The sequence below is a fragment of the Eptesicus fuscus genome, chromosome 2 (assembly GCF_027574615.1).
Source record: "Eptesicus fuscus isolate TK198812 chromosome 2, DD_ASM_mEF_20220401, whole genome shotgun sequence".
NCBI classification, from domain to species: Eukaryota; Metazoa; Chordata; class Mammalia; order Chiroptera; family Vespertilionidae; genus Eptesicus; species Eptesicus fuscus.
This window is the reverse complement of record NC_072474.1, coordinates 114,632,653-114,747,550: the sequence shown is the minus strand read 5'-3', so window position 1 is coordinate 114,747,550 and position 114,898 is coordinate 114,632,653. Positions and strand designations below refer to the sequence as shown.

The 114,898-nt window shown below is 60.7% G+C and overlaps 2 protein-coding genes across 2 annotated transcripts in view; one reads left to right on the top strand and one right to left on the bottom strand.

The window, feature by feature from the left end:
- Positions 1-22,531: 22,531 nt before the first annotated feature.
- PPP2R2C (protein phosphatase 2 regulatory subunit Bgamma) lies at positions 22,532-101,926 on the top strand. The gene is made up of 9 exons (XM_054724235.1): positions 22,532-22,601; positions 69,569-69,666; positions 71,515-71,680; positions 73,151-73,263; positions 77,121-77,298; positions 87,950-88,114; positions 95,561-95,730; positions 98,183-98,274; positions 101,635-101,926. Exons 1-9 carry the CDS (start codon positions 22,532-22,534, stop codon positions 101,924-101,926), a joined length of 1,344 nt encoding a protein of 447 aa, XP_054580210.1.
- A 9,741-nt stretch (positions 101,927-111,667) lies between these two features.
- Positions 111,668-114,898, bottom strand: part of WFS1 (wolframin ER transmembrane glycoprotein) — a 17,926-nt gene continuing 14,695 nt past the window's right edge. Inside the window, exon 8 of the mRNA XM_008150946.3 lies at positions 111,668-113,503. Coding sequence (XP_008149168.2) covers positions 111,698-113,503 — 1,806 coding nt within the window. The 3' untranslated portion in view covers positions 111,668-111,697. The remainder of the gene's footprint in view (positions 113,504-114,898) is intronic.

Below are 114,898 nucleotides of genomic sequence, written 5' to 3'. Positions count from 1 at the left end.
ACGCAGGCCCTGTGGGCCTCCCCGCGGCCGCCAGCGTGAACTGTGGCTCTGCCGTGTGACCGGTGACGTGGGTGTGGGGCTGGGACGGGGGGAGCAGGAGGCCTCAGAGCTGTGGGTGCACGGGGCTCGGCTTCTGGGTCAGGAGGGCCGTGGAGAACGTAGAAAGACGCAGACCGGAGTCCGGGACACCCCGCCGACACCCTGACACCCACGCCGCCCACGCAAGGTGTGACCCCGCCCACCGACTCGGCACCTCGCCTCTTCCGGCTCCAGGGCCTCCCACCCCTCAGTGTCACCCCGATTGTCTGACTGTTCCCACCAGCTGTGTGTCCCAGAGGAGAAAACTTCTATTTTGTTCAGCCCCGTGTCCCCAAGCGGGCACCACACCCGGGCGCTGTCAATATTTATTGACTCCGAGCTGGGGCGGGGGCAGGGGAGATGTCCATGATTTGTCTTCAGGAGAAGAATGAAGACAGGAAGATGGTCTGTGCCCCGGCCCCATCCACATGTGCCCACACATGCTTGCTTGTGGGCATGCACACACACACACACACACACACACACACACACACACACACATGCACTCTGGAACGTAGGCCCCCCGCCTCTCTCTCTGACAGTTCTGTGCCCTCAGCACCTAGAATGGGGCCTGATACGAGGAGACCCTCAGAGAAAACATTTTTCAAACGAATGAAGGAGACCAGGCACCTGCTTGGATTTCCAGCTCTGACGCTCACCGGGCAGTCCCTGAACTTATCCTAATCCCAGTTTCTCACCTGTAGAAAGGGAGCTAATGATCCTCATGCCTGGCTGCTGTGTGTGTGTGAGGGCTCCCTGAGGAAAACATGTTCATCGCTTAGACCAGCACCTGGCATGGAGGACGTGCTCCATACAGGTGAGTTGTTCTGGTGGTGATAGCAATGGTGGTGGTGTGTGATGGGGATGGTGTTGTTGGTGGTGGTGATGCTGTGGTGGTGATAGTAATGGTGGTGATGGTCATGGTGGTGTGATGGTGACAGTAATGGTATTGACGGTAGTGGTGATGGTGGTGGTGGTAGTGATGGTGTTGCTGTTGGTGGTGACGGTGTGGTGGTGATGGTGTTGCTGTTGGTGTGATGGTGTGGTGTTGTTGTTGCTATTGGTGTGGTGGTGTGGCATGATGGTATGGTGTTGGTGATGGGGTGTTGATGGTGTTATTGGTGGTGGTGGTGATGGTGTTGCTATTGGTGCAATAGTGTGGTGGTGGTTGTGGTGTTGTTGGTGTGATGCTGTGGTGGTGGTGATGGTGTTGCTGTCAGTGGTAGGATGATGATGGTGTTGGTGATGGTGTGGCGTTATTGGTGGTAATGGTGTTGCTGTTGCTGTTGGTGATGGTGATGGTGATGGTGATGGTGTGGTGGTGGTGATAGTGTTGCTGTTGGTGATGATGGTGTGGTGGTTGTGATGGTATTGCTGTTGTTGGTGGTGTTGGTGATGATAGTGGTGGTGGTGGTGATGGTGTTGCTGTTGTTGGTATCATGGTGATGGTGTTATTGGTGATGATGGTGTGGTGTTGTTATTGGCGATAATAGTGATAGTATTGCTGTTGGTAGTGATCGTGTAGTGGTGATGATGTTATTGGTGGTGATGGTGTGGTGGTGGTGGTGCTGCTGTTGGTGGTGATGGTGTTGCTATTGTTGGTATTTCTGTAATTGGTGGTGATGGTATGATGGTGATGGTGATGGTGATGATGGCGTGGTGTTGTTATTGGTGGTAATGGTGATGGTGTTGCTATTGGTGGTGATGGTGTAGTGGTGTGATGTTGGTGGTGGTGGTGATGGTGTGGTAATGGTGTTGTTGGTGGTGATGGTGTGATGTTGGTGGTGGTGATGGTGTAGTGGTGTGATGGTGGTGGTGGTGGTGATGGTGTAGTAATGGTGTTGTTGTTGGTGGTGATGGTGTGGTAATTGTGTTGTTGTTGGTGGTGATGGTGTGGTAATGGTGTTGTTGTTGGTGGTGATGGTGTGGTAATGGTGTTGTTGGTGGTGGTGATGGTGTTGTTGTTGGTGGTGATGGTAGTGTTGGTGGTGGTGATGGTGTGGTAATGGTGTTGTTGTTGGTGGTGATGGTGTGGTAATGGTGTTGTTGGTGGTGATGGTGTGGTAATGGTGTTGGTGGTGGTGATGGTGTGGTAATTGTGTTGTTGTTGGTGGTGATGGTGTGGTAATGGTGTTGGTGGTGGTGATGGTGTGGTAATGGTGTTGGTGGTGGTGATGGTGTGGTAATGGTGTTGTTGGTGGTGATGGTGTGGTAATGGTGTTGGTGGTGGTGATGGTGTGGTAATTGTGTTGTTGTTGGTGGTGATGGTGTGGTAATGGTGTTGTTGGTGGTGATGGTGTGGTAATGGTGTTGTTGGTGGTGATGGTGTGGTAATGGTGTTGTTGGTGGTGATGGTGTGGTAATGGTGGTGTTGTTGGTGGTGATGGTGTGGTAATGGTGTTGGTGGTGGTGATGGTGTGGTAATGGTGTTGTTGGTGGTGATGGTGTGGTAATGGTGTTGTTGTTGGTGATGGTGTGGTAATGGTGTTGTTGTTGTTGGTGATGGTGTGGTGATGGTGTTGTTGTCGGTGATGGTGTGGTAATGGTGTTGTTGTTGGTGGTGATGATGTGGTAATGGTGTTGTTGGTGGTGATGGTGTGGTAATGGTGTTGTTGTTGGTGGTGATGATGTGGTAATGGTGGTGGTGTTGGTGGTGATGGTGTGGTAATGGAGTTGTTGTTGGTGGTGATGATGTGGTAATGGTGGTGGTGTTGGTGGTGATGGTGTGGTAATGGTGTTGTTGTTGGTGGTGATGGTGTGTTAATGGTGTTGTTGTTGGTGGTGATGGTGTGGTAATGGTGTTGTTGGTGGTGATGGTGTGGTAATGGTGGTGTTGTTGGTGGTGATGGTGTGGTAATGGTGTTGGTGGTGGTGATGGTGTGGTAATGGTGGTGTTGTTGGTGGTGATGGTGTGGTAATGGTGATGTTGGTGATGGTGTGGTAATGGTGTTGTTGTTGGTGATGGTGTGGTAATGGTGTTGGTGTTGGTGGTGATGGTGTGGTAATGGTGTTGTTGTTGGTGGTGGTGTGGTAATGGTGTTGGTGTTGGTGGTGATGGTGTGGTAATGGTGTTGTGTTGGTGGTGATGGTGTGGTAATGGTGTTGTTGGTGGTGATGGTGTGGTAATGGTGTTGTTGTTGGTGGTGATGGTGTGGTAATGGTGTTGTTGTTGGTGATGGTGTGGTAATGGTGTTGTTGTTGGTGATGGTGTGGTAATGGTGTTGTTGTTGGTGGTGATGGTGTGGTAATGGTGGTGTTGTTGGTGGTGATGGTGTGGTAATGGTGTTGGTGGTGGTGGTGATGGTGTGGTAATGGTGTTGGTGGTGGTGATGGTGTGGTAATGGTGTTGTTGGTGTTGATGGTGTGGTAATGGTGTTGGTGGTGGTGGTGGTGGTGATGGTGTGGTTGTGGTGTTGTTGTTGGTGGTGATGGTGTGGTAATGGTGGTGTTGTTGGTGGTGATGGTGTGGTAATGGTGTTGTTGTTGGTGGTGATGGTGTGGTAATGGTGGTGGTGGTGGTGATGGTGTGGTAATGGTGTTGTTGGTGTTGATGGTGTGGTAATGGTGTTGTTGTTGGTGGTGATGGTGTGGTAATGGTGTTGTTGGTGGTGATGGTGTGGTAATGGAGTTGTTGTTGGTGGTGATGGTGTGGTAATGGTGTTGGTGGTGGTGATGGTGTGGTAATGGTGTTGTTGGTGATGGTGTGGTAATGGTGTTGGTGGTGGTGGTGATGGTGTGGTAATGGTGTTGTTGGTGGTGATGGTGTGGTAATGGTGTTGTTGTTGTTGGTGATGGTGTGGTAATGGTGTTGTTGTTGGTGATGGTGTGGTAATGGTGTTGGTGGTGATGGTGTGGTAATGGTGTTGTTGTTGGTGATGGTGTGGTAATGGTGTTGTTGTTGTTGGTGATGGTGTGGTAATGGTGTTGTTGGTGATGGTGTGGTAATGGTGTTGTTGTTGGTGATGGTGTGGTAATGGTGTTGTTGGTGATGGTGTGGTAATGGTGTTGTTGTTGGTGATGGTGTGGTAATGGTGTTGGTGGTGGTGATGGTGTGGTAATGGTGTTGGTGGTGGTGATGGTGTGGTAATGGTGTTGTTGTTGGTGATGGTGTGGTAGTGGTGTTGTTGGTGGTGATGGTGTGGTAATGGTGGTGTTGGTGATGGTGTGGTAATGGTGTTGTTGGTGATGGTGTGGTAATGGTGTTGTTGTTGGTGGTGATGGTGTGGTAATGGAGTTGTTGTTGGTGGTGATGATGTGGTAATGGTGGTGGTGTTGGTGGTGATGGTGTGGTAATGGTGGTGTTGGTGGTGGTGATGGTGTGGTAATGGTGTTGTTGGTGGTGATGGTGTGGTAATGGTGTTGTTGTTGGTGATGGTGTGGTAATGGTGGTGTTGTTGGTGATGGTGTGGTAATGGTGTTGTTGTTGGTGTTGGTGTGGTAATGGTGTTGTTGGTGATGGTGTGGTAATGGTGTTGTTGGTGATGGTGTGGTAATGGTGTTGTTGTTGGTGGTGATGGTGTGGTAATGGAGTTGTTGTTGGTGGTGATGATGTGGTAATGGTGGTGGTGTTGGTGGTGATGGTGTGGTATTGGTGTTGTTGGTGATGGTGATGGTGTGGTAATGGTGTTGGTGGTGGTGATGGTGTGGTAATGGTGTTGTTGTTGGTGATGGTGTGGTAATGGTGTTGTTGTTGGTGATGGTGTGGTAATGTTGTTGTTGGTGGTGATGGTGTGGTAATGGTGTTGTTGTTGGTGGTGATGGTGTGGTAATGGTGTTGTTGTTGGTGGTGATGGTGTGGTAATGGTGTTGTTGTTGGTGATGGTGTGGTAATGGTGTTGGTGGTGGTGATGGTGTGGTAATGGTGGTGTTGTTGGTGGTGATGGTGTGGTAATGGTGTTGTTGTTGGTGGTGATGGTGTGGTAATGGTGTTGTTGTTGGTGGTGATGGTGTGGTAATGGTGTTGTTGGTGGTGATGGTGTGGTAATGGTGTTGTTGTTGGTGATGGTGTGGTAATGGTGTTGTTGTTGGTGGTGGTGATGGTGTGGTAATGGTGTTGTTGTTGGTGGTGATGGTGTGGTAATGGTGTTGTTGGTGATGGTGTGGTAATGGTGTTGTTGTTGGTGATGGTGTGGTAATGGTGGTGTTGTTGGTGATGGTGTGGTAATGGTGTTGTTGGTGGTGATGGTGTGGTAATGGTGTTGTTGTTGGTGGTGATGGTGTGGTAATGGTGTTGTTGTTGGTGGTGATGGTGTGGTAATCGTGTTGTTGTTGGTGGTGATGGTGTGGTAATGGTGGTGGTGTTGGTGGTGATGGTGTGGTAATGGTGGTGTTGGTGGTGGTGATGGTGTGGTAATGGTGTTGTTGGTGGTGATGGTGTGGTAATGGTGTTGTTGTTGGTGATGGTGTGGTAATGGTGTTGTTGTTGGTGATGGTGTGGTAATGGTGTTGTTGTTGGTGGTGATGGTGTGGTAATGGTGTTGTTGGTGGTGATGGTGTGGTAATGGTGTTGTTGGTGGTGATGGTGTGGTAATGGTGTTGTTGTTGTTGGTGGTGATGGTGTGGTAATGGTGTTGTTGGTGGTGGTGATGGTGTGGTAATGGTGTTGTTGGTGGTGGTGATGGTGTGGTGGTGTGATGTAGGTGGTGGTGGTGATGGTGTAGTAATGGTGTTGTTGGTGGTGGTGATGGTGTGGTAATGGTGTTGGTGGTGGTGGTGATGGTGTGGTAATGGTGTTGTTGTTGGTGGTGATGGTGTGGTAGTGGTGTTGTTGTTGGTGGTGATGGTGTGGTAATGGTGTTGTTGGTGGTGATGGTGTGGTAATGGTGTTGGTGGTGGTGGTGATGGTGTGGTAATGGTGTTGGTGGTGGTGGTGATGGTGTGGTAATGGTGTTGTTGTTGGTGGTGATGGTGTGGTAATGGTGTTGGTGGTGGTGGTGATGGTGTGGTAATGGTGTTGGTGGTGGTGGTGATGGTGTGGTAATGATGTTGGTGGTGGTGGTGATGGTGTGGTAATGGTGTTGTTGTTGGTGGTGATGGTGTGGTAATGGTGTTGGTGGTGGTGATGGTGTGGTAATGGTGTTGGTGTTGGTGGTGATGGTGTGGTGGTGTGATGTAGGTGGTGGTGGTGATGGTGTGGTAATGGTGTTGGTGGTGGTGATGGTGTGGTAATGGTGTTGTTGTTGGTGGTGATGGTGTGGTAATGGTGTTGTTGTTGGTGGTGATGGTGTAGTGGTGTGATGTTGGTGGTGGTGGTGATGGTGTGGTAATGATGTTGGTGGTGGTGGTGATGGTGTGGTAATGGTGTTGTTGTTGGTGGTGATGGTGTGGTAATGGTGTTGTTGTTGGTGGTGATGGTGTGGTAATGGTGTTGTTGTTGTTGGTGATGGTGTGGTAATGGTGTTGTTGTTGGTGGTGATGGTGTGGTAATGGTGTTGTTGTTGGTGGTGATGGTGTGGTAATGGTGTTGTTGGTGGTGATGGTGTGGTAATGGTGTTGTTGTTGGTGGTGATGGTGTGGTAATGGTGTTGTTGGTGGTGGTGATGGTGTGGTAATGGTGTTGTTGTTGGTGGTGATGGTGTGGTTGTGGACACTGACACACCAGCGAAGGGGAGAGTGAGCCTGGTTACTGCTCTCCCTCCAGGGAAGCTGCCACGTCAAAGCCTTCGACACCCTCTCCTCTGGCTGATGTTCACCCGCCTGGGGAGAGCCCCGATGGGACGTTGTGCCCGTCCCTCCCTGGGGAACAAGGGGCAGACGGGGACATTGCTCAGCCACATGGGATCCCGTCACCCAGTACCATGCCCTCAGCCCCCACCTGTGCAGCACCCGCTGGTCCTTCAGACTGAGCGCAGGCCCCGCCCCCGAGAAGCCTCGCTGTCCTGGCCTGTCGGTCACGTGGCCCTGCTCTGCCTCCTGTGCTCCCGTGTGCTTCTGTGGACGGCGTGCTGGCAGCACTGCCTGCTTCCCGCGGCCCCCCCCCCCCCCCCGCCATGGGCTGCACGTCTGGGCTTCCCCCTGGTTGTCCTGCTGCCTCTGGCAGCCCCAGCGTCTGCACTGAGTCTGGCCTCAGTCTGGGCAGCAAGTTGCTTTTGTGCTGCTGGGCTCTGCTCAGCTCCTCCCCAGGGGAGTCCCAAGCTTTGAGGGCCCAGGCCTATTCCTCTCTGCCCGCAGGGCCGGCACCGGGCGCGGCGCCGAGGACGTGCTCTGCAGCTGTTTGTTGAATGAATGAGTGAGTGAGTGAATGAGTGAGTGAGTGCAGGGCGGGCTCCAAGGTGAGGCCCCGGGGAAAGGACTTCCCGTCCGCATTGACCGCCTATGTCGAGGGGCTATTTGCAAGGCCCCCATCTGCAGGGCTGACCCGGGTCCCGTGGCTGTCGGGCTGACCTGGAAGCGGTCAGGCAGTGGACAGGCCTTGGTCCGGTTCCTGGGTGCTGGCCAGAGTGCTGGGAAGGCTCAGGCTCATGTGAAAAGTCTGACAGGCCACCAGCAGCTTCAGAATGCCCGAGTCCAGGTGCCCCGTGGAGCTGGTGGCAGAGAGGTGGCTGCAGATGACGCGTGGGGGCAGGTGAACACGTTTGGACTAGAAAAGGCCAAAGCGTCTAACAGCCGGGGAGCTTGGCTGTAACATTCCAGCATGTTCTGTTGATTTATGGCTGTTGCTAGGTAACCGAGTACACTGAGGCGGGTGTGATTGGAAAGCTGCATGCAGCTCTCCACCAAAGAGTCACAGAAAGAGAAAACCATTAAGCTGGGGGGCTGGGGGGCTGGGGAGGGTGTCGGTGCGGCCCAGAGGAGGGGCGCTGTTAGAGGCAATTAGAGGAAGCAGAGTTTGCTGTCCTCACGGTGTAGTCCTGCCAGCCCCGAGAGCCCGCTGCTCGTGCGGCTCCTCCCTCAGAAGGACACCAGCGTGAACCGATCTTTTATTCTGAGTACATTGATTAGCACGTGGCAGGTTTCTAACACAGCGCCGCTGCGTGCGTGACGCAGGAGTGTGTGAGCTTGACGGGCAGGATTCATTGTCTTCATGTTCCCTGACAAATGGCTCCCGCCTCCCACCGGCACCGTTCACTGTGAACACAGACGGATACCCACTGTGTGCCCCGGGATGCACGTGTGAACAAGACAGACATCCCTCCCCCACACACACAGAGCTGGCTTTCAGACTGGGGGAGACAGACACTCCACAACAGTCATAATTAAGAAGCAAATTCTGTCTTATGTAAAACAGCAACAAGGAAAAGCAAAGCCGAGGTGAGGGGACCGGGAGGAGGGGGTGTGGGGGGCTTGCTGTGATTGTTAAGTAGAGGATCCCGATTAGCCTCACCAAGAAGGTGACATTCGAGCCAAGTCGTGAAGTAAGGGGGGACCGGGCCTTGCAGGTGTCCCCGGGGGGAGCCGTCTGGCGGAGGCTGATTTAGGCAGGTGCAAAGGCCCTGGGGCGAGCTGGGGAAACCGCAGGGAGGCCAGTGCGGACAGGGAGAGAGCTGGGGCAGTGGGAGGTAGAAGCAGTGGGAGCACATGATGGCAGAAAGGGGGGCACTTGGTGGAGAGGGGAAGCCACCAATCACTGGGTTCCGTGCTGGGGGCTGTGCGGGGGTGCTGGGCTCCTGAGAGGTGTCTGCTCACCCATCTACTCCATGGGCAGCAGGCTGAGCCCCGGGGGGGGGGGGGGAGGGCAGGGGCTGGCGCAGGTGCAGCGTTGCTGAGTGGCTGAGCCTGACTCAGGCCTTTACCTGCCGGCTCCTTACCTGCGGGCCAGAACCACACAGGGCGGGGCACGCAGGGGCACAGGGTGACAGCGGGGACTGGGCACGGGGCAGACAGCTCAGGTCCGACGCCGGCCCCTCTCTGAGCTTCCCTGTGTGAGCTGGGGCCAGTGACTCCACCTCCAGGCCGCCACGTTCCTCCCGTCTATGAACAAAGGCAGCACTAGCTGCCGCGTCCCAGACCCGCCAGTCCAGCGCGGGGCGCCGGGCACTCACCCCAGATGCTCCTCCCATCCGCACGCGTCTCTGAGCAAGAGCGTGCTGCACTGTGCAGCTCTGACGGTTTGCGGTGACGGTTTGCGGGGTGATGGTTTGCAGGGAGATGGTTTGCGGGGTGATGGTTTGGGGTGATCGTTTGTGGGGTGACGGTTTGCGGGGTGATGGTTTGTGGGGTGACAGTTTGAGGGTGATGGTTTGTGGGGTGACGGTTTGGGGTGATGGTTTGCGGGGTGATGGTTTGTGGGGTGACGGTTTGCGGGGTGACAGTTTGTGGGGTGACGGTTTGTGGGGTGACGATTTGTGGGGTGACGGTTTGCGGGGTGATGGTTTGTGGGGTGACGGTTTGTGGGGTGACGGTTTGCGGGGTGACAGTTTGCGGGGTGACGGTTTGTGGGGTGACAGTTTGCGGGGTGACGGTTTGCGGGGTGACAGTTTGCGGGGTGACAGTTTGCGGGGTGACAGTTTGTGGGGTGACAGTTTGTGGGGTGATGGTTTGTGGGGTGACAGTTTGCGGGGTGACGGTTTGCGGGGTGACAGTTTGTGGGGTGATGGTTTGTGGGGTGACAGTTTGCGGGGTGACAGTTTGCGGGGTGACGGTTTGCGGGGTGACAGTTTGCGGGGTGACGGATCTGGAGGCAGGCCGCGGTCCCACCGCCGCAGCGGGGTTCGCTGTGCCCGTTCTGTGCTGCCGTAGCCCCGAGTTCCGGTGGGATCCTGAGGGCAGGGCTGTGTGTTACCCGTTGGGTCCTGCCCCATGTCTCCTGCAGGCGGATACTTCCGGGCGACCAGTGATCTCTAGTTACACTCAGGAATGCAGAGCAGACGCTGTGAAGGACTCAGTGTGACCTCAGCCACGGGAGCAATCAAAGAAGGCTCCACGCAGGAAGCGTCATGAGGAGGCTGGGAGCTGCCGGGAAGAAGAGTCCGTGTCTCTGGAGGAGGCTGGGAGGTTCCTTTCGCCATGGCCCCCCCTTATAGATGGGGGTCCCCCCTTTATATGCTGAACTTCTGGGCGCCTGTCCTGGGGAGGCTTGGGGTCTCCTTCCCCCGGGCCCAGGAGGGACACCGGGCCTCCCCCAGGGCTGGGCCGGCCGGGCGGGCGGAGATCTGACGAGTGGAGGCTGGACGCGGGGCAGCCGGCTGTGAGTTACCGATCACCAGGGAGCTCGGTGTAGCACGGCCACTCCCCGCCGGGCAAGCTGCTCCATCCGCTTCATTGCCTGTTTCCCAAATTTCCCGAGGGCTGGGCGGCGGGGGCGTCGCCCTGTGCGGTTGACTCTGCTGGAAGGCGGGCTCGGGTGAGAACGGGATGCCGTCGTTGCTCTTGGGTGTTAAGTCGGCAAACCCTGGATGGATGGAGTCAGCTGCTTGCTGCAGGCACTCCTGTCCCACCGCATGGCAAAGGCTGCAGCTTTGTGCATCCCCAGCCCCCAGACCTGACTGACTCGTGTGAGGGGTGGGCCGGCGGGACCGAGAATGAGCGGCAAGTCACGCTCTGTGAGCGCCCGCCACGTGCCAGGCTCCCGCCGTCCTCGCCGAGACGGGCGGTGAAACAGCACAGCACGCAGGAGTGGGGCCGGGGCGGAACAGGCCCTCCAAGGAGTGGTCAGCGCTGGTTGCAGGGACTCTCCGAGCCCTCACTGACCAGGAGGCGGAGCGTGTGGGGCGGGGCCTGGAAGGCGAGGGCGGGCTGCTGGGGCGGGGGGTGGGGGGCGTGCTGGGCCCCTCTCTCTGGAGGCGGGAGGAGGAGGGGGTGCCTGCCCCCTCCGCAGCGAGTGTGGATCAGTGACTCAACTGTCTAAAATGTAGCTGCTGGGCGCCCGGCCAAGACAGAATAACGGGGCGATTTACCTTCCGACCCGAAAGGATAAACGAACAGGACAGACACGAGTCACCGTTTCCAGGAGCTTGGCCAGCAGGCGGTGAAGGACAGTGGTCAGGGCTGCGAGCAGACGGGGGCGCAGATGGCTCCCGCTTCTGCCCTGAGAGGTTCCCGGCCAAGCGGCAGGGAGGGGCTGTCCACGCTGAGCTGAGCTGGTGGGATCCGCAGGGAGGGGACTGGGCCGAGAGGTGGGCAGCCCCAGGCGGTAGAACTCCCAGGGCAGAATCCTGGGAGGGGAGGGCTGCGGAGAGGCCCGCTGAGGCTCAGCCTGGCACTGACCCACACACACGTGGAGGAAACGCCCCGAAGCCGGGGGAGGGGACCACCCAAGGCCCAGAGGGAAGGGCGCTGGAGCCCACGGGGCGGAGGACAGGGCCTGCTCTCACCAGTCAGCCCGGAAACGCCCCGTTCGCGGCCCTGGTGTCACCTCAGGAGAGCCAGCCCTGCCCCAGGCGTGCGGGTTACCAGTCCTCGACGGAGAGCCGCTCCAGACACGCCCGGCGGGGCACCACGCGGGACTGGCGAGGGTCAGACTGGTTCTGAGCCGAGCGCAGCCCACACACAGCTCAGGACATTCATAAAATTACAAACATGCCAGCCCCCCCACCCCGAGGTAAAGGCCACAGTATCCGCTATTTAGAAATAAGTGATGAGCCATGCAAAGAAGCGAGAAAGTACAACCCATAATGAGGCGCAAAGCCAGCCCATTGAAACGGATTGGGGTTGGCAGGTGTTCGATGCAGCAGACAAGATGCCACACCAGGCATTGCACGGGCACGCTCCGTTTAACAAGGGGCGCGTTCTGGGAAATGCATCCTTGGGGGACTGCGTCGTCGTGGGAACATCACAGGGCACTTACACACACCTCGATGGTCACACCTGGCTGCGCGGGATGGCTGTCACTCCGAGGCTACACGCCTGTACGGCGCGGTGCGGCACTCAACAACACGCCATCAAATCAAGGACAAGAGGACAGGATGCCATCGAGAGCAGCGTAAATATGAGATGCACGAGGCTGCTGCCGGTGTAACACGGCCGCTGTTTTATTATTAAAAATATTTTCATTGATGTCAGAGAGAGAGGGAGAGGGAGATAGAAATCAATGAAACATCAATGAGAGAGAATCATTGATCGGCTGCCTCCTGCACACCTCCTACTGGGGATTGAGTCCATAACCCGGGCATGTGCCCTGACCAGGAGTTGAACTGTGACCTCCTGGTTCAGAGATCAATGCTCAACCACTGAGCCACACTGGCTGGGCATGGCTACTGTTTTATAGCAAGCTTTTTTTTTTTTCATAGATAGAAAGAGTATACTCTAAAATAATGATTAAAAAGTATAGTATAGTAAATGCATAACACAGTGACTGTAGTTTGTTATCATTATCAAGCCTCATGCACTGTCCATAACTGTATGTGCTACACTTTTATATGACTGGCAGCGCAGTAGGTTTGTTTACACCAGCATCATCCGATGAGTCCATAATTACAGTTGGAGATTTCAATGACCATCTTTTATTTTAAAAAAATATTTTTATTGATTTCAGAGAGGAAGAGAGAGAGAGAGAGATAGAAACATCAGTGATGAGAGAGAATCATTGATCGGCTGCCTCCTGCACACCCCACACTGGGGATGGAGCCCACAACCCAGGCATGTGCCCTGACTGGGAATTAAACGGTGACCTCTTGGTTCATAGGTCGACGCTCAGCCCCTGAGCCACACCAGCAGGGCAGCAATGACCATCTTTTAATGATTGATTAAACAAGTAGAACAAAAATGTGTCAGGAAATAGAAGCCATGAACAGCACTATCCATCAACTGGACTCGGTTTACTTTTCCAGAACACTCCGCCTGTGAGGGCAGTGTACACGCTCTTTTCAGGTCCGCAGCCAGACACCAAAATAGACCACATCCCGGGCCACAGAACAAGATTCAATGAATGTGGAGGGATTCACGTTACAAAGAGGATGTCCTCTGCTCCAGTGGAATTAAATTAGAACCGACAAGAGGGGCAGCTCTGGAAAATCTCCAGATATTGAAGACATCGGTGTCATTATACTTCATGCGTCCAAGAAGAAATCGACAGAGAGATTGGAAAGTATTTTTTACATCAATGAGAGTGAAAACACCGTGTTTCACAATCTGTGAGCTGTTATTTCAGTAATCATTAGAGGGAACATTATAGCATGAAATATCTATATTGGGGAAAAATTCTAAAAAATATTACCTTAGCCCTAGCTGCTGGTTCAGTGGATAGAGCGTCTGCCTGTGGACTGAAGGGTCCCAGGTTCGATTCCAGTCAAGGGCACATGCCTGGCTTGCTGACTTGATCTCCATGGGGGGTGTGCAGGAGGCAGCCAATCAATGACTCTTTCTCATCATTGATGTTTCTACCTCTCTCTCTTCCTCTCTGAAATCAATAAAAATATATTTAAAAAATATTACCTTAGGTTCCATCTTAGGGAACTGGAAAAATAAGAGCAAATTAAGCCCAAAGTAAGCAGAAGAACGGAAGTAATAGGAACCAGAACACAAGTTAACAAAATATAGAACAAAAATAATAGAGAAAATCAATAAAGCCAAAATTTTATTCCTAGAGATTTTTATCAATAAAATTAATAGACCGCTTGCCAGACTGACCAGGACAACAAAAGAAAAGATAAGGTTACCAATATCAAGAATGAGAAGGTGACATCACTACAGATCCTACAGATATTAACAGAATAATAAGGGAATACTAGGAACAACTTTTTACTAATAAATTGAACAGCTTAGATGGAATTTGTAAATTACTTGAAAGACATGAACTACCAAAGTCTACTGAAGAAGAAAAAGATATCCTCAATAGTCCTATGGGCCCATTAAAGAAATTGAATTGATAATGTAGAACTTTTCCACAAAGAAAACTACAGGTTCAGATGATGACTTTTACCAAACATTTAAGAAACAAATAGTGCCAATTCTACACAAACTCTTCCAGAAAATTTAGGAAAAGGAAATACTTCCCAAGTCATTCTGAGAGGCAGCATTACCCTCGTATTAAAACCCAGACCAGAGAGGAACCAAGATGGCGGCATGGTTAAACAACTAATCTGCTGCCTCACACAACAATTTCAAAAATACAACTAAAAGACAAAAACGTCTACCACCCAGAACCACGGGAAAGCTGGCTGAGTGGAAGATTTACAGCTGAGAAGAGAAAGGAGCACAATCGCTGAAAAGCTGAGGTACGGAGGCACGCGAATCGGGCTGGCGGCGGGCGGCTGGGTGCGCGGCTTTTCTTCAACCCGCAGGGAGACAAGCTCCCGATCACTCTGAAATCCAGTTTCTGGGGACACTCGGGGGACCCAGGCACCTACGGGGAGAAGCTGGACTCTCGGCCATCGGGTCGGAAAGTGAGAGTGACTTTTGCAGTGGTGCGCCCAGCAATCATTGTTTACTGCGCTGGAGCGGGGGGGGGGGGGGGGGGGGGCGCAGGGACTTGGAAACGGGAAAGGCAGAGACGGCTGACGGCAGCCATCGCCGTTGGCCACGCCCCAGCCTAGTGACGCCCTGAGACCCCGCCCCACCCTGAGGCCCCACCCTGAGGCCCCACCCCGCACATTCTACAAACCCGCCCAGGCTCCACACAGCGGCTTTTGCATATAAATGGCCTGTTCTGTGGCAGCTTAACCAACTGCAGCTCCAGTCAGACTGCTCCAAAACCGCCCAAGCAAAGGAGGAGAAAACTAGCCCTTGCTGTAGCTCCTGCTGGGGGACACACAGTACACAAGGGTACACCAAGAGTGTCCACCTCAAGTAACTGGGAGGCTGACCCGTTGAACCAATAGGACATCTAGTACACAAAACTACCCTACCAACTTAGGGAAGCAGAGAATATGAGAAGGCAAGGAAACAGATCACAAACCAAAGAAATGGAGGAGAACAAGCGACTGGACATAGAGTTCAAAACCACGGTTATAAGGTTTTTCAAGAATTTCGTGGAAAAGGCCGATAAATTCAATGAGGACCAACTAGAAATTAAACATACACTGACTGAGATAAAAAATATTATACAGAGACCCAAAAGCAGACTAGAGGATTGCAAGAATCAACTCAAAGATTTGGAATACAAAGAGGCCAAGGACACTCTTCCTGAAAAGGCCGATAAATTCAATGAGGACCAACTAGAAATTAAACATACACTGACTGAGATAAAAAATATTATACAGAGACCCAAAAGCAGACTAGAGGATTGCAAGAATCAACTCAAAGATTTGGAATACAAAGAGGCCAAGGACACTCTTCCAGAGAAGCATGAAGAGAAGAGAATTCAGAAAGTTGAAGATAGTGTAAGAAGCCTCTGGGACAACTTCAAGCGAACCAACATCAGAATTATGGGGGTACCAGAAGAAGAGAGAGAGCAAGATGCTGAAAACCTATTTGAAGAAATAATGAACGAAAACTTCCCCCACCTGATAAAAGAAATAGACTTACAAGTCCAGGAAGCATACAGAACCCCAAACAAAAGGAATCCAAAGAGGACCACACCAAGACACATCATAATTAAAATGCCAAGAGCAAAAGACAAAGAGAGAATCTTACAAGCAGCAAGAGAAAAACAGTTAGTTACCTACAAGGGAGCTCCCATACGATTATCAGCTAATTTCTCAACAGAAACCATGCAGGCCAGACGGGAGTGGCAAGAAATATTCAAAGTGATGAATAGCAGGAACCTACAACCAAGACTACTCTACCCAGCAAAGTTATCATTCAGAATTGAAGGGCAGATAAAGAGCTTCACAGATAAGAAAAAGCTAAAGGAGTTCATCACCACCAAACCAGCATTATATGAAATGCTGAAAGGTATTCTTTAAAAAGAGGAAAAAGAAGAAGAAAGATAAAAATTATGAACAACAAATACATATCTATCAACAAGTGAATCTAAAAGTCAAGTGAATTAAAAATCTGAGGAACAGAATAAACTGGTGAACTTAATAGAATCAGGCATAGAATGGGAGTGGATTGATAATTCTCAGGGGGAAAGGGGTATATGTGTGGGGAGTATGGGAAGAGACTGGACAAAAATCATACACCTATGGTTAAGGACAGCGGGGGGGGGGAGGTAAGGGCAGAGGGGGGGTAGGAACTGGGTGGTGGGGAGATATGTGGGGAAAAAGGAGAAACAATTGTAATCTGAACAATAAAGATTCATTAAAAAAAAATAAAAAAAAAAATCTTTTACTTTTTTTTAAAAAAAATTTCTTTTATTGATTTCAGAGAGGAAGGGAGAGGGAGAGAGAGATAGAAACATCAATGATGAGAGTGATTGATTGGCTGCCTCCTGCACGCCCCCTACTGGGGATCGAGCCCACAGCCTGGGCATCTGCCCTTGATGGAATCGAACCCGGGGACCCTTCAGTCTGCAGGCAACGCTCTCTCCACTGAGCCAAACCCGCCAGAGCCAATCAAAAATTCTTAACAAATCTAATTCAACAACATAGACAGTGGATAGTACATCATGACCAAGTGGGTTTATCCCAGGCATGCAAGGTGCATTTAACATTTGAAAAATTGATCAATGTAATTCAGCATATTATCAATTAAAAAAACCCCTATGCAATCACCTAAAGAGATACACAAAAAACATCTGAAAAAACCCAACCTTTCTTTCTGGTAAAAACCTCTAAGCAAACTATGAATAGAAGGGAACATCCTCGAGTTAATGAAGAACTGCTCTGAAAAACCCACAGACGGAGTGGTGAAGACTGAATGCCTCCCCCCGAAGACCAGGGACAAGACAAGGATGGCCACTATTCAACATCGTCCTGGGGGTGATAGCCAGGGCAATAAGCAATAAAGAGCAATAAATGACATTGGGATTAGGAGGGAAATTGTCTTTATTCACACGTGACATGATTGCACAGAAATCTGCTGGGAGCTACCAAAACCTCCCCCCACAAACCTATGAGAATGAATGATGACTTTAGCAGGTGTGCAGGAAATAAGATCAATCAGCATCAAAAATTTAAAAATACCATTTACAATCTGAGACAGAGAAGAATAAATCGGACAACAGATGTGAAAAACCTGCACACTGAACATGATAAAACATTGAGGAGAGAAGCGAAAGAGTGAGTGGAGAGATGTACTATGTTCATGGGCTGGAAGACTCGATTTTGTTAAGGTGACAATTTTCCTTAACTTGACCTATAGACTCAACACCATCCAATTAAAATATCAACGGGCTTTTTTTGGGGGTGGACTGACTAATTCTAGAATTCATATGAAAATGCAAAGGACCTATGATGGCCAAAACAACTTTGAAAGAAGAGAATGGAGTGGGAGGACTAAGATGATCAAAGCTCAAGAACTCATTATAAAGCTTCAGCAATTGACACAGGCGGTATTTGTGTTGGGATAAACAAGTATATCAATGGAGCAGAACAGAGAGTCCAAAAATCAACTCTCACGTATCTGGGAACTCGGTACGGAGGAGAACTGGCTATGTTATAGCGCAGCGGGAGAAAGGCTGGCTGTCTGTGTATCAGGCTCTTTATGTGGCAAGTATATAATTAGATTTCTGCTTCACCCCAAACAGAACAGTATGCTCCAGATGGGCTAAATTTAAACGTACAAGAACGACATTCGACAGCCCTTCTTTTGTGACTCAGGAGGTAGAGAGGGATTTATTCAACAGGACGCAAAGGCAACATATGTAAAGGCAAAATATTTAAAGGAAGATCATGGATAAATTTCACTACATCAAAATTAGTGACTTCTGTAGGAAAAGAAGAACCATAAGCAAAGTTAAGGGAAAAGCAACAAATCGGAAGAGGATGTTTGCCGCACACATCAGCGGACAGAGGCTAGGCAGTAAAATGATGGAAGGAGCTCCAGGAGATCAATACGAAAAAAGCCAAACAGCCCAATGGGCAAAGGGACGAACAGGCAATTCGCAGAAGTGGAACCCCCAATGGCCTAACAGAAAGATCACCGGCCGCACTCTAATCCGAGACGCAAATTGTGGGAGCCCCTTTCACGTCCCGCGTGGTTCAGGGTTCTGGTTCAGGGTTTGGGTTCTGGAGAAGGCCGCACACAAATGAAAGAGACTAGAAAAGTATTAATTTGGGAATATTGGGGGCCAGGCGGGAGTCCACCTCTAGGGGGAGCACTACTCTAGGCTCTGGCCTTGCCATCCCTTTTATTGAGACTATGGGATACACCCATGGCCCTTAGGCAGGTAATCCCAGTAACAGGCAGAGTATATGATCAGTGAGGATTTACGTGATTATTTGGTGGGGAAGTTGCCTCGGTTACCTTTGCCTTAATTAGACAGGGAGTGATTGGCTCTGACCTTTCAGAGCTTAAAGGTTGACCAGCCGTCCACATCTTTCTTTTTAAAAAAAATATATTTTATTGATTTTTTACAGAGAGGAAGAGAGAGGGATAAGAGTTAGAAACATCAATGAGAGAGAAACATCGATCAGCTGCCTGCACACTCCTACTGGGTATGTGCCCGCAACCAAGGTACATGCCCTGATCGGAATCGAACCTGGGACCCTTGAGTCCGCAGGCCAATGCTCTATCCACTGAGCCAAACCGGTTTCGTCCACATCTTTCTATTAGTGAGACCATGATGGTTTCCGGCAGCAAATCAAACAAACAATCCTTGTGTAGCACTCGCCCGCCCACCAATTTGCCAGGCATCAGAGCCAGTCCCAGGCGTCACTCAGAATGTGACACCCGGTCGTAGGTGTGTACATCATTTCTTGAGTTGGCAACACGTAGGAAGTTAACTATCGGCATACACCGTGCCCACCCCCCCTTCCCCTAGGTGTCCATCCTAGGAAACCGCCCACGTGGGTACGAGGAAGGAGGAAAAAGGATGTAACTGCAATAGTGTTTGAGACCTCAGGAGGTTGACAACAACCTAAACACCCATCAGGGTGGGTGGAGCTGGGGGCGGGAGCAATAATCAATTCATTGTAGTCCTGGTGTGTTTGCCCATCCGGGGGAAAGTGTTAATGTGCACAATGTGCCCATTTCTTTCTTTTTTTAAATGTATTTTTTATTGATTTCAGAGAGGAAGGGAGCAGGAGAGAGAGAAGCATCCATGATGAGAGAGAATCATTGATCGCCTTCCTCCTGCACGCCCCACACTGGGGATCGAGCCCGCAACCGGGGCATGTGCCCTGACGGGGAATCGAACTGTGACCTCCTGGTTCACATTAGTACCAGGCAATATGGGTGACTCTACAAGCTTTGGATGCTCACAGACCTGGGAGTCCACCTACTAGCTGGCGTCGTGGGAAAAGTGAATTGGTGCCTTTTTTTCGTTTATAAAATGAGTGCTGTAGGGTATCCTATATAATAAAAGGGTAATATGCAAATCGACCGAGTGGTGGAACGACCGGTCACTATGACGCACACTGACCACCAGGGGGCAGATGCTCAATGCAGGAGCTGCCCCCTGGTGGTCAGTGCGCTCCCACAGGGGGAGCGGGTCTAAGCTGTCAGTTGGACATCATCTGAGAGCTCCCAGACTGCTAAAGGGTGCAGTCCGGGCTGAGGCCACTCCCCGCACCTGCCGCCCGCTCTGAGTGCATGAATGTCATGCACTGGGCCTCTAGTTATTGCATAAAATATTTGCAGCCTCCCCCGGGGGAGGACTGTACTCGTGTGCTCTATTGAGCTCCATTGAGGCCATGTGACCAGTCACATCCCTCCCCGCCCTGTTGAACTCATGAGTGGTCATTGTGACTGACTTGGGCCAATGAAGCTGTGAGAGTGAGCTCCCGGCCCCGTCTCTCTCTTTTGCCTCTGCCATGAGCCCGGCAATGTCCACATCAGGGGCTGCTCCATCAGCCTGGTTCCCAGAGTCAAGAAGACAAGGATCAGAGCTGCAGCCACCTCGACAAGGGCATGTAGCACGAGAGGAGGTAGACGCTGTAAGCCGCCGCCCCCTGCAGGGTCGGCCACGGCTGCTCTGTCACCCAGGCCCTCTGGCTGAGGCAGTCCTCGTGCTCACAGACAGATTACGATAATGCATGTGGAGCGCACAGCCACCTCCTGGCCGATGGGGATGTAGCAGTCAGCACAGGGGAGGTTATGCTGCAGTAATAAACAAGCCACACATCTTAGTGACCAAACATATCACACGTTTGTTTCTTGCTCACCCTACGCATTGTGTATGGGTCCCTGTTCTTGTAGTCGTTCAGGGTCCCTAGCTGATACAGGATCTATCTCGATAGGTACTTTTTCAAGACCCTTAAGTCTAAAGAAAAAAAAAAAGAATCTGAGAAACCACACTCATGCTCTCAAAGCTCCCACTCAGAAGGACACCAGTCACTTCCCCACATTCACCAGCCACAGCAAGTCGCACGACTACGCTGAATTCTAAGCGGGACGGGAAGTGCAAATCTGCCCGCGTGCAGGAGACCGGAGGGAGGATGTGGGAGGTCAGCACGGAGCCCTCCCTGTGGCCGGCCAGCCGATGCGATGCAGGTAGCTGCTGCCGAAGTCACTGCTGGTCATGACAGTGAGGCTGAGCCCACAGGGGAGAAGCGGATGCGGGACGGCACTGCAGGCAGGGGCAGGGGCAGGTGCAGAGACGCAGTCTTAGAGGGGCTGCCTGCCTCGGGAAACCGCGAATGTTCAGGGAAGAAGGATGGTGCACCCGGATGGGCGACAGGGGCGGGAGGGGCGGGGTGGGGCCGTCCTGTGAGACCTTCAGACTTCAGCCTGTGGATGCTGGAGCCTCGAACATTAGAAGCAGGAAAGGCAGCTTTCTGCCCCCTGAGGGAGGGTGAGCCCAGTGCCGCAGGTGGGGAGGAGGGGGGGTTTGAGAGCTCTGAGAGCCTGGGAGATGGGCGGGCTGTGAAGGGTTGAGGGTGAGGGCGGAGCAGGATTCCAGTCCCTCCTGCGTGGGGAGCAGGAGGGGTGCCAGGTGCCGGGGTGGGGGAGGGGAATGGCTAAAATCACTAACAGTGACAACTCCTGGGCTGAGGCGGTTGTGGAGCAACAGGGACTCTCTCCCATCAGCTCTTTGGTTAACTCTGACATCAGCTGCTGAGCCCTCCACACACAGGCCGTCACCGGCAATTCCCTGCTGAGTGTCTACACCCCACGGGAGCCAGTTCCTGTGTTTGCCGAGACGTGCTTTATTCATAATCACCTCCAGGCCCCAAACCAGCTAAGCACCCACCCACAGGACTCGCTGCAGTGTATTTGTGCAATGGAATACCATACAGCAACGAAAACGGTCCAACTGCAGCTGCATGTAATGCAGACTAGTGAGTGAACTCCAGAAACAGATGTGGAACCTAAGGAACCAGATGCAAAACCACTCCCGGTCTGTGGCACTGTTTCCAGAAAGCCCCAAGCAGCAACGTCCCAGTGTTAGCAGTCAGAGGGGTCAGCCTGGAGGAGGTGGCAGATCAATGAAAGAAGGGACTGATATTTTGGGGGGCCTGGCACTGTGTACCAAGCGGTTCAGGTTACACTGGTAACAAGGGAAGGCAGGCGGGAGGTCCCTGCTGGGTTTGGTGGGGAGAAGGATGGGGAGGGGCAGGGACTTCCGATTTTACAGCCTGTTTTTGGAGCGACCCAGGGCTGTTTCAACAGTCTCACCAGTAAGTAGAGAGGTGAGCATGAGGAGAAATCACGGAGCTCTGCCTGGAGGAGGCCGTCTACTCCCAGCCTCTCAGCGGTCTCATCTAGAGCTTTCTTTACCTTGTAGAGTGCTGACCCTCCCGGAGGCCCCCAACCCCACCCAGCATCTTCCCACAGATCCGATTCTGCGCTGGGTCAGAACCCCTCCGAACGGGTCCTACCCACCTCTTCTACCAAAGAAGGGGAGCCTGTACCCCCGCCCCCCGCCGTCCTTCCGGTGTCGCCTACGCTGACCACCTGCCCCCTCTTCTAATGCCCTTCCAATTGGCCCTCTCTTCCATAATGGCAGCACCTGGGCACTCAAGGTGCCCCCTGAAAGCGCAGCTGACCAGCGCCCCCTCCCTTAGCCGGCCATCTCCCTCCTCCCTCCCCGCCGCGTGACCGGCCCCAAAGGTGCCCACCGGTGAGAGCCGCAGCGCCCAGGTGCCCCGGTGCGGGCCGCTCCACCTGCAGGGCGCGGGGGCCGGGCGGCGGGCGGCGGCCGCGGGGGCGGAGGAGCGGGCGGCGGAGGGAGGGGCCTGCGGCGGCGGCGGCGGCGGCCCCAGCCCGCGCAGCCCGGCTCGGCCCCGGCTCGGTAGGCGCAGCGCCGTGCGCGTCCCCTCCCTCCGCCGCCGCAGCCAGGCGCCCCGGCACCAGGCCGCCGCCGCCGGGCGCACGGACGCAGCGCGCACCGGCAGGGATGCGCGCCCGGGCCCCGGCCCGCCCCCACCCGCGGCCGCCGCCCGCCCGCCGCGCGCGCGTCTGACCGCGGCGCCCGCCCAGCCGCCCCCGCCCGTCCCCGGCCGCCCCGGCTGCGATGCCCGCCCCCCGGGGCCCCGGCGGCCCGCGCCCCTGCTAGGCTGCGGCGGCATGGCTCGCGCGCCCGGCCCGACCTCTGCGGATTGTCTCGGTGCGCGGCGGCGGGGCATGCCCGGGGCACCGGGCACGGCCTTCAATGGGCGAGGACACGGACACGCGGAAAATTAACCACAGCTTCCTGCGGGACCACAGCTATGTGACTGAAGGTAACGTAGTGTTGTCTGAGGCCCCCTCCGGCCGGCCGCGGCGTGGGGATGCCGTCGCACCGAGTGCCCTCCGAAGGTTTGGACCGCGCGCTGTGTGTCGTGTCCCCCCGCCCCACCCCACCCCACCCACCCGCCCCGGGTCCGGGAGGGAGGGAGCCCCACGGCGCCGGCCGCCGCTGCCCAGCGCCCTCCTCCGCGCCGCCCTCCGGCAGGCAGCTTCCCGCCCCGGCCTGGCGGCGCCCCGAGTGGCCCTGGCCCTCCTTTCCAAACCGGCCTCCCTGCGGCGAATCGGGTGCAGAAACCCCGGGAAGGGACCGGCTTGGGACCCTGGATTTGCCATGTCGGCCCTGCCCAAAGCCCGCAGAATGTTCTAGGCTGTCCGCTCCCCGGAGACGGAGAGGGACTCGGGGGTGGGGTGGGGGTGGGGAATGCATCGCCAGATTCTCGGGAGGCTCCTGCCCCGGCCCCTCCCTGTGCCTCCGGGGCAGGGCCCAGCGGGTGGGAGAAGGCGGCCGGCTTGGGGTTGGAGACAGAGGCAGCTGACCCCAAACTGTCAGATTTTGGGGAAAAAAAGAAAAGAAAAAGTGGGACACGCCACCCCAAAAGGGCCCTCCCTGCATTTGAAATTCCTAAATTGGCCCTGGAAGCCCGAGCCCCGCCCCGCCCCGAGGCCGGAGGGATCCGGGGGTCCGCGCCTCCTCGTTCAGGCCGTAACTTCCGAGGTCCCCCGCGCCGCCTCCACCCGCCCTGGGGACCGGGGCGGCGGGGCCGGAGCCGCAGGCAGGGCCCGGCGGAGGGCGGCACTCAGGGCGGGAGCCAGCGGAGGGGCAGCTCGCCGCAGCGCTGCAGGGGTGTTTGTGGGTTTTAGTAAGAGGTCCGGGGGGTGCACCAGAGGGGGGGCCTGGGCCTGGCGGGCCGGGGGGCTGGGGCGCGTGGGTGCCCGTGTCGGGGAACCTGTGCGGGCTCCGCAGCGGTGACGCTGACGGTGACGGTGACTCGCCTCCCGGTGGTGCCCTCCGCCTCGCTGCCGGAAATGAAGCCGAGCGGTAGCCCGAGCTCCGAGCTCCGCGGAGGCCAGGAGAGCGCTGGGCCCAGGCAGGGCGGGCTCCCGGGGCGTCCTGACCCGGGGGGCAGAGGCTGGGTGTGGAACCCGGGCTGTGGGTGCTGTGGGTGCTGTGGGTGGCGCTCCCCGCTCCCCGGAAGAGAACCGTTGAGTCATGCTTTGCTGCTGGGTGTGTGGGGAGAGGGAGCGGGGTGCCCCCTCAGGGCTGGGTGGGCCTGTGCCGCTCGCCTTGGGCAGGTCCAGGAAGGACCCTATGTGTGTCCTGTGTTCTCTCTGCGCCCAGCTGCTGGGTGCCCGCGGGAGAGAGGCCTCTGGGCTGCTGGCAGGTGCCCAGGGGTCAGGCTCTGGCCCAGAGAGAGGGCATCTTGGCAGGTCACTCCTGTCTGGCTTCTGGAGGAAGCCTCCATGTCCCATCTCCACATGGAGGATGGACAGCGCAGGGCTGAGAGACTGAAAGTAAAAAGGCTCCCCCTTCCCCCACCTCAGGGGACATCACAGACACCGGGGCCTCCCGTCCATTCTGCCCCTTCCCTTTCATAGCTCACCGCCCCACAGGGAGGGCAGGGGCCAGTGCAGCGAGGGGCCTCTTGAGGGTTTGTGGTTCCTCTTCATTCATTCAGCAGATTGTTACTGAGCTAGACCTACTGTGTGCCCGTCACTTTTTCAGCCCAGGGGACTGGACAGCGATCCTGCCCTTGGGTGGCCCATGTTCTAGAAGGGAGTCCTGTGATGTTGAAGAGACCCCCCCCTCAGTTTCCCCATCTTTAAAATGGGAGTGGCTAATACCATTCTGCCTGCAGGTCCTTGGGTGTCTGCGAGGGTCAGGAGAGACGGTGGACAAAGGAGCCACCTGGGGGTTATAAATTGATAACTAGCAGTGGGAGTACGTTGAGCTCCCATGGTGCTCTGGGGCCTCACCCAACAGCCACATACTCCTTATCCCCATTTTACAGATGAAGAAACTGAGGCTTGGCCTTTGCACACCAGACTGAGTGCCAGTTGTTTGTAGGGTGTAGGGCTCAGGTGCCAGGGATGCAGAGAGAAGATCCAAAGCTCTGCCTCAGGGCGGGCAGAGCCCAGAGGAGGAAACAATAGTGAAACTATTAGCAGGAGAAGGATAGGAGGTCTCCGCCTCCCTGCATGAAAGCCAACAGTCACTCACACTTGCATCTCGCTTGCATGTTGTGCTCAGAGCACAGGGTAGTCACCGATCTGGATGTCAGAGGGACTTGTGTTCAAATTCTGCTTCTGCTGTTTCCCGTGCTGTGCAGCCTTGGACCAGTCACTATACCTCTCTGCGCTTCCCTTTCTTACTTTGCAAAGGGAGAAGTGCTAATGACCTCCGACCTCTAAGGTTGCTGGGACAGTCAGCGATTATGCTAATATAGAGAGCACTCAACCCAGCGTTGCGTCTGTTAGGAGCATTGAATAACTGCGCCGTTAAAACGTAAAAATCTTGTTCCTGTAAGAACGCCATGAGCAAATAGTGCATGCTGGGAGTTTTCAAAAGACCCAGGTGTGCGAATGCCTGTCCCACCTGGTCCTTTAGTCCACAGATGCTCGGGTCCCCTTCCTGTTCCATCAGCAGGCCACTTTCCTCGTTTCTAGGCTTGGCATGGGCTGTGTCCTCTCTCGGAACACCTCCCCCCTGCTCTTCTCATCCTTTGGGGCTCAAGTTAAATGCCATCTTCACGAGTAGGAGTCCTACTTGAGTTTCTGAGTCTCTTGTAAAGTCTCAAATACCTTGGGAAGAGCTTAGATTTTGTTAGTCATTCACACCTTAGTGTGAATTAGTCTGAGTCTGGCTCTGGGCAGGCAGTGATGGACCAGACACCGGATCTCACAGCCAGGGGAGGTGGCCGGGAAGGTGGCAGGTGGCTGGGCCTCTTTGGGAAGCAACAGCCACTCCCAGACGCCTGACAGGGACTGCACTCTGGGGGCATGCTGACTGCTGGGTCCACAGCTTTCCCTCCCTGCAGCATCGCTGCCCTTAAACTCTGTCATACGCACATGCCTCTTTCATCCATGGGCAGAAACGTTCCTGTTTCTCTAACCCTGTATCCTTGCCATCCTTGCGTGCGCCACGTGACTTCAGAGTAATCGGTTTATCTCTACAGAGTTGAGGGCAGAAAGGGGGAGCTCAGAGGAGGGAAGGGACTTACTCAGGAGCTGGCAAGGTCAGGAGGGGACACAGGCCTCTCCCCATCGTACCCTGGATAACGTCAGCTTTCTGCCCGGGCCTGAGCCCCGCTGGTGAGGGGGTGCCGCCCGTGGGAAACCCAGCCTCAGCCAGATTTGCACCCGTGGTGGGTATTGTGGCTGATTTCCCAACAGTTAGTCCTCACCCCCCGGAGACATGGGTGGTTCCCAGCAGGAGACGTGCGGCCAGCGTGATCCAAGGGCAGCCCCACTCCCCTCGCACCGCCTGGCTCCGGGACGGGCAAGGCAGCTGATCTGGGGTCGGGTGGGAAGCAGAGCGCGGGAAGCCAGCCCCGGCCAGTGATGGAGCACGAAGCCCCCGCAGCGCCGCTGACGGCAGGGCAGAGCGAGAGAGAACTGGGGATGCAGGGCACCCCGGTGACTCCTTGGATGAACTAGGCCTGATCTGCACCCGCCTCTGATGGACCAGTCCCAGGGGCTTAAGCCAAGTTGCTGTTACGTGTCACCGATGGCACCCCCACTCGCACAGCCTTCACGGTTGTCCAGACCCCGAGACAGCTGCCCGTCACTCGCCCCCAGGATTCCAGACGCATGAGCCGGAGGGTTTTGAGTTGCTTGCTTTCTGTTGTGGGAAACGCCTGCCTTCTCTTTTATTGGGTTCCAATCAGAGCCTCCAGCTCTGGTTTCCTGCCTGGGATTCGGGGCTGGCGTTTCTGACCCGATGAGATACCCAGGATCTGGGGTCAGGAGACCCGCGTCCCGTGGGGTCTGGCCCTGGTCCCGGGCGGGCTGCTCAGCCTCTCCGAGCCTCAGTCTCTGCTCCGGGTTAAGGGAGGGATGTGCAATCGCTTGATGTGTAACCTCTTCTCCATGGACTCCCCCCCCCAGGCTTTAAATAGCCTGGTGTATGGGACTCGCCCAGCCCAGGGCCTGGGCACAGCCAGCGTTTAATCAACATCGCCCGCTGACAATGGTGTCTGTTCTTTAGGTCGGAGTCAGACTGGCCACCCAACGCCATCCCCACCCCAGAAACCGCAGCTGAGAGGGGCCCTTGCTTGTGGGGTGCCCTGGAGCCAGCCCAGGGGTGTGGGAGAGCCAGCCCTGGGGGTGTGGGGGAGCCAGCCCAGGGGGTGTGGGGGAGCCAGCCCGGGGGGCAGGGGGGTGCGGGGGGTGGGAGCCCAGCTGGGGGGTGTGGGGGGAGCCATCCTCTGATTTTGGAAAAGCAGGGTGTGGGCTGCTCAGATCTTGCTCCGTTGCCTCCATTTAGGAATGCCACTTGCAGAGCTTCCCTGGATCACACACTCACGTGGTCTCCATTTCAGGGTGGGCGGGACGGCGGCGGCTACAGGATGCTTTTGGGTGTCCTAGAGCTCAGGCCTCCCTGAGCCTCAGTTTCCCTGCACTGCTTCCCGCCCTGGGCTGTCACAGGCCCTGAGGAGCGGAGGCCACGGACTCCAAAGGCCTACCCCGTGATGGGTGTCGTTCTGTCTCCCCACACTGGCACGCTGTGAGCCACACACTCACTCACTTCTCCTTAACCCTAACCCGAGTCACGGAGCAGGGTTTTTCTCATTTTCTTTCTGCAAGATGGAAATTGACTTCTAACCCACGTTCCCACACCATCGCCTGGTCTTGTACTTGCTACAGCTTTTGGTGTTTATCCTGAGAGCCCGCAGAGCCACGGCTGTTTCTGTGCGAGGGGTTTGGGGTTTGGGGGGCCTCAGGGAGGCGTCGTGGAGGAGCAGCGCTGATGCTCAGGAAGGAGGCCTGCAGTCCCGCCCCGGCGCTCTGCCCAGTGGCTGACGGTTCCTCCCGTCTTTAAAACGCCCGTGTCCGTTTGTAAGAAGAGCCGTAATCTCTCCTTGCAGACGGTTTGGAAAGCTGCCTTCTCGTTACGCACGAGCTTGTGAGAACTTCGCGGGGCTGTGCTGCGGGGTGGCTTCGCGGTGAGCACCTGTCAGGCCTGGGGCCCGCGCTCAGGGGACCCAGGCTGGTTCAGGGTCTGCTGTGGCCACCTTGAGGTCTTTAATCATGTCACCCGTGAACCCGGGTTTCGTCAGTGATAGTGGAGGGGACGATGGTGCGTGTGTGTGAGCAGAAGCGGTACGTGCGCGTCTCCGTGCGGCTCCCTCACGCGTGGCCCGCGAGCACTCGGGGTGTGGCCGAGCTGCCCTGCGTGGTGGGCCGGCGGGCTCAGCGCGCTGTGACTGCGTGAGCAGAGGCGGCGACCGCCCCGAGAGGCCGTGCTTTCTGTGTGAGCGGAACGCCATGTGGACGCAGGAAGGAGGCAGTGACGTTCCAGCAGGAGCCAAGGACCAGGGAACCCCGTCCGGTGCTTTCTCGCTCCGGTGACTTCCCGTGTGAGCTGATCACTGATGCCGGAACTGACGGCAGCGAAGGAGGGTCCCCGGGTTCCTCCTCCGCTCCCCATCACTGAGCCAAGCAGAGAGGTGCGTGTGGAATGTGTGAGCATCAACAGGTTGAATAAAGCCCGGCCCGCGTGGCTCCGTGGTTGAGCTTTGACCCAGGAACCACAGTTCCATCCCTGCACACACCCCACTGGGTCAGGGCATGTGTCCGGGTTGCAGGCTCGATCCCCAGGGGGGGATGTTCAGGAGGCAGCCGATCGATGATGTCCCTCTCTCATCACGGATGTTTCTATCTCTCTATCCCTCCCCTTTCCTCTCTGAAATCAATAAAAATTAAAAAAAAAAAAGAACCCTGGCTGGTTGCTTAGTGGTTAGAGCGTTGGCCCACGGACTGAAGGGTTGTGGGTTCAATTCCTGGTCAAGGGCACGTACCTCCGTTGCAGGTTCCCCAGCCCTGGTAGCGGTGTGTGCAGGAGGCAACCGATGGATGTGTCTCTCTCAGATCAATCTCTCTCTCTTCCCCTCCTCCCTCCCTTCCACTTGTCTAGAAATCAGTGGAAACAATATCCTCTGGTGAGGATTGAAGAAGAAGTGGAATAAAAACGGACGAGTTGGTTTGGGGCAGCGTTCCCTCTGCTCTGGGGAGAACCAAGCACACGCGTGTCGGAGCCCCAGCTGCAGACTGTGTGTCTCGGCGATTCTGCGTCCCAGTTCCACGCGCTTACATGTGCATTTGAAACTTGAATTGCACCATAGAATGATGAGCGATAGCCGAAACCAGGTTTGGCCTCAGTGGATAGAGCGTCGGCCTGCGGACTCAAGGGTCCCAGGTTCGATTCCGGTCAAGGGCATGTACCTTGGTTGCAGGGCACATCCCCAGTAGGGAGTGTGCAAGAGGCAACTGATGGATGTTTCTCTCTCATCGATGTTTCTAACTGTCTCTCTTCCTTCCTCTCTGTAAAAAATCAATAAAAATATTAAAAAAAGAAGAAAAAAGAATGATGAGCGATAAAACTTAGGCCGATAACTTAAACCTTTCCCTTTGTTTCACTTGGCATTACATAGCAAATAAGTAACGCCATGACAAGTCATGGGAGAGGAAAGGGCTTTATATCTTAACGCCTTCATGACGCTTTCCCGCTGCTTCTTGAACAAGGGGCTCTGCGTGTTGGTTTTGGACCGGGCCCCACAAACTATGTAGTTGGCCCTACCAAGCTGTAGGGGGAAGGCGGGACTTCCTGGGAAGGTGGCCTCCTTGGCCCGCCTCCCACCCCCGTGGCTTTTGTGATTGGTGGAAATGTGAGAGTCTATCACCCATTGGGCAGCTTTTCCCTATTGGGTGGGGTTATAGCATTTAAGAGGCCGCTCCACTCCGTGGGCTGTTCCAATTAACACTGAGTGCTTTCATTTTAAATTTTTTAAATGTGTTTTTATTGATCTCAGAGAGGAAGGGAGAGGGAAAGATAGAAACATCAGTGATGAGAGAGAATCATTGATCGGTTGCCCCCTGCACGCTCCCCACTGGGGATCGAGCCCACAACCCGGGCATGTGCCCTGACTGGGAATCGAACCATGATCTTTTGGTTCATAGGTCGATGCTCAACCACTGAGCCACGCGGCCGGCCGATTTCTCTCATTTTAGATCCCAACCTTTATACCCATTTCTCCCCACAGGCCCGGGGAGGGCAGTGGAGTAGGAGCCCCCAGCCATCATCCCCCCAAGTTTACTGATAATAAAGTCCGTCTTTGTGTTCCCAAGTGTAGCAGGGAGGAGAGGAGGGCTGTAACTGGGTACCCAGCCCTGCCTCCCCGCTTCCTCTGTCGGCTGCACACGCTGCCGATGACACAAGCCATCGTTCACTTCATCACCCCTGATGGTTGGGTAATTAGGTGGCTTTTTTCTTCTATAACCAACCCTGAGTGAATGAACACTGTGTATGAAGCCTCCCTACTCATGTCCCTCCCCCAGAGTTTGGAGTAATTTTCTTAAGAGAGAGTCCCATGCCTGGAATTTTATGTGAAATCATGAACGTGTTTAATGTTCCTGACACGTATGACCAAATTATTCTCCAGAAAGTTTCTGTTTTACCACATGCCGCTCAGCATTAGGTATTCTAATTTGTTTGACCTTTGCAAATATCATGGATGAAAAATATTTGTTTTAATTCCTGTCTGAATACCAATGAGGTTGAACATGCTTTTCACTTTTGTTCAACAGACGTTTAGTGATCCACTGTCTATGCCACGGGGGACGGGAGGTGCTGGATGTTGAACGTTGAGGATTAAGGTCGTTGCTGTCACTCATTCATTCATTCATTCATTCACTCATTCAATTGTTCAGTTATTCATTCATTCAATTATTCATTCATTCATTCACTCACTCACTCATTCATTCATTCAACAACTATTTCTAGAATGACCACTACATGCTAGGCAGGGAGAAGGAGGGCGGGGTGAGAGGAAGGAAGGAGGAGCTGAGGCCAGAGGCCCCAGGTTCCCCAACATCTAAGGGACATGGCATTCTAGTGCATTCCAGGCAGGAGGAGCAGCATGTGCTAAGTGACATGTGCAAAGTGACAGTCCAGGCTCCTCTGCCTGAGCCCAGGAGGCACTTGCCAGCTGCTGGGGAACAGGCCCCCCTGGGCCCGCTGTGCTGCCCAGGACGGGCACTGCCTCCTGGCACAGTGGGGGTCATTGTCCTCCCGAGCCCTGGGCTCAATGGCCCATTGAGGCAGAACAAAGGCGGCTCAGAGGCCCCAGTTGCTCAAGCAGGGATGGGATCTCCAACTGCAGCTCAGGGCCACCTCTGGGCAGGCCTGGCCGCCCGCTCTCCGCCCTGCCGAGGCTGCTCCCTGCCCTGCCGAGGCTGCTCCCCGCCCGGGCTGCGGCCCCGGGACAGCGGTGAGACTGCAGGTTCCACTCGGTGAGGCAGACAGGCCTCCCCCCGGGCTTTGTCCCGAGTGAAGGATGTGCTCCGTGTGCGTGAATCTCAGTCACGGGAGCTGCTTTCATGGTCCCTGTCAGCTCCTGACACTTACAGCTTCACAGGCATCTGTGGAAACCCTCCAATTCCTCTGGACATGGAGGGGGTCCCTATTGACTTGTCCCTCACCATCCCTCGCTTCAGGGTTTCTCTGCACTTTCTTCATTCACTTCCCCTCCTTTAGGCCGAAGGGCTTTAAAGCAAACCCACCTGCATCTTCACGCACCTCTGAAAGGTGCGGGCATCTCCCACAGAACAAGCACCGCCACCCGCCACGCCCCGCAGGAGAGGAGGACTGGCGCCTGCTCCTCTGACGCTGGTCTCCGCCCCCGCCCCCCCCCCCCGCAGTGCCTGGGGTCTCAACAATGTCTCCTTCTGGCCGGGTGGTTTGACTCGGACCCGGAGTCCGGCCCCTGCGGTTGGGGGGTCTGTCTCTCCAGCCTTTTCTGTCCCATGATGGACCCTGGCTGCCGGAGACGGCCACTGCTGCTTTGTAAGGTTCCCCCGCACTGTCCCTAACCCATGTCCGGACCCCCCTTGCCTGGTGGGACTGCCTGGATCCCGGGAAGCAGCCCCAGGGCACACCCCCTCTCCTGCCAGGACCCCTCCTCACGCTCACCAGCTCTGAGACCCCGGGCGGCTGTTCAGCAGATGCCTGCCCTCCCCCCAAGACCCCCCAGATCGTAGGTTCCTGAGCAAAAGGAATGGTTTGTTGTAAGCCACTGAGTTTTTTGTTTTGTTATGTTTTGTTATTTTATGTACTTTTTCTGTTTTTTTAAATATTTATTTTATTCTTTATTGATTAAGGTATTACATATGTGTCCTTATCCCCCCATTGCCCCCCATGCCCCCCACTCATGCCCTCACCCCCCTGTTGTCTGTGTCCATTGGTTAGGCTTATATACATGCATACAAGTCCTTTGGTTGATCTCTCCCCCTTACTCCCACCCTCCCCTGCCTTCCCTCTGAGGTTTGACGGTCTGATCGATGCTTCTCTGTCTCTGGATCTGTTTTTGTTTATCAGTTTGTGTTGTTCATTATATTCCATAAATGGATGAGATCATGTGATATTTATCTTTCTCTGACTGACTTATTTCGCTTAGCATAATGCTCTCCAGCTCCATCCATGCTGTTGCAAATGGTGAGAATTCCTTCTTTTTTACAGCAGCGTAGTATTCCATTGTGTAGATGTACCACAGTTTTCTAATCCACTCATCTGCTGATGGGCACCTAGGCTGTTTCCAAATCTTAGCTATGGTGAATTGTGCCGCTATGAACATAGGGGTGCATATATCCTTTCTGATTGCTGTTTCTAGTTTCTTGGGATATATTCCTAGAAGTGGGATCACTGGGTCAAATGGCAGTTCCATTTTTAGTTTTTTGAGGAAACTCCATACTGTTCTCCACAGTGGCTGCCCCAGTCTGTATTCCCACCAGCAGTGCACGAGGGTTCCTTTTTCTCCGCATCCTCGCCAGCACTTGTTGTTTGTTGATTTGTTGATGGTACCATTCTGACAGGTGCGAGGTGGTATCTCATTGTTGCTTTGATTTGCATCTCTCGGATGTGTGTGTGTGTTTTTTAAAATATATTTTATTGATTTTTTACAGAGAGGAAGGGAGAGGGAGAGAGAGAGAAACATCGATGAGAGAGAAACATCGATCAGCTGCCTCCTGCACACCCCCCACCTGGGGACGTGCCCGCAACCAAGGTACATGCCCTTGACTGGAATCGAACCTGGGACCCTTGAGTCCGCAGGCCGACGCTCTGTCCACTGAGCCAAACCAGTTAGGGCGTGTTTTGTTTTTTTAAATCCTCACCTGAGGGTATTTTTCCATTGATTTTTAGAGAGAGTGGAAGGGAGGGAGGAGAGAGATAGAGAGAGAGAGATAGAGAGAGAGAGAAACATTGATGTGAGAGAGACACATCCGTTGGTGGCCTCCCGCACTCGGCCTGCAACCCAGCTCCATGCCCTTCACTAGGAATTGAACCCTCGATCCTTTGGTCTGCGGGCCGACGCTCTAACCACTGGGCACCAGCCAGGGCGAGCCACTGTTTGAGGTGACCTGTTACACAGCAATAGATAAATGAAATAGCTGTGGGTCCCTGAAATAGAACCCCCAGTCCTGCCCAGCTCCTGCTCTGTCTGAGGCCCCCTGCCCAGCTGCTGTGCCCGCTCCTCAATCTGTGGCTCCCTCAGCGCCTTCCAGTAACTTCCTTCTTGCTTATAGGAGCCTGTGTTAGCCGCTGCCTGGAGCTGGGGCACCCAGTGCCAGCCGGGAGGGGCGAGCCAGCTCAGATCATAAGACAGGACCGGAGCCCAGGCCCTCCCGACACAGAGGACGGGTCCTGTCCCACCAACTCGGTAGAGACTGACCCCGCGCCTACCTGCTTCTGCTTACGCAGCTCACACCTGGTCCCGCCCGGGGCTGGGTCTCGTGTTTGAACGGCCGAGCGGACACATGGCACACCCTCAAATCGGACCTCAGAGCAGTCCGATTCTTTTTTAAAAATATATTTCTATTGATTTCGGAGAGGAAGGGAGAGGGAGAGAGAGACGGAAACATCAGTGAGGAGAGAGAATCAGTGGCCCTCAGCTGGCCTGTCGGGGGGTGAGCTGGCTGAAGGAGTCAGGGCTGAACCGTGCTGGCTCCTACACCGGCTCCGGTGTGAACGGTGGTCAAACACCCTGGACCGTTCAGAGCAGGAGAGGCGAGGCTGTTGGCTGAGGCTGTGAGGTCTCATCCGTCATCCTGGGCGGCCGTCATGTCAGACTCTGGGAGCCGAGGCGTGCGCGTGTGAGGAGGCTCCTGGGGAGAAGGCTTTGCCTTCAGTTCCATGTTTATTTGTTAATAATCAGTGAACGCAGCAGCAGAATAAAGCGGGGAAACACACCCCGACCGCCCTGCCCCCGAGCCTCTGTTTCGTGTTGTTATATTTCCTCCTACCCCCGTCCTCGCAGATGGCCACGGAAATCCAGTTGTGTGCTTTTAAGTATTGAACACGCTGTACACATGTCCCGTGCTATCACCGCGTGAGTCAACAGTCTTAATGGCTGCATCACAGTCCTCCGTGGAGATGTCATTATTGCCGTAACAACTGTGTGTGGACTCACTCATCGGACTGGGTGGATGGCCTGCGGTGGGTGTGGGGGGTCGGTGCAGGATTGTGAACAGCCTCGAGGTGCTGGGTTCTCCCCATTTTCCAGGTGAGGAAACTGAGGGTCCCAGAAGTCACGCCCTCCCCCAGCCAGGAGGAGCTGGGTGCGCCGTGCTGGGGCTGGTCCAGGCGCTGGGGCCCCTCCGATGGCCTTCGCTCCACTCCTTCCTCTTTGGGGACCCCTCCGCCTGGCTGAGTCCCTGGTACTTGCACATCGCAGCGGGGGAGGGCGCCGAGGCACTCGGGTGCCCCTGGGGCCAGCCTTCCTCTGTGCCCGCCTCGTAGCGTCAGCTCTGATCCGGAGCCCGAAGAAAGTCCCCTTGGGATTCTTACCGGCGACTGAGCACGCACGGGTGCACCTGGCGCTCGGGAAGGTCCCAGCAGAGGCTGGTCTTTCTGCTGACCGCGGGCCACGGTGCAGGGAGCCACCCGCCCCGTCCACTGTCAGCGTCCTAGGGAGAGGCTGCCGGTGACTCTGAGGCCGTGGCCTGCCCTCTGACCCACTCAGCCCCAGCCCCGCCCTGCAGTTGGCCACTGGGGCCGGGAGTAGGCAGCCTGTGGGGTGGGGGTGTGGCTGGTGGCCGGCCCAGTCTGGAGGCTCCTGGGGGTTTCTGGGAGGGTGCCGGTCTGCGCGGGGCCTGAGGGGGCCTAATCTGCAGGCCCCGCGGGGCTGGGGCGTCCAGCTGGACCCCCAGGAGCCAGTGATGACTTTGCTTCTGTGCGACGCCCCGAGTCCCAGGCGAGGGAACATGGGACGTGGAGCGGGGAGCGCCCAGCGTCAGCCCTGTGACCCCAGGCACACCTTGTCGATGGTGACCCAGTTTCCCAAACCCCAATTGGGACATTTGTTCGGGCACAGGTGCGTGTCCATATGGGGACAGTGGGTGGCAGGTGAGAAATGGGGCAGTGGGTGGCAGGTGAGAAATGGGGGCAGTGGCTGCAAACCTGGGGGTGGGGTCGTGTGTCTGTATCTTTGTAAGGAGCCGTGTGGTGACAGGTGTGGTGACAGGTGGTGACGTGGGCCGGGGACCCCTGCGCAGGCCCACGCGCTGCTGTGACCGGCGGAGTGACCCTGGGGAGCCGCAGGGCCTCCGTGGCTCGGTTTCCTCACGTGTGAGGGGAGGCCCTGCCTTGGGGGACAGTGCGTGTGCTCTGAAGCGAGGACGCCTGCAGACAGGAGGAAGCTCAGGGTCCGAGGCCCTCACCAGCGGCAGGACCCCGCGGCGACCAGGGACACCCAGGGACCCGGATGGGGTGAGGGTTACACTCCGAGTGGGGACGGGCAGTGTCGCTGTGAAGGGACCATGCCCGGGCCAGCAGGGAGCGGCTGGGTCGGTTTAATGCTGGAGGAGGCGCGATCTGGTTTTCCCCGGCCTGGACTGGTCCCTCGTCCCCGTGCACGCTGTGGGCCTGTCCCCCGCCCTGACCCTCCCGCCTGCTCGGCCTGCTCCAGGGCGGGGGGTGCTCTGATTTGTGGGTTTGGGACCAGTTGTGACATCGGGGGACAGGCCTGGGATGGGGTGGGTGAAGTCAGTTCTGGGTTCCGGGATGGCAGGTCCTGGGTGTGCGTTACGCCCCATCCCGGGGCCTTTCTCAGGAGCCCATCCCCACACGTACCCAACTCTCCTCTCCCCTCGGGGGTCCCACACGTAGGCAGGAGCAGGGGTGCTACTTACTGGACCGAAGTCACCCAACCAAGTCCCTCCGAGGACTGAGGCCGGAGGGCGGGGAAGGGAGGGCACCCGGGTGCCCCTCTCCGCCTGGCCGCCCACTCCGGCTGTGGGGCTGCGGGGCTGCGGGCGGCTGAGCCCTGGCCGCGCCTCGGCTGTGTGACAGCGGCTCCTGAGCCTCACAGCGGGCGGCCCTCTCCGCGTGGCAGGCCGGCACCCATGCCAGGCCCTCTCCAGGGCTGCCCGGCGCGGTCCTCCCCCCTCCCTGTCCTGCGAGGTGGTCGGTCACTGGAGAGAACACGTGAACACAGGGAGCGGAAGGAAAGGCACGTCGGGTGTCACAGACGGGGTTGGGCACAATCAGAGGCCGATGGAGGTGGGGAGCCTGGATGTTTAGGAGGGAGAAGCCGAAGGGTGGGAGAACAGAGGCGAGGTGAGCGGCCTGGCCACGGAGGGGTGAGGGGGAGGCCCAGGCACTGTGTGTTTGGGGGAATGGACGCAGCTCACGGGTCATTGAGCGCGTGCTCTGCGTCTGGGCTCTGCCGGGGGTGGGAATATGGCTGCGGCTGACTGACAAGGGCCATCCCCCAGGAGTCTCAGAACAGACCAGATAGATGGACAGGGGGCCGGTGCTGGGGCTGTGGTGGGAGGAGTCCAGGGGCGGGGCTTCCCAGGGGAGGGCCGGGGGGGGGGGAAGTCCTGGAGGGCTTCTTGGAAGAAGTGGATTCACTCAGCACATATTGATCGGGGCCTGCTGTGTGCAGGCATTGAGATTGGGGTTGGGGATACAGGAGACACTGAGCCCCGAGGGAGTTCAAAGATCTAAGGAGAAGCAGGAGTCGGCGGTGGGGGGTGGTGGGGTACAGGCAGGAGCTGGCTCAGCCAACACCTGGGGGGCCCTGGCTCAAGACCCCCCGTTGCCTGTGGAATTGCTGTCTCCCATGGACAGACTAGGAAATGGGGTCAGGGGTTCACAGCTCATAGTGGGTGGGTCGGGATTTGAACCCAGGCCTTCAGATGCCAAACCAGCCCCTGCTCAGGTCTGCGGGGCCTCCCCGGGCTGTGGGGGTACTGTGCCTGGGACAGCTCATGGGCTGGCTGGCCGGCCGGCTCCCCGCCTGCCTTCCTTCGTTGTTGGCGAGGAAGCTTGGAGCATCCCGAGGGCCTGAGGGCCCGGAATCCCCCAGCTGACCCGCGGCGCCGGCTTCTGGCGTTTTCCTTCCCACACTTGGTGAGCTTTGAGATGGCGGCCGAGCGCTGCTTGGTTTTTCTCGGACCCAGATGGGAACGGGCCGCCACCCTCCCAGTGCCCATACCCTGTGAGTAGGTGAAAGGGGTGCTGGGGGCAGGCGGGGGGAGCCAGTGTCTGTGGGATAGGTGCCGGGAGCAGGGCCGGGTGACGGCCACAGGCAGCACAGTGCTCAGCTCAGCCGCCATCTGCACCCCGCACCCGCGCCCCCCGCACCCTCACCCCCCGCACCCCCGCACCCCCCCCCCGCACCCCCTCCCCCCGCAGTGATGAGAAACGGGCTCAGAGAGGCCAGGCTCCCTGCCCGGGGCGCACAGCCAGCAGGCGGTGGGATTGGGGCTCTGCCCAGCTTTGCCTGTCTCCGAAGCGCATGCTGTTCCCCCCGCACCCCGTGTCTCCCAGAGCTAATTTTGCTGCCGCAGGAAACGCCACCCCCGGCGCCATCTAGGACAGGAACTCCGCGAATCAAGAGGGAGTCCTACAAAAGGGGCCGCACCTCTCCCCGCAGCCCCTGCCTCTCCGTCCTCACCGGCCCCGGGGCCATGCCCCCACCAGGACGGGCCGTTGCTCTGGAGATCGGAGCCCGGCAGCTGTCACCCCTCCCGGGCCGGGGCTCTGAGCCCGGCTCTTCTCCGTGCTGACAGCGCGGGATGGTCACGGTCACGGTCACAGAGGCACAGGAGCCCGCCTGCCCCCAGGAGGGCTCGGCAAACACGTGCTGTGGGAGGCGGAGGCCTTGCCACGTATTTTAGGGTCATCAGGCCGATGCCTCCTCCCGCTGCGGGGCCGGAAGCCGGTGGTTTGGGCTGCGGGCTGGGCGGGCACTTCGGGTCCCTCTGAGGCACGTGAGAAATTGGGCGCCTAAGTCCAGCAGCGCGCCCAGGTCACGCTGCTCCGATGAGGGACCCTGGGGGGACCCCAGGCCGTGTCCCCCGGGCCGGCATGGAGCCTTCTCCAAGGAGGCCGCTAATGCTTAAGGTGCGATCGCCCATTTCCTTCATGTCTTCCAATCCCAGGGCATGGTCTTGCTGCACCCCAGGCCCTGGTCATGGCTGCTGGGGGGGAGGGGGTGGTGGTGGATGGAGGGAGGCGTGGGCCAGGCGTGGTCATGGCTGCTGGGGGGGGGGGGGAATGGAGGGAGGCGTGGGCCAGGCCCTCGTCATGGATGCTGGGGCGGGGTATGGAGGGAGGCATGGGCCAGGCGTGGTCATGGCTGCAGGTGAGGGGGGCGATGGAGCGAGGCGTGGGCCAGGCCCTGGTCATGGCTGCAGGTGAGGGGGGGATGGAGGGAGGCGTGGGCCAGGCGTGGGCCCCGCGTTTCCGCAGTCCGGGTGCTGGAGCCTGCCTCCCATCACGCCTTCCCGAGCTCCGCCCCCGCAGGAAGAATAGCAGCCTGGCGCTGGGGTTATTTCAAGGGGATCCCCATGGAAACGGGGAGTGGGAGGCCGCTCCCGCACTGTGTCTGCACCAGGAACTGCCGGGTGTGTGGTCCTCTGCTGGGACCTTCTCCGTACCTCGTGGGGCTCAGACCGGGAGCTTCAACCCAGAGGGGCCCGTGCCCCCCCCCCCCACTCTCCTCGGCAGTGACCCCCCTGCTGGCACTGCCCACGGCTCGCCTACGAGACCCAGGCTGGCTCCCAGGGACCTCCCCGCAGGCTTCGGGGGGCGGCCAGCAGCGCCCCAGGTTCTCGTGGCCGGGCCTCTGGGCTTTGAGTTGGGGAGTCAGGCGTGGCGCCCTTTATTTTCCTTTGCGGTCTCTTTCATTTATCCGCCCCTCTTTCATCTAGAAGATTTAAAAAATGTATTTTTTAATTGATTTCAGAGAGGAAGGGAGAGGGGGGAGAGAGAGAGAGAGAAACATCTATGATGGGAGAGAACCATTGATTGGCTGCCTTCTGCACATCCCCTACTGGGGATCGAGCCCGCAACCCAAGCCTGTGTCCCGACCAGGAATCTAACCCTGACCCCCTGGTTCATAGATCGACGCTCAACCACTGAGCCACACCGGCCGGGCCACTGGCAGACTTTATTTCTCACAAGCAGAACGCTTGGCTCAAAGAAAGATGTGGACTGTGGAAGCTCCGAGCCTCACTTTCCTCATCTGATCGATGGGAACCTGGAAGTCGGCCCTCAGGTGGCTGGGGAGGGACGGTGAGGGTGGGCTGGAGGTATCAGCCCATCTCCATGGCCACCGAGCAGACGGGTGGACAGGCTCCTGGGGAAGAACCCCTGGGAACTGCCTGGGGGTCTCAGGCCCCTGCGGACGTGTCCTCAGGACGGTGAGACGCGTTGGCTCCCATCAGGCCCTGCGTGTGCACAGCGCACCTGGCTCGCCGCAGGCTTGCCGTGTGCAGTGTTCATTGGTCCTTACCCCAGTCCCATGTGGTGGGCGGTGTTAACGTCCATCTTACAGATGAGGAAACTGAGGCTTAGGGAGGCAGCAGGATCTTTGCCTGGGCCTGGGAAGAGACAGCTGGGACTCCAGCCCAGGGCTGACTCCAGCTCCTGCTCTGGGCAAGGGACTGGGTGCCTCCTGGTGGCCTGGTGGTGGGGGCGGGCTGAGACCACCCTGGGAGAAAGTGAGTCTCAATGGGTGGGTGGGGGTCGGTGGGGGTGGGGCTGGAGAAGTGAAGTCCCCCCTCTTCCAAGTCGCCTTGTGCTGGGCAGGGACGGGGAGGCTGAAGGTGCCGCGCTGTAGTCTCTGGGTACCTTCCTGGGCACTTCCTGGGGGCCAGGCATTGCCCTAAGCATTCACCCTAACCTTCCCTGGACGCTATGGGGTAGTTCCCGCTGTCACTCTTCTTACAGGTGAGACGCGTAGAGGTTAGGGAACGTGCCGAGGCCCGAGGCCAGGAGGTGGCAAGGTGTGGCCCTTCGAGGGTGTCCAGGGCAGCCCCCCGGGTGGGCTCCAGGCCACATGGCCCCCCGAGTGGCGGATCTGGCTCTGCTTCAGGTTTCAGGGCACCTGGGGGGCTGAGGGGGCCCAGCACTTCTCAGAACATCACGTTGGTGCGAGGATGTTTGGAGCCAGCAGGGACCCTGAGCCGCTTGGATCAGTGCGAGTTACACGTTTAAAGCTCCCTTTTTTGTTTTGTTAATGGTTATAAAGTCAGTGTGTATAACATCAGTTCATTTCCAAAATTTAGAAGAATCTACAGAAATGAATAATTTTTTTGTCAATGTCTATTTTCTTTTTTTAAATTAAATTTTATTGGGGCGACACTGATCAACATGAACATAGAGGTTTCAGGTGTGGGTTTCTGTGTTACAAGATCTGTACATAGGACCATGTGCCCACACCCAGAGTCACATCGACTCCTGTCAGCTCACATGAGGACCCCTTCTCCTGACCCCCTCTCTCTGGCAGCCACCACGCTGCTGTGTGTTCACCAGCTTCAGTTTCATGTCCCACATAGGAGTGAGATCACAGGTTCTTAGCTCTCTGACTGTTGCTTCACTCCGCATCATGCTCTCCAGGCCCCTCCGTGTGGTCAGTGGCGCCGTCCCATCCTTTCTCTCGGCTGAGAGGACTCCGTTGTGCGCATGGACCACGTCTTCTTACCCAGGCCTCTGTCCTGGGGCACGTGGGCTGTTTCCGTGTCTCGGCCACCGTGAATAATGCTGCAAGGAACATGAGGGTGCATATGTCTTTGCGTATGGATGATTTCGAGTTTTTCAGGTATTTACCCAGGAGTGGGGTTCCATTTCCCCCTAAAACTTTGCAACCTCTGCAGCCTGCTTACCGAGCTGTGCCTTTGTGGGAGGTGACAGTCGCTGTGGCTGGTTGTCACGGTATTGGGTGGAACAGGCTGAAGTGCCATGTGGGAGAGGACAGTCGCTGTGGCTGGTTGTCATGGTATTGGGTGGAACAGGCTGAAGTGCCATGTGGGAGAGGACAGTCGCCATCACTTGTTGTCACGGTATTGGGTGGAACAGGCTGAAGTGCCATGTGGGAGGTGACAGTCGCTGTGGCTGGTTGTCACGGTATTGGGTGGAACAGGCTGAAGTGCCATGTGGGAGGTGACAGTCGCTGTGGCTGGTTGTCACGGTATTGGGAGGAACAGGCTGAAGTGCCATGTGGGAGGGGACAGTCGCCATCGCTTGTTGTCACGGTATTGGGTGGAACAGGCTGAAGTGCCATGTGGGAGGGGACAGTCGCCGTGGCTTGTCACGGTATTGGGTGACACAGGCTGAAGTGCCATGTGGGAGAGGACAGTTGCTGTGGCTGGTTGTCATGGTATTGGGTGGAACAGGCTGAAGTGCCATGTGGGAGAGGACAGTCGCCGTGGCTTGTCACGGTATTGGGTGACACAGGCTGAAGTGCCATGTGGGAGAGGACAGTCGCTGTGGCTGGTTGTCATGGTATTGGGTGGAACAGGCTGAAGTGCCATGTGGGAGAGGACAGTCGCCGTGGCTTGTTGTCACGGTATTGGGTGGAACAGGCTGAAGGGCCATGTGGGAGAGGACAGTCGCCGTGGCTTGTTGTCACGGTATTGGGTGGAACAGGCTGAAGTGCCTTGGACAGTCTGCCCTTTTGGAAATGTAGTCAATTAAATCCCCTTGAGCTGGTTCCAGTTGGTGGGATTTAATGCACGGTCACCGATCCAGATGTGCATGAGACCAGCATGTCACGTCAGACCTGGGCGGCCAATGCCATGATCTGGAATGTTCTAGCTGCTGCAGAGATGACCAGGGGTCACCTTGCGAGGGCATGGGCGAGGTGTTTGATGCCACCGGCCGTGGATGTGACCGTGCCGCCCAGAAATGACCCCTGCAGCCTGCTTGTCTGCCCACCGGACTCTGGTCTGGGCCGGATCGTTCTAACGCGTCACAGAGAGAAGTGCGGAGTGCCCGCCATCCGTCCTGCTCGTTGCCACTCGGAGACATGGAGACGTTTTGTGTGTGTGCCGGGATTCTCCTCCCATACGCAGTCCTGTGTTCACAGAAAGGAAGGAACTGAGTCTACCCGCTGGCCGCCTCTGAAATGCAGAGTCGCTGGGCGGGGGCAGCGGGACGGGGAGGGCGGAGAAGGGCGGGACGCTGAGAGACGGCGGAACTGCTGCGGCGAGGACCCGAGGGTGGCACCGTGCATTGGGAATTTCCAGTCGTCCTGGGCGAATGATGTGACCCTTAAGCCTCCGTCTTCTCATCTGTAAGCTGGGGGAGTGACAGCGAGGCTTGGGTGATGTTGGGCAGACCGATAGGAAGTGGATGAGAGAATGGCTGTGGTGTGACAGACGGCCCTGCTCTGGCCCAGGCCCCCCCCGGGCCCCCCGGCCCGCCCACGCAGACCCCCTGTGGCCGGTGTCAGGGCCTGGGCCTCGCTGAGCAGCCCGGCCGATCCGGGGCCTGCCTCTAGGCTGTGTGCCGCGGTCGGCGCCCGTGCAGCCGCCGTCGTCCACCGTTGGTCTGGCTGCCGTTTTCCGGATCTGTCCACTCTTTCCTAGGCAGGTGCTCGCGCCGGCGTGGCTCCAGGCCCAGCCGCAGGCAAGGGCTGCGGGCATGCAGCTCAGCCCGGGCTGGTGCTCGTGCTGCTGTGTGGGGCCAGCCCAGCACCGGCCTCGTCACGCTGCCTGCACGCTGCGTGGGCCGAACCCAGGCAGGACGTGCCCGGAGCCATCTGTTCGTAGCCCTGGGACCAGATGGTGTGCAGGGCTCCTGGGGGCGGGGCGGGGCGGGGCGGGGATACATTTGCCGAGCACCCAGCATCTCCCAGAGCCGCTCACAGCCCTGCTAGCTGGGCATGCTCTCTGATAATGCAGACCAGGAGCGTGGGGCTCAGAGCGGTCCAGTCGCCCGTGGAAGTCACACAGCCAGGAAGTAGCGGGGGGCGGGGGGAGGAGGACTCGAACCCAGGGCTTCCTGACCTCTTAGCTCTCGTTCTGGCCACCAGTCTCTGAGGTTCCGGTCATCTTCCAGCTGAGCGCCGCGCGGTGGCCTACAGGAAGCAGCCACAGGCGGGGGGACGCATGCAGGAGTAAGCCGGCGCGCTCCCAGTGATCGGTGACCGAGGTCCTGGGTGCCCTCTGCCTTCCCCACGCCTGCGGGGACTGCTCCCAGGAGTGCGGGGCAGCCAGGGTGCAGGGGTTATTAGAAAGCGTTTTGCCTACAGAAAGCTCTTTAATAAACCCAGCCAGACTGTTTTGTTGTTAAACCTCCCCCGAGGGTATGTGTTCCACTGATTTTTAGAGAAAGTGGAGGAGGGGGTGTGAAAGAGAGAGAAAGGAGAGAGGGAGAAAAATCAACCTGAGAGAAAGAGAGATAGAAAGAGAAAGAGAGAGAGAGAGAGAGAGAGAGAGCCCTAACCGGTTTGGCTCAGTGGATAGAGCGTCGGCCTTTGGACTGAAGGGTCCCAGGTTCGATTCCAATCAAGGGCATGTACCTTGGTTGCAGGCACATCCCCAGTAGGGGGTGTGCAGGAGGCAGCTGATCGATGTTTCTCTCTCATTGATGTTTCTAACTCTCTATCCCTCTCCCTTCCTCTCTGTAAAAATCAATAAAATACATTTTTAGAAAAGAGAGAGAGAGAGAGAGAGAGAGAGAGAGAGAGAGAGATGGTTGCTCCCGCACATGCCCTGATGGAGCGGGGAAGTGAATCCACAGCCCAGGTCTGTGCCCTTGACCAGAATAGAACCTGCTGGAAGTTTACAAACGCGAAGCCTCTTGAGGGCTTTGTTCTCCCGGAGGCCTCCCGTGTAACACAGGGTTCCCCGTAATGTGTGGAAATGGGGGGTGAACGGCGGTAACCAGGCAGGGAGGCGGTCAAGCTCAGTAATTCAGGACATGGCCTCAGAGCCCAGTAGACTCAAGGTCAAGTCTTCTGTGTGGCCCTGGGCAAGTCATGCAAATTCTCTGAGCCTGGGTCTCCTTGGCTGTGATGCGAGGAACCCAGGGGCCTCCCTGGGCGAATTCTGGGGACCTAGCGCTCACTGGGGAGAGCGCTGGGCCCAGCCTCACAGCCAGCAGCTGCTCCATGTCAGACCACCTGCATTCAGGTATCTACTCCGCTTGCTAGCTGTGTGGCCTGCTTAACCTCTCCTGCCTCAGTTTCTTCATCTGGAAAATGGGGATGATGAAACCGTGTTGTCAAGCCCTGGGGTTGCTGGAAGCTGGAATGAGTTAATTTGTATGAAACGCTGAGCGGTGCCGGGGACACGGCACGTGCTCCGTTGGTCTTGGCGGCTCCGATGGTTGCCGTGTCCTCTCCCAGACCCCGGGAGCCGTGCCGTTTGTGCTGTGCCATGGGGCCTGATGCCCCCGAACTAAATGGAACTGAATGGTCAGCAAAGCTCCACGGTCATGGATTGGCGGCGCCCGGGGCTGAAGCAGGTGGCCAAAGGCGGTTTTTGCTTCCCGCGGGGGTTCGGGAGTGTCTCGGTAGATTGGCCCTGAGCCCGGGCCTCTGCCCACTCGCCCATCTTCCTGCCAAGAGCGGGTGGGAGCTGATGGTCCCGGCCCGGCAGGAGAGTCACCTGCAGCCCCAGGCTCAGGGTGGGGGGGCGCAGGCCTGCTGGAGGGGGCAGATGGCCGGAGGGCGGCCAGGTGCTGGGACCCAGCGTGGGAGACGGCGCCTGAGACGGTCTGGCGGCCTCCTCGCCCTGGGCCGCCCGAGCTGCTGGCAGTTTCATTGCACACACGGCGCCACGTCACAGCCTCTGAGTTAAATCAGAGCGTGACAGCCGAGCCCAGGAGCCCGGGGGGCAGGACGAATCCGAGGACGAGGGGGTCATCCTCGCCAGCCGGCCTCTGCCGCCCCCGGTCAGTGTTTGGCTCCGATGGGCGGTGTGCTGGCCGAGACCCAGCGTCTGGTGGCTCGGCCCTGGCCTGTGAGATGCGCGGGGAGGCTCTAGGTTGGAGGAAGGAGCTGTGTGGGGCTGAGAGCTGCAGGCGCCAGGCATTTCATTCTGATGGCGGCTCCACAGGAGGGTCTGCGACCTCGAGTTACAGACAGAGGTGCTGAGACCCAGGGGCTGGGTCCTTGCCCAGAGACACCCGGGGGAGCCATCATCTCGAGTGGGTGTGGTGGCCCGTCCCCTCGCTTTCCACCGCGAGGTCCCTTCCCTCCTCTCGGGGTGGCTCCGAGGGGAGCAGAGGCCGGGCCTGAGGAATGGGTCTGGGCTGGGCGAGGGGCAGGGACCCAGGGTGCTGAGTGGGTGACAGGCAGCTGCCGAGTGGAGGGTGACGCCTGAGCCACCAGCCAGGCGGGCAGCCGGGAGGCTCCCAGGGACCGCAGGCCGTGCAGTTGGCCAGACGGTGAGATGCAGGCTGGGAGCTGGGGGCTGCAGGGGGCAGGCCTGCGGGGCAGGGGAGGGGACTGACCTCCCTGCAGCCGGTGCGGCTGGGAAGCGCGTGGAGCCCAGCAGTGAGCCGAGTCGGGTGGAGAGGGGCTGGAGGCGAGGAGGTGGGAGGTGGGGCTGTGGCTGATGGTGAAGGGGTCCACTCAGACCCCCGTCCTGTTTTCATGCATGGGAACCACAAAGTGCTTTCTTTCCCAAGAGCCCGCACCTGGTCTCCCCGGGCGGCTGGCACGCCGTCTGCCTGTGCCTGGGGCGCTGGAAGCCCGTGGCATCCGTGTCCTCTGAGGGGCGGCCCTCACCTCACCCCGTGGCTGACAGGTGTGGTGTGTACACCCCTCGCCCCCTCGCTCCTGGTCAGGACACCCTGAGGGTGACCCACACTGACCAGAGCTCCCCACAGGATCGAGCCCCAGTCACCGTCCTTGGGACTCAGCTGCCTCACTCCCCGCTTGGCCTCTCCAAGCTGTCCCACTTCCCACCCCTTCCTGGTTTTTCCGGGAAACACTTCCGCTCAGATCCTGTGTCAGGGCTACTTCTGGGCACAGCCTAATGCAGGGCAGCGTAGATGCCAGGAAACTCGTTCAAAAGGAAGTTCAGGGGCCCGGCCGGCGGTTGAGCGTTGACCTGTGAACCAGGAGGTCACGTTTGGATTCCCGGTCAGGGCACATGCCCGGGTTGCGGGCTTGATCCCCAGCGTGGGGCGTGCAGGAGGCAGCCGGTCAATGATTCTCTCTCATCATTGATGTTTCTCTCTTCCTCTCTGAAATCAATAAAAATATTTTTAAAAAAAAGGAAGTTCATGGGAAATAGGAGGAGACGGGACCAGCAGTGATGTCAACTTTGCCAGGAGGCTCTGAGGCCTCGCCAGGCAGGAGGGAAGAGCCGAGGCCACTGGAGGACCCGGAGGCTGACACAGGATCTGTCAGCACCGCGGACAGCGCCGGGAAGCGCCCTGGTTGCGCCCTAGGGTCTCCCCAGGGACACGATGGGGGTGGAAGAATCAGGCATTTGACATCCAGCCTGTTTCTTCGCTGCTGGAAGCCGTTGTTCTCTGGTCAGTGCCACGGTGCCCGGGGCGTGGCCTCCCTCAGGGAGTCTCCGATCCGTCCTCTCACACCCACCCTGTGAATCCTGGGCCCAGGCGGACAGGATCTGACCAGACTGTGGGTTCCCCGTATCTGCTTTTCCTGCTCATGGGATGGGGATTCCGGCTTGAGCGCGCCAGGACATGGGGCTGATCGCTCAGGCACGAAGCTCTGTGGTTATTTATTTATTTATTTTTGGTTAATCCTCACCCGAGGATATTTTTCTATTGATTTTTTTTTTAGGGGAAGTGGAAGAGAGAGGGGAAAACAGAGAGGAACATAGATGTGAGAGAAACACATCGATTGGTTGCCTCCTGCATGATCCCCGACCAGGACCCCGGCTGGGGAGGAGCCTGCAACAGAGGTTCCTGCCCTAGACCGGAATCGAACCCGGGACCCTTTGGTGAGCCACACTGGCGAGGGCATGGAGCTCTAAAGGTAGATGCCCTCTCCTGGGAATTCCCAGAAAGTGAGTCCGTGGAGCGCAGGCTCCCCGGTCCGTCTGTCCGCCCATCCGGCACGGTTTGGGCTCCAGGTGTTTCTGACCCCTTGCGAGGCCCTGGGGACTAGAGATGACTGGGGTCCCCTTGATGCTGTGGAGGGAGACGGTTGGCTCAGAGACAACTCCAGTGTCACTTTGGCAAGTTCTAGGGGAGAAGGGGCGGAGGTGTGGGCTTAGGAAGGACGCCGACAAGTGCACCCGGGCACGGGGCCTCGGCCCGGGAGCCACAGCCGCCAGAAGAGGACATGGAGCCGGGCTGCGATGGAGTCAGGGTTTTGATTCAGGAAGGTCTCTCCCACCTGGAGGGGAGAGTGGGCAGGATGGGGAGCCTGGAGGGGGGGCGGGCAGCGGGGGAGACTTCCCCACTTTCCCGGGGTGGGGGGCTGCCCTCCGGGCCTGGCTGGGAGAGGTTGTGACCAGAAGCATCCAGGAGCCCAGGCCACGTCTCCCTACTTTAGACAAACACGAGAGGAAAGACACGCCCCCTCTCTGCTCTCCTGGGCTATTTTGAACCAAGCTAAAGTTAGACGCCTAACTTTTCCTCTTAATCCTTGTCTCCCTTCGAGCCGTCGAGGCTGAGGACGTGCCATAAGTCAGCGCGCGTCACAGACCGCGGGACGAGCCATCGCCACGCGTGCGCACCCCTGCGCTTGTAACAAACCGGTTCTTTATCTTCGGGGGTTCAGACCGGAGCATTAGTCGTTTCTGCTGAGACCAGTGAACCGACGCGTACGCAGGGTCAGTGGGAAGCAAGCTCTGTTCACTTGGCTGTCGGCGTGGACGGCTCCGTGTGGCTCTGCCTCCTGGAGAGGGGACGCCCCGTTTACCCCTCTGTGGCCTTTTCTAGAAATCGGGCGGCGAGAATAGTAACCAACACCACGTCCTGAGCTGGCACCACCCCTGCCGCGCTCAGGCGCTCGGTGTGGAAGGAGCGGGTCCCGCCGTCTGCCCGCGTGCTCCCGGGCCCTCTGCTCGATCCCGCCACGTGCTGTGTGTGCTCGGGGCCCTCGCTGTGTCCCGTTTCTACCCCTGAACCGTCGTGGGTCCGGGACCGCCTGTCCACCCTCATATTATCATTCACGTAAACATTAATTTTCTTTTTAAAAAACATCTTTTGTTGTTAATTTCAGAGAGGAAGGGAGAGGGAGAGAGAGAAATATCAACGAAGAGAGAGAATCATGGACCGGCTGCCTCCTGCACGCCCCACACTGGGGATGGAGCCCACAACCCGGGCCTGTGCCCTGACTGGGCATCGAACCCTGACCTCCCGGTTCATAGGTCATTACTCAGCCATTGAGCCAGGCCGGCCGGGCTTCATATTTTTCTTTAAAAATTGGGTCTCGCCGAGACCGGTTTGGCTCAGTGCATAGAGCATCGGCCTGCGGACTCAAGGGTCCCAGGTTCGATTCCGGTCAAGGGCATGTACCTTGGTTTCGGGCACATCCCCAGTAGGGGGTGTGCAAGAGGCAGCTGATCGATGTTTCTCTCTCATTGATGTTTCTAGCTCTCTATCCCTCTCTCTTCCTCTCTGTAAAAAAATCAATAAAATATATTAAAAAAAAAAATTGGGTCTCGACCATAAATGGAAAGCCAGCAAATCAGCCCGCCCCCAGCCAGTGTAAAGAGAAGTGCAGGTTTCAGCCCGAAGGGGACCTACGCGTTCCTGGGAAAGGCCCAACCTGCCGGCTGCGTGTTAGCTGCGTCCGGCGACCGACAGACGGAGGCCGGGCGGGCCAGCGGAGCCTGTGGAGCCTCTGACTGAAACACTAACAGAAATGGTAACAATCCTCTGAAAATGTAGCGTGGCCGTAAAAAAAGTTAAATTCCTGACACACAAATGTTCCAGAAATCATGCCGTTTTATCTTAGAAAATAAAAGCGTGGAGGTCGTTCGATGGAAGGGGCTGTAAGGGAGGGAGCAGAGGACGGAGGGAGACCAGACAGAGGGTGCAGGAGTGAGACTCGCCCGGGACCCGTCCAGCGGAGCCCGAGGCGCGAGGCGCGAGGCGCGCGGGGCTTCCGGGCGCGCTCCCCGGCGGCTCCCCGTGGCCAGCGGTGGGTGCATTTCGTGGGCAGCTGCTTCCAGGGCTGGCACGAGACACTCACAAACCAAGGAGAACCGTGGTTGAGCCAGCCTGACATCCCCGTCGCACTGATTTCTCCGGTTACAAGTCACGTGCGGCCTGATTTGCTCTGCGGAAGCCGTGGTCACCGCGGAACGGACTGTGGGTGGCCGGCAGAGCTATTAAGTGCGGGCCGCGTGCTGCTGTCCGGGGCTGCGACTGGGGACTGTTCATCCAGTGGCCCTGGACGAAAGGGGACAGGAAGGAGAGGCTCGTGATGGCGCTGGCACAGGCCCAGGAAATGCGCTCTGATGTGCCTTCCAGAAAACCTAGGAAAGCTGCAGCGCAGCCAACAGCAGCCCTGCGTGCAGATTGTCCCAGGAGGCTGAACGAAGAAAACCCAGCTCATAAAATATTTCCATCCCCTGCCTTGCAAGCTTCCATAGTTCACGGAGAGGAAACTTACCGGGACAGGAGACAGCAGTCCTCCCACGCAGAGTGGAAGGCAGTGTATCTGCACGCAGGGTTGTCGCGAGGGTCAGATGAGACAAGGTATGAGCAGGCAGACAGTGGAGGTGATGGTGGCATTGAGGGGGAAGATGCTCTCACACAGCGTGAGCGGCGCCACCTGTCACTTCTGCAGGAAGTTGAGAGAGAGCCTAGCACACAGCACTGGCGGCTCGGGGCACCGCGTTCCTGGGCACAGCAATGAGCGTTCGCAGCACATTTCAGTGAGCGGAGGACAGGTGGCGAGAGACACGGCTCCTTCTGCTCGTCCTCTTGGCCTAGATTGGGTTCGGTTTTGAAGACGAGGGCCCTGGCGATTCCTAAGTGACAGCGTCCTGGGCCGGGGCCCTGTTGGCGAGAGCTGTGAATGTCCTGATGAACGTATCTACTGGCCGGGGCCACGATTGTGGCATCCCGGCTGGGTGGTCCCCTCCGAGGTTCTGAGTGTCCAGTGGAACTGGCTTTGGGCGCCTCCTCTCACCGAGACCCTGCGGGCCAGTTCTCACCAGCACCCTGCGGGCCGGGCCGCCGCTCTGCACGCATCGCGACCCTTTGGCACGTCACCGATGCTGCAGAGAGAGCGGGGACTTTGTGGCCAGGCCGCGGGGGGGCTGGGGGGCTGGGCGGGGCTCAGGCACCTTGCTCCACTCTCTGGGCCTCCATGGTGTCCTTCTGGGAGACCCGAGGATCCTTGTGGACCTTCGGGTCTGAGGGGTTCAGGGGTTCAGGGGAAGCACCGCGCCTGCACATCCAGGACGTGGTGTGGCGCCGCTCACGGATCCCGGTGCTGGGACAGTGCAGCTCACCCCGGAACCGGAGAGGACCCACGGGGCCACGTCTTAAGCCGAAGTTCCCGTCCCAGGTTTGGTCTTGGACAGCTAAGCCCGGGCAGCACCCTAAGATTATGAAACTGGCACCTTCAGGTGGGGGTGCGGCCCCGGCGGACGTGGTGCGTGACCTTGGCAAGGCCTGTGGCCTCTCTGGGCCTCGGTGTCCGCAGTGCACCTGGCCGGGAGGAGCAGGCCACCCCCAGAGAGGGTCCGCAGGCCTCCTTGGTGCTGTGGGGTGCAGCCGGCCCCATCCCACACCCCGCTTCCCCGGGGCCAGCCTGCACTCAGAGCCTTTCTTCTTGGTCATGACTGGGCATCTGCTTACCCCCTGGCTGCACACTCCGCTCGATCAGGAATTGACGTCCAGGGCGTCGTGCACAGCAAAGCTCCAGGAGCTGGCTGAACGGGGGGCAGGGTGTGTGTGTGGGGGGGACAGGTGATGAATTCGGCTTTTCATCCCTGTCGGAGCTTCCTCGTTACAGACCCCGGGAGCGGGGCGGAGCGGCGGGGGCTCCCCAGTGTGTGACTCCGAGCGCGTCGGCCCCCGGGCCGCTCGCCTGTGTGTAACCGCGGACCCCGCTGCAGTTCTCAGCAGCAGAGCTGGCGTGTGTTCGATCATACGTGACTGCGTGTCTGTGGGTTTCCTTTTCAAGTTCCTTGTTGATGTCTTTGACGTTTCTTTTTGCATTCTTAAATTCAAGTACATCTGAGTGAGGCTTTTGATCTTCATTGTTGTCTTTCTACCAGGTACGAGGGCACTGTTGATTGACTATTGATTATCTAATTTGAGCCATCCAGTCATTGTTCAAAGGGATATGAAAAATAAGCTTGGAAATGAGTTACAAAGAGGCCATGTCATACTCAGAAATTAAGGCTGCTCCTGCTGTGGCATGTGGTATGGAACAGATGGTGGGCCGACTCCGGCCCTCCGCCTGTTTTTGTAAATAAAGTTTTATTGGAACAGAAAAAGTATGTGGGTCCCCGGGACCGGAAGTCCGGTGGGCTGCGCCAATTCCCAGGTGGGCCTGTGAGAGCCTGCGGCCGCTGGGCTGATGGGGGGCGGCATGCTCGTGATTCACGCGCAGTGAACCAGCTTTTTCTCGCCTTTACCACCGGCGGTTCGTGCTCAGGGAAGGAGACATTGGCAGTGGGCTTGGCAAGAAGCCGGCCATTTGTCATGGCCCTGTGCCAGCCTGCACGTTGGTGCACAGCCTGGCCTTGGGGAGTGCTGCCCACCTGGCAGTGGAGTAGAGTGTGTGTGTGAGAGAGAGAGAGAGAGAGAGAGCCGTGCCCACACCCCCGTTGTCACAGTGCTCCTGAGGGGGCAGCCATAATGGGCGGGAAACATTGGGGGCTCCAGACAGGAGTGGGTTGAAGAGTGTCCCCCCAAATTCATGTCCACCCACAGCCTCAGAAGATGGCCTTATCGGAAGTAGGGCCTTTGCAGATGCAATTGCTTCACCTAAGAGGAGGGCCTCGGGACTGGGTGGGCCCTGAACCCGATCGGAGTCTTTATAAGAAAAAGCCGGACCCACAGAGACATTAGGCCGAAGGCCAATGCAGACGAGCCCACAAGCCACAGCACGGCCAGGGGTGCTGGCACCCCGGATGGTAGGAGGGGCACAGCAGGATCTGCCCTCAGAGCCCGCAGAGGGGCCACCTGCTGACACCGTGACTTTGGACTCTGGCCCCAGGACTTGAGAGAGAAAACTCCACGCTTGAACCTCGCCGTTTGTGGTGGGAAGGGAGAGGCAGGCGCGGCCCGGTCTGGCCGCCAACTTTCCGGGCGCAGGTGGCCCCTTCGCTTCCTCTGTGAGGTGAGGTGCTGGGGGAGCAGTGACACGTATTCTGGGAACAGCAGACAGCCCACGTGTTAGACTTTGCCAGCCGCATACCGTGCCTGCTGCATATTTTTTTGTTGCATATTTTTCTTCGCTTTGTTGTCATTGTTAGTTGTTTGTTTTGCAGTCCTTCAGAAAGGCACAAAACATAAAAAAAAAAAAACCAACATTTTATTGATTTCAGAGAAAAAGGGAGAGAGAGAGAGAGATAGAAACATCAGTAATGAGAGAATCATTGATTGGCTGCCTCCCACATGCCCCCTACTGGGGTTTGAGCCTGCAACCTGGGCATGTGCCCTGACTGGGAAGTGCACCCTGACCTTCTGGTTCATAGGTCAACGCTCAACCACTGAGCCACACCGGCCAAGCAGACAGAAAACATCCTTGATCGTGGGCTGGATCTGGCCCGCGGGCTGCAGCTCTGTCTGTGGGAGCCCCAGCCACACGCGTCAGGCCAGGTGGTCGTGGGTTCTGCCGGGGGCCCAGCTGCCGGGGGGGCGGGGGGCGGCGGGTGTGGGGGGGGAAGCGGGTCAGGAGCCCCGGGCGCTGGCTTCCTCACTCGTCCCGGGGAACGTGCCTGGTTTTCCCGAGGGAGGGGAGGCCACAGGGGCCGTGCTAGACGGACGCGTCCTCCCTGTCTTCATGCCCAGCCTGTCTGCCCACACTCCACCCCCCGGCGCTGGGCACAGGGCGGGCACAGGGCCTGGCACGTGGCGGGGCACGGGAGATTTGGTGAGGAATGAAGGAACCTTCTGGAAGCCCTCTCTGGGCCGACCGTCTCTGAGTTTCCTCGGTCATAACAGGGACTCCCCGGTGCCATCGTCCGTCCCTTTGGGAGGCGGGCGCTCTGCTGAGTCATGCCGCCCAGTGGGCCCTGCCCCAGAGCCTCTGCAGCTGACTGTGTTTACCCGGCAGCGGAGCCCAGTCCAGAGGGAGCCCGGCGGGCTGGGCCCTGGGGTCTAGCAGCCTGGAGCGCCGCCTCTGTGGCTTGCAGGGAGGGGGAGGGGTGCCACCCAAGGTCACAGAGAGGACGGCCAGGAGCCCCAGGAAGGGGGTGCATCTCATCGGAAGACTCAGAGGCTGACGGGCGGTGGACTTGGGGGGAGGGCCACACCCGGACTCTGTGACTGGCAGGGGGAGCCCGGGGGCGGGGCCCGTCCTCCTCTTGCTCTTCCCTGTTTTCTCAGAAGCACTGTCGCCCCGTCACCCCACCTTGGCCCTTTCACCCTCCCCCTCCTGGTCCTTTATGAGGTCCTGACAGGGGCCTGAGCGCAGGCCCTGACCCCACATGACATCACCTGGGGACAGCCCAGAGCAGCAGAAGACGCTGTGGCCCGGCGTGGGGGATGCTGGGGGGCCTGGCGGCCAGAGGGCTTCCTAACAGCGAGGCCCAGGGTTCATCCGAGTCCCCGCCCATCCCTGGACTGCCGGCCTGCAGGGCGGGGCAGAGTGGGCACCCGGGCACCCCGGGCTCTGGGCTCCCAGGACGGGGGGGGGATGGCTTCTCCTGTCCCGCCCTCCTTCCACAGGCACCCGTGAGTCACGCCCTCCCAAGGAGGGGCGAGGCCAGGAGCGACACGGGCGTGCTCCCCATGGGGGGACAGTGGGCGTCTGGAAGACGTGTCTCCCCAGCCCCCTCATCTGACAGATGGCTCCAGCCATCCTTGGGGGTGGGCACCGTGTGGTCCAGGGTGGCAGCCCACATCCCGAGCAGCAGAAGGGTCTGGACTCAGAGCCTGGCTCTGCCAGTTGGCATCTGTGCAGCCGGCGGGCGCGTTGGCAGCCCCGGCCTGGCCAGCAGGTCAGTGTGAGGAGCAGGAGGGGGAGGGAGTGGGGAGGCCGGGAGGGAGGCCTGGGCGGGTGGCGGGTTCAGCCAGGAAATGGTGGCTGGTCCGCTGACGGGGAGAGCTCAGGCTGGAGCGAGTGGGGTGGGCACGGCTCTAGGTGGAAGTGCTGAGCCTGAGCCGGGCAGAGGCTGCGGGACCAGAGGCGGGTGACAGGAGACGTCGGGACGTGGGGATGGACAGGCCCTGCTGCGGGCTGGCTGCAGCCTTTTCCTGGCAGTGAAGCCAGACCCGGCTTTGGGTCCAGTTCCCACTCTTGGCAGCTGTGTGACTCGGTCAAGTCCCGTGGCCTCTCTGAACCTCGGTGCTTCCTCTGCAGAGTGGGGGGCTCGTGGCGCGGGTTTGCTGTGTGCGTAAAGCTCCCAGCCCAGGCCGGGCCCGGGAGCCTCAGGAGGCGGTGCCCTGGCCGGTGTAGCATCACTGGGGTGTGTGTGTGTGTGTGTGTGTGTGGAGCTGACTCCGGCTCAGGCTGGGCTGGGGGCGGGGCGGGGGAGGGAGCGTTTGGGAGGTGGCGGGCGCGGTCCGAGGCGTAGGGCGCGTACACCGCTGGTGAGAAGTCCAGCAGAAACGCTGTGACAAGCACGACCGGCACAAGAATGGACCTGCGTCCTCAGGACTGTGCTGGGACCAGGGCCTGGCGCTCCGTGGGGGGCTGGGCCCAAGGGGAGCCACAGGGAAGACGCGGGGAGTAGCTCCCTGCACCTCAGCCGCCTCGGTTTGGAATGCGCTGCCCAAGGAGGTAGTGAGTTCCCCGTCCCGGGAGGAAGGAGAGTCTTGGCTGGAGGTCTGCTTGGGGCCCACGGAGAGGACACCAGGGGCGTTGGGCTGGTGCCGGCGGCTCCGCCCCCGCTCAGGACTGAGGGCACAGGGGGGCTCCCCCAGGTGTCCGGGCACCTGCGCCTCAGGCTGGACAAGCTTATCGAGTTCTTTTCCTTTTCTTGCAGCAGAAACAGTAACGTCGGCACAAATTTGCCTTTAAAATAAGATGCTGTGAGTCTGCCGCGTGCAAATGGGTTTCAGCAGCTGGAAGGCTGACCTTGAGCTGTGTCCTCTGAGCCCCGGGCGTGCGGCTGGGATGGCAGCCTGGCTGGCGCTGGCGGGCGTGGGGCCGTGGGAAGGCGCCCTGGATGCTCGCCTCTGAGGGAGGGACACACGTGGTCCTTGAACCTGTGGACAGAGGGAGCGGGATCCCACCAGCTCCGTGAGAGGACAGGGCTCTGTCCACTGTCCTGGATCCACGGCCCTGCCCCCCAGACACCTGCATCCGCTGCTGTCACCGCCCCGTCCCGTCATTGTGAGTCAGAGCTCACACTCACACCAGCGCTGAGAGGGAGGCCTCACGGGCCTCCTGGTGAGGGGCCCGGCTGGGCGGGGCTGGAATCCCGGCCACCACTTTCTGGCTGTGTGACTGCGGACTCCTCACTTGCCCTCTCTGATCCTCCGCCTCTTCGTCATTAAAGTGGGGGTAATAGTAGTCCCACGCCACAGGGCTGCCGTGAGAATCCGATGAAGTGTATGTGAGGGACTCGGACCCTGTACCCGTGCATCTAAGAAGGGCCACTCGCCACCTCCCTCGGGTGGTAAGTGGCAGAGCCAGGTGTCGCCTATCTGTCTGTCTATACCAGTGGTCGGCAAACTGCGGCTCTTAGGCCCCTTGAGTGTGGCTCTTCCACAAAATACCGCGTGCGGGCGCGCACGTACAGTGCAGTTGAAACTTCGTGGCCCATGCGCAGAAGTCGGTTTTCGGCTCTCAAAAGAAATTTCAATTGTTGTACTGTTGATATTTGGCTCTGTGGACTAATGAGTTTGCCGAACACTGGGCTACACACCACGCCACCTTATGTTCAACCTGGCCCTGCCCACGAACTGGCCAGAGTGCCCCTCGGTGGCCCGTCCCATGCCAGACACCTCCTGCCACTGCCCCGCAGGGTACCAGTCCCCTGGAATGCCCCCTTATCTTTTGGGTATTTTATCTTCCGTCTAAATGGGAACTCGAGTCCAGGCCGCACTGGCTGGTGCACAAGCTCCCTCCCTGGGCACACCCTGGCTGCTGAGTCACTGCCGCTCCCCGAGTCGGGTCGGGGTCTCCTCCTTCGACGTGGGTGACGGGGACACGCCGGGAGCGGAGGGTTCATTACATCGCACGGCAAGGCTTGTAGGACACGGGACGCGTCATTAGGTCCTGTGTGATGGAGCAGGCCCCGCCGGCCCCGGCACCCTGCACGGGCCGCTGAGCTGGAGTTATTGCCGCGTCCGTGCAGCTTCCCTCGCCTGGTGAGCCGCTGGGGGGCTTCTGCCTTTGCAAACCCTCCCTGCCCCCCCCCCCCCCGAAAGTGGCCCTGAGCCTCAGAGGCCCAGCTCTAAGCGGGCATGTCCCTCTCTTGCCAGCTTGCTGGGGTGCAGAGCTGGGCCCCCGTGTAATTAAGGGCATCTGAGGGACACGTGTCAGGTTTCCACGGTGACGCCAGGCGGGCTCCTTCGCTATAAACAGCGTCTGAGAGATTTCCCTGTAAAAATGGGGTTTCCATCAAACAGATGCCAAATGGGCCATGAAGGGCGTTCCAGGTCCCTCCGCTCCCAGCTGGTGAGGGGTGCCTGGCACCCATGGGCCAACTTCCCGGCAGCTCCGAGGCCACCCTGGATGGGGGCCTTGTGGTGAGGGTGACCTGTGAGCCCCTGCAGCCCCCGGACAGGCTCCTGCCCCCTAACTCCACCAGGGCAGCCGCCCCTGCTCCCTCCCCAAGCTCCAGCCTCCCCTCTACCCACCGGCCTCTGCGGCTGCCCTGGGGGTCTCTCACAGTGTGACCCGCAGACCTCCTGTAGCTGACACACTCAGGGGCTTCCCAGGCCCCACCCATCCTTCCAGGGGCCGCGCCAAGGAATTTGCATTCTTGACAAGCATTTCCTGCTGTAATTATGGGCCTCAGCTTCCCTGCCCTGCAACCTCAAGGAATGCTTACCTTTCCTGAACTACCGCCCACATTCCCACCCCAGGTCCCTGGGAGAGAAACATGATTGGCTCAGCTCTCTGGGCAGCCTGATGATTGGCTGCCTCTGAAGGGGATTGTCTGCTGCTTGATCCAATCAGCTGAGGGCAGTGTGGGGTGTGGTCATGTGGTGCAGAACTGCTGAGAAGAGGCCGTAAGTTATCGCTGCTATTGGTTTATCAGTTTGTTTAACCCTAGAGGCCCGGTGCACGAAGTTGGTGCAAGGGGCTCGGCCCTCGCAGCCCCGCTTCGTCGGGAAGGTCGTCCGGTCTAATTAGCATATTATGCTTTTATTATTATAGATTTGACCCCCTTTGGGTGTTTTTGCATAGTTTTGGGATTCTAGTCTCTTCAGCCGTTTCAATTTTTTAAAAACAACCAAATGGCGCACACAATTTTAAAATCCCCAATAATCATAAAATTTCCAGCATTCTCTATGTTGGAGCTGAGTTATAGCAGTGTAATGCCAACTATATGAGTAGTTTTAAAAAGAAATAGGTGCAATTAATTTTAATAATTAATTTATATATCTAAAGTAAGACTAACATATCAACACTGAGATTATTAATGAGACATCTCGCGTCCTGTCTTTCACACGGCGTCTTTGAAATCTGGTGTGTGTTTTGTGCTTACGGTTCGTCTCGGTCCAGGCTGCCACGCTGCAGGGCCCGGTGGCACGTGAGGTTGTGGCTGCCGTACCGGGCAGCGCGGCTCTGAATGGTGGCTTTGCTGTACAGTCTTTCCAATGTGTTTGTGCCCACGTTTGAATAGTTTAAAATAGTGTAAGGGCTTTTCAGTGTATTGGGAGCACCGGACTTCAAACTGTTGGGTTCCCAGCAGTAAATGCTCATGAAATCTGCTGGAGGATTATGCCCATTGTTCCTGATTCTCTGCCTCCTGTTCTTGCTGGGTGTTAGGTCCTGAAGGAGGAATGAGGCCAGAATGGTGAGGGATTATGAATCTATTCGCTCATCCGCACACCAGGTGGCTGAGCCTGGCTGGCAGCCCCCAGTGACGGGAATCGGCGGCTTTTAAAGGACTCCAGGCGGGCTTTTCCTGGGCGGAGACTTCTCTGTGCAGGTCCAGATCCTGGGAAGTCCGGAGGGGAGAGAGAATGGTCTTAGCAAGTGGAATGTGGTCTAGGCCAGTGGTCGGCAAACCGTGGCTCACGAGCCACATGCGGCTCTTTGGCCCCTTGAGTGTTCTTTTTTTTAAAATATATTTTATTGATTTTTTACAGAGAGCAAGAGAGAGGGATAGAGAGTTAGAAACATCAATGAGAGAGAAACATCAATCAGCTGCCTCTTGCACACCCCCTACTGGGGATGTGCCCGCAACCAAGGTACATGCCCTTGTCCGGAATCGAACCTGGGACCCTTGAGTCCGCAGGTTGACGCTCTATCCACTGAGCCAAACCGGTTTCAGCCCCTTAAGCGTTCTAACGCCACTTCTTCAAAATAGACTCGCCCGGGCCGAAAACCGACTTCTGCGCATGGGCCACGAAGTTTCAATCGCACTGTACGTGCGCACCCGCACGTGGTATTTTGTGGAAGAGCCACACTCAAGGGGCCCAAGAGCCGCATGTGGCTCGCAAGCCGCGGTTTGCCGACCACTGGTCTAGGGAAGTGGAATGCCCGTTGTGAAGTGGCCTAAAGGTCCGTTCCCAGGGGAGGGGGTGTCGATTGAATAGTTCAGTCAGACCTGGTCACTCGGGGTCCTGGTTGACCAGGCCAGGTAGGCCATCATCAGGGTTCATGTCTCACTAGTGAGTGTGCTGGTTTTCTGGGACGGCCTCAAACTCAGTGGCTTCAGACAACCGGAGTGTATGTTTTTACAGCTCTGCAGCCAGACGTCTGACATCAGGTAATGGGGGGGCTGTGTTCCCTCTGGAGCCCCCACCCCCGCCCCGGGGGAGAGCCCGCCCTTGCTTCTTCCAGCGTCTCAAGGCTGCCGGCATTCTGGCTTATGGCCGCATCACTCCAATTTCCGCCTCCCCGTCCCATTGCCTCCTCCTCAGGGAGCCTCTCCTCTGTGTGTCCCTTCTTGAGACACTTGTCCCTGGATTTAGGGTCCACTTGGATAACCCGGGGTGATCGCATCTCCAGATCCTCACCTTTATTGCATCTGCAAAGAGCCTTTTTCTAAATAAGGCCGCACTTACAGGTTCCGGGGATCGGACCGGGGACACAGCTTCTGCAGGGCCACCCTTCCGCCCACCTCGGTGAAACGCGAGTGTTGTGACAGGAGGGGTGAAGAAGCAAGGAGGATGTGACGGTTTATTCTGCTCCGGCATGAAGCGCGTACAACCAGAGTGGCTATGAGAGGCACACGCACACCCAGCATCGTTTCTCGGCGTCACGGGAGACCTGGTCCACGCCAGCCAGGGCTGGGTCACGGTGGCCACTCCAGGAGTGGATGTGGGTTCACGTGGTAAACGAGTGTGTCAGATGCAGCCGGGGAAGCGAAAGGAAAGACAGCGGGAAGGCAAGAACGTCTTAGCTGTCCAGGAACGGGCATGGCAGCGCTGGTAACGTGCGCTGGCAAGGGCCGGCTCCACCGCCGGATCCGTGCCGGCTTTCCCCCGGGAGGGTCACGGCTGTGATGATGTGTTTATCTAAGGATCACCTGCCTGTTGCTAATGAGGAGGAGGATCGACAAACTAAGCGGAGAGACTCTCCTGCCGGGATACAAAACCGAGAACGGAGCCGAATCCGTCAGTCACCCAGGGGGGCCGGGGGGCAGTCACCCGCCTGCAGGAGTTCTCCGGGCTCCGCGGGGACGCCGTGGCCACGGCCCTGCTCGTTCGCGTGGCTTTATGCGCCCCTTCCTCTTCTCTGTGACCATCAGGGCGGCACTAATTTGGGTTTGCAAATGAGGTTTGCTTGATGTTGTCATGTCAGCATCTGGATTCAAGGCGGGCTGCCTCCCAGACCGGGCCCTCCCCCGTGTCACGGCGGCCCCCTCCCGCTCCTAACCGCCCCAGGGCCCTGGGATTTGCTAATGAGCCCGGAGGCCATAAACAGAAATGAGTGTTTGCGTGGCTGCTGTGGGCTTGCCCTTGGGATCCCTTCCCCATTAAACGGGGATTCTCCTTCTGCCGCCGAGTTTGAAGCGAAGGCTTGCCCTCGCGATGGCATTCACGTATTCCTTCACCCCCCCTTCATTCGTTCATTTACTCATTCATTCATTCATTCATTCGTTCAGCAAATCGCTGTGGAATGTCTGCTGAGAGCCAGGTTCCAGCGCCGTGCTGGGCCCACAGAGGGGGAAGGAAAGCAGGCTCGGGGTCACCGGACCCAGCTCTTCCCGGGAGCTCCGTGACCTTGGGAATGCCTTTCATCCTTCTTGGTCTCCTCCGCTGTGAAATGAGGAGACATACAGAACTGTCGCTGAGCCCCAAGAGCTGCAGAGACCACTCGGAAATTGTGGGATCTGCTTTTCGCGGCTCAGTGGTTCTCAGAGAGAGGGGACTGGCCCAGAGAGGTTCTGAGAAGGCCCATCCCTCCTCTCCCCGCTGCGTGCCGCTCCCCGCCTCCCCCCTGCTGGGGTTACTGCTTATCTGCCAGAACAGTTGGTGTCCCTGAGAGGGTCACCAGGTTTTGCAAACAAAAAGACAGTGTGCCCAAGTTAAATTTGATTTCAGAAAACAATTCTTTTTCCATAGGATAAGTAAGGGCCGTATAACATTTGGGACGTGCTTATAGTAAAGAATGTCTTTTCCACGGCAGCGCTTGTCCCGGGGTGTGCTGGGAGTGGTGATTGCAGTTTCTGATTCCCTCACCAGCCACCACCGCTCTCTTTACCGACAACCACTCCCAGACCCTGAGCGGCCAAGGCGGGCAGCGTGGTGGTGGCGGCCTGGGAGGGAGCGGGGCCCTGACTCCCGTCGGATGGGGCGGAACGGCAGAGTGTAGCCCCTCAGAGGAGAGAGGTGGCTGCGTGTTTAACCCCCAGGACTAAACATTCACCAGAGGAGTCGGCTCTGAGCTCAGGACAGTGTGGGCCTCCAGGGAGCTGGCCCTCCCGCCTCCTCAGCCCTCCCGGCCTCCTCAGCCCTCCCGGCCTCCTCAGCCCTCCCCGCCTCCTCGGCCCTCCCGGCCTCCTCAGCCCTCCCGGCCTCGCTCAGCCCTCCCGGCCTCCTCGGCCCTCCCCGCCTCCTCGGCCCTCCCGGCCTCCTCGGCCCTCCCCGCCTCCTCGGCCCTCCCGGCCTCCTCAGCCCTCCCGGCCTCGCTCAGCCCTCCCGGCCTCCTCGGCCCTCCCGGCCTCGCTCAGCCCTCCCTGCCTCCTCAGCCCTCCCGGCCTCCTCGGCCCTCCCCGCCTCCTCGGCCCTCCCAGCCTCCTCGGCCCTCCCGGCCTCCTCAGTCCATGTTTCTCACAGACGTCACAGTGGGGAACAGAGTTGTGATTGGAGTGCGATTTGGTTTCTGTCTTTAAAAAAGCACCCATAAAGCATGGGGGGGGGGGGTGGTGAGCCGAGGAAGAGGACGGAGCCGTTCTGTCATTCTCGCCTTCAGACCAGGCCGTTGCAGGCTCCCGGAGTTTCTGCCTCCCGGCTCCGACCCGCAGGGGAACCATCTGCCCCTTAAGCGGCACGGAGCCGCCGGGCCCCCCTCTAAGGCCCTGCACTCGGAGCGCATCCTGGTGGAGGGACTCACGCAGCTGCGGGAGCTGCGGCCGCTTCCCGCCGGGCGTGGTAATTGAAGTTCCGACGGCTCTCTTTAGCTCAGCGACTCCTTCTGGCCTCGGTTCACCGGCTCCTCCGCCTCCTGGTGTACCAGCTGGCCTGGGAAGGCGTTGCTGGTCAGCAGAGCAAGGGGACACGCGTGTCCTTGACCGAGTGGGTCCCCCTCAGGGGCTTGTGCAGGGCCTCCCAGAGCCAGGACGGCGGGTGTTTACCTCTGAGCTCACTGCCTGGCACGTTGGAGCTGACCTGTGGCCCCCACTCCGTGTCGTGGCCCCTGGAGCCACTTAGCTGCCAGGCCCACGGGTCACGCAGAGCAGAGCAGAGACCTCACGCCCAGCTCGTGGATCCCGGCCAGGATGCTCCAGAGCTGAGGGCTTTGCATTGTGCCGAGCCCCGTGCTGCTGTTCCGCCCTCGGTCTCTGCACCCGCTTCATCCGTGCACGCCGTCCCGGACTCCCTGGTCCTGGCGTCACGAGGGTCCCCATCACAGCCCGTGTGCCTGGCACCTCACGGGGACGCGCGTGCGGGAATGGAAAGGACACGTGAGGGCAGGGAGGCGGTCCAAGCCTCCTCCGCACACCAGCCAGCCGCCCCTGCCCGAGCCGGGCCCCGGCGTCCACCTGTGGCTGACACCCTCCCGTGGACCTGGCCCAGGAGGTCAGACAGGCGCCCCCATCAGGCTTTCTGGAAGGGCAGGGAGGAATGCCACCCCGAAGGCCTCCCAGCGGTGTGTGAGGTCGTGGGTGTGAGGTCCCCACGCCGGCCCACCCAGCCTGACGGGGTCATCTACTCGGCAGGGTAATGAAGTTGGGCTGGAGGTGTGTGTCTCCGGGGAGAGCCGGGGAACCCCCAGCTGGCGGCCCGGCCTGAGGGCGCCTCGGTGCGCTCACTTAAAAAATATATATTTTTATTGATTTCAGAGAGGAAGGGAGAGGGAGAGAGAGAGAAGCATCAGTGATGAGAGAGAATCATGGATCAGCTGCCTCCTGCCTGCCCCACACTGGGGATCGAACCCGCGACCCGGGCCTGTGCCTTGACCGGGAATCGAGCCGTGACCTCCTGGTTCATAGGTGGACGCTCAACCACGGAGCCACGCCGGCCGGGCGGTTTGCTCATGTTCACATGGGAGCAGGGATCCTGGGTGGGGAGAGGGCTTGTGTGGCTGGGGTGCAGGGCACCCGGCGGGAGGCGCTGGACTCTCCTTGGGGGTGCGTGGCCATCTCGCAGTGAAGGGACCTGGGCTGCCCCGCCGCGCCCCGCAGTGTCAGGAGCACGGACCTGGGGGTCCAACCAGCGTAGACGCTCCCAGCACGAGGACACGCATCCTTGGGGCCTCGGTTTCCCCACATGGAAATGGCAAACTGCCTCACACTCCCAGGGCTGCTGGGAGGGTGGGGCATCCTGTGGGCAAGGCCTCTAGCTGGTGCCTGGGTACCTGGATGTCTGGGTGCCTGGGTGCCTGGGTGCCTGGGTCCCTGGGTGCCTGGGTCCCTGGGTGCCTGGGTGCCTGGGTCCCTGAGTCCCTGGGTCCCTGGGTGCCTGGGTGCCTGGGTCCCTGGGTGCCTGGGTGCCTGGGTGCCTGGGTGCCTGGGTGCCTGGGTGCCTGGGTCCCTGAGTCCCTGGGTCCCTGGGTGCCTGGGTGCCTGGGTCCCTGGGTGCCTGGGTCCCTGGGTCCCTGGGTGCCTGGGTGCCTGGGTGCCTGGGTCCCTGGGTGCCTGGGTGCCTGAGTGCCTGGGTGTCTGGGTGCCTGGGTGCCTGGGTGTCTGGGTGTCTGGGTCCCTGGATGCCTGGCCGAGGTGGGTTCTCAGAGAGCGACCTTCTGTCTTTAAAAAAAAATCCATAAAGCACAGGGCGGGGCGGGAGCCGAGGAAGAGGATGGAGCCTGGGCGACCGGTGTGCAGCCAGGACGGGAACATCTCCTGGCACTTTGTTCACTGCCTGGTATCCTGGGCCCAGGCAGCTGGGAGCGCTGGAGAGGGGGTCCAGGCAGCTGGGAGCAGTGGAGGGGGGGGGGTCCAGGCAGCTGGGAGCAGTGGAGAGGGGGGCAGGCAGCTGGGAGCGCTGGAGAGGGGGTCCAGGCAGCTGGGAGCAGTGGAAGGGGGGGGGGGTCCAGGCAGCTGGGAGCACTGGAGAGGGGGTCCAGGCAGCTGGGACTGTTGCCCCGGGAGCAGGGCAGACGCCTGGTGGCCTGCATCGGGTCCGTGGAGACACAGCACCGAGACCTGGGGCAGCTGGGTGGGCCCCGGGCCAGGCCTCTACCGGCAGCACCCCTTTCAGTCCGACCACGAGGGACCTGACAGGTGAGGGGATGGAGCCTGCGGAGGGGGAGCTGCCGCCGGCCCACAGCCACGCCGAGAGGGAGGGGCCCTGCCCGTCCGCCTCCCGGCCCACACCCTCACCCTCGGCCACCTTGGGGTGTCCCGGATGTTGGGGCTGTCGCTGCTGTTCCAGCCCCTCTTGTGCAGGTCCTGGACACTGCCTGCAGCCCCTGTCACCCCGTCCTCCTCTCCCCCTGTCCCCCAGAGGCGGGGCCCCGGGACCTCTCCACGAGGCAGGAGCCTGGCTGTGTGTGCAGCACGCAGAGCTCGCTTAGTCTGGGGGGCTCCCTCTGGGCACCTGAATACTCAGAGCCTGGTGCAGGGTCTGGCGCGCAGTAGGTGCGCAGTAAATACCTGCTGGATAGATAAATGGCCCCGTTTAGGAACATGCAAAGCATCGGGGCTGGCTAAAGGGGAGGGTGGTGTTGGCAGCGAGGGGGAGGGGGAGGGGGAGCCACAGGAGGCCTTAGGGAGGATCATGAGCGTGGTGGTGAGGATGTTGCCGGTTCGGGAAAGTCCCTCCGGCCGCGGGGGAGACAGGGCCAGAAGGCAGCCAGTTCCAGGAGCTGTAGCAAAGCCGGGCCAGCAGGGGCAGGGGAGGCGGCAGCGGGCTTGGCCGGCTTTGCCAACCATGACCTCAGCACCCCGCTCATGCCTGAGCCTGGGGCAGACACGGGCTTGGCACGGGCTCTGATGGGCACGCTGATGTGATGCGGCCCGAAGGCGTCTTGTCAGCAGGCCATTTGGCCCCACTCGCCTGCCTGGGCAGAGGCCGCGCCTGCGGGAGGCAGGGCCGGGGGAGGAGCCAGCGAGGCCAGCTGCCATCGGTCAGGGCCAGCACCTGGCCCATTCCTCCCCACGGCGGCTCCTCACGCTGGCCCAGGACAGCGCTCCACAGTTTGCAGAGCCCTCCGGCCTGGGCATGTCCTGTCACCATCACACACGCAGGGAAACTGAGGCTCGGGGGTGAAGTGAGAGCCAGGAGAGGGTGGGATTCAGAGCCAGGACCCTGGTGCAAATTCGCCACACCTCGGCCCTCTCTGTCTGTCTCGTTATGAATTCTTGCCCTCCCCCCACTTCCTCTCCGTATCCCACGGTCCTGGGACTTGGTTTGGGTGCATCATGGGAATAAGCCGGTCCTGACCATGTTCGGGCAGGTGCTCATTGCCGGGCAGTTGGGTATTTGTTGCCTCATGAAATCCTCACTTCCCTCTGGACAGGCGAGCAGGCCCAGGCACGTCTGTGACTTGCCGAGAATCCAGCGGCTGTTAAGGTGGGGTCTCCTCTCCCGTCACAGCCTGGTCAGCGCTTCCCAGGTGGCTCTCAGACCTCAGCACCCGGGGACCTTGTCGAATGCGGGTTCCAGGCGCCAGTGATTCTGATTCGGGGGGCGGGGCGGGGCCCGGGGAGCTCCGTCTGCAGGAGGGAAGCCGGCGACGCTGCCTCGGGCTTCCAGGAGCTTGTGCTGCAGGAGCGGCCGGAGCAGGTGGGCTCCTCGGTCCCCTGCCCCTGCCCCTGCCCCTGCAGCTCTGGCCTCGGGCCACCTGACCGCCTGGAGGGCCCACAGGGGTCTGAGTGAGGGGTGGTGCCTGGAGGGCTGTGCTGGAGCCGATGTGGGCGTCACTGCTGCCGTGAGCACCGTCCGACCTGGCCTAGAGTCAGGCCCGCCGCCTGACCGGGGCCTGCTGACCGCAGGCAGAGCCCCAGCTGCCCAGTCCTCAGGCCCATCTGCCTCTGTGCCGGCCAGGCCAGCAGCCACTCTGCAGGGGCCGTCTGGCCTGGCAGGGAGGAGCTGGCAGCCCAGCCCTGGCCCTGTGGGCCCCCACTTGCTCTGGCCCCGGCTATGGCCCCTCCGCTGGCAGAGGTGGGCCGAGCGTGGTCAAGGGTCCAAGGTCACCCCTAGGCTCCCTCCCGACCCGCCCTCTTCTGGGGCCTGGCTTTCTGCCTGAAGGGGGCGGGGCCTGTCTTTAAAAGCCCGTGTCCCCAGTGGAGCGTCATCAGCCGTCAAAAGGACGGAGACACTGACCATGGCTCCAGCCTGGTGAACCTCGACAGCCTGAGGCTGAGGGGGAGAGGCCGGCACGGGCCGCAGGTTGTAGGATTCCCGTCACGTGAAGCGTCCAGGGCAGGCGTGTCGGCAGTGGCCGGGAGGGGCAGTGACCGCTGGGGTACAGGGTTTCTTGGGGTGATGGGAACGTGTAGCATTGGGCAGTGGGATGGCTGCATCACACAGGGAATGTGCTAAAACCCGCTGAGGCCGCGCTGTGACTGTGCCCTGTTCTGGTCCAATGCGCCCCACAGTCCCGGTTCTCTGCACTCCTCCCCTGCTGTCCTGACCCCGCCTGCGGGCGCCTCTGCGGAAGCTGGGGTTCGAGGAGCCCCATTGGAGCATCTGGTCCTGCATGTTAGCCCCGTCCTCACCACGGCCGCGCGAGACCCGACAGGTTGTCCCTACTTCACAGGCGAGGAGACTCCGTCTCGGGCCACACACCCTGCGGATGGCGGTGCTGGGCCCGGGCCGGAGTCTGCGGGCTCACGCTGTCCCCATCCCCAGGGCTGTCCCAGGCCCCACAGGAGATGCTGGGATACAAACAGAGGAACAGATGTTGGCGTGCAGGCCGTGGCGGCCTCCCCGGGGCAGCGGCACGAGCTGAGACCCGAGTGGTGATCCGAGCTGCCCGGGGGCCCGTGACGGTGGCGCTGTGGTCAGCTCAGCGTCCGCGAGGCACCTCGTGTGTGGGGGCGAGGGGAGTGTGCACCCTTCCCGCCTCTAACGCAGGGGGACAGCCCCACGCAGAGCTGGGGGGTGGCCGTGCTGTGCGCGGCAGGTGCTGTGATGTGCCAGCCCCCCTTTCTCAGCCAGCGCCGCCGCGTAACACGCCACCACCGCGCCCCAAGGTTCTTCCTCCCAAACCCTCGCCTCCATCGCCCCCTGGAGCTCCTCAGGCTGGGCACATGCAGCCACACCCCCGCTAAGATGGCCCAGCTGAGCCTCGAGAAGGGGTGTGACCAGCCCGTGGCCGCGCAGCCAGGGCCCTGGAGCCCCGGGTCCAACCAGGGCTCTGGAGCCTCTGCCAGCAGGACTCACAGTCGCACCTCCTGCGGGGGCCGGGGGGGGGGGGGGCCGAGGGGGGGCGGATGTGAAACTGACGTATACGCTGTAAATTGCCTGCAGACGTTTCGTGTCTGTTACTGTGGTAACCGCCCAGCATTTATGGGCCACGTTGGCCTGGGCACCTTGGTTACGCTGCCGCTTTAATTTAATAGCGTTGTTATTGCTCCGTCATAAACGCCATATAAATTACGCATATGTCCACACATCACACCACATACGTAGAACACATGCGTTTCTGCACATCCATTGTACCTCAGTAGAGCTATTAAAATATGTGTTCGTTACAGAAAATCCAGGGTCAGGAAAGGAGGAGAAGAGAATTAAAGAGAATTAAAAATATCTTAATCCAGTCACCTTAAGGCACCTCTGCTGACAGGATGGAACATGGCCGCCAGGCCGCCTCTCTGCCGGCGTGTGCTGTCTGGCGTGGCTGTGGCCACTGGTCTATATAATGAAAACATTGTGTACACAACCTCATGTCCTGCCCTTGCCCCCTTGGGGTGCTGAGAGGAAACAGCAAGAACCACGTCTGGGACCCGGCGCTGCTGGGCTGTGGCCTGGCGTGTGGCTCTCCGTGCCCCTGGGCGAGGCTGGGCTTCCCCACGGGGGCTGGGGGGGCCGTGCCAGCGCTGGGGCCTGGCTGCACCCCACCCCCACCCTCGTGTGCACCTCCCAGGCGGCTTCCTGGGTTGTCTTTGTCAGCGGAGTGCAGTGGGCTTCCCTCTTGACCGCCGCCTCCGTCCCGCCGCCACCTGCTCCCTAAGCGCCTGCTTCCCCCTGGTTTCCTTCCCGCCAAAGCGGGCGTCCCCGCGGCTCCGGGCCTCTGCCGGCCACGGGACAGGAGAAGCGCGTTTGTTGGCTAAAAGCGGGAAACGCCCTCCAGGCGGAGGAGCAGCTCTGGAGATGAGAGGGAGCCGGTCCTTTGAGCAGAGCACGGAGCCCCGTGGGAGGGGAGCTGTCAGGCGTGGGGTGGAGGGAGGCGAGGCTGGGAGAGAGGGCGTCCGTTACTCTTCACCGAGTTAAAAACAGGGAACGCCCTGGCACTCAACACGCATGTTTGTAATCACACATGTGCTGATTCTGCTGATCGGGGCTTGTTCGGGCCGGGGCCCTGCCTGGGCTGTGTGGCTGGGGCTGTCACACACTCGTCCCCTGTCCTCCTCCTCCTGCCCCCACCCGGGATCGATGGGCTCGGCCCGTCCGGGCAGGTCCTGCTCCGGGCAGTGGCCAAGGCCCAGGTTGGTGGCCTGTCTGCTGGTGTCCCGCAGGCCCAAGCAAACCACAGGGCCCAGCCCAGAGTCAGGGTGGGGGGCGGTGATGCTGGGTTCCCGCGCAGGGGCAGGAGGCGGGGAGATTGGGCTGCCTCGGGGACGCAGGTCACAAACCTCGTCTGACTCCGAGACCTTGGCTTTCCTCTGACATAAGATGGGGGTCGTTGGAGGTGGTGGTGCGGAGGCCAGCCCAGCCGGGCAGGGCGGGGCCAGGAGAGCCCTGGGAGAGGCAGAGAAGTGGGGGGCGGGGGGGGGGGGGAATTGGGCATGAAGACTGAGCCAGGAGGAGGAGGGGTAGAGGGGAGGGAGGGAGGGAGGGAGGGCTCGAGGGGGAGAGAGTCAGGCCAGCCAGCAGAGGACGGAGCTGCCATCACCGAGAGTGGGGGCTGCGCAGAAGAGGGGGTTGGAGGGATCAGGGTTCGGTTTGGGGACCAGTGGAGGGTTTTGAGCAGAGACACACCATGACTTGGGGGACCCATCGCCCGGGAAGCTGTGGGAGAGCAGAGTGGAGGGGGGGCCCCCAGGAGGCATGGTCTGATGGGCGGTTGTTGAAAGGAGACCCACTGGGCCTATGAGTCCCCACCAGGGGTCCCATCCACGGGGAGCTCAGTGGGGGGCAGGAAGGGGTGAAGTTGGTCTCAGTGGCCCCCAGAATTGGCTAGTGAGTGTCAGGTTTGCATCCCAGTCACCTGTGGGCACAGGAGGGCACCCCCAAACTGCTTCTGGAAGGAGCCGCAGGGGAGGAGGCAGGAGGCAGGAGGCAGGAAGGAGACAGAGGGGACAGGGCTCTGCCCTCTGGCCAGCGGGGAGGAGGGGGCAGCTGTCTCCCCACCCCTCGGGCTCCTGCTGCCTGGTGGGGGCCCCGCTTGGGGGTGCAGGGCCTCTGGGTGGGGTGAGGTGGGCCCACTTGAGTTGAACGGCACGGGGCTGGGTCCTAATGAGCCTCCCCTTCCTGTCTCTCCCCTCCCCCCAGCCGATGTCATCTCCACTGTCGAGTTCAACCACACGGGAGAGCTGCTGGCCACGGGCGACAAGGGTGGCCGGGTCGTCGTCTTCCAGCGGGAACCGGAGGTGCGCGGGGCCTGGAGCGGGGGGCTGTCTTCGTTCCACCAGCTGGGTCCCCGGGGAGCTCGCCTGCCTCCCGCAGGACCCCGGGCTGGCTGGGGAGGGTGCGCGGTGCAGGGTGGGGCCGGCAGGTCTGGGGCAGGGAGACCCCGGGTCCACTCAGCAGGTGTTTGCCGATGTCACTGCACCCTGGACCCGGAGACGCAGCGCGAGCAGAGCCAGGCTGCCCTGGCGGAGCGGGCGCTGTCCCACCCTGGGAGGAGGGGGGCTGTGGGCTGGCCCTCGGGCGGGGGCGGTTTTGTTAGGCCCAGGCCCGAGCCCCAGTGACATTGGTGGTCCAGCAGAATTGGGGTAAGATGGGGCGGCCTGGAACACCCCCCGGGGGCGCTGTTTCTGAACCACTGAAGAAAGGGGTAAGAAAAGGCTCCGTTTATGGAGCACCTACTATGTGCAGACACCTTGCCACCTTCTCTCTGCACTTCCTCAGCGGGTGGGGGCTGACACCACCTTTCACAGACGGGGACACTTGGAGAAGTCACCCCAGGGAGTGAGCACAAACCAGGATGGAAACCCTTACACAGCACCCTGCTTCTGAGGGCGGCCCCCCATCAGACACCTGCTGGATTACATGCTGGATAAGGACCTGGGGGGAGAACAGGGGGGAGGGGGAGAGGGGAGGATGTGGGGGGAAGAGGACCCGCATTCAGTCCTTAGCATCATCCAGACCTCACCTGTGTCCCCATCACCTCCCTCGGCCCAGGGGTGGAGCAGTGCTTCATCCTCCCCACCCACAGCCGGCTGGAGCTCGGGTGGAAGCGGCTGAGCAAGGACACCCCGCGGGGACGTGGGCAGCCCAATCCGTTACCCCGCCGGTCCTGTGGCGGGAGCGGCCGACTCCGTGAGCGGGACTCGCGTGTCCCACGGGGTGGCCGAGCCCAGCCTTCTTTCTGCCAAACTGCGGAAGGAGGTTCAACGGGGATGCGAGAGCCTCGTTTTGAATTTTTCTCCTTTAATGTTTTTAAATCCCGGTCCCGCTGACCTTTGTCCCACACAGTGCTCATGGGACACGGAGTGAGTTGGAGGCAGGAATACGGAAGAACTTGAGAGCTTTCTAGAAGCAAGACAGGGGTAGACGTTGGGCAGTTGGTGCTTTTTGCACATCCCCGGGAACTGGACATGGTGCCTGGTGAAGTGCCTTGGATCGGCTGCCCGGCGGTGATGCTCCGTTGTAGTGTCAGGTTGCCATAGAAACGCTGTCTCCTGGGAAGTGGCCCCTGGTGCCCGCGGTGGGCTCACCACCTCATCAGTTTGGGGCTCTGCTGCCCACGCCAGGACGGGGCCCCCCAGCGGGGGGAGCCGAGAAGCAGTCCCCTACCTGAGTCTGACATAACAGGGCGCTGCCCGGGGGACACTCTGCTTCAGCACATGCTCAGTCCTCACGTCCCGCCCCGTGGACACGTGGGCGTGAGGAGCAGGCCACAGCCTCAGCCTCTCGACAGACGGACCCTGTGGGGGGAGCTACACTCAGTGGTCACGTGGCCGAGGCAGGTTCAGTCCCCCTGAGCCTCCCCTTGCTGACCTGTAAGATGGGGAGAGTCATGGTACTCAGCATAGAGGGGCCTCGAGGACAGAGGAGATGAGGCATGAGACGCACTGAGCTCCGTGTCCGGCACACGGTAGGTGCTCAGTAAACAGGAGCTAGCTTGTCCTGCAGCCACCCAGCAAGGAGATGAGAAAGTCGGGTTTCCGGTCACCATTGCTGTTGGGCCCGCCATGGGTTTAACCCCTGGGCCTGGCTCCGGCCTGTTCCCACCCCCGCCGTCCTAGCTCAGGCCCCCCCGGGTTTCCTTGCAGAGTAAAAATGCGCCTCACAGCCAGGGCGAGTACGACGTCTACAGCACCTTCCAGAGCCACGAGCCGGAGTTCGACTATCTCAAGAGCCTGGAGATAGAGGAGAAAATCAACAAGATCAAATGGCTCCCTCAGCAGAACGCCGCCCACTCCCTGCTGTCCACCAACGGTGAGGGCGTGCTGCTTGTGCATGTGCCTGTGTGTGTGTGTGTGTGTGTGTGTGTGTGTGTGTGTGTGTGTGTGTGTGTGCCCGAGCATGTGCGAGTGCATGTGTGCGTATGTGTGTGAGCAGGCATGAGTGTGTGTGTCTGAGCATGTGTCTGTGCCTGTGTGCCTGAGTGTGTGTGTGTGTGTGCCCGAGCATATGTGTGCATATGTGTGCCCAAGCATGTGTGTGTACAGGCATGAGTGTGTGTGTCTGAGCATGTGTCTGTGTGCCTGTGTGTGTGCAGGTGTGTGTTTGTGCCTGAGTGTGTGTGCAGGCGTGTGTGTGTGCCTGTGTGCCTGAGTGTGTGTGTGCAAGGCGTGTGTGTGTGCCTGAGTGTGTGTGCAGGTGTGTGTTTGTGCCTGAGTGTGTGTGCAGGCGTGTGTGTGTGCCTGGGTGCGTGCATGCAGGTGTAGGCGTGTGATGTAACGGTTTACAGCAAATGCTGTTTCACCTCACTGACACAGCGAGCGTTTTCCTCTTTGGCTCCTAAAAACAACGTCTGAGCCGCGTGTAATTCCGCCCCGTGAATGTGCCCCTGTCCCCGCCGTCCCTGTTGGACACGGGCCCTTCCCATGGTCACGCGCAGCAGCCGTGGACATGGCTGTGGATATTCCCCCTGGGGTGGAGGGCTGACACTCCCGAGGAAGGAGGGGCCAAGGAGCACAGGGAGCCTGAGGCAGCTCCATCTGCACCCCTCAGACGCAGGCCACCACGTGCCGCCTAGGAAGGCCATCTGGCCGGATCCCCTCTTCCTTGGGGACCCCCGTCTGTCTTCTCATAGGGCCTTCACCGGATTGGACGAGGCCCACCTAGACTAGGGAGGGTGATGGGCTGTGCGCTGTGGGTTAAAGGTTACTCTCGTCTCAGAGCACCTTCACAGCGACATTCACACACGTTTGACCAAATGGCTGGAGCCTGCGGCTTAGCCCAGTCGACACATAAAGTTAACCCTCACAGCTGCCCAAGTTACTCTCTCCATGTTGTTGGCGGGGTGGCAGAGAAGTGAGGCTCCCGGAGAGGGGGTGCTGGACCGGGGCGGGGGGTGCTGCTCGGAAATACAGGGCTTCCCCTGGGGGGCGTCAGGGAGGGGCTTGGAGACGCGGGGAGCTGCGTCAGGGCCGTCTCTCTGGGAATCGTCGAGAGACTGACAACTACCCTGAGCGTGCCGTGCCCTTTGACCTGCGACGTCACCATGGGGATCCCTGGTGAGGAGCGAGAGAAGGCAGGCAGGGGTCCCACGCGTGGAGATGTTTGCTGGGGCCATTCACCTGGGAGGGAACTGGAACGAACCGCCTCTCCCGGCACAGGGTGGCGGCCGAGCGAGCTCTGGGCGTGCGTCCGTGTCGGCGGGCTAGGGCGGACGGATAGCCCGTTCTCCGTGTTAACCCGTGTTCACCGTGGGTCTTGCTTCCCTTTGTTCTGTTTTTAAAGACAAAACCATCAAATTATGGAAGATCACCGAGCGAGATAAGAGGCCCGAGGGCTACAACCTGAAGGACGAGGAAGGCAAACTGAAGGACCTGAGCACCGTGACGTCCCTGCAGGTGAGCTGTGGCGGAGACCGCGCTCTGAGGTTCCTTTCTTAGCCGGCGGGGACGGGGGGCTGGAGGGCCCTGGAGAGTTGAGCCACCGTCAGCGCAGACCCTGCCTGCGGTCATCTGCCTGCTCCGTGCCTCAGAGGCCTCCTGAGGACCAGGCGCCCCAAAGTCCATAAGGAGCTTTTCAGCTGCAACTGAGGGTGCAGAGCAAGACTGCAACCCCGTGTCACACAAAGAGGGAAACTGAGGCCCAGAGAGGGGCAGGAACTCACTGACGCCGCCCAGCTGGGGAGGGGCAGAGCCAGCAGAGAATGTGGCTGAGCGGCGGACGCGGAGCCCTGTGCCTCGTGCAGCCTCTACGGAGACTCAGCCTCCGAGATTGCCTTTGGTTACAGAGAGCCGGCGGTTAAGCCGCGGAGCCGTGCTAAGGCCAGCCCCCGTCCTCACCGTGATTCAGAGGCCAAAGGACTCCTCTCTCTCCCAGCCGCGGGACCAGAAGGAAGAGTCCCGTGGGGTCACGGGCCGGGGATCAAATCTTGCCTCTGCCACCTCCTGGCGGTGTGACCCGGGCGGGGCGCCAGGCTGCACAGCCTGGGTTCTTCGTCGGGAACAAGGGCGAACACTGGCAGGGGGTGTCCTCCGAGCACTCTGGCCGGCTCAGCTCACTGAACCCTCACCCACATCCTATCCCGTGGGGTCATCACCCCCATTTCACAGATGCGGGAACTGAGAGCGGGGATCTGAACCCAGGGCAGGCTGGCCCAGAACCGGCGCCCGTCTGCTCTGACGTGGCCAGGAGGCCCCTGCCTCACGGGAGAGCCGCGGGGCGGTCAGTGGCGTCTGCGGGGAGGGCTGTGGCGAAGTCGGCGCCTTCCCCCCGCAGCAGGCCGGGAAGCACACGGCGCGCCGCCTCTGCCCCCGCTTCCAGACACCGGGCGCGTAGCGGGTGCTGCGGACGTGCCTGCTGAAGGAGGTGCTGGCACAGCTGATCCGGATTTACCCATTCAGCACACACACTTACTGAGCGCCTGCTGCGTGCCAGGCCCAGCTCGAGGTACTGGGAGGCTGCAGTGAACACAGAGCCTGAGGGCAGGATGGGGCCCAAGTCTTCTTGGGGTCCCAGTGCCTGGGACAGGCCTGCCTCAGAGGAGGTGGCCCCAGCGGGCCGTGAAGGGGCGGGGACCAGTGTCGGGAAGTGACCGCCCTCTTCAGCTCCCGTTTGTACATCCTAGCAGACTTTAAAAAATACATTTTTATTGATTTCAGAGAGGAAGGGAGAGGGAAAGAGAGATGGAAACATCAATGATAAGGGAGAATCATGGATCGGCTGCCTCCTGCATGCCCCCTCCTGGGGATCGAGCCTGCAACTGGACATGTGCCCTGACGGAATCGAACTGTGACCTCCTGGTTCATAGGTCAGTGCTCAACCACTGAGCCACCCGGCTGGGCCGTTCTAGCAGATTTGGAAAAGCTCGTTCCTGTCACTTGAAGTGCCGTCTCCCTCAGTTCGCTCCTGGGCTGCTCCGAGGGGTGCTGCCTGGGCTGGGTGGTGAGCGCCTCTCCCGGCTCTGCTCCCAGCTCCCCGCACTGCCGCTGGGTGGCTGTGGGCACCCTGCCCCCCTGCTCTCCGCCTCAGTTTCCTCACCGGCAAAATGGAGATGATGCCTCGCCTTTTCTGAGACGACAGCTGGCGCACGCACAGAGCATCCCGCGAATTGTCATAAACATGAAGTGGGGATCAGTGTTGTTCCCCAGGAGGAGAAATGCACGTTTGAACACGGTGGCTCGGCATGGCTGGCGAATTGCACCGATAAATTCTGAGAAGGCAGGGACGCCAATTATCTTGGTTGTCGAGTAACGGAGTGATGGTGTCCCACCCGCACCGCCAGCCCCAGGAAGGGCTGGGAGGGTTTCCTCTGGTGGGAAAGATGCAATTATCACCTCCTGATGGCCTGGCTTCGGCGGCAGAGCCATGGCCCGCGGGAGTCTTGTTTATTTCCCTCCCCGCATCGGAGATGTTCTTGTAAGTCCCACACATCCCGAGCCGGCACTTAACGTAAACTGAGGCTGCGGGAGAAAGGGGGAGGGCGTGGGTCTTTCCTCCCCTGCCTCGCCCCCTTTACGGAAAAGGAAGCGGAGGCCTGAGATGTGGCCCGTGACGGTAACACTGTGAGTGGCAGGGCAGGTTTCGAAGCTGCAGGCAGGTCTCAGTCTGCACCTTTGCACCAGGAACCCTCAGGGGCAGGCACCCCAGCTTCCCGTCCTGACCCTCATTTCCTGACCCCGTGACGTAGACAAGTTGGGTTCATCGTGGCATCCAGTCTTCTCACCGGTGATGTGGGGATGGCAACGCCAGCCCCATTTCCTGGGCATGGAGCCCAGGCCAGGCCATTGTGTCTGTCCGTCTGTCTGTCCTCGCACCTTTGAAACCTCACATTTTACTGGAGTGACACAGCAGTGTATGCTGAGCCCTGATAGAGATGGGGGCCGTGTGCTGGGTGTGTCGGGGGGTGTGCCAGCCCTACCTACAGGGCAGCTGCACACTTCTGGGGGGCTGTTGCCTCCAGATCTTGCAGGAGGAGTTGGGGTTCACTAGCTGTCCCAAGGGCGGAGCGGGGGTGGGGGGGAGCATTCCAGGCAGAGAGCACGAAGGGAAGCTGAGGCGTGCATCTGATTCTGTCTCAGGGACTCCTCGCACGTCCAAGGTGGGGTTTGTGTGAGTTAGGCTAACACTGATGGCTCTAACAAATGACCCTCCATTGCAGGGCAGAGCACACAGAAATGTCATTCTCACCCTGGCCGGTTTGGCTCAGCGGATAGAGCGGTGGCCTGTGGACTAAAGGGTCCTGGGTTCAATTCTGGTCAAGGGCACGTGCCTGGGTTGCAGGCTCGATCCCCAGTGAGGGGCGTGCAGGAGGCAGCCGATCAAGGATCCTCTCTCATCATTGATGTTTCCATCACTCTCTCCCTCTCTCTTCCTCTCTGAAATCAATAAAAATATATTAAAATTTTTTTAAAAAAATGTAATTCTCACTCCTAGCCAAGTGCATGTGGGTTGGCACCTGGCTGTCCTGCAGGGACACAGCCTCCTGCCGTCCCATGTGCCTCCATCCCTAAAGGCTGGTCTTCACCTTCCTTCAGTGGAAGAGAAAGAGGATAGAAAAGGCACACCTGCCTCTTAACCACCTTGGCCCATAGTGCCGGCATCACTGTACTCACAGCCCATTGGTCAGAACCAGTCATGTGGCCACGCCCGGATGCAAGGGTAGCTGGGAAATGTAGTCCTTCTCTGGGCAGCCACTTGTCACTTCCTGGTAGAAGGGATGCAAATGTTTGGTGGACAGTCAGCTGACTCTGCCGTGGTATCTTCTCATTCCATTTGAGAGATGAGGAAATTGGGGTGCCAAGGGGTCCAGTCACTTCTTCAAAGTCACATGGTGGGCTCAGAACCAACCGCGGGAGGCCAAGCGAAGGAGGTGGGCTTTCCGGCCGGGCTGGTGGTGATGGACATTATTTCTTTTTTTTTTTTTTAATATATTTTATTGATATTTTACAGAGAGGAAGGGAGAAGGATAGAGAGTTAGAAACATCGATGAGAGAGAAACATCGACCAGCTGCCTCCTGCACACCACCCATGGGGGATGTGCTCGCAACCAATGTACATGCCCTTGACCGGAATAGAACCTGGGACCCTTCAGTCCGCAGACCGACGCTCTATCCACTGAGCCAAACCGGTTTCGGCTGGACATTATTTCTGACACGTGCGGGATGGGTGCCCGCTGGTGCCCTCCCCGCTGTGGCTGCCTGGCCAGGTGGCCTGCCCCCGGCAAACGGCCGCTCTGACCTGCCCTCCTCCTCGGCAGGTGCCCGTGCTGAAGCCCATGGACCTGATGGTGGAGGTGAGCCCGCGGAGGGTCTTCGCCAATGGCCATACCTACCACATCAACTCCATCTCCGTCAACAGCGACTGCGAGACGTACATGTCGGCCGACGACCTGCGCATCAACCTCTGGCACCTGGCCATCACCGACAGGAGCTTCAGTATCCTTTCCCGCCGCCTTGGCCGCCGGCGTCTCCCGCGGTGGCTTCTGGGTGGGGCTGGCTGGCTGGCTTGTAAGGAGCTGGCTTGGGGGCTTCTGCTTCGTTCACCTTCGGTGAGTCCACAGTGTGTGAATGACGGCAGACGTGAGCTCACGCTGAGACTTTGTGAACACTTGAGAACCGCGGCTGTGAGGGTTACATTTGACCCCTCGCCTCCCCCTCGCTGGGGTGGCTGTGATCCCTGTCACTCTGAGACCTCACCAGGGACGAAGGAGGAGATAAGGTCCTGGGGTCACCCCTCCCAGAGGAGGGACAGGCTGATTCTCCTGAGACCGTCCACCAAAGACTCCTCTGGACCCTCCCCGCCGGGGTCACACCCAGGGCTTAGAGCAGGCGTCCTCACACTACGGCCCGCGGGCCACATGCGGGTGTTTTTGCCGTTTTGTTTTTTTACTTCAAAATAAGATATGTGCAGTGTGCATAGGAATTTGTTCATAGTTTTTTTTAAACTATAGTCCGGTCCTCCAACGGTCTGAGGGACAGTGAACTGGCCCCCTGTTTAAAAAGTCTGAGGACCCCTGGCTTAGAGTGACAACGAGGGTGTCAAAAGCCCAGCCGGACGGAGTCGGGGGCCCTGCGTGGTGGCTCCCTGTGTCTGGACAAGCTAGGGGCAATGGGATTGAGTCCAGCGCCCACAGCTGGGGAGGAATGAACTGTCCAGACACGAGCATGGGCCTGGGGGAGGGCTGAGGCCGGCCCAGCAGGGCTGAGTGGAGAGAGCAGGCTGGTTGCTACGATGTCGCTGTTCTGAAGACTGATGATAAGACCAGTAACGACAGCGAGGCTCTTGTCTAGCATTAGCACATCTTAATATTAACTCATCTCATCCCCACCACAGCCCTGTGAGGCAGGTGCAGTACGACCCTCCTTTACAGATGAGGAAACCGAGTCACAGGGAGCCCAGGGAACGTGCTGAGCCCACTCCTAGCAGGAGTCACACCTCCAGCCCCCGAGTCTCGTTTCCACCTTCGACACCAGGCTGCTCTGTGAAGGACGGTGCCCAGATGTAGTGAGGGAGGCCCTGCCCCTGCGGCCCCTCTGGAGCAGGCGGACACAAACCACCGATGCAATAAGCAAGGGGAATATCCGCAGGCGAGCAGGCGGGCAGGCGGGCAGGCGGGCGGTGCTGTGCGAGCGAGTGGGCCAGAGAGCACGTGGCGTGCACTTTTCTCCGGGGACTCGCTGGGCTGCAGGCGCGGGGTGGGTGGAGGGCCAGGGCAGCGGTTTTGCCAAGTGCACGGCAGACATGGGGCTGATGGTGAATGCAGGGAGAGGAAATAATGACTGACCGCAGGACCTAAGTCAGCTGAGGAGGCGAGGGCGGTGACAGGAAGGGAGCGTTGGGTTTGGGGTCCCCGTGGGAACCGGAGGGCTTCCCTGGCTGCAGATCCTGCCTGTGGGTAGCCTCTGATTTGTGAAACTGAATTGTTAGTTGATCAGCTATAGACGCGTCCTGGCCTTGGGGGCGGAGGAGTGTGTGTGGTAAGGTCCTGGGGTCACCCAGGGCTCCGGCAGCCTCGCTGTAGACCTAGGTGCCAGCTCAGCCGATGGAGGAGTGATGGAGTCTCCAGCCTGCGGTGGCTGTGCAGACCTCCCCTGGCTGACCGGTTCATCGGGGAGTCACACTGGGCTTTCCTCACCTGTTAATATGCCCCGCCCCCATTTTCCAGGGATACCCTGGGGGTTAGGAACCCAGTCTGCACCCTCTCTGCATCCCCACATGTAATGCAGGGCCCGCACACAGTAGGGACTTGTGAATGGTTGTAGGTGCCGACTCTGCAGTGAGGAGGCTCACAGTTTCCACCTGGTCTTGGGGTGTAGACACCCCCCTGTGAGTCTGGGCTCCACGGTGCTCGGGTCCCAGACACTACAGAGGAGCAGGCTGGGTGCTGGGGTCCGGACCCCCTGGTCTCGGTTCTTTGCTTAACGTCCTGGGCCATCAGTTCACATGAATGTAAACTGGGCCAAATTCCTTAATGGAAGGACGTTTGTAAGGAATAAAGAAGTCAGCCACTAACCGGGCCCCAGCCGGTGACTGGCATTATTCTCCCTCTTCAACAACAGCCCCCTGGGATGGTTAAGGCTCATTCTCAGAATTCCTGCGGGTTCTCTGATGGTTTTACCTCACTGCCATCTCCACATCCCTTTAAGCCACCGCTCACATCCTTCAGTACCAACATTCTGAGACCGTTGGCAGCGCGGGGTGATTTTTCTCGAGTGCGATGCGACTTAAAGGTAACAGGTTGCTCAGGCGGCCTCAGCCCAGGAACCTCGGCTTTGTGTTTAGCACCGGAGGATTGCAAAGATGGCTCCATTGATTTTCCTCCTCCCTGAGCGGTTTCTCCTGGTGGAAGCTGGCAGTGCACCAGCCCTCCGTCTGGAACAAGGTCTAATTCCTGTTTCCTGAGCAGGTCCCGAAGCGAGGCTGGGTGGTGGGCCAGCAGTCAGGGCAGAGGCTCCAAGCCTCCGGCACAGCGCAGCCTGAGGGCCGGGCTTGTCCCCCACGCAGGGAACAATGGTGGGGACCCACCGAGGCCCTTCTGCCTGCCAGGCTCTCTGCTGGCGAAGCACTGAGATCCCAGGGTCCAAGCACTGAGATCCCAGGTCTGTCACTCACGAGCGACCTGCCTGCCAGTCACTCAGCCACGCTGTTCCCATCCGGTCAGTGGGCTGTGCCTCTGGGGCCGGGGCTGGGCGGGTGGAGCCGGTGGGTACAGGGCCTGATGTGCCGTAGACCCACGACCCACTCCTCCATGACCATGGTCGGCACCTCACAGGTGCCTCTTCATGCTCCCACAGTAACACTGCGCAGAGGAGGAAACGGGGGAGCATCTGCTCAGAAATGCCCAAGTCCGAATCCCCCAGATCAGTTTTCTGCTTGGAAAACCTGTTGTTAACCCCTGACAGCACCTCACTGCTGCTCGGAGGCCTCCCCAAGGCCAGGCGGGTCACCTCCACCACGCTGAGCGTGCCCGTGCGCTGTCCACGGTGCTGACCCAACTGCCGACACGCTGCCCAGGGCGCCCACTCCCTGTGCGCTGTCCAAGGTGCTGACACAACTGCCGACACGCTGCCCAGGGCGGCCCCCCCCCCGTGCGCTGTCCAAGGTGCTGACACAACTGCCGACACGCTGCCCAGGGCGCCCGCTCCCTGTGCGCTGTCCAAGGTGCTGACTCCTCCGGCAGCCAGTCCTGCAGGGTCATCACCCTCACCACCTCCCACACACACGCACCTCTTCCTGAGCCCTTGCTCTGTGCCACTCACTCTGTGCCAGGCAGTGTTCTAAGCACCTGGAACATATTAACCTACTTAATCCTCTCGGCCACAGTGTGGAGCAGGCGTTGTGAACATGCCCCCTTTTTTTGTTTTGTTTGTTTTTGTTAATCCTTGCCTGAGGATATTTTTCCATTTCAGAGAAAGTGGAAGGGAGGGAGGGAGAGAGAGAGAGAGAGAGAGAGAGAGAGGTAGAGAGAGAGAGAGAGAGAGAGAGACATTGATGTGAGAGAGATACATCGATTGGTTGCCTCCCACATGTGCCCCGACTGGGTCCAGGGGTTGAGCCTGCAGCCGAGGTATGTGCCCTTGACTGGAATCAAACCCGGGACCCTTCCGTCTGCAGGCCAGTGCTCTACCCACTGAGCCAAATGGGCCAGGGCAACATGCCCCCCCCCCCTTTACAGGAGGAAATAAGCCACAGCAAGGTTAGGTGATTGACCCAGAGTCACCCAGCTGGGCAGTGGCAGGGCCTGGGAGTCAGACTCCGGGTCTCTCATGTAGGTGGTCCTTTCAACTCTGAGAAGCGGGTACACTGCCTGCGGCCCCTCCTTGCCCCGTCACTCACACTGCCCATCAGCCCCAGCCGTGGGATAATGTCTCCGGGCTCTTGTTTTGGATTCTAAGGGAAAGCGGGCACTTTTCACAGCCCTGCAGGCCACTCTGGGACTGTGTGTGACACAGGTGGCCGATGCATGAGCTCTGGCCGCTCTGTTCCTAACGTCTCCTCTAATGGCGGGGACGTGCCACTCCGTGGTGCTTCTGCCTGCTTCCTGACAGGCCTCCCTGGCATGTCTGTAACACGGTGCCAATTAAAACTGGCCGATCCCAGGCTGCAGCCCTGTCAGCCTCCCTCGCCCTCCCTCCCAGCCTGCCGCTCACAGCTCCTCAGCTTCCGCCTCCCCCTCACATGGATCACCCCCACCCTGGCCCTCTGCCCAGATAACTCCGCTGGCTCTCAGCCTTGGCGTAATGCCATTGCCTCAGAGGACCCGAACCCAACTCTCCAGACCACTCCAGGGCCTTGTTATAAATCCCCTCACGTGCGCCCTGAGTGTCCCTCCTCGAGCACCGCGCGTGGGGCTGATAGCTGGCTTCGCTACTGGGCTGGGAGCCCTGGGAAGCCAGGGTGGGGCTGGATTGCCCCTCCTCAGAGCCAGGAGAAGGCAGCCACTTGGGAGTGTGTCCAGCTCTGTCCACCTTGGGCTTCCCCTCCCGGGTCTCAGAAACCCAGGCACGCAAGACAGCACAACCCCCCCACAATGACCCCCCCGCACACACAGCTTTCCAACCTGCTTCATTTCCTGTTGGTTTGTTTTTTCAGAGGAAGAGAAAGGCTGATTCTGATTTAGCTAACGGATTTATTGCTAACAGTACTAACCATGTGCTAGGGCCTTTGTCATGCGTCATTTCATTAAATCCTTATTGCAGCCCTGCAAAGCAGATATGACCAACCCATTCTACAGATGAGAAAAGCAAGGCACAGAGAGGCCGAGGAAGTTTCCCTAAGTCACACAGCTGTTGCATGGTGGGGCTGGGCTGTCGTGTCCTGATCTTTATGACTCAGAAGCCAATGCCCTCTTTCCTGCCTGAGCATCTGGGAGTCATCTACCCCGGCTGTGGTGGGGATGCGTAGACTGGCTCACCACCCAGAGAAAACACCAGGGGCATCAGGGCTTGTGCAGTGAGCAGTCGTGCAGAAAGGCCCCTCTCCCATGGTCCCACCTGCCCCAGCAACCTGGCTTCTGCTCCCTGAGCAGACTGCACTGTCAAGGTCAAGGTTCTGAGCGGAGAAGGGAAGGAGGCTGAATTGTGACCCCCCAAAAGCTGAAGTCCACATCCCCAGGCCATCAGAAGGTGGACGTTTGATCTTTAAAGAGGTGATGGAGGTAAATGAGGTTCCGGGGGGGCCCTGATCCAGTATGACTGGTGCCCTGATAAGAAGAGGAGATTGGGACAAAGAGAGACACCAGGGATGCACACCCAGAGGAGAGACCGTGTGAAGACACAGGAAGACGGTGCCGTGGGCAGGCCCAGGAGAGAGGCCCCGCAGAACCCACCTTTGCTTACACCTCGATCGTGGGCTCTGGCATCGAGAACTGTGAGAAGATCATTCTCTACGGTTCAAGCCACCTGCAGTGGCGTTTGGCCCTGGCGCCCTGGAGGAGCTCACTCGGGCCGGGCTGCCAGGAGCCCTCCTGCACGGTCGGCGTGGTTCGGCCTGAGTGCTCACAGCTCGTGCTTGCAGCCTGGTCAGCGTCTGGAGAAACCTGCTGGAAAGAAAGCCGCCTTGCTGGCTGTGCCCGGTGAGGCCGCCTCCATGTGAGGGAGGCCTTCGGGGCGCCAGCACACCCCGTGTCCCTGGGGCCTGTGTGGGAGGCCCCTCGTGGCCCTTGGGAGAGCTGCCTCCATCCTCACTCGGCGGCGGCTGTCACCATGGTAACAGCCTCTCCCATCCTGAGCGTGTTCCTGCCGAGACGTGGATGAAGCAGCTTTGCTCAGTTGAATCGATGGAGCCCAAGGCCACGTCCTGCTGGTCGCTGAGCCCGCCCGCTCTCGGAGTCCCTCTCGCGGGGGACAGGCCAGTCCAGCGAGCCCAGCAGCGGTGCCCTTGGGGGCGCTGACCCCCGGGGGGAGCTGCGTGTCGTGTGGAGATGCAGTCGCTCCCGGACAGAGAGGCAGCGGGAGGAGCCAGGGTTCCGCCTCTGCTCTGCCACCTCCGCGTGCAGCCTGGGCCGGCCCTTCCTGGGGTCGGGGGGCGGGGGGGGGGGGCCTTCCTGCAGGGGTGCTGCCCTCACTAGCTCCCGGGGGCGGGGGCGTGTCTCCTGCTCAGTGAGCTGCTGTGTCTGCAGAGTCGTTTGCTGAGGCCTCACCCTGAAGCCATCATATTGCTTGTTGCTCCCTGGCGTTTGCGGCTGCTCCCCAGGCCCAGTTCTCACCGGAGCCCTGGCAGAGTGACCCACCACATGTGCCCATTCCCCGTCTCCCCTGCTCTGCGGTCACTCCTTCCTGTGCATGAGCGATGGCCGTTGTACCCGCGCCCGTGCAGGTGGGACCGAGGCTCTCGGGCAGCTCAGTGGGACGAGGGCCCTGGAAGCCCGGGTCCTCCCGTGTGGCGTTCCGCAGGCCCTGCAGTGGGTCCAGGGCGGTGGCGGGGTGCTGGGTGACCGCCACCGGCTTCGGGGTGTCAGGTGATGCCTTTGGCAGCAGGAGGCAAAGGAGTTTCTAAAAACAATCCCACAAACCTGATGACTGCAGGAGCCCCGCCGGGCCCTCCCCTCCCCTCCCCTCCCCTTCCCTTCCTGTGCGTGTCCTTGGCAGGAAGCGCCACAGACTTCTCTCGGGCGCAGGACCACCCCCTGTTTCTGCACTTTGCTGTGTCCCCAGGTGTGGCTGAGCCATGGTCAGGTGACCGTGAAGGGTCTGGTGGGCCCAGCAGGTGCTGGCGTTCCCTGTGGACAGTGAGGCCGCCGAGCGGGTGGAACCCACACCCTACTGTAGGGAGTGCCCTTGGGCTGAGGCCGGAGGGCGGCCAGCGCTGGGACCGGCCGGCGGGGAGCCCAGGCCTCGGAGGCGGTGGGGAGAAGGGTGGGGAAGCTGCCCTGGCTCCTGGCTGGCGTCTCGGGGCTGGGGGCGCTGACACGGAATCAGCTGGAGGAAGCGGGCGAGGAGGGATGTAGAGGACGGTGCCCACGCTCCTACCCCGGTGCCCTGCCACTCGCCAGCTCCCAGGAGGCAACGGGGCGGGAGTCTCCCAGCGCAGGTTTCTGCACGCTCGGGGCTTCAGACCACAGAAAGGCGCTCCCTCCGGGCCTGAGGCCGGAGTTCGACAGGAAGGAGCGGGCAGGGCTGGCTCCCTCCGGAGGCTCTGGGGGCCTGGGGGCCCCTGTGGCTGCGTCGTCCCGTCTGCCTCTGCTGTCCTTGTCTCCTCTGGGGCCTCCTACAGGGACGCGCGTTGGGTCTCCTCTGGGAGCCTTAGCTTGGTATGTCAGCAGAGGCCCTTTTCTAAATGGAGTCGCACTCACGGCCTCCGAGGGTGAGGAGGCGGGTGTGTTTTGGGGGCACCACTCAGCCCACTGCGCTGGAGAAAGATACCCGTGCTGCAGAGGGGGGTGAGCGAGTCCACCCTCCCTCCTGTCTGCGCCCGGCCTGACCGCTCCTGTCCGCCCACCTGTGCTGCCAAGCCTTCCTCGTGGGAGGGCCATTCCTCGCCCCGCAGTGCGGCACGGACACGTGGGGGACAGTGAGATGGAAGGAGCACGGATGACCCATCCACTCGCCCGGGGGGCGGGGGGGCTCATGATGAGTCTACTTTCGCTTCTTCCCGGGGGGTCCGTCCTGCCCGAGCCTCCTGGAGCCCCGTCTGCGGGGTTGAGCCGCTGCCCAAGACGCCAGGAGGGCCCTGGGGGTTAATCCTCGCAATGCCAGGGCCCTCGGGGGCACGCCCAGCCCCTCATGTTGCACCTGGGAAGCAGGCGTGCAGGAGGGACGTGGCTCGCTCAGGCGGCACTGTCATTCCAGAGGGAGCGAGGACAGCCGCCCAGACCGGAGCCCAGGCTCCACCCAGCACTGGGCACCGCCAGGTCAGGGCCGCTGCCGTGGTCCCTGGAGGACCAAGTGCCTCTAAGTGGCCAGGCGTGTGGCCGCCGGCGTGGGCCCAGGAGCAGTGTCCACGTGTCTGCGTGGGGCATGTTGTGCTCCCTACCGAGGCTCCTCTGCACCTGCTTGCCCGTCGGGAGGCCGCCCGCTGGCCCCGCTTGGTGCTGGGACTCAGGGGGCAGCAGGGACGGCCCCGCTCAGTCACTGACTCCTCTCGCACAGGGAGGAGCCGGGCAGCGGGCACGGGCAGGTCCTTGGGGGCTGAGCCGAGGTCTTGGAGCAGCTGGGTAGATGGTCGGGTCCTGAAGGATGCTGTCCGGCCCCAGGGGTGCCGGGCGTGGGCTCTGGATCTTGGGGTTCAGAGACACACCTTGACCCTGACTCTGGCTTTGTCTCCCTCCACCAGGGTCACGTGGAAATGCAGGCTCCGTGTGGCACCCTGTCTTTCCCCGGCACCCGCTATATCCAGAGCCCTTGTTTTGCTAATTCTCACTTGAGGAGGTTTTTTCCATTGATGTTTAGGGCATGGAAGGAAGGGAGGGAGGGAGGGAGGGAGAGAGAGAGAGGGGGAGAGTGAGACACACACACACACACACACACACACACACATTGATTGGTTGCCTCCTTCATGCACCCCAACCAGGGACAGGGATTGAACCTGCAACCCAGGTACATGCCCTTGACCAGGAATAGAGCCCGTGACCCTTCAGGGCACAGGCCAGCGCTCTAACCACTGAGCACACCAGCCAGGGCAGAGTCCTTTTTTGAAACAGCAGGAGAGGGTCTCCGAGGCTCGGGCTGTGGGCGGGACTGCGAGGCTGATGGGGGTGGGATTCGCATCACAGATGCTGCAGCTCCTCATTCAGCTTCAGCCTCATTTCTCGTGATTTAATCTCCGCTTCTTTTCGCACAGAAAACCAGTTTCCAGGGCAACCGCTCAGGCAGGGTGACGCAGCCCCTGGTCCTCTCTGCCTGTTTCCGTGTGATTCTCAGTTTCTGGGACGCGCCTTGCTTCCCGGGAGGTGGGATGTGAGCGCAAGCACAGACCCTCCTCGGGCCGCTCACGTGCAGGGTCAAGGTCTTCTGATCGTTATAGACTCTTGTGTTCACAACAGCTTCCAGAAGACGCCCTTTCTACTGAGAGAAAGCAGCGGGGAGGGCGGAGGGGCTGACCGACGGGAGGTGCGTCTCAGAGTTGCCGCCGGTGTTAAGGTCACGCCCGGCGGCGGTGTGCCGAGGGCCGTGCCTCGTCTAGTCTTACCGCAGGCCCGGGGTAGGAACCGTGAACCCATTTCACAGGCGAGGAAACCAAGGCACCGAGGACCAGGGAACTCGTCCTCGGTCACCCCGCAGGAGCTGGCGAGCTGGCGCTGGGCCCCCGCACATGCAGGGGGGCTCTCATTCAGAGGGACCGGCGCCGCGCCCCAGGCAGCCGGGAAGACCCGACACCACGGTGGCTGTCGAGGGGAAGTGCCGTAGGGCCAGTGGACTGGGGGATCTGACGCCGGAAGGAAGGTCGATGGATGGCGAGGCTGTGTACACGGAGGCTGGAGCGCCCCCAGGGGCTCGGATGCCCTGTGGCAGAGGGAGGGCAGCAATCCGCCCTGCCGCTCCCGCTGCGTCGCCTGGACAAGGCGCTTACTACCCCCTCTGGGCTCCGTGCGTCCGTCGGGGGGGGGCAGCAATCCGCCCTGCCGCTCCCGCTGCGTCGCCTGGACAAGGCGCTTACTACCCCCTCTGGGCTCCGTGTGTCCGTCAGGGACGCTCCTTTGCAGGCGGAGAATTCTTGGTCCCACGCAGCACGTGTTACAGGCGGCACGGCTCCAGGGCAGCCTGACCCGGACGTGGAGGTACACAGACCTGCCTCCGCCCTGTGCTGTCTGCGGCTCGGGCTCCGGCTCCCCTCTGTCCCCCTCCCCTTCCTCACCCAGCAGAGGGGACGAGCGGCCCCAGCGTTCCCAGGACCCCAGGGTGCTCATCCCCCGTGGTGGCTGAGTGGGGGGGAGGCACGGATCAGAGCCCAAATCCCAGAAGGCAGGGCCTTTCCCCAAGGAGCCCCGCTGCGGGCGGAGGGGAGTGGGTGTGGGGTGGGGCGGGGCGGGGAGCGGGCAGTGCCACACCACAGCCCGTGGGGCAGGGGCGCGGGGAGGGTCACGGGGTGCCCAGCTGCAGCAGGCGCTCCACCACGCTCTGCCTTCTGCCTGCTCCTGACGGGGGGCAGGCGTAGGGGCCTCAGTGGATGGCACTGGCGGGGAGAGGGCTCAGGTCAGGAGGGAGGTGGCAAGTCCAGGCTTTGGGGGACAATGGACGGGCACCAGAAGGGGCAGCCAGTGGGCGGTTCGACATGCAGGCCTGCAGCTTGGGGAGTCTTTGGGGCGGGTGTTTGTCCAGGGGCTTGGGGAACGGAGAGGTGGCTTAGACGTGGGGTATGTCAGGGAGAGGGGGTGGGGAGACCCAGGGTGTAGGGTGTAGGGTGGAGACCCAGGGTGTAGGGGGTGGGGAGACCCAGGGTGTAGGGTGTAGGGGGTGGGAAGACCCAGGGTGTAGGGTGGGGAGACCCAGGGTGTAGGGTGTAGAGTGGAGACCCCGGGTGTGGAGGTGGAGACCCTGGGTGTGGAGGTGGAGACCTCGGGTGTAGAGTGGGACCCCGGGTGTAGGATGGGGCCCGAGGTGTCGCCCTCGGGAGGCAGAGCAGCCCGCACCTTCCTTGACGGGCCAGACATCGTGGACATCAAGCCGGCCAACATGGAGGACCTCACGGAGGTGATCACGGCGTCCGAGTTCCACCCGCACCACTGCCACCTCTTCGTCTACAGCAGCAGCAAGGGCTCCCTGCGCCTCTGCGACATGCGGGCGGCCGCCCTGTGCGACAAGCACTCCAAGCGTGAGCTCCGGGCGCGGGGGCAGCGGGGGCGGCGGGTGGCTGGTCGGGAGAGGCAGGTTCGAAGGGAGGCGAGGCTGCTGAGGGGTCGGCGTGGGGGGATGGAGAAGACAGGGTGGGCCCAGGGTGGACCCAGGGTGGGCCTCGGGGTGGGCCCAGGGTGGACCCAGGGTGGGCCTCGGGGTGGACCTCAGGGTTGATCTCCGGGTGGGCCCTGGGTGGGGCGGCAGAGGCAGGAGACGGCCGTGCTGGGTGTCTTTGCAGGTGGAGCTGCAGGCTTTGCCAGGGGGGATGGGGACCAGGTGGCTCCACGGTGTGGCCTGGGTTGTGGGCGAAGGACAGGTGCTGCGTGGAGGGGGGGTGGGGGGCCGGGGACCGACAGGCGTGCCTTGGACACAGGAAGCGTGAGGCCCCTGGCACTGGGCTCCAGGGAGGGGTGTCGAGAAGGCAGCCCGGTGCCCGGTGTCGGGGCGAGGTCTGGCTGGAGATGGTGGGAAGCGGGGGCCAGTGAGGAGGCCCGGGGCGTGCGTGTGCGCGTGGCCGGGCCATGCTTTTCCGGTTCTGCGGTTTGAGGCCTGGCCTGGGTCTCCCCAGACAGAGAGCGGGGTCGGCAGGGCGGGCTCCTCTCGGGAAGCTGGGAGAATCCGCCCGCACCCTTTCCCAGCTTCCGGGCCACCTGCAGCTCTCGGCTCAGGGCCCCTTCCCGCCTTCGAGCCAGCCGTGCGGTGGGCCCTCCTCTCCTGCATCACACGGACGGGGCCCCCCCCCCACCCCCCGTCCCCCACATCTACTTTTAAGGGCCCTTGGATGCACTGGGCCCACTGCATAACCCAGGAAAGCCCCTATCCCAGGGCAGCTGGTCGTCAGCCTGACCCCCCTTTGCCACTTTGCCGGGAGACATAACCCACACCCAGGCGGCCTCCCACAGGGCCCCTCCTGGCCGCTTGTCTCTGCCCCCCGCTGTGTCGACGCCGGGTCCCCCTGACCCTCTGTGAGCCCCGAGGGGGACGGAGGAGGCGTGACGGCACCTCGTTTCCAGAGGAGTGACCGTGCCGTGTGCATAACGGAAGATGGCGCGGTTGTTTCAAATGTTGGTTTAGGTTTTTAGTGACATGGGAAACGACTCCGTTAAATTCCCCGGGGACAGAAAGCACAGCCAAAGCAACGGAGACGGAGAAAACGATGGAAAAAATACTCCCGGGAAGTGCCGAGTGCAGGGGGCGGGGGGGGGGGCGGGGGGGGCGGCTGTGGGAGGCGGGTGTCACTCTCCTCTCCACGTGTCCGTGTGCTTGGCCTTCAGCTTGGGGTTCAGCGTTGAGCGGGGAACAGGGAAGGGCGGTGTTTGGGGGGATAAAGAGCGTTTGTGTCCCCCGTGATGTTTGAATGACTTCTTGGGGGGGGGAGGAGCAAGTCTCAGCCCCCCGGCTTTCATAACTGCGTCATCCGGTTCCCAGGGGGTCCCACCAAGCAGAGCAGCACCCACGGGCAGACCCAGGGCGGCGTCCCGGGCACACCCCCAGGCAGGCGCCCTGCCAGGCCCCGCACTCGAGTGTCAGAGGCCGGGGTGGGCACCCTACGTGTGAGCAGCCCAGACTCCGGTGCAGGGACCACAGCTTCATTTCTGACAGCTCAGTCCCCCCTCCACCCCCCCCCCCCCCCCCCGGACTGCCGTGGACCTTAACCACAGGGCCATGGTGCAGTCACAGGCACCCTGAGGGTCCGAGGCTTTGGCGGGCCCGGGTGCGAGGGGGGCACATCACGGCTTCCGGCCCATGGGCTCTGCTGTGCCCGTGACGCTGGGCCGGCTCTGGCTGAGAGGTGAACGTGGTCTTTGCCTTCTCATGCGGGCTCTCCGCCCGTCTTACTGCGATTACGCCTCTTGTGAGACGGGTGCCTGTACGTGTGCCACAGAGAAGCCTCAGGGACCTCGAGTGTAACCTTTCGTTGTTGCTTTACGCAGGTCGACTATTGGAGTTAATTTTGTATTTTAAAGTTTTGTGGCTTTTCCTGTTTTTGGTTAATCCTCACCCGAGGATATTTTTTTTCCATTTAATTTTTTCTTTTTTAGAAAGTGGAAAGGAAGGAGGGACGGGGAGAGGGAGAGAAACATCGATGTGAGAGAGACACATCCATCGGTTGCCTCCTGCACGTGCCCGGACCGGGGCCAGGATTGAACCTGCAACCCAGACACGTGCCCTTGACCCGGACTCAAACCCGTGACCCTTCAGCGCACAGGCTGGCGCTGTGACCGCTGAGCCACTGCCCAGGGCTGTGGATTTATTTTTTCCTCAAACCCAGCACCCTGCACAGGAGCTTCCCGTGAAGGCAGCACAGGCCCCGCCCTCCTCCCGCCCTCCAGCTCCCGAGTCCGTGGTGGGTGGGGGCCTGTGTCCTGCGTAGGCCCCACCCAGACCCCAGCACCTCTTCGTTCTCCTGAGAAACTAAGCAGCCGGTGGCCCCTTCCCAGGGGCGGCTCTGTTTTGAATCAGAACACAAATGATTGTCATTTGAGCTAGATTTTTATTCATTTATTTTTAAACATATATACACTGAGTGGCCAGACTATTATGATCTCTGAAAGCATAATTGGCCACTCAGTGTATATCCTATATAATAAAAGGCTAATATGCAAATTGTCCCCTCGACCAGGAGTTCGACCAGCAGGCAGGCTGGCCAACCGCCCATGTCCCCTCCCCCTGGTCAGGCTGGCCGGACCCCACCCATGCACGAATTCATGCACCAGGCCTCTAGTGTATGTGTGTGTGTGTGTGTATATACATATATACATATATATATAGATATATATACTAGATATATATACATATATACATACACACACACACACACACACACACTGAGTGGCCAGATTATTATGCGTTCAGAGATCATAATAATCTGGCCACTCAGTGTATATGTTTTAATATTTTTATTGATTTCAGAGAGGAAGGGAGAGAGATAGAAACATCAATGATGAGAGAATCATTGATCGGCTGCCCCCTGCACGCCCCCTAACTGGGAATGGAGCCGGCAACTCAGGCATGTGCCCTGACTGGAATCAAACCGGGACTTCCTGGCTCAAAGATGGATGCTCAACCCCTGAGCCACGCCAGCCGGGCTGAGCCAGATTTTTAAAGCGACTTGGAGATCAGAACTCTTTCTTTACCTCCCACCTCCGTCCACCTACCCAGCTGCTGCTCACACTCGGGGACCGGCTGAGCGTGACCCCGGATGCAGCTCGCAGCGTCCCTTTCCCAGTAGGTGAGACGGTGGTTTCTGAGTGAAGGGCGCCCGAGCTGATATTGCACAGATGGGGACACCGAGGCTCAGGGCAGAGCAGTGCCCCTCCCCCTCCCCCTCCCCCCGGCCTCCGTCAGGGGCAGAGCTGGGGTGCCCCGAGGCTGCTGCCCGGCCCAAAGCTCCCCGTCTTTCTCCGAAGCTGTAGAAATCAAGGTCTTTTGTCCGCTGGTCATTATGTCAGCGTAACCATGGAAACGACTGTACATGAGTCCTCAAAACAGACCGTTATTTCTGCTTTTAACCGCGGAGTCTGCCAAAAGGAGGGCTGCGCCCGAGCTCGGAGAGTTCTTAGACCAGGTGGTGATGGCGGTCGCCACCCCTGTGGCCCCTGCTACGCGCTGCCTCCCCCGCCCCGTGCCGGTGAAGAGCCACAGCTGAGGGTGGTGGGTGTTGACCGCACTTCGGGTGCTGTGCTGCGCTCACAGCGCATCCTCAGGCCTGCCCCGCGATGGAGGCTGGTGCTGTGCGCGGCACAGACCGGGGCACGGGCATTCGTTCCCCGGGGCGGCTGTGACCAAGGGCCACGCATTGGCTTAAGACAACACAGATATGCCGGGCCGGTGTGGCTCAGTGGTTGAGCATTGACCTATGATTCAGCCAGGGCACGTGGCTGGGTGCGGGCTCGATCCCCAATGGGGGGTGTGCAGGAGGCAGCCGATCAGATTCTCTCTCACCATTGATGTGCCTCTCTCTCTCTCTCTCCCCTCCTCTCTGACATTAAAAATATATTTAAAAACCCACACAAGTATGTTCTTTTACAACTTGAGCTCAGAGGCCTGAGATCCAGGTATTGGTTGGGCCGTGTTCCATCCGGAAGCTCCAGGGGAGAATCTTCTAGAGGCGCCTGCACTCTGACCTCCGCTCGGCTCACCCGCTCTCTTCTCCTGCCGTTGGCCTCCCTGTTTCCGTCTCAGGAGAACCTGGTGGTCAGAGCGGCCCATCGAAGAGACCGGGACCGTCCCTGCCGCTCGGGGCCCCCAGCCCCATCTGCTGAGGCTTTGCCAGGAGAGGCAGCGTGTGCAGGCTCCGGGGATTGGGAGGCAGACATCCGGAGGGACCATTGTTGTTTACCATAGAGGCACAGAGAGGTTAAGACACTTCCCCTGGGTCACACAGCCAGGCAGAACCAGGATAGAGGCTCTGATAGTCTCCTGCCCGTGGATCTGTGCTCTTTCTCAATCTTCACCGAAGCCTTGAGAACTAAGAACTCTCATGGGAATTGTGGGCGAACCAGGTCCATCGACCAGGGCTAGGTGGGGCGCTCCAGACCCAGCCACCCTCTGTCGGGGAGGCTCCGAGGTCTGGGGGGCAGAGCCAGGACAAAGTCTCCCAACGGGACAGCCAGCACCCAGGTCCTGGGGCCGGACCCCGAGGCCCGGCGTGGCCAGGGCACAGCAGGGAGAGGCAGATGGGGAGCTCAGAGCGGTGGGGGGCTGGAGGGGGGTCGCACCCAGAGAGATGCACAGACCCGAGAGCTTGGGGTTTCTCAGACAGAGAGCAGCCAGGGGGTGTGTGGCAGGAGTGGCCTGGCCTGGCTCCCCGCTGGGTGGATGCCAAGATGACAGGAGACGGGCCAGACCCCTGTCCCAGGGGAGCGCACAGCCCCGTGAGGGGACCGTACAGGAGACACCCTGGGGCTGTGTGGGCGACCGGGCTGCAAATTTTATTTCTTAGGAGCATCTGGACAAGATGCTTAGGGAGCTGGGCGTGTGGGTGGAGGTTCAGAAGGATGTGTAGGAGTTGGCAGGAAAGACGGGCTAAACATGGGCAAGGAGATTTCAGGGAGAGAAGCCTCGAACAAAAGGAGCTATAAACATAGTTACCGTTTTATCAAGCAGCTACTCCAGCCCCTCGCAGGCTGTGCTCCCAGGTGTCACCTCCGACTGGTGCTTGGAGAGGTCAAGGGTCACACAGAGCTGTGCTCTGCTCCGCTGCCTGGCATGTGGCAGGGCGAGGGCCAGGCGTCATGGCAGGAGGCCTCCCTCAAGGCGGCCCTGAGAGCCGTTCAGGGTGGCACCCTCCCGGCCCTGCTGGCTCCCGGCTGCAGGCTCTGGGCCCCGGCTGGAAGGCTTGGATGCGGCTGCAGGAGGCTGGATCTGTGTCTGAGGCTGGAGCAGGAAGCCGGTGGGGCCGATTGGGAAGGAGCTCGTCAGCCCCGTGTAGGAGCCACACCTGGGCCCTGTGGGCGCTGGGAGCCACACCTGGACCCTGTGGGTTCTGGGAGCCACACCTGGGCCCTGTGGGTGCTGGGAGCCACACCTGGACCCTGTGGGCGCCGGGAGCCACACCTGGGCCCTGTGGGCGCCGGGAGCCCGCACCTGGGCCCTGTGGGCGCCGGGAGCCACACCTGGGCCCTGTGGGCGCCGGGAGCCACACCTGGGCCCTGTGGGCGCCGGGAGCCTGCACCTGGGCCCTGTGGGCGCCGGGAGCCCGCACCTGGGCCCTGTGGGCACTGAGAGCCACACCTGGGCCCTGTGGGCGCCGGGAGCCACGTGCCTGGGCCCTGTGGGCACTGAGAGCCACACCTGGTCCCTGTGGGCGCCGGGAGCCCGCACCTGGGCCCTGTGGGCACTGGGAGCCACACCTGGGCCCTGTGGGCACTGGGAGCCACACCTGGGCCCTGTGGGCGCTGGGAGCCACACCTGGGCCCTGTGGGTGCCGGGAGCCTGCACCTGGGCCCTGTGGGTTCTGGGAGCCTGCACCTGGGCCCTGTGGGTTCTGGGAGCCTGCACCTGGGCCCTGTGGGTGCTGGGAGCCACACCTGGACCCTGTGGGCGCCGGGAGCCACACCTGGACCCTGTGGGTGCCGGGAGCCTACACCTGGGCCCTGTGGGCGCTGGGAGCCACACCTGGACCCTAAGGGTGCTGGGAGCCACACCTGGACCCTGTGGGCGCTGGGAGCCCGCACCTGGGCCCTGTGGGTTCTGGGAGCCTGCACCTGGGCCCTGTGGGTTCTGGGAGCCTGCACCTGGGCCCTGTGGGCGCTGGGAGCCTGCACCTGGGCCCTGTGGGCGCCGGGAGCCACGAGGGCTTAAGCAAGCAGGGATGCCGTGCGTTGTGGGCTGGAGAGGAGGCCACGGGCCTCGCCTCTGCCTGTGTTCCCGTAGATGCGCAGGTGCCTGGGGCCTCAGCGGGGCGCCCTGGGCCCCGTCACGTCACTGTGGCTTTTGGGGGGATGTGCTTCCCACCCGGCCCTGTGCGTGACAATAGTGACACCACGAGGCACCCACAGAGCAGGGAACCAGCAGGGCCGAGGGAGCTTAGGTATGTGGAGCCATTAAAATCAAGTAGGGTGGCGGTTTCTGTGGATTCAGAGCCTCCAAGTGTAAAGTAATTGGGAGGGGCCAGACAAGGGGATCCTGCCCATGACCGTGACAGGGCTCCGGGAGGTGCCTTTAAACTCTCGGCAGCAGTAATTGCCGTGAAATGCCCTTGGCGGGTCCATCAGTGAGAGGGGAGACCCCGATCCTCTTACTAACGCCCAGGAGACACCCAGTTGTGGGTGCGATGGGCGTGACACGGAAGAGGGTGCGGCAGACTCTGCTGTCACTTGATAGAAAAATTCTGTGTCAGAAATTTCAAAGAAAATTACGAGTGTTTATGCCTGCGGAAGTAAAGGCGTCGGTGCAATGATTATCCCAGGGCACGAAACACGACTCTGAGGTGACCAGTCAGAAGTCAGAGGTTGGAGAGGCTGGAGGTGACCCGCGGGGACGGGTCCAGCGCCTGGAGGCTGTGCGGACACCCCACTGTGCTGGCGGCAGCCTCCCCACTAGGTGGCGGTAGAGAGCGACAAGCCCGTGCTGCTCGGCTCAAAACCCTTCCAGCTCGGAGACCTGGGGCTAGGGTTCAGCCATCTGTGCCTCAGTTTCCTTGGCCATAAAGTGGGAATAAAAACTCTGTTTTGTGGGGGATGAGATGCAGAAACTCAGAGAAAGGGCTCGGCACGGACTGGCTCAGAATCGGTGCTCAGTAAACACGGCTGGTTCTTCCCTCCTGGAGGGACCCGTCCTGGGCGGGCGCCCGGCGGCCTTTAGTCAGGTTTGGTGGAGGACGGAGGACCGTTCAGGAGCACACAGGGTGGAGACAGTCGCGTGTGGTTCCGCGGCCGTGGCAGGAGTGGCCGGTGACGGCGTCTCTTTGTCTCTGCAGTCTTTGAGGAACCCGAGGACCCCAGCAACCGCTCCTTCTTCTCGGAGATCATCTCCTCTGTGTCCGACGTGAAGTTCAGCCACAGCGGCCGGTACATGCTCACCCGGGACTATCTCACGGTCAAGGTCTGGGACCTGAACATGGAGGCGAGGCCCATCGAGACCTACCAGGTGGGCTGCGGCCTGGAGACCCCCAGGCACCCCCCTGGGCCGGGAACTCCCCCGAGGGGCTTTCCCAGGTATGGGGGAGGGGCGGCTTTCATACGCCCATTTTGTAGGTGAAGACACTGAGGCTCAGGAAGTCCAGCAGACGTAGCTCGGCCAAGGAGGAGGCCGGTCCAGCCCTGCCTGGCAGGGGGCACTGTGTCCCCTGCCCGCCGGCTGCTGCCCCGAGGCAGGGTTGGGCTGGCCTGCGGTCCCGGGCCCTGGGCAACAAGAGGGGCATCAGGCTGGGCCCCGTTTGAGGGCGCACGTGGTTCAGGGGCAGCCGGTGGCACCCTCCCTCCCTCCCTCCCGGGGGCGCACATGGTTCAGGGGCAGCTGATGGCACCCTCCCTCCCTCCCGGGGGGCACATGGTTCAGGGGCAGCCGATGGCACCCTCCCTCCCTCCCTCCCGGGGGGCACATGGTTCAGGGGCAGCCGATGGCACCCTCCCTCCCTCCCGGGGGGCGCACATGGTTCAGGGGCAGCCGATGGCATCCCTCCCTCCCTCCCTCCCGGGGGGCACATGGTTCAGGGGCAGCCGGTGGCACCCTCCCTCCCTCCCGGGGGGCGCACATGGTTCAGGGGCAGCCGATGGCATCCCTCCCTCCCTCCCTCCCGGGGGGCACATGGTTCAGGGGCAGCCGGTGGCACCCTCCCTCCCTCCTGGGGGGCAGCGCCTGCAGTTCTGCATTAAGGTGACAAGCGTTGCCCTCTCCAGGGAGCGTCCTCCGGGCGGGCGGTGGGGGATGCGAGCATGTTACCTCCCTAAGTCCGGGCACAGGCCGTTTAGGCCAGGCCTGTAGGATATCCCAGTGGTCGGCAAACTGCGGCTCGCGAGACACATGCGGCTCTTTGGCCCCTTGAGTGTGGCTCTTCCACAGAATACCACGGCCTGGGCGAGTCTATTTTGAAGAAGTGGCGTTAGAAGAAGTTTAAGTTTAGAAAATGTGGCTCTCCGAAGAAATTTCAATCGTTGTGCTGTTGACTAATGAGTTTGCCGACCCCTGGGACATCCCATGGGCACCTTCTCGGGAAGTCTTTATGATCCATCATTTTTCTGTTAGGATTCATCCCGATATACTAAGGAGTAGGAAGAATATTCAGGGGATGTTAAAATAAAACAGGGACCTGGAGGAAGTATGGACTGCTGCAAAGTGGCTTCAAAGTGGTTTCCAGTTACGTCTTTACTGGGAGATCAGGGAGGCTCCTTGGAGGCGGTGACATCGTGCTGGGCCTGTGGGATGGCACCCCCCACACCCCAAGCAGAAAGCCTCACGGTGTTCCAAGGTGCACAGGGGCTCCATACACTCGACATCTGTCACCTCTGTTCCTTACCGTCCCCGGGAAGGGGGTGCCATCCGCCCCTTTGGCAGAGGGGAAGATGGGGTTCTGAGAGGTCAGGCTATGTGGGCGCTGCTCACACCCGTGCCCTCACCTCCCTGCCCTGTGCCCTCCCTGGCAAGGCCTGTGGGGGGGGGGGGCATGAAGTTGAGAGGGGAGGACAGGATGCTTCTAGAAGCCACATGCTCACGAGGACGTCGGCGTGATTCTGGCCCATTGCCCGGTCCCTCAGCTCCTCCTCCTTTCGTGGTGGATTCGGGAAAGGACCACGGCGGTCCTGTGGCAGCGTGGCTCTCTGTCGGCCACGGTGCTGTGGGCGCTGAAGCCCAAGGGCAGGAAGGCATGAGCAGCGGGACGGGGTGTCCCAGCGGAGGGAACAGCAGGTGCAAAGGCCCTGGGCAGGGGCACGGTTAGGGTGGCTGCAGGTTGCCGAGGAGCTGCCTGGAACAGAGTGAGCGAAGGGGAGCGGAGAAGAGCCTGAGGTCAGAGGTGATGGGGCGGAGCCCAGGGCGTTGAGCAGAGGTCTGACGTGGCCCAGCTTCGTTTCACAGGGACCCCCCTGGCTGCCTGGGGAGATGGACTGGGTGGGGGTGGGCAGATGCGGGGAGAGCAGGAGGGGCATCTGCAGGGAGCTGGGGGACGGTGCTGGGAGCAGGGCGGGTCACCTTCCCTTTCCTCCGTGATGGTCACCTCCGTGCTCACGTGACTGTCATCCTCAGAGGGCGTGACCCTGCGCCAGGCGGGGTCCTCCCGTTGGTCCCAGGACAGCCCGTGAGGAATGCGCTGTTGCCGCTTTAAGGACGAAGGAGGCAGGGCTCAGAGAGGTGCAGCCGCGTGTCCAGGGTCACACGGCGGGGGAGGGGCAGAGCCAGGGTCTGGCCTCCGTTGTCACGGTGCCTGTCGCCTCTCTGCCGCCGCTCAGGGTTGGCCACGTGCCAGGCGTGGGCCCTCCCCGGTGAGCAGGGCTGGCTCTGGAGTGTCAGACCGGAGGGCAGCCCCTCGCGGCTCAGGGAGGCCCTCCCCTGGAGGGGCCGGGATGGCCAGGGCCCCCGACTCACCTGCCCCTCCTCGCGCCAGGTCCACGATTACCTCCGGAGCAAGCTGTGCTCCCTGTACGAGAACGACTGCATCTTCGACAAGTTCGAGTGCGCCTGGAACGGGAGCGACAGGTAACCCGCCGCGCCCAGCGGCCCTCCCCGGCGGCGTGTCGCTGTCACGGGGATTCGCTGACCAAGGTGTGGGGAGGCGGCCGGCCTTCCCGGCCGCGGGCAGGACTCAGCTCTCCATTCCGGGGCAGGAAGCAGCCGTCACCCCCGTGCTCCACCGGGGACACCCGCCCCCCCAAGCCCGGGTCTCCTGGCGGCAGAGGAAGTGCATTTCGTCAGTTTTGGCCCCACCGCCGGTTGTCGGGGTGACGGGTGTTCCCGGCTGGGGCATCGGTGGGGCGGAGAGCTTTAGCCACTAGTCGGCCCACCCCTCCTCCTGCCACCGCCTCTTCCCAGTGGCACCCCCACTCCAGGCCCCCTGCGGCTCGGGGAGCCCACCCCAGCCCCTGCACCCACCGGGGCACGGCCCTGAGCCGGGGTGGGTTCCTGCCTCCCCATCGCCTGGCTCAGCCAGGGGCCCAGACGGTGCAGGGGTGCAGCCCACACCGTCCAGTGTAGGGGAATGTCACCCACCACATGGTCGCAACCGGAGCCAGTTCGGTGTCACACCCTCCCCTGCCGTCCAGCCCAGTGTCGGGGCGCGAAGGGGTGCAGTGCACCGGCAGCCCTCACCCACGTGTCGTCCAGGCCTGTGTGTCCATCCCCGGGGCCTGTCGGTCTCGCCTGGGTGGCCAGGAGCAGGCGGGGCTTCCCCAGGTCTGGGTGTTGTTTTGTGTGAGAACTCTGCCATGACCTGGGGTGGCTTTGGTCACAGGCACACGGGGACGATCGAGAAGGCGGGTCCGGGAGAGGGGCTGGGAACCACAGGGTAGGACCGGGGCGGACCACCAGGAAGAGGGGGGCCCAAGTGGGGTAGAGCCGTATGTTCAGGAGAGGGGACTCCTCCAGCCGCTGCTGCCACTCTGGGGCCACCTGGCCCCCGGGGGGCAGGTCTCCGAGCAGGACAGTGCTCTCAGACAGAGGGACCAGCTGGTGGTCACAGGGGGGCTGCGCCAGGATGGGGGCGCCAGCCTGAGGCAGGCTGCGGGGACACCTGGCACACTCTCCAGGCCCTGCAAGGCTGGCCCCAGACACCCAGTGCGGGCAGGCTCCTGAGGTGCCTCTGAGCTGTAGGCCCTGACACCTTGGGGTTCCCTTACAAACGTGCCATTGGGTTGGGGGTTCAATTCTTAATGCTGGCAAAAGGTAAATCCAATTGTGTGTGCGTGTGTCCATATGTGCATGTGTGTGTGCATTTGTGTGTTGGGGTTTCCACAGGTTGGGAAGGCTGCCTGCCCTTCCTCACATGGCCACCAGGGGGCGCGCGTGGCCAGGCGATGCCTGGCTCCCTGGGACCGGAGCCCCAAGCTCCTCCCAGCTGCCTGGGGCCCAGCACTTCCTGCCCGCACTTCACACTTGGGCGGCCCAGCCCTGGTGGGAGGGGGCTCCATCCTCCCGCCCCTCAGTGGAACCAGGATTAGCAACTGTGGGTTGCAAATGGCTTGAGTGAGCTGACTCTCCTCCCCCAACTATCGGGAGGAGAACGGGCCGCAGTCGCCCGAGTGTCCACGCGTCACGGAGGGGTCACCCTGCGCCCGCTCCCCCACTCCCGCCGTGGCCGCTGGCACTGGGTCAGTGTGGCCTCTTCTGCTCCCCCGGCCGCCTTCCCCTGGCCCCGGCCCTGTCCCCCAGGGTGGCCCTACAGAGGCTGGGCCTCAGAGGCCACCAGGACAGTGGTCCGGGTCCTGGCGGGCTCTCAGCCGGCCTAATGCCCGCACCTTTCCTCCGGGTCGGGGTGTGGTGGCCACGCCCCCTTCCAGCCTGGTCTCCGTGCAGAGCCTCCCCCCCCCACCCCCTCCCACCCCCACCCCCGGTCAGGTCCAGGACGCTCCCGGGATGACCTGGCCGAGGGTCACCCTGCGTGGCTCCAGGTGGCTACAACGGCCAGGCGCCCGGACGCCAGGGGCACCGCGGGCCCTCAGGCCTCTCACAGTGACCGCCGCCCGGCCTCTCTGGACTGGGGCCGTTTCAGGCTCAGCCGGCCGGCTCCCTGCGACCACGCGGGGTGGGGTGGGGGGGGTCACATGGCAGGGAGGTCTCCCGGGCCCTGGCTGAGGGACATTAGCACAGCCCGGCCCCCCAGGGTGAGCGGACTCCTTGGGAGAAGGGGGCGTCCTCGGCCGGTGGAGGCGGCGCTGCCCACCCCCGCGCAGCCGGTGGGCTTGGCGCCCCAGAGCCCCTGCCGCCTGGGGCCTCCGCACACGGCGTGTCACTGCCTCACAGCAGACCATCTGGGCACGTGAATTAAGGTTTCGGTGGCCGGTTTTAGAACAGGAAGGAGCTGAGCCAGAAGGTACACTGGATTCTCCGCCCACCACCCTGTCTCCGAGATGACAGGTCTCTGAAAAAGGCAGGATCAACTCCCCCCTCCCCCCCCCCCCAGCCTGGGCCACCCCCACGGCTCCCCAGATGCACAGAGAGGCCCCTGCCTGCACGGCTGGCCCGTCCTGGCTCAGAGGGAGGCTGCCCAGGGGAGCCCGCGGGTCCACAGGGACCCAGAGCACCCACCGGAGAGCCGGTTTGTGGGGGGTTTGCCCCCAAACGCCACCCAGCGACCTCTGAGCACGAGGTCAGAGGAAGCAGTTTGGGTGTCACGGGGAGGTGGGCTCTCGGGCTGGGCAGCGGAGCCCAGAGCCACTCGTGGGCGGGAACCAAAGGGATCCTTGGCCCAGACGGGCCGGCCCCACGCAGCACGGATCAGTGACGGGTCAGAGCTCCGCGCGGCCGGCTCACTGGGGAGAGGAGAGGAGAGGGAGAGAGAGAGAGAGGAGAGGAGAGAGACAGTGAGGACAGTGGACGGACAGACGGACCGTTCTCCTTGGCAGGACGGGCAGGTCTGTGAACGTTTGCACAGCAGCCGTGTGCGAAGAGCGTTCACGTATTCACTCAGCTGCTCAGAGGACAGAGGGTCCGGGGTCCTGCGGGCAGGAGGAGGGGCTGGCTGGCTGGGGTCCTGCCCTTGGTCAGCCTCCTTACAGCCCAGCATCTCTGGTGTATCCCTCCCCCCCCCCCCCCACCCCGGCTCGTCTCCTGAACGCCTGGGGCTCTCGCTCCCGGACCAGAGGGGCACGCACGCTCAGGAGACGTCTGTTCGGATGTTGGGGGCAGAGCACTGACGGGGTCTCAGCTCCGGCCTTGACGTGTGGGGGTGACGGCAGCTGAGACGCCAGGGAGGACGAGGGGTGTCCCCGAGGCAGGCTGGCCCGCCTCCCCCCTGGGCGGCCTCTCCGGGCAGGCGCCGGCTCCGCAGCCCGGGGCCGATGACGCGGGAGGGGGCGGCGTCCCCTCCCGCGTGCCCCCGCCTGACGCCTCCCTCCTCCGCAGCGTCATCATGACCGGGGCCTACAACAACTTCTTCCGCATGTTCGACCGCAACACCAAGCGGGACGTGACCCTGGAGGCCTCGCGGGAGAGCAGCAAGCCCCGGGCCGTGCTCAAGCCGCGGCGCGTGTGCGTGGGCGGCAAGCGGCGGCGGGACGACATCAGCGTGGACAGCTTGGACTTCACCAGGAAGATCCTGCACACGGCGTGGCACCCGGCCGAGAACATCATCGCCATCGCGGCCACCAACAACCTGTACATCTTCCAGGACAAGGTGAACTCGGAGATGCACTAGGTGTGCGGCCGCCCGCCGGCCTGGCGGCTCCCCGCAGGCGCCCGCAGCCGCTCCGGCACAGGCGGTGCGCTGTGGGCGGGGGCCCGCGGCCCAGGCGCTCCGTGGCTTCCCCAGGCCCGGCCGCCCTTCAGCGGAGAACAAGGATCACAGCCACAGACCGCAGCACGGACGCCGTCGGCCTTGCCGTTCAGGGCTCCTCATCCTCGTACTTGACCCCGCGCTGTCTTTGCCGCGCGATTGGGGTTTTCCCGTCTCCGGTTAATTTTCCCTCCAGCGGTTCCTTACGCACCCTGGTGGCCCGGGTCGGGTTCGGGACAGATAAGGAAGCTCCGACGGGCCAGCGGGGCCCTCAGATCCGGAAGGGAGTGGTTTCGAGGGCCCAGAGCGGCGGGCTCCCGGTGCCTGTGGGACTGTGAGTTCACGCTGAGACGCTGGGACGCAGGCTCGTCTTTTAGTTTTTTTTTCTAGGTCTTTCCGTGTCCCGGTCTGTCAGGGTTCTGAGTGGGGGGGTGACCTCTTCCCGTGGGTGTGCCTGCTACTCTCACCCGACCCGCCGACCTCGCTGCGGCGCCGGCCACGCACCCGCGGGCCCGCGGCCTCAGGACACCCCTGTCATCCCTGTGCCCCCAGCGCTCCACGCAGTCCCTGGGCACCGCGTGGGGACTTCCTGCTCCGCCCAGGACCTTCTGGAATCTTCCTCATGACCCTCCCCGCCCACCTGCTGCTCACGGCGTGCCAGGCTGTGCCAGGGGCCAGGGACGGGAAGGCGCACAGTTTCTCATCCCCGTTGCTCACACGAGGAAACGGGCCCCGGGAGGACCCACCGTTTGCCAAGGCGTGCACCCGCCGGGAGGGGGGCGGCGGCGGACGGTCCTGTCCGGTCTCCCGCGGGCACCGGCCTTCCCACGCTGGCGGCCACACAGGAACCACAGCCCGGCCCGGAGCGTCGCCTCGCCTGTGAGCGGGACAGAGCAGGGGGCACGACGGGCCCCGGAGAACCAGGTGCAGGTGGGGAATGGAGACGCCCGGGGCTCCCCGCTGTCTGCTGGCCTCAGGAGCTCGCCCCCCCTCCACCACCTGCTCCCCCCACGCGGCACCCTCTCTCCTCTGCAGACACGCTGACCCGCCTCCCGGAGAAAATTGCATGTTAGGACCATTTTAAGCACCTTTTCTTTAGGGACCCCGCCGTCTCGGGACACTCTCCTGGGGCCACGGCGGTCAGAACCAGCTCCGCCCGCCCCGCCTGCCCCCCACCCTCGTCTTTGCCGGAAGGGCAGCGGCACGGGCTGTGCACAGGTCCCAGCAGCCCCAGCCTTTATTTATTTATTGTTTAACAAGCTGTAACCCCATGCGGACGTAGACCCAGCCGCCGAGATCTCCGCGGGGACGTGTACCTGCCTGTGTGTGCAAAGCACAAAACGCATGGCCCTCGCCTCCCGCCATTCACACGAGGCAGGGTCCGTGCATTCCCTTTCCGATCCACACGGACGGAGAATGTTTGTGTATCACGGCCGGCCCGGGCCGCCGGACACGCTGACATGTACATGCTACTCCAGTTACGAGGAACCCCCACGGGACCGGATTCCTCCACCCCCTCGGGGAGAGCTTCCGGAACGGGGCCGAGCGTCCAGAAATCTTGTGGGAGCCGAGATCCAGCTCGGAGGGCCTGACCCGCCCCTGGGATGTTCCGCACGACCGTTCCCCTCCGAGGTTGCGCCCGGAGAGGAAGCCGCCCTGGCCGCCGGGGGGCTGTCCGGTCCCAGAGCGCACACGCTCTCTGCCGGGGCCAGCTCTCACGCAGGGCCGAGAGGGAGGCCTGTTTTAAACTGTGGCGGAGACCAAACCAAACAGGGGAAGAAAGACAACCGCCTTCCCCGAAGGCAAGCCCGTCTTTGGATCCCTGGGGAATGGGTCCAGAGAAAGCAGAGTGTGGAGAAAGGGGCGGAGGGCGGAGGGCAGAGCCGCGGCCGCGGAAGGACGGAAGGACGGGAACAGTCACAGGCGTAGCTTCCCGGCGGCCGGTGTTTCTACTCTTGGCCCTGTGCGGGCTCGGCGGTCCTTGCGAGGCTGTCTGTCTCCGTTCTCCGAGGCGGGCTGGGCGGCCCGGGGCCGTGCGGGGGCGTGGGCAGACTGACCATGGTGGACCCTGTAACTCATGGGTGCGCTGTTTTCTTCGGTGTCTCACAAATTACCCAGCTGTTGAATAAAATTATAAATATGTGAATACCAGCCTTTTCCAATAAAATAACAAACGTTACATCGAAAATGAGGCTCAGAATGGTGTTTGTTTTTTATTTATTTTTATTTATTTACTTATAATATATTTTTATTGATTTCAGAGAGGAAGGGAGCAGGAGAGGGAGATAGAAACATCAGTGATGAGAGAGGATCATGGATCGGCTGCCTCCTGCACGCCCCACATTGGGGATCGAGCCCGCAACCCTGGGCATGTGCCCCGACGGGGAACTGAACCGTGACCTCCTGGTCCATAGGTCGATGCTCAACCCCTGAGCGGCGCCGGCCGGGCCGGTGTTTGTTCTAACGAGGCCCACCGCAGGGCGTGGGTCCGGTCCCGAGGCGACACGCCTGGGTGCAGGGAGGCCCGGGCACCCAGCTCCCAATGCAGCCTGGACCTCGCCACGCCGCATTCATCACCGAGGAAACGGAGCTGGTCCTCCTCTCGGCCACGGCGCTCCGGGGGACGGGGTTGCTGGCGAGGCCTGCGGAGCACGGTGCTCGCACGTGCGCCTCAGCACGGGGGAGCGGGTTTTGAAGCTGCTGAGCATCACCCACCACGGTTTCCAGTCCTCACACTCACCCAGCAGATTTTGGTTTTTCACCTCCACCGTGAGAATAGGCTGCAGACGAGGAAGTCGGGGTTCTGAGAGGTAAGGATGAGCTGGAGCTGCCCAGTGGGGAGGGGCCGGAGAGGTGGGGCGTGAGGCCTCCGCCCGGAGGAAGGGGCCCAGCGCAGGGAACGTGGGCTCACCCGGGGGTTAGAAAAGGCAGGACGTGGACTCCCCCAGGGTGTCCAGCAGGAACCAGCCCTGCCCACACCCCGATTTCCGGGAGACCCGCCGGACGCCCGGCCCACGCCTGTGAGAGGAAAGGTGTGCGGTGCTGAGCTGCTCACTTGTCCCACGGGCCCTGGAAATGAGTTCTTGGGCACCTTTGTGGGAGCCCTTTCACGTCCCGCGTGGTTCAGGGTTCCTGTTCAGGGTTCGGGTTCTGGAGAAGGCCGCACACAAATGAAGAGACTGGAAAAGAGTTAATTTGAGAAATGGGGGGCCAGGCGGGAGCCCACCTCTAGGGGGAGCACTACACTCCGCTCTGGCCTTGCTATCCCTTTTATTGAGGCTATGGGAAACACCCATATCCTTTAGGCAGGAAATTCCAATAATAGACAATCAGCAAGAATTTACATATGACTAACAGGTGGAGGCTGCTTCAGCTACCAATGTCTCAACTAAACAGTGAGTGATTAGCTCCGACCTTTCAGAGCAATTAAGGTTGACCAGCCTCCGGATTCCCTTTTCACATTTCTCTTAGTGACAATGATCAGTTTCCGGCACACCTTCATTCGCTCTCCCTGGCACCCACATTGTGGTGCAATGGGGTGGGCAGGCGGGGGGTGGGGGGGCTCCTAGAAGGCCAGGGGTGCGTGGGGAGCCGGGCCTCTGGGCTGGGTGGGCTGCGGGCAGGCTCCCCTGGGTCTGCACACGTGGACCGCCCCAGCTCAGAGCTGTGGGTGGGCCAGGGTGGGCCAGGATGAGGCCGGAGAGTAAGGAGCGAGGGAAATTCCTTGGCTCGTGGAATGGGGAAACTGACGCAGCTGGACACACGGGCCGAGCCACTTACAGCCAGATACAGGCGTCCCCAGGGCGGAAAGCCCCGGGGCCTGGCAACGGGCCGATCGGTGGCCTCCCTCCCCTGGCATCTCGCTGGTCCTGTGGTCCAGACCCCTGACCTTTGCTCCCTGGAGGTAACATCGAGGCTCAGCTGGATTTCGGCTCCAGGCCCAGCAAAGCAGCAGAACCAGGTGGGCGATGCCAGGACCAGCTGCGATGACTAATGACCCGCTGGCGCCGACCCATCGGGAGACCACGGCCCTGAGGGGCACACCTGGAAAGCCGATGGGCTTCTACCGAGACCCTCCCTCAGACGGCCCCTCACCCACGGCCTTTAGGAGCCTCCGAGCACAGGCCCCGGCGCCTGCCCGTCCCTGAGCAGCCACGCCTTCCCCCCTCCCCACTGTGTGCGGCTCCTGAGCGCTAAGGGTCCCACGAGACTCGAAACCAGGGGAGCACTGGGCAGCTGGACATCGTCCGGGGCTAACCCCCTGAACCTGCCCCCCAAACCCCTTTTCCCCGACTCCCCGTGAGCGGACAGCAGCCCGCCTGGGCTCACTCCCTTCCTCTGAGGTTTCTGGGCGGCCAAAGCCGCCGCCCCGCTCTCCCTGCTGCTGCCTCTGTCCTCGGCCCCCCCATGTTTCACTGTCCAGCTCCCATAAGCACCCCCTCCTCGCCACCTGGCCCTGCTGTGAGCGCTTTCCTGCTCGCAGGCAAGAGCCCACGCAGGCCAGCCCCGCTCGGGCCAGTCTCTTTCCAGTAACAACGGGAAGTCTCGCTCAGGCTCTGCCCCCTCTCCGGACCGCCCCGAACGACAGGCACTGTCTGCTCAGACGAAAACGTCCCTGTCACCCTGTCTGTCCTCAGCCCTGGGAGCTCCGAGGCCCTGACCCCCTGGGCTCCGTCCGTGAGCCGTGGCCATCGGCCTGGCTGGCCGCCGGCGTGCCTCCCCTCTACACCACCTTTCCGTGGGCACCTGCGAGCCACGCCCCGTGCTGAGGGGTCTGTGTACATATGTCACCCCATTCCATCGCACAGCACCCCAAAAGAGGACGCTGTGACTTCCTGCCCTTTACAGATAAGGAAACTGAGGCACAAAGAGGGGACTTGGCAGGGCTGTAAACTTGAGTCCTGGAGCCGGCCGGGATCGGAGCCGGGCAGCCGGCGCCACCCCAGGTCCCTGCAGGTGGTGCTGATGGGTGCCCGGCCACGGCTCCTGGGGGTCCCCTGCCCAGAACTAAGGCTGCCCCCATCCCTGCCCCCAGACTGCTGACCTAGAGCCCCCCCCACCCCCCATGCTGGGGCAGGGCCTGCAGAGGTGCAACCACCTGGTGAAAACTTTAACAAAGGCTCCAGCTTCTGGGGTGGTTTCCTAGCAACCGAGCAGCTTCAAGAGCTCAGAATAATCGCCCGAGTTCTGAGCGATTCACGTCAAACAGCTCCGTCCTTTCGGAAAAACAAAGCCCCATTATCTCCCCGGATCCATTAGACCGGGGCCCACTCAGTCAGGTGGTGCGAGCCGTGCCTTTCAGGGAGCGGCTGAGCCGTGGGCAAAAGGCAGCCACAGAAGGGCAAATGGAGATGGGAAGGGACCCAGTTTTAAAACGCTGCCCCCGATGTCATACATGCGAAACAGACATGGAAGTCTGGAGGGGCGAGTCGTGCCCGTCACACCTGGGCAAAGCCCACCCGAGGGGCAGGGGACCGCGGCAGCCACGAGCGAGCGGGGAGGGCAGCCTCGCCTTGCACGGGCCGTCGGGGCGCGGCGGCCGGCGACGCGGGCTCTGAGAGAGGAGACGGGTGTGGAGAGGACGTTGGTCGTTACTTTCCCGGAGGGAAAGGGCCAGGTGCCGTTTGGGGCACAGGCTCCCAGGACAGCGGGCTGGCCTGTTATTAGGGCAAATGGCAGCGTGGCGGAGCGGTGAAGGGAGGAGAGGGACTCGGGGATTCCCGTTGGCGTTTTCCAGCTCCCGGACGGAGGCCGTCCGGCGCAGCCAGGGCTTGGCTGACCTTCAGCCGCAGATGTCCCAGGGAGGCGTCTCCATCAGCGTCTTCCCGAGCCTGAAACGTTCTCAGGGCGAAGCTACACGGGGCTCGGAAGGGGGGCAGCTCGGGTTGGAGGGGCGGGCGGGAGAGGAGCCCTGCCAGGAACCAGAAACGTTCCGGCCCGTTTCCCCGGAGCCGCTGAACCGCAGGGAGGAGGGGGATGCAAGCATGCAGCCTTGACAGTAGCTCGGCTTGTCCTGCAGTTTGAACAGAGGGGCTGCTGGGATCGGAGGCGCTAACCGTCGTGGGGCTTAGTGACCGGGGGCGCCTCCTGCGTTGGGGAAGGCCACAGCCAAGAGGAAGGAGGCCTTTCCTGCCCTTACGGGGACCGCCGCTGACCTTCGCCGCGCTGCGGGTTCGTTTACTCACCCAGCACATGTTCCCTGAGCACCTGCCAGGGGCTGCGCGGGGGCTCGGGGCAGGGCCCTCAGCCCGCGGCCGGAGTCACTCCCTGGCTTTGATGAGCTGTGGGTCCCAGGACACCACCGACCCCTGCTGTGCGGGTCTTCTCGTCTATAGTATGTGGAGGCTGACAGTCCCACCTCGTGGGGTTGTGGGATTAAAGGAGAAAATCTTTGCATATGTGGTCAGCACAGAGCCTGCCCCCCACCCCCACCCCAGCCCCCCTCCTGCGTCCCTCCCAGCCGGCGCCCAGTAGGGACATCATTGCGGTTCCCTTTAACTGAGATCTTGCTACACCCCCCTCGGGGCCCAGCCACCCCTGGGGAAGTAGGGGCAGTCTGTGTTCTCGCTGGGAGTGAGGAGGCCTCGCTGCCTGCAGGAGGGAGGGGGTGCTGGGGGAGCTGGGGAGGGGAGCAGGAGGGGGTTTGCTGGAGCGTGGAGCCAGCAGGCTGACCCAGACTGCCGGCAGCAGCCCGGATGGTGGGGTCGGTGCTTCCCCAGGCCCCGGCACTGCTGGCCAGAATCCGGATTTCTTAGCCATGCAGGTGTGTGTGTGTGTGTGTGGAGGGGGGAGCAGGGGGCCTCCCCCAGCTGCATTGGAACCTGGCATCCATCCCTCCCCATGGCGCCACCCCCTGGGTCTCCGGGAGCAGCTCAGACGCTGCTACTGCCTCGTGGGAGGCCTGTGAGACCCCACGCTGGCCCTGCCTGGGGCTCCCGCGGCCGCTGGGGACGATGGGGCAAGGCCCAGCCCTGAGCAGGCAGCTGGCCAGGCCTGCGGGGAGGGCGGCCTTCACGCCTCCTCTCCTCCCAACTGCCCTCCTCCCAGAGCTCAGCGGCCTTTCCGGCCGGGGCTTCAGAGCCCGGGGGCTCCGGCTGCTGGCAGGATGGGCCCACCTCCACCCTGGCCTTTGACCTCAGCTCTGTCCTCCGAAGCACGGGCATCGGGCCGTGCCCGAGGCCTCCCAGGGGTGCCCTGGCTGTTGGTTAGTCTTCCTCTGGCCTCGCCAAATCCAGCTCCCTCCCTGGCTCTCACGGGGGGCGAACCCACGCGCCCCCAGAAGCCTCCTGCCCGTCTCCCACCGGGGCTGGGGCGCCTCCCTCCAGCTCCCATGGCGCTTCCTGCTCCGAATGGGGCCTCACGTCCCACCGGGTGGTCTTCCTGAGGGCGGACGTGGGCTTGGCTGACGGAGGCGCGTCTGCTCGGCCTCGCAGCGCAGTAAATATTTGTTCGCGGGCGGCCAGCGCCTCCGAGGCCCATTAGACAAGTTAAATAAAGTGTTTCAGCTGGTCAGTCACGGGCACTGGCCAAGCTTTCCTGCAGGGGCAGGGACGAGGGCGGACGGTGCCTCCCGGGGTGGCTGGGGGAGGGGCGCAGACGGCGCCACGGGGCACCCCGCCCTCTGCCTGGATTAGGCCCCTCTGACCAGCTCCACTCTAAACACGGTTATTTTCACAAAGTTTCCGTTTCTAAGAAGCTAGGAGGTTCTGAAGTTCCATGCGTATTTAACTCCTTTTAAAAATTCAATGTTTAGAGAGCATTCCCTAGGGCCTGGCCCTGTTCTAACCACCTGCAAGGAGATTAACTCATCTGAGCCCAAAACAACCCGAGGCCGGTCCTGTTCCGTCCCTAATTCACAGCCGAGGAAGCAGAGGCCTGGGAAGCGTGACCTCTCCCACCCCCCTTTCCCCCCCCCCCGCCCCGGTGGCACGGCTGGTCCGAGTGGAACTCCCACGGAGCGGCACCTGCGCTCATCCGCTGTGCCTGCTGCCCCTGAACTTGCCAGGAGCACCTTCCCAGTCGGACGGAGTCCTGGGCCTGAGTGTTTAAGGCTGCATTGCTATCAAGTTTTGAAAACCACTAAGCTCCGACTTCCTGTTTCACAGTGGGGACAGCGGCCTGGGGTCTGTGAAGGAGGCAGAAGTACACTGTGGGGTCCAAAGCCCAATCCCGGCGATCCTCAGGAGCCCAGCCCACCCGTCCAAGAGCAGGCGGCTCTGCGGTGCCTGCCCAGCACGGAGTGGGGCCCTGGGGTCAGGGGACAGGCGGCCCTCGGCCCCGCCGGCTCTGCTGCTGACATGTGGGTGGCCGCCTCCCCGAGCCGGTCTCTCTCCTGTGGCTCTGGTTCGGGGCGTCAGTGCGCCTCCCTCACACAGGGTTAGGACAGATGTCACCCCTCACACAGGGTTAGCACAGATGCCACCTGTGTTCGCTCATGAAGTACCAGCCCCCCGCCCCCGACAGTCAGTGGTGAGTCTGGGGGGTGGAGCTGACCTGTGAAGCATTTAGTGGCCTCAAATCTTTAGGATCAGAGGGGAGGTGGGCCAACCTTTAACCTCACCCCACACCGCCCAGGGATGTGGTGCTGCTGGATAAACAGGACGAGGTGACGCTGTCCGGCACTGACCACGGGCCACGGTTTCACAGCCGCCGGTAACCACGCACACGCTGTTTCACCAGTGATCGGTTTCACAAATAACCGTGGCCACGCGCGTTTCAGACATGGCAGACTGCGGGCCAGCCGGGCAGTCAGGCCACGAGGCAGGGCCCGGCCTGGAGGCGGTGCCGGGCCTGCTCATGGGCAGGGCTTGCCATTCCTGAGTCAGTTCTGCTCGTTGCCACGCAAACTGCACTGGCGTGGAACTCGGCGCGGGGCAGACCTGTCCTCGGGAAAGGCCTTCCTTCCGACAGAGGCAGGCGGAGCAGACAGTGGGTCCACACAGGCTTTATTTCGCTGTTGGGGCCCTGCCCTTCTGCTCCCCGCGGGGACACGGCCAGGCTTTCCTGGGGCTGGAAGGGACACCCCAGGCGAGACCCTCCCCCCTCCCCACTCGCGTGAGGCAAGCTGTGGAGCAGAGCGCAGCGTGGACGTGCTGTGCCCTCGCTGCCCTCGCCTGGCTCCGGCCTGGAGGGAACCAGGGGCCTGGGCCACGTGACGGCTCAGAGAGCCCGCAGGACCGGCAGACAGCTGTCGCGGCTTAGCAGCCACCAAATAAATAAGTGTCATGTTGAGTTTACACAGCAGCACATTCAAGAACAAATCCACACAAGTGAGCAGGTCGGGTGCTGGGAGCGGGGAGGGAACGTCACTCAAAGTGCCTCTCGGGACGGGCGTCCGGTCTGCCCGGCACCCAGCTTCACTCGGGGAGGTCGGGACGGGCGTCCGGTCCGCCCGGCACCCTAGCTTCACTCGGGGAGGTCGGGACAGGTGTCCGGTCCGCCCGGCACCCTAGCTTCACGCGGGGAGGTCGGGACGGGGTCAGGCCGTGCATGCAATTTCCATGCCGCTGGGCATTCCAAGTGGCAGAGCTGAAGCAGGCAGCTGGCGGAGGCGGCCAGCTGCACACGACAAAGGCCCCTGCACGTGCACACGCGAGCACACGCACACACACGCACACTCAGCATTAGTGTTGCGCCGGCTGGCCGGGCAGCCGCGCCCCGCCCCCCCCCCCCCCCACCCGCGGGGCCGCGCCCTCACACGGCCGACAGGAAGGGGAAGAAGAAGAAGTCGAAGGCGAACTTCACGGCGCCGTGCACGGTGCTGCGCCAGTCCTGCTCGATCTTCACGTGGCGCCGGGCGGGCGCCAGCTGGGCCGCGCAGTTGAGGCAGCTGATGGCCTTGAGCTCGAAGACGGGCCACTTGCTGCCCAGGCGGCCCTCCAGGACGGTGCTGAACTCGATGAGGCTGCCCTGGCGCAGGCCCAGCAGCACGTCCTTGAACTCGCTGCTGGCCCGCAGCACGATGTCCTTGGTCACGTCGTCCTCCTCGGGGCCGCGGCTGCCGTTGGCGCCGAAGGGCATGCCCACGGTGATCTCGAACTTGTAGCGGTCGAACCGCTTGATGTGGCAGGGGTGCTTGGCCAGCCGCTTGAGGCGGCACAGCTCCTCCTCGGCCGTGGAGGCGTTGCCGGGGCTGCAGGCGGGGTAGGCCTCGCCGTACAGGCAGCGCATCCAGTCGCCGATGACGAACGGCAGCATGTTGATGGCCGACTCGGCGCTGTTGTCGATGTCCGTCACCCGCACGTACTTGAAGCGGCCCGTCCACGTGACGCGGTGGCCCTCCAGGTGGCTGCACAGGATCTGGGTGCGCGCCATGTTGGTCTCCTTCCAGGCCCGCGGCCCGCACAGGGCGCCGTACTGCGGCCAGGTCAGCGTGGAGTTGTACACCTTCATGCCCTCCGAGCGGTACACGTAGAACCAGCAGAACAGCACGATGGCCGAGACCCACACCAGGATGAGCTTGACCACGGAGCTCCGCGTCAGCGACCGGACCACCTCCAGCACCGAGAGGTTGGCCCGGCTCCACCAGCGCAGCAGCAGGGGCACGCTGCAGAGCGCCAGGGTGACCGCGACCTTGGTGAGCTCCAGCGACACGAGCCAGAGGGCAAGCTGCACCGCGCCCGTGAGCGCCAGGCCGGCCGCCAGGACCGGGAGCGCGAAGAGGAAGAGGAAGTAGCCGATGGAGGCGCGGACCAGCCCCAGGCCGGTGGCGTGGAGCAGGATGACCACGGAGAGCTCGCACCACATGAAGCAGACCAGGTAGGGGACCAGGTAGCAGTAGGTGCCCCGGAAGCGCCGCAGCTGCGCCATGCGGAAGAAGAGGAAGAGCAGGTAGACGTAGAGCAGGCAGGGCAGGCTGACGTTCAGCACCACCAGGGGGCCCACGGGCACCGTGAGGAGGGTCTGGCCCAGCAGCTTCAGGCCGTGCCAGTCGAAGGGCAGGCTGGGCAGGAGGGAGAGCAGGCCGGCGGCCACCTCGGTCACCAGCGCCCTGCGGGTGTAGGGCTCGGCGGAGCTGCTCAGGCTCATGTAGCTGGTGGCGGTGAAGAAGACGGCCACCACGGCCAGCTCCGAGCAGGGGATGCAGTCCTTGCTGGCGAGGGGGAAGGAGAAGATGACGAAGGCCACCGACAGCAGGAAGTGCGCGTAGGGCTCCAGGTGGTTCCAGCCGAAGTTGCCCTCGGCCTGCTCCACGTCCAGGTTGGGCTCGAAGCGCAGCAGCAGGCCGGTGAGCGTGCGGAAGCTCTCCCAGGCCTTGCTGTCCTGGAAGACCTTGAGGGTGCAGATGACCATGGAGACGAAGGACAGGTAGAAGACCACCAGGGGCACGACGAAGGCGAAGAAGTCGATGGTCAGGTTGCTGATGATGAAGAAGAAGACGAGGGCGTTGATGTGGTGGGTGGGGACGATGGTGGACAGCCAGTGCATGCCCGCGCGCGAGGCCATCTCGATCAGGTACTCTTTGATCTCCATGATGGCGTGCAGCGGGTACTTGACCACCTGCGGGGGAGGGGGCGAGACGAGGGTGGAGCCAGGAGCCTGCTCGCTGTCCCTCACGACCCCCAGGAGGCAGCCACCCAGCTCTGGCCCCCGTCTGCGCGGGTCTTTCCATGAAACACCCTCTTCGTGGGTCACTTCCACCCGTCCCTGGGCCCTCCTCGCCCCACGGGCCTCACCCTGTCCACACAACAGCACCCTGGGCGGCCGGGCACACCTCATCCCACCCGTGCCTCGGGGCTCCCCACCTGCTCAGGGGACAGGAACCGCACCCCACAAGCCCACGCTGGGCTCCAACAGTCCCGGGATGGCAGTGGGGGCAGGGGCTCCAGAGGAGCCGTGTGTGAAGGTGGAGAGCGGGTGTGGCCGCCTACTGAGTGGAGGTGGTTCAACTGCAACAGGGCTGGGCGGGCGGGATGTGTTCGCTGGTGTCAGGAGACCTGAGGAACCAGCCACTCCCCCCTATACACCCCCGCCCCCCGCCCCCCCCCCCTCACCCCCATACACCCCCGCCCACCCCCCACCCCCCCCACACCCCCATACACCCCGCCCACCCATCCCGCTTAGGACAGACACACAACCACATCAAGTGCAGCCCTTCCCTGCCTTGGTTACCAGCCTGCACCCAGGCAGAGGGCAGAGGCAACCCTCGGCCTGGGCCGCAGCAAAGGGTGAATGAGGCTGGTGGGGAGCTGAGCTGGGAGCGGCCTCGGGAAGGAGGTGGGGTGCTTCCCCCATCCAGGGTGGACCCCACACCTGCCTGGTTTCCAGGCAGAAATCCCAGGAGCTGGCGGCCCTGCCGGAGCTCGGGGGACGTGGGAGGGGACTGGAGGGGGTGAAACAGTGGCCCGTCCTGGCAGTGTGGTGTGGAGGGCAGGGTTCTGGGTGTGGAGGGGCAAGGGAAGGGAGGAGGGTGCCCTCAGCCCGGGTGAGGTGGGCAGCACCGCCTCCTCCACGCCCTCAGGACAGACCCTCTGCGTGGGCACAGCTGATGGCCACCCGGGGAGGTGGCTGTCATCTGCCCGAGAGCCTTGGCTAGCAGCGGGGGGGCTCCCAGGGACAGGGTAGGACACACGTGTGCATGGAGACTGAGGGCCTCTGAGCATGTCACCGCCACTAGCAAGTCAGAGAGCCAACGAGCAAACTGGGGCCGGCCGCCGGCTCCCGGGCCAGCAGCCTCCGGCAGCAGCGGCGCAGGCTCCCGCCTGTGGGGAGGGCGCTGGGGCACCGGGGCGCCCGGGCACCGCAGCGGAGCCTCCGTGGGGACTTGGGGCGCTTGCTGGAGAGCAAAGAGGCCTCTGTGGAGGGTCCTGCCCCAGGCTTCCCTGGAGGGCCCTTTGCAACGGCCGACCAGCCTGCTCACTGGTCCCGCACGGAGGGACCTCGAAATGGCAAGAC

Bases quoted from the DNA above. Each gene is read 5' to 3' on its own strand.
- PPP2R2C (XM_054724235.1), top strand. From the start codon at position 22,532: ATGGGCGAGGACACGGACACGCGGAAAATTAACCACAGCTTCCTGCGG. The intron at 69,667-71,514 runs GTGCGCGGGGCC...GTTTCCTTGCAG, and splicing joins TCTTCCAGCGGGAACCGGAG to AGTAAAAATGCGCCTCACAG. The intron at 77,299-87,949 runs GTATCCTTTCCC...TTGACGGGCCAG, and splicing joins CATCACCGACAGGAGCTTCA to ACATCGTGGACATCAAGCCG.